This window comes from Symphodus melops (genome assembly GCF_947650265.1).
Source record: "Symphodus melops genome assembly, chromosome: 7".
NCBI lineage: Eukaryota > Metazoa > Chordata > Actinopteri > Labriformes > Labridae > Symphodus > Symphodus melops.
In genome coordinates, this window is record NC_136697.1 from 4918557 (window position 1) to 5062735 (window position 144179).

General features: G+C 42.3%; 4 protein-coding genes and 3 long non-coding RNA genes across 8 annotated transcripts in view; 4 read left to right on the forward strand and 3 right to left on the reverse strand.

The window, feature by feature from the left end:
• klhl20 (kelch-like family member 20) overlaps positions 1-4103 on the forward strand; it is a 13483-nt gene extending 9380 nt beyond the window's left edge. The window contains exons 10-12 of one of the 2 annotated variants that reach the window (XM_079347815.1): positions 1-56; positions 743-847; positions 882-4103. The exon at positions 1-56 is cut by the window's left edge and continues 51 nt beyond it. In XM_079347815.1, coding sequence (XP_079203941.1) covers positions 1-56; positions 743-827 — 141 coding nt within the window. In that variant the 3' untranslated portion in view covers positions 828-847; positions 882-4103. Of the gene's footprint in view, positions 57-742 lie in introns of both variants that reach the window. The other variant, XM_079347816.1, reaches the window with a different exon arrangement.
• A 5915-nt stretch (positions 4104-10018) lies between these two features.
• On the forward strand, positions 10019-16562 carry LOC306827180 (major histocompatibility complex class I-related gene protein-like; the record flags this gene model as incomplete). The annotated part of the gene is made up of 5 exons (XM_079348849.1): positions 10019-10283; positions 10714-10992; positions 14200-14493; positions 15562-15660; positions 16349-16562. The coding sequence occupies 5 exons, from the start codon at positions 10019-10021 to the stop codon at positions 16477-16479; spliced, it is 1068 nt and encodes a 355-aa protein (XP_079204975.1). The 3' UTR covers positions 16480-16562.
• Positions 16563-26510: 9948 nt separating this feature from the next.
• Positions 26511-33081, forward strand: LOC306827181 (major histocompatibility complex class I-related gene protein-like; the record flags this gene model as incomplete). Its single annotated transcript, XM_079348850.1, has 6 exons — positions 26511-26707; positions 30596-30862; positions 31620-31898; positions 32265-32558; positions 32722-32780; positions 33076-33081. Exons 1-6 carry the CDS (start codon positions 26650-26652, stop codon positions 33079-33081), a joined length of 963 nt encoding a protein of 320 aa, XP_079204976.1. The 5' UTR covers positions 26511-26649.
• A 29435-nt stretch (positions 33082-62516) lies between these two features.
• LOC306827182 (uncharacterized protein) lies at positions 62517-65386 on the reverse strand. The gene is made up of 6 exons (XM_079348851.1): positions 65320-65386; positions 64378-65102; positions 64121-64276; positions 63919-64011; positions 63515-63615; positions 62517-63346 (listed from the first exon to the last, which is right to left on the reverse strand). Exons 2-6 carry the CDS (start codon positions 64720-64722, stop codon positions 63085-63087), a joined length of 957 nt encoding a protein of 318 aa, XP_079204977.1. The 5' UTR covers positions 64723-65102; positions 65320-65386; the 3' UTR covers positions 62517-63084.
• Positions 65387-69174: 3788 nt separating this feature from the next.
• LOC306826476 lies at positions 69175-80497 on the reverse strand. The gene is made up of 3 exons (XR_013779416.1): positions 80192-80497; positions 70154-70210; positions 69175-69264 (listed from the first exon to the last, which is right to left on the reverse strand). It is a non-coding gene; the product is annotated as an uncharacterized lncRNA (long non-coding RNA).
• On the forward strand, positions 73031-78173 carry LOC306826492. The gene is made up of 3 exons (XR_013779437.1): positions 73031-73164; positions 73270-73374; positions 76572-78173. It is a non-coding gene; the product is annotated as an uncharacterized lncRNA (long non-coding RNA).
• Positions 79012-79614, reverse strand: LOC306827411. The gene is made up of 2 exons (XR_013779631.1): positions 79549-79614; positions 79012-79082 (listed from the first exon to the last, which is right to left on the reverse strand). It is a non-coding gene; the product is annotated as an uncharacterized lncRNA (long non-coding RNA).
• Positions 80498-144179: the final 63682 nt, after the last annotated feature.

The window sequence follows — 144179 nt, forward strand, 5'->3', positions numbered from 1 at the left end:
GGAACGACGTATCTCAAAACGATAGAAGTCTACGACCCGGACGCCAACACATGGAGGTAAGTGCACCTGTGATGTAACGCTGTGTGATGACATCATCACAGAGTTCAGTCTAATCCCACATCACTCTCGGGCCTTCGACCTCGACACGTTTGCAGCCGACCTCTTGAGCGGAGCGCACGGTGCAGGAGCCGCGTCGCGTCTGACGAGTTACAGAACACGGCACGAGAACAGTTGATGTGAACTGAAGGTCAAAACAAGCGTGTTGATTTGTTCAAACTGCGAGCAGACTTTATGAAGCTAACGTCGCCCAGGCTATGCTAACGTGCACGCAGACACTGGAGGTTACTCGCTTCCTTCGTCATGCCCGGGTCAGTGAAGAAGACCAGAGCTTCGTTATGTTGAAGTCACCTTTAACTTTCAGCTTCTGATCCTCTCTGAGAGGAGGGATCGTAACGACCGCAGCCCTCTGACTGCATCAAACTACTTCCTGTCTGAGCATCAGTGAACTCTTAGAGCTTTAGATAGATTTTAGATTGAGACAAAAAAACAACAGTCCGTACAGATAGAGGGTGTAACGTAAGTGGGTCACATAATCATGGTTAATAAGCACCCTTGAAATTTATGCTGAAGTATCGACACAAACGAGACTCATCCCTCGTCCTTCTCCTTTCATTAAATCATTCTTCTTCTTCTTCTTCTCTCCGTGACGTCACGCACTCTAACATGTCTCGCCTCTTTCCAGGTTGTACGGAGGAATGAACTATCGCCGGCTCGGTGGAGGAGTGGGCGTCATTAAAATGACTCACTGTGAATCCCACATCTGGTAACACTAGCTCCTCCCCCCCGTCTCACACACACACACACACACACACACACACACACACACACACACACACACACACACACAGATGGTCATACTTCTCTTCACACTGCGATGGATGCCTCCTAAAGAGACACTGGGATTCATTCGGGGGATGAGAAAGCCTGACGGGGGACGAGACATTGAACTCTATTTCATCCCGCCTCCACCCTGAGCTCATTCAGTTTTTTTTATTCCGGTCGTCGACATCGATTGACCACGGGCGCCGTGAAGTCCACAGAGAGCAGACAACCAGCGAGTACCGTCGGACCGGAGCGTCCTGTTTCTGGAACATTTGATTCGACGCGTGTGACGAGCTCATGTGTCTGAGGATCAAGAAGTTCAGAGGCATCGGGTAATCAGAAGAAGGTCATTCCGAGTCTTTATGAACACACTCCTTCGCTTACACTTCAAACGGTTTGTCACCCCCACCTTCAGTCAGGCTGCAGACACGTCGACTCCAAAAACTGGACATCACATACTGTGAGTGTGTCGGAGGTAACTCCAGGCTCCCTCCATCTTTTTCCACATTTCTTCAGGCTTCAAAACACGAACCTTGTGAGCGGTGGCAGTTTAGTCTTCGGGCCTCATGTCGTAGCATTAAACAGTAGAGCTGTGTGTGTGTCGTCACAATAGAGCAAAATATATCCAGTAATTTATTTCACGAGTAAAGATCTCCACGATCTGTAGAAGGATGATGTCACCACTCTGCTGCTCAGCACCCTGTCGGCTCGATTTCACCTCTGACGTCTGTGGAAGAGAAGTCGACGCTCGGTGTCATCAAACGTCCTCGCTGGTTTATTTCTGGCTGCGTCCTTAAAGCCTCCGTGTGTTCATTTTAAAACGTCTTCAGAACAATAACTTTCTCGGTGTTTAGTCGTGAGTCCCCAGATGGAAACACTTGAAGCACTGCGGTGATACGTCGTGTCTGTGTAATGTCGACACGATGCAGGAAGTGCACACTTGGCGTTTACCACGTTGAAGTTGTTGCTTGTGGAATAACAAATGACCGTAAAGTTTAAATTCCCGTCTTCATCAGACGCATGCTCAGACTTCAACTGTGTCTGTATTTGTTTTGTTTTTTGTTTTTTATTGTCAACAAATCTCTCAAATGTGTTTTTCACCTGCGCTGGTCTGAAGCCGGTTCATTCCTTCTCAAGTCTTAAAATATGAACTCGTTGGTCAAACGTTTAAATGTGTGCGTGAGGAACATGTCAGCGTGGCTCCTTCATGTTGTCTGAGTTCCTCGGCTCACTCGGATGACTTTGATCAACATGATGGTTGTTAGTGGAGACTTTTGTTGACAATAAGAAACATCTAGAATACCATCTGTCACTCTGTTCAAAGAAACTGTAAAGAACGACACTGTTTATAGTCGAGGTCAAACATGGAGCCAGTGATCGACTGAACAAAATGCTTTTGTTGAAGTAGAGCGAGCAGGCGGAGTCTTTAGACCTCGATGCAACTCATTCAGCGTCACGTAGAAATGTGATAACCTTTGTAAATATTTTATAGCAGAACTGAAGCGATGTTTCATAAGAAGAAGTGGTTTATCTCTGGATGATCCAATGTTCATATGAGGTTCTTTCGACCTACTGGTGTTTCCGTATCCAACACTGTGGAGCGCTCAAACACCCGAAGACTTTCTTTTTTTCTTTTTTTTTATAAACTCTAATAACATCTGTGTTAAAATAAACAGAACTGCATTCATGTTAAATGCTCCACACTTCTTGTTTCAAAGTCCTTCACAAAGTCAGTTACATGCTAGTTGAGTATTTAAAAACTACAAATAAACATCCCATTGTTTAAAAACTACAAATAAACATCACACAGTTTAGAAACTACAAATACGTGTCACACAGTTTAGAAACTACAAATACGTGTCACACAGTTTAGAAACTACAAATACGTGTCACACAGTTTAGAAACTACAAATAAATGTCCATCATTGGTCCAAATGAATCGAACTCATAAGTGTGTATGTTATTAAAGAAAGGCTTCGTACTAGTCAGTGACTGGTGTGTATCGCTTGTGTGTGCACACTTCAGACATTGGTCCACTTTTATTACTGATTTATCATCACATACAGTATGGTGTAATGGCTCCCCCTGCTGGAGGACAGGCAGAGTGCAGCACGGATGCGAACAATCATAAGACCCTCTGCAGATTTCAAACAGGAGAGGAAACAGACAGTGTGAGGATGAAATCGCTCAGAATTGATTGCACTGTGATTGGAAACGTATTTACGATTTTATCTTCTTTGTTTTTTTTTGTTTTCATTTATTATTTTCTTGTTTGGGGTTTTGAACTTTCCAGGTAAAAGAAAGCTTGTAAATCTTCAGAGGTCAACGTGGACGTTTTGACATTTCACTGAGAATGAAGAAATAGTTTAATGGACGCATCACAACAATGACTCGACCTGCTTTGTGTCACACACAGTTCATCACAGTTGTGCACTTTATATATTGCGTGTGACAGCAAGGTGGCGATGATACAAGGCTGCATTATTGAAACCACAGCTGAGCGGGCATGCAGACGATAGACACCGTCTGACTGTGCAGTTATGCAAAACGTGTTGAAAATGAAGAACATGTCTTGGGATGTTTCGTGTCATGCAGATTACTTCACTGAAATTTCCTCAAAAAAATGTTTGCTTAACACAAACTGATGCAGTGCAGCCGACTGTGTTTGCTACTTCTTGAAAACTCTGCCAAGGATATGTTGCTATGTTTCCACTGCCATCGAAACCCCACTCAGTTCAGGAGACGATCCCTGATGTCTGTGAGAGCTCAGAGTTTAAATCCCTAAAAGATTTAGTTTTTTCTGCTTCCATGAATCAGATGATCCAATGTGTGTGTTTGTTTTATCTTAAAAAGATGGACACTTCAAACTTGCAGCTAAAAGCTCAATTTCCCCCCAAAAAGAACAAACTTGTATGAATGAAAGTCAAATCGTCTCATTCTGGGTTTCGGGGTGTAACACACAAACAGCTCGGATCTTACTATGCTGAATGCCGACTGTGACACTAAATTTAGTTTTTCATTCAATCAGTAATCTTGTATTTGGTTTTCCCAAACTGAGTGGAGTTTCTTTTTTTAAAAGACGTAAGCTACTGCTGATGCATTGTGATGCAGTGTGTCAAACGCGGCTGTGATCTCTGGTGTTTGTTTTCATCTCTCAGCAGCCGTTACGGATCAAACTGTTCACCATGACAACCATTAAAGTTTTTTCTCTGGAAAAGAAACCCAAACCTGTCTGATTACTTTGTGAGATGACTGTAGGATGGAGATATGGAAGAAGTAAAAGATCACAGTTTTCATACTTTAGTCCACTTCAACCCTGAAGATGAAAACTATTTAACTATTGTTTCGTGCTCTCCCAAAATTGATTCTCTTCTTGTGTCGTGCAGAGCACCTTGACTATGTGTACAGATTAGAAGTTTGCTTTCAGCTCCAAACTGCTGAAAGGATTTTCGTCTGAATTTTAAAAGAGAAGAAGGAGGGCTGTTCAGGTTCTGCCAGCTAACAAACTAATTAAGTGATTTTTTCTACAAATGTCGCCCGAACTTTCAAAAACTGCTCTTTGGGAAAACTGCTCTTTGCTGTCAGTACTTTTTCAACCCTCTTCTACTTTTCCTGTCATGTGAGGACAGAGGAGAAACACGTTGCTCTGATGAGCTCTTCGAGCCAGCGTTATTTGCGTGCAGTTACACAACCACGAGGGGAAAGCTGGAGTGGATGTTGAGTGTGAAACGCTGTGCGTGCCAAACCAGTATGTTTGTCTTTACTCTCGACAAGTTAAGTTAAAGGTCACATCATATACTCAACAAGATCATGTATCGAGGCTACAGTCCTCATGTGGGCGGCCCGGGTTTGACCCCGGCCTGTGGCCTCCCTCCTGCATGTCATCCCCTCCCTCGCTCTCTCTCTCCCCACGATTTCCGACCCTATCCACTTTCTCTCCAATAAAGGCAAAAGCCCCCAAAAAATAAGTCTTTAAAACCATCATTCACAGAGTAGCTTTAAGTTTCATTTCAGGAACAAATAACCATCCATCCCTGGCCCAAGTATTCTTTTCTCTTTCCTTCTTTTTCTCTGTTTTGACCAATGACAAAAACTAAATGATTAGAGCTGGGAGATTGTGTCTCCCCCATGCACATTGATGATTTGAAGACGTGTTTCGACAACATGCTGATTTCTCTCTCGGGGTCGTCGCCTCAGTTTCACATCGGGTAACAAGATACTCTCAAGGTTTTTAGATTTGCATCTTACTGCTGGCAAACAGTAAATGAACAGTTTTAGACTTAAGATATATATGAAATGCATTCATGGAAAGATGTCAGAGTGAGGCGGCTGCACCCACTGGAGGCGCCCCCTGAGCTGGTGAGGGTTTGGTGCCTTGCTCAAGGGCACCTCGACAGCTACCAGAACAACTTCCATGTTTTGGTCCGCATTGGGAATTGAACCTACGACCCCCTGGTTCCCTACCCATGTCTCTACAGACTGAGCCACTGCCGCCCCATCATATGTAAAATGCCTCTCAAATGAAACCAACCCTGGTGCACTCTGATGAAAGATTTCTGCAAATTTGTCGATTTGAAAGCTCAGCCTGAGATTACTGTGGGGGAATTTGTAATGTTTCCATTGCTGAAGACATTTAGACAAAGCCCAGAGAACATTCACCAAAAAGCCTGTTGGATTAAATTCTTAACTATGAAGCATAAAAAGGCTGCTAAAGCTTGTTAAAAAAAAAGACACCCTGTGACCCTCTTATTACGGATACGGTGCAAGAGTTCTTATAGTCTATAAAATCACAGCACAGGCAAATCAAGAGCAAATCATAATTTTAAATAGATTTTCAAATGACAACAGTATTGACAGGTCTGGTTTCCTGCACAAGATTTACAACAACATTAAAAGCATGATCATCAATGGTATCAATTCAGATTTGTTTGGAGGAACTTTTCATCCATCTTTGAGGTTCTACAAATGATCTCGGCAGGTTCTCCTCCACCAGACCTTCCTGTCAGGTCAACCAATATTGGCGGGTCTCTCGCGTTCATGATTCATGGGACAGTTAGGCCCTGTGTCCATCTGGCGGTTTTTTCTCAGTGCCAGCGTCTTTTTTCAGTTGTTTACAATGGCTAGAGGGCATTTTCAGCAGAAAGCAGCCGCAAGGATGAAAAGCGCAGCGCCCAGCATCTTTTCAACAAGCGGCCTGCAGTTTTTGTGCAGCCATTCCAAACAGCTCAAGTTAAAAGTCTTTAAACGTTTCAAAAACTTAGATTTAATTTTAGTAAGCCTGAAATATGACTGAAACCGGGCTTCATCCAGTAACAACTCCTGAACAAGGTGGTGATATTCCCTGTATTGTTGTCTCCTACCTGGTACAGTACGAGTACGGTACGTTTGTGTTCACACTGGTCAAATGACCCTGACTTTAGAGTCAAGAGTACTCTGATCCAGACTCAGATCCAGGCCGGGGTCCCTGGTGTTAAACCACCTTAAGAAAGAGGGATGAGTTTAATATGGTTTGTTTGATGTTTTTAATTCATATTTTAGTAAACGAGACAAAGTCATTTTGTATCAGTTGAAGGTTTAAAGTTACTAGAAGAAGAGAAGAAATGATATCCTGGCTGTTTGACTTACATGAAATCTAAAACGAGCTGTCTTTGTTTTTGTATTTCAGCTAAATGTGACACGTCTTCTGAAAACAGCTCTGAGCTCGCTGAGAAACTGAATCCAGAACCTAATCAAACAGACCATATTTCGTGCCTGGTCTGTAGTTTTGAGTTTAACTGACTCAAGCTGTGTGCTGAATCTTCGTCGCTCCTTCTTTGTCCCAAAAACAATAACCTCTGTTTTGTCTTTGATCAACTGGAGAACATTTTTGCACACCCACTTATTGATTTGCTCTATGCATTTATTCAGTGCTTTGATAGGACTGTGATCTCCTAGCACATTGTAATATATGTGTGTGTCGTCTGCGTAGTTATGATAACTTATTTTATTGTTTTTTATAATCTGAGCTGGTGGGAGCATGTAGACGTTAAACAGAAGAGGCCCCAGGATTGAACCTTGGGGAACTCCACAAGTAATATTTGTTTGCTCAGGTTTGAAGTTACCGAGAGACACGAAATGAGTGTAAACGTGTAGCTTTGTAGAGCTGCTGTGGGTTGCACCATGAATGAAGTGGTGGGACTTACCAGAAGTAGATGTTGTGGACTGAGTGAAACACCCGGGGCACAGTCAGCTCCAAACAATCACCTGAGAAGATGATCAAGACTGGAAAGTTATTTTATTCTTTTGTGTGTCAGTCATTGTCCTGACAGTCGGCCTAATCTGTGTGTAGACCTCTACTGAAGACTTGTACACAACACATGCAGAAAGTGATAAAGAGAATGATGAGTACTTCAAAAAAGGTTTAAGATGTCCTCCTTCATCTGGTTTAATAACATTATTATAAATGTGCACGTGTATTTAAATGTGTGATAATCACAGACCACATTGAGTTACTGCTCACCACATTTACTCACTAAAACTTATATCAAACTATATTTATATCTGGATTAGGACATTTTATATTAAATCACAGAGCAGCCAAACAAAAGCACAATAAGACGTCATCTCTACAGACTATATTATCCCTGTATCTGACCTTTAAACTCTCACTAATGTCTATGTGTTCTGTTATGGAAAATTTTACTCCATGTGTACTACGAAGGTCTCATAGAATCTGTCATATGAAATGTATCTGAAATGTCTTAGAATACTACATGCACAGCATATTGGGTGTTTTGTTTCCCATCAGTTTGTTCCCTTTATTCTGTTTCTCACACTCTGTAGATGTGGGAAGAGTCACCCAGGCTCTTTCTCACTGGACTCCATCTCCTTCTCAGCCTTGGGAGATGGTAAATAGTCATGTAGTCTCTTTTCTCACACTAGGGGATAGATGGCGCCCTGCCAGGTGGGCAGTGGCTCTATGTGGCGTGATGGGGAAGTGATCTGTGTAATGTGATGGAAATGTATAAGTTTTCATGTTTGCCTTTTCTCGGGGCCTTTTTCTCTCCTCACCGTGTGAGAGAGGGGTCTTCGAACGCTTATCTTGCCTTCGAATAAATGTTCGTTGAGACCAGATCGATCTTGGGCTTCCTTTTTGAATAGATCTTCTCACTCTTTATTTTCACTCTTTGGTAATGGAAAAAATTCCACAACAGTTCTTAAAACTTTAACCAACAAAATATATCAACATCCTCTGATCAGCTTGAAGGTTTAACATTACTATGATGAATAAATAAAGTCATCACAATGTTCTGCCATGGACTGAAAAACAAGCTGATTTCACTTTCACTCACAACCTGTCTGAACAGTTTACTGGTGACGTTTATGCTCCGGCTGAATTCCTATTGGCTGAGACAGAGGTTGAAGTCATAGAGAAAACTGTCAAAAACATAAAGGATGTGAATTGGTTAAAGCTGAAGAGTTCACAGGTTACAATGAAGACTTTGATGTTTGTGGCTCTCGTGGGATTTTTCCTCCACAACACGACGGCAGGTGAGTTCAGATTCATTGAAGATGATTTAATGGAAAGAGAGAAATGTTGCATGTCGTTATAAGTTTTTAATCTTTAAAGTGGTTAACAGAGCATTTAAATTGAGTATTTAATTACATTTTAATGTTCTACTATATGTTGTTGTTATTGTTGATGTTTTTTAACAGTGCTGTCCAAAAATAACCATAAAACATCACTGCATGTGCGACTCCTAATCAAAAACAAGCATGGATTGATTTAATCAATTTTTAATTTAGACCAAAAGTGCCTTTTGAAATCACTCATCTAAATTTAAACAGGATAATTTATATTACATCTTATTGGTTTATTTTAATTTATATTTTGTAGGCCCATTGCTTTCTTTTATTTGTATTTTCCTCTATGTAGTCTACATTATTTTATTGTTTAATCTTTTTTTCCCTTTATTTACATTACATGTTTCCTTATATGTGCAATCATCTTCAAAAGTAGTATGTTGTAGTACGTTGGTTAGTTTACAGGATGTGTTGGCCGGTTAAACTGGTTTCCGGACCTGGAATGCAGAAGTAGATAACGGCTGAGTTCAAATATTTCATCTGGCACTTTGCATCGTGGGAAACAGTACACAAGGTTGACTGGTCCGACGCATGTTCTACATGTTTCCCAAATCAGTATGACATCCTGGTACTTTTGGCATTATGCAAATCTCTCTCTTGTTTGCTTACTGCAAACTGCATTTTGGCCAAATCATTACGTACTACAGGTATAGTTTTTTAATTTGTAAAAGTAACAAAACATCCACAACGAGCCTCAACAACTATCAACAACTGTCTATCAAGTGGAGACATTTATTTCTGCACAGATTTATCTAAAGAGTAGATTATAAACACAACAATAATCAACATAAATGCATTTGAACTTGTATATTTCTTTTCTAGTCTTCTGACTACTCAAAATACTTTTACACTGCAGGTCACATCTACACATTCACACACAAGTGGAGCAACATAAAAACCAGATTAAATTGATCCACACAAGCACCAACAATCACAAACAACACACACGCACATTCATACACACACTAACAGAGACAATAGGGCAGATTCAAGGCTTTCTCATCAATACTTTTTTTTCTGCACTAGCAGTGAAGAAAACAGTGACGCCGCCCTGGGTGGCCGCACGTTACAGCAGCTCTGTGCTGCTGCAACACTGTAAATTTCTCAGCTCGCGAGATGAATAAAGGATTATCTTATCTTACTCCAGTAATAACACCCACCTTCGTGAGGACGAGTCATGAATGGTCAAGACCTCAATAAAAAAATAAACATGTCTGTCAGTGAAAGTCAGGAGCATGACTGCATCACTCGAAGATTTGACTCGTTGAATCAATTATTTCAGTGTCCAAACATTTTTTAACACATAATTCAGAAATATCAGAAGACGAGCTCCAGGAGAACTTTTTCTCTTCCTCTCTTAATGAACGAGAGTCTTCAATGACTGCACAGAGATGATCAGGCTTGGTTGAATGTTCTTGAAGTGATTTTGATTATGTGTGCTGGATAATAACTTTTGTTCAATGGTTCAAAAAGTTTCATATTAAACTGATGAAAACATTTTGTCCTTACAGTGATGCACTCCATGACGATTTTCTCCACGGCGTCTTCTGAAGTCACAACATTTCCAGAGTTTGTGATTGTTGTTATGATTGATGAATATCAGGTACATTACTATGACAGTAACACCAAGAGATTTGTGTCCAATCATGACTGGGTGAACAGGATCACAGAACATGATCCTCACTACTGGCAGGATGTGACTGGGTCAGCTCTGTATTACCAGCAGAAGTTCAAATTCCACCTCGACAATTTAATGAAGCGCTTCAACCAAACTGGAGGTTTGTTTCTGATTCATACTACAACTCTGTGTTTGTGTCTTTCTAAAACTTTATGTTAGACTCAGTGTGTCTATGAAAGGATTTGAACTATAACCTCCCTCTCTCTCTCTCTCTCTCTCTCTCTCTCTCTCTCTCTCTCTCTCTGTCTCTGTCTCTGTCTCTCTCTCTGTCTCTCCCTCTCTCTCTCTCTCTCTCTCTCTCTCTGTCTCTGTCTCTCTCTCTGTCTCTCTCTCTCTGTCTCTCTCTCTCTCTCTCTCTCTCTCTCTCTCTCTCTGTCTCTGTCTCTCTCTCTGTCTCTTCTCTCTCTCTCTCTCTGTCTCTCTCTCTCTCTCTCTCTGTCTCTCTCTCTGTCTCTGTCTCTCTCTCTCTCTCTGTCTCTCTCTCTGTCTCTGTCTCTCTCTCTCTCTCTGTCTCTCTCTCTCTCACTCAGGTGTCCACATTTTCCAGAATATGAACAGCTGTGAGTGGGACGATGAGACTGGAGAGATTATTGGTTACAATCAGTGTGGTTATAATGGAGAAGACTTCTTAGCTCTGGACTTCAACACATTGACGTGGATCGCTCCACAACAATGGGCTGTCGTCACCAAACACCAGTGGGATCAAGACAAAGCTCAACTACAGTTTTTTAAGAACTACTTCACCACAGAGTGCGTTGACTTGCTGAAGAAGTTTTTGAGCTATGGTCGGAGCTCTCTGATGAGAACAGGTAGGATCAAATAACCTGATGGAGTTAAATTCTGACAATGTTCATCCTCTTATTTTCTTGTTGATATTGTCAATCAATCAATGTTTCATACATTTCTATCACATGTTCTGTCTTTATCTTGAAGCTTCCGCTTACCTTTCCCTTCATGTTCAATCTCTTTCTCTCTGCTGCTCATGATAGATAGATAGATAGATAGATAGATAGATAGATAGATAGATACTTTATTGATCCCGAGGGAAATTCAAGGCATTCAGTAGCAGTATACAGACAGGCAGGACACAAGACATTAGTTACAATACACACCCGCTGTCCCCCCTCCCCTCTGTATACAATAATCCCCCAAACAAGATTTAGCAGCCCCTATGTGACTAAGAGTAAACATAATTATATGTTAAACCTGTGCAGTTAGCATTAGCAACTAGACTTAAAACTTATATAGCATAATGTACATAACCTGTGAGGAGAGAAAAACATGTGTTGGTTAAGAGAGACCTGTAAACAGTAAAAGAGCCTTAGAAACAAAGTGCTGGCCTTCTAGAAACTAGTTACATGTGCATGTACAGAGGTGTTTGAGCTTATGCCAGAGGTGAGTACAGTCGTTAAACAGTCAATGCAGGAATGTAAATTGGCTCACCAACTTAAAGGAGCAGTGATTAGCATTAAGTGTCCAAGACAATATGGTGAAACCAGGAGTGATTTGGGTGATTATCATTAAGTACCCAACTATTGAGGAGCAGATTAGCATTAAGTGTTGAAGACAATAGAGTGAAACTTGACCTAATTAGGGTGATCATGTCAACCATTACAGATGTAGCTAAACACAACATTAGGATGAAACCAGACATGATTAGGGTGATTATCTTTAAAGTGACCAGTGCTCAGTAAGGTGACTATCAATATGCATTAAAGTGTCCAACTGGGGGCTGACTCTGAGGTCAGCAGTGCAGATGAGGAATGAGAAAAAGTGAAAAAAAGAGTCCAGGGTTCACCGTGTGCTTCTTCCCTGCCGTGACAGTGAAGTGTTTAGTCCAGTCTTATGGCCAGGGGGACAAAAGAGTTCTTGAGTCTGTCCGTGGAGCACGGCTGTGACAGCAGTCTGTCGCTGAACATGCTCCTCTGCCCGGTGAAGGTGCTGTGCAGAGGGTGGTGTGTGTTGTCCATGATGGAGAGCATTTTGTCCAGAGACCTCCTCTCTACCACTGTCACCAGTGAGTCCAGCTCTGTGCCCACCACAGAGCCGGCCCTCCTCACCAGTCTGTCCAGGCGTGCTGCGTCCCTCTTCTTGCAGCTTCCTCCCCAGCACACCACTGCGTAGAAGAGGATGCTGGACACCACAGACTGGTAGAACATCTGCAGCAGCTTTTTGCAGATGTTGAAGGACCCCAGCCTTCTCAGGAAGTACAGACGACTCTGTCCCTTCCTGCAGGTAGTGTCCATGTTAGGCGACCAGTCCAGCTTGTCATCCAGCTGCAGCCCCAGATACCCGTAGGTCCTGACCACCTCCACGTCGACCCCGCCGATGGAAACAGGTTCTAGATGTGGTTTGTTCCTTCGGAAGTCCACCACCATCTCCTTGGTCTTGGAGGTGTTTAGCTGCAGATGGTTGTCACTGCACCACGTCACAAAGTCCTCGATCAGGCTCCTGTACTCCTCCTCCTGTCCATCCCTGACACAAGCAACTATCGCAGTGTCGTCCGAGTATTTCTGCATGTGGCAGAGCTCAGAGTTATACTGGAAGTCAGAGGTGTACAGGGTGAACAGGACAGGGGAGAGCACGGTCCCCTGTGGTGCTCCGGTGCTGCTGACCACAGTGTCAGATGTGCAGTCTTTCAGTCTGACGTACTGTGGTCTCTCTGTGAGGTAGTCCGTGATCCACCTCACCAGGTGCGAGTCCACCCTCATCTCGGTCAGCTTGTCTCTCAGTAGGAGGGGATGGATGGTGTCGAAAGCGCTTGAGAAATCAAAGAACATGATTCTCATCACGCTGCTCCCTTTGTCCAGATGAGAGTAAGCCCTGTGTAGAAGATAGAGGATGGCATCGTCCACGCCCACCTTTGCCTGGTATGCAAACTGCAGGGGATCCTGTGCGTGTTGTACCTGGGGTCTGAGGTGTTGGAGCAGCAGCCGTTCGAAGGTCTTCATAACGTGGGATGTCAGAGCGATTGGTCTGAAGTCGCCTGGCTCACTGGGGTTTTTCTTCTTGGGGACAGGGGTGAGGCACGAGGTCTTCCAGAGCACAGGAACCTTCCCGAGCCGCAGGCTCATGTTGAAGATATGCTGAAGTGGCTCCCCCAGCTCAGCAGAGCAGGCCTTTAGCATCCTGGGACACACCTTGTCTGGGCCTGCTGCCTTCCTGGGGCGGAGTCTCTTCAGCTCCTTGCTCACCTGGTCTCTGGTGATGGTTCTCATAGTTTCTCTGTATTTCTCTCTGTCTTCTTCTTCATCACTCCATGTTAACCCCCCTCCCCTCTCTTGTTCTGTTTCTTTCCCTCTGACCCTCTCTTCTTTGAGTTAGACTTTAAGAAGGTTGATTTTCATTGTTGACACACTGGATTTTAAGGTCCTTTTTTCCAAGTACATTTAAAAAGTGACCTTAAACATGAGTGCTAACAGTATTTCAATCAGGAGAGACATGTGATCTTAAGAAAATTATTTATTACAATGATAATGTAAAAAATGTGACTTGACAAAGTTTTTGGCGCTTGGACTCTATGGGGTGGAGGATGAGTTTGGAGAATGAAATTCTCAGCGTCATTAGGATAAATCCCCCCATGGAGTCCGGACCCTGGTGGTGGTGAAGCTGAGGACTTGATGAGACCAAGTGGGATGAAGAATTGATGGATGATTCTGCTGCGGCGGTGATGGGGAGGTGGAGGGGTGCACAAACACCAGGACGAAGGAACTAAGGTAGAGAAAGAATCATATATAAAAGGAGAGCTGAACGCTGACAGGCTGAAAACGAGGGAGGAACGCTGCGCCATTGGTTAGATCAGGTCCGCTGACAGGACAGCTAATTAACCCACAGACAGCCCAAACTAACCGCTCAAGATTGACAGTGGAAATATGATAGTGTGACATAGGGTGAATGAGAATGAGACCTAAATCGTGGATCACTTAAAGTCTTCCTTACTGAACTTACGCTAGAGCTTCATTTAACAGTAAATCCTGATAAAGAAACTAGAATGTGTCTTCCTGTTTGTTCTCCAGACCTCCCCACAGTGTCTCTCCTCCAGAAGACTCCGTCCTCTCGGGTCACCTGCCACGCTACAGGTTTCTACCCCAACAGAGCCGTGATGTTCTGGAGGAAAGATGGAGAGGAGCTTTATGAGGAAGTGGAGCACGGAGAGATCCTCCCCAACCACGACGACTCCTACCAGATGAGCGCTGACCTTGAACTGCCCTCTGATGACTGGGGGAGGTATGAATGTGTGTTTCAGCTCTCTGGTGTGGAGGAGGTCATCGTCACCAAACTGGACAAACGAGAGATCAAGACCAACTACGGTAAGACCTGGATGAGAGGTGATGAAAGGAGGATTTGACTGTGACAGTCGTGTGATGGAGGGAACATTTCGTTGTGTCTTTTCCTTTTTTCCAAACTTTTCAAATTGTAAAAGTATTTTCATTAAAGGGATGATGATGTTCACCTCTCGACCTCTTAAAGGAAGGAAACTTTTTAAGTTTTAAAAACTTTTAAAAAGTTAAAAGTTTTAAATGGATTAATGATGATTGATGAGTTAGTCCTGTCTGTACTGTTTGCTCTTTAATGACCTTCTATTTACACAGAACAGGTCAATAACACTCATGACTGCTTTGTTCAAAGAGGCTTTATTTAACTTTAAAAAATATTGTTTGCAGCGATACCGCATGGCTGTCTGGCAAACGATTTATATATAGCTACATGTTACACATATATGTAACTTTGTGCATATACAAATCATTTGTTATCGCCCACTAATAAGCAAATGTTTAACTGAAGAAAACGTAGATCTTCACTGTCTGTTTTGTAAAAGGATTTGTTCATTCTCAACATCCTCCTCACTCCGCTCCACTTACAGAAATCAACAGTACAAAGTACAAACTCATCACACACTCCTGCTCTCAGGCAGTGCCTGCAGAGACTTCCGTTTGTATTTTAAAATGTTTAAAATGTCAAGCAAGCAGCTGTTTGTTTTGGTTTCATGCTGGTGGTTAAGGGCGAAATCTAGCGGATCAAAAAGTCGCACATTCTTCCTTTACTTGTAGAGATGATGAAGTTGATGAATTACTGGATGTATAAATATGTCAGGAGATCTTTCATGCTTTGTTTTCCTCGTTCAGTCAAAATGAGTTTGACAAAATCTGTCATCGAGCGAAACATCAATGTAAAGAAATCAGGATTCAGATAAACGACACGACTGGAAGATGAATCAAACATAGAGGATTTATTTACAGACGAGTGGAGATTCAGATGAACAGCAGTAGGACAAACCATGATGTTTACAGGATGATGACTGTCTGCTTGTCACATGTTCTCCTCCTCTAACCTGCTTCATCTGCACAGGTTGTAACTGTGTTTGTTGACTTCAACAGTGAATCCCTGGCACACCATCATCGCTGTCATCACTGTCATCGCTGCAGTCCTTCTCCTCCTCGCTGTCATCGGTTACAAGGTTTACAGAGGCAGAAAATGTAAGAGACAGTAATAATAATAACATCATTCTGTACCCAAGTACACAGTCCGATACGACAGGGGACAGTATGCTCACAGTGGGTTTGCAAATCTGGCAAAAAGCAGGAAGAATAAGAAGTAACCATGGCAACAACTCGCAGACTGAGTCAATCCTGCTAACTGTGGTTGTTTGTTATTTCTGAGACGCCATCAACGACCCTCTTCTTACTTCCATATCTGCTGTGCAGTTGAGAAGATGAAACGGGCCTGTGCTGGATAGGACGTGTTTTTGATGTGAAAGGAGCCGTTTAGAATTTGTTATATCGCGGCTCACTTCCTTGTTTGAGCACAGTGACATTTACATCTCCCACAGAGCGTACTCGTACACAAGCACTCGTGAATCCTGCCTGAGACTCTTTTAACAGACTTGGGTACAGTACGTTTGTGTTCACACTGGTCAAATGACTTCAGTGTCAAGAGTACTCTGATCCAGACTCAGATCCAGGCCTGGGTCCCTGGTGTTAAACCATCTTAAGAAGGAGGGATGAATTTAATATGGTTTGTTTGATGTTTTTAATTCATATTTTAGTAAACGAGACAAAGTCAGTTTGTATCAGTTGAAGTTACTAGAAGAAGAGAAGAAATGATATCCTGGCTGTTTGACTTACATGAGATCTAAAACGAGCTGTCTTTGTTTTTGTATTTCAGCTAAATGTGACACGTCTTCTGAAAACAGCTCTGAGCTCGCTGAGAAACTGAATCCAGAACCTAATCAAGAACAGACCACCCTGCACCCTGTGAGTTTCCTTCTACAGGACGTGGACGATTCTCACAGTTAAAAATGACTCTTTAAGCACCGTGCTGAAGAAGCTTTTTTGTTTAACGTGTGTGAGGGTGAAATGAGTGTAAATGTGTGGATTTGTAGAGAGATTCAAACGTAGACTAGTTTGAAACCCAACTTCTGTTAGTGAACACCGGTATGGGGTGGAGCAGTGCAAATGGGTCCTAAAAAATTGATGGGCCTGTTTTTTCTTCTCACTTCTCCTCTGTACTACTCTCTGAAGAGTCAGCCACTCGTTGGCACTATAATTCTGATCTGACAATCACTTTATTTCACATCTTTAATCTCTTTAATGTCTGTTTTCACACTTTTTACACTAACTTTATCTTAAACACTACTGTACATACAGAAACAAAACACACGTTCAGAAGTTCAACACTCTTTGTTTCTTACGTACAGCTCTAATTACTGAGGTTCCTTAAGTTTTTATAGGTTTCTTTTAGATTGCACTTGTATTTCTAATACTGCACAGGTTATATACATTATGTACATACTGTATGTAAGGGAGGGGGGACAGTGGTCGTTTATTGTAACAAGTGTTTTGAGTTTTGCATGTCTTGTACGGGTCAATGTCACTATGAAGTGCCTTTGGTGTCCTCATGAAAATGTAGAAGAATAATGAAAGTCTGAGGTCTTGTTACAAGTGGCCAAACATTTGCACACACATCAGCACAATGATAAGTCTCTGCTAACTGCAGTGTGTAATAAGTGGTTAAATGATACAAAATAAAAAAATAAAAAATACATGGTTTTATTGACCACAATAAGTTATTTGATAAAAAGTCTTTTTGATCATGTATGTTCTATTTTCATTACCACACTGAACATTTTGCATGTGTCCCTGACATTGCTGTCCACCCTGTCATTATGGGGTTACTGCCCCTTTAAGAAACCTACTGACGTTTTCAGTGACATCATTAAAAGTGTTGTCTTTCTTCAATTGAGGCTGAAGCAGTAGCTGGTTGCAGAGTAAGTATTTACAACTATGTTTCGTAATTTTTTATCATATTATTATTATTAGCTGTCAAGCTTAACATGTCCACTCTGTCACAGTGAAATATCAATTGATAAAAACATATCAGAATTTTGAAATGTATTTGTAAAACAGTACATGGTCAGTTTGCTAACTGTTGCATGTTGCTAAGTGAAGGTCCACCATGTGCTCATTACATGCTAACATTAGCCAAAAAAGTCCACCCTGTCAGCAAGCCTTCCATGATAGGGTGGACATGGTTCATGACAGAAAGGACATGTACATAGTTTCGGCCACATGCTGATAATGTGACACATATTACAACAGCTATTACACATATTTTATAGCAGAACATAATGTAGCAATCGTAGAGCCAATGGCAGGGACTGGATGCTGCAAAGCATTATGGGTGTTCGGGACTTTGGTGTAAACCATGAGTGTTTGGGGTATTGCTGTTCATGACCTCCTGCTGTTCGAAGTGTGTTGTTGTTGTTGTTGTTGTTTATGTTCTGTCTAAATAAAAGCACCTGCTTGGGGCAGTGAGTGTTGACTGAGACTAAAAGCCCATCTTGAGTCATTCTTCCATGCAGCTCACCACAATAATATAAAGGAAGAATGGATAAAATTATGGTATCATGACAAGGCAAGCCTAGTTTACCAGGACTGCCAATTAAAATGAGAATTGTCTTTTTCAAGGAATCAGTTTCAAAAGGAGCTGAGATTGCTAGGAGATATCGGGAACATTGTGATGCTAACCAAGAAAGAAGAAGAGGGTATTTTGAGAAAGAAAGGGAGAAATGGAAAAAAGACAGAGACTAGAAAGAAGAAGGGTATCAATGAGCTCAGTGAGAGAGAAAAGAGGGCAAAAAGAAAGAAATGGAGAGAGGCAAGAAGTAAAGCCAGAACCAGAAACAGGGCCAGTGCTTTGCTACACTCAGAGACACCACCCAACTCCCCTGCTGAAACGCCTGAAAATCAGGGTGAGCCAGGGCCCTCCAGGTTAGAAAGTTTAGATTCATTTGAAGGGCAATTGAAAACTGATTTTGTCATAGTTAGGTTCACTGTATTTAGATTTGAACCTTTGTGGGATTTTTTTGGGGGGATTTGTTACATTATATATTTTGGAAATGTTATGGTATAAGGAATCAGAAAATCAATGTTTGTATTTGCCAAGATTTCTATGTGGCCGCTATCTTTGATTTAAAAAAAAAAAAAAAAAAAAGGCTGCCGTTAAACTTTAATTTGTAATATCTAAACTTCTGATTAAACTGGAATGTTGATTTTAACTGCTAAACACACGTTTTCAGGGTCAGAGTTACAAAGCCACAAAACGTTACCATATTAACCAATAGATGCATAAGTGAGCCAAAAATAATACATTTAAAGTAAATAAGTAAATAAATAAATAAGAATGAAAAGTTGTTCATATTTAATATTTCATGCTCATCAAAAACATGTCTTTTTCATCATCCCATCAAAATACATAAAATTGCTCAACAAAAAAACTACACATCAAGCAGTGGGTCAGATAACTCAGAGTTCCTTTTACTAAACAGTTTTTTCTTTGAGTATAAAATTAGCTAATATAAAACATGGATGTTTTGGAACTATCAACATGCACATTTAGACCAAAGTATGATTTACTTTTTATTCTATTCATATTGCAAGAAAACAACCACACGTATGTATCTATGGGTCCAAAAATGTATAGTTCAACAAATCCCCCCCAAAATTATATAGTGAACCTGACTATCATATTAATAATTAAGTTGCTAAAATCTAAAAACAAAAAATATTTGTTGTACAAATATGTGTTTCAGGCAACAGCGTCAAGAGAAAAGCATTCGAAGCAGGTCGAAGACAAAACTGAGAAAGTAGAAATATAAGAAGAGGTACTATAGGGCCAAGAAAGAAAGTGTCTCCAAATCGCCACGTCAATGCTTTGTTGGCATGTCAAAAAGTTAATTCACCAAATGGGCTCTTCTTTTCCATACATCACTGATGAAGATATTAGAAGAAAATATGAACATGCAAAAACAAACAGAGAGAAGCAGCTGACAGCAAATGTGGTCAGTGGAAACATTCTGAAAAAGTATAAGCTCCAGAAGTATGCCCAGACTGCTTTTGGCTTCTCTAAGATGAGAGCAAAGTATCCTGTGGATCTGACCTACCGTGGGAGGAGGTGCTTTAGTTGAAATGAGATTAGCAAGAACGTCACATCACTTTTTCTTCAAGATGATGTTAGTCGTATGACAACTGGCCGCAAACAAACAGTCACACGGCTGAAGAAAAAAAAGCAAAAGAGGTTGCGTACTGATACAAAGAAGAACTTGCATAGGTTTCTTTCTGAGCACATAGGCCACACGTCATATACCTCTTTTGGCCGTCTCAGACCTTTTTGGGTGGTAACCCCCTCTTCCTCTGACCGTGACACATGTCTCTGCAAAAAACACGAGAACTTGGAATTCATTGCAAATGCCATGCAGAGCCAAGGGTTACTGTCCTCAAGAAATATTGAGGAAATGTCTGAAGCAACCATGTGTGACCCGAAAGCCAAGATCTGTTCTTATGGTGAGTGCAATGAATACCTCCCAACATGTCACCCGATGCTGAAAACTCCTGGGGAAGAGAACATTTGTAAGGTAAGTACAGCGAAGACATACAATCTGTGCATTTTGGAGGTTCACACAAGTAGACCAGTCTGCACGCTGGCGTGTTCTACACCACTGGTGAACATGCGCGACACACCTTCTGCTCTATATCACCCTCCAGAAGACATGACCCTGTGGCCATCTGGACCGACCTAGTTCTGAAGGTAGTGAGAGAACAACACCCTCAAGTCATCACGTTTCAGAGTATCAACAAAAGGGACATTTCTTCTACCTCTCAATGCAACACTACAAGTATGGCATCAAAGAAATAACTTGGGATTTCTTTGAGGCTAATCATGGGAAGGGGCACCAGACGTGCTCAAGCGGTCAACAGACCAGATTGTAGCCCATGGAGGAAACATTCCTGATGTGTTTGAAGGCTGGACACATCTGTGGAGCTGTTTTTCATCCCAGAGAGGGATACTGAATCAAAGCCTGAGGTACCTCCTATAGCTGCCATAAAGGCTTCATGAAAATCTGCCAAGCTATCAGTCTGACACCCAGCTGAATGAAATACAGAGACATTTCATGTATGTGTAAAAGAGAGGACGGTGTTTTGGACTGCCCCTGCTTTAACCTTCAAGAGGTCACGCTAGGTAATGTTCCTGTTTCATCTGACAAGTCCCAAACATGTGGAAAGACACCAGATAATCCGAGGAGACCAGAAATGATTGAGGTAAAGTACATTGGAGAGTGGTGCGTTGTTAATTATGACAATAAAGCATACCCAGGTATCATTACGGATGCAGAAGAGAACAGTGTGAAAGTTAAGTGTGTGCAACACCATGGCATAAACAAATCTTCGGGACGAGATCTGTTGGTACCATGACTGGCAGGTAATACCAGAACCACAGCATGGAAGTATGTGGAACAGCAACTGCAGAACTGAGCCATGTCTCTGCAGAAAGGGAGAGACTGTTTGGAGACGCATCCAAGTGATCTTTCTGTAATATTTTTAATAATAATAGTTTTTTAATATATATATATATATATATATATATATATATATATATATAAAATTATTATTATTTTTAATAATAGTTTTTCTTTTCAAATCAAATGGTCTCCACAAAAAGAAAAAGAAAAACCATGTTTGATTTTCACTGTGCAGAATGATGTTCAGAGTTTAACACTAGAAGGCCACTGGTCATTTTGGTCATTTTTATTAAGTGTCTGATCTAATGGTAATTTGCCCCTACATGGGAAAAGGCTCTTTTTTTTTTACATATCTTTCTTGCATTGTTCTTCACATTTATGAGGCCATTCACTGACATTTCACAATATGTCCACCTTGTCATGTCACTGTACACCCTGTTATCTTCATGCTTCAATTATTTTCACAAGTAGCAGCATCTTTTGTGTTTGTTCTAAACAAATGAAGGCCAAATAGTATTGTTTAAAAGTTTGACCAGATATTATTTAGAAAAGAAAGTGCAACTCTCGCAGATGCTATAGAGAAACAAATAGTTTGCCATACTTTCATTATTATCCAAATACTTTTCCCATTAACTAAAGATCATGTTGAGAAAGTGACTAAATACCTTTTGTACATTTTATAATCACTATGTAATTACAATGTATTTACTCTGCTTTGAAATTGTCCATGACAGGCTGGACTAATTTTGTGGTTTGTGCTAGCAATTAATTCATAAAAAGTGTGGGAGCTTGACCAATGTCCATTTCTAACAACACAACATATACTTAATGCAATGTATATGAAGTTAAATGGGAAATCTCAGCTCTTTGGGGGGGAAATGGGGAAGTATCAAAGGCACCTTATGGTGATATTGACTCGTATATTGTTTTTTCCTCAGGCTCAATCAAGTGTCTATTTATCTTCCTGAGTTCATTGCACCTCAATCAATCAAGTTGCAGATTGCATTCCAGCAGCAGCCATCCAGGAGCTCGTCCTCTTTATCCAAAGCCACCTGGTGGCCATACTCTTTAAAGTTCCTGTTACACCAAGACCTGCCAGAGCTTAGCAGATAGAGCACCCAGCAAACCCCCGACGACTCTTCAATCAGCTCACAAAGAGCCCGCTAGCCTCGCTCTCCACACTGCTCCTCCAGTTCCTGGTATTAGGCTAGCTTCCACATGTTGACATCCTCCATGTGATCTTCACAGTCAGCTCCAAACAAACACCTGAAAAGATGATCAAGACTGGTCAAAGTAAAATCTTATTGTGTTAGATTGTGAGGATCCACCGTTGATTGCCTATAAATCAAAGAGTCGTTCTGCACAATCGAGCCCTAGGTCTTATAAATAAGAGGGATTTTTATCATCACACAAACGTGAGTATCTAAAGAGGAGGAGACAACATCTGGAAGTACTCTCCTAACATGCTCATTATGTTAATTCCAGCTCTTATTCGTCAGCTCCCAAGTGTCTCTTCAGATTTTTACCAACAATAATGTAAAAATATGCACAATATGAATTACTGATGTAAAAAAAACGCAATGTTCTCCATCAGCTCGGTGGGTTTGCTGTCCCCCAGGCCGTTGAGTGACAGGAGGCGGTCGGCTTGCTCGGCATCGGACAGCTGGTACAGGCGCAGCAGTGAAGCCTTTAACGCACCGTACTTGCTGCAGCCGGAGGATCCCTCAGCACCCCCATGACGCGCCGCGTAGTCTGTGCGTCCAGAGCAGAGACCACATGGTAGTACCGTGTCTCGTCCACCGTGACCCCCCGAAGCCGAAACTGGGCTTCCACATGCTGGAACCAGGGTTCGGGGTCATGTTGCCAGAACTCCGGCAACTCCGTCGCAGCGTACACGGCAGGAACCGGCTGTGGCAATGGAGCCGGGGCAGCAGAAGCTGAGGCGGCGGCGTGATCGGCGGCGCTCAACATGCTCAAACAAGCGTCTAGGGTCACCAATGTGGAAGTCGAAAGAATGAGACGAGAGGATGAGATTCCGGAGCCGGTGAGTTTATTCTCAGACTTCCATCAAAACAATAACAACATTCACCCAGAAGTGCTACCCCTTATATCCGCTTTCCTCTGGCCTATCTGCCAATCCCATCTGGTGATGAGCACCCCTAGTGGACCGCCACAGTATATCAAATGTTTTTTAAATAAACACACTTTTATTTAAACAAATAAATATAGATACAAAAATTAGAAGGTTTAACTATTTACAAATTAACAACTTTGAATTATTTTTAACTTTCAGCTTTTTACTATTAAACAAATTTAAAGTGGAACAACATACAGAATCACACAAAATAGGATGTGGCTACAATGCACAGTGTCCGTTTGTGAGATGTGGGTAAACTGCAGCCTTGCTCTCCCACTAGCTCAGTGGGTCAACACTCCTCTGGTGAGGTAGGATCTCATTTCCAAAATCAAATCTACTGAGGTATTCCTTCTTACAGTCTCTCCACTTGCTCGTTCTTCAAAGAACCTCCAAACAGCAGATTCTTGTGACCCCTCTTGTCCGTGCTTGGCTTCCTCTTCTCCCTCTGTGCACTATGGCAGTGGAGTTTGCTGGCTGGATCTTGCTGCTGCTGCTGCCGTGATTCTTTGAAGAGCTTCATGAACCGCTCAGTTATCATTAAAGGCCAGTTTCTTGAATCTTGGGTCAAGAATGGTGCTTTCTGACAGAATAGTGTTATATTCAATTCTGTTGAACTTTCCGTCCATGGATGCACAGAGAGCAGCCATGAACTCTGTCACTTTCACTGTGGTTACTCTGGTCTGGTGCTCAGGCTCAGCACTTTGGAGGCTGTAACATAGCTGAAAAAGTGAAGCAGACAGGACACCATTTTATAATTTTCAATAAAATGACGTGTAACTGACAAGTAGGATGTGGTGGTTTGGGATGTCCACCTGTCAGTTGTTAGACAAATTGCAGTGGCTTTTTAAACCCTCTCTTGCAGTGAAGCACGTTCTCTGTCATATCGGCCTGGGATGAGTTTTTGGGAGATATTTTTCCTACTTAGAATTGCATATGTTGGATTGAGAGCATGGATAAACCTTCTGAAGCCTTTGTCATCCACAACTAAAAATGGTTGGAAATCACTTGCTATCATTTTAGCTAGTTCTCGATTGCATTCTGTCTTGCTGGGGTCATAGACTTTTGCAAATATTGGCTCATTGAGCGCTGGGTTGTACTTTTAGATGACTGTGGGGATGTACTGTATGATGCTGTAGCAACAGTTGTAGTAGACACACTGGCCCCTTCATTAACATCATGCTCACTTTCTTGTCTTTTTTCTTCCAGTTGCACTGATGGATGGACAGTTCTCAGGTGCCTGTGCAGGTTGTTTGTTGAGCCAGCACGATACGATATTTTAGTTTTGCATAATCTGTATTCTGCCTTAGTTTGATCAATTCTCTCTCCTGTTGGTTTGCTGTATGTACAACCCCTTCCCTCCCTCTGCTCAGTGTGGACACAGACGCCACCGCACATCTTGACCAATGATATGCGGCTTTAACAGAAAAAAAGACGAGAAAAACACTAATCGGCTCGGCTCCCATTTGGCTCCCAATGAGGAACCAGCTCCTGTTGTCCACTTCAAAGATCCGACTCTTAGAGCTGTTTTGTTTGTGACTGACACATCACAGCTTTGAGTCTGATCAGATACTGAGGTGCTTACAGGAAGTGACCAGAGGGTGCTGACAGGAAGTGACCAGAGGCAAAGCACATCAGCAGTGAAAATGACAAGCTTCTGTCATAAATGGTTAAAATCTTTATTACGACAAACATATAAAGCGCAGCCTTTGACACCATCTCTCACAACACACTCCTTGACAGACTTGCCTCCATTGGAATCACTGACACACCCTTGCACTGGTTTTCATCTTATCTCTCTGGGCGCACTCAGGCCATTCAACTTAAAACCTTCAAATCCCAGCCATTTCCAGTCACTACCGGTGAACCTCAGGGTTCTGTCCTGGGTTGCCTTCTGTTCATCATCTACCTCCTTCCTCTTGACATATCTTCCGTAAGTATAAAATCCAGTTCCATTGCTATGCAGATGAAACCCAGCTCCTCCCTCCCGCGTACTTCCCTGACTGATCGCCTGCAAGAAATCAAATCCTGGTTCTCCTCCAATTTTTCTTAAATTAAACAACCAAGCTTCTTCTCATCGGCACAAAATCCACGACTTCAAAACTTGACAGCTTTTCACTTCCCATTGATCACTCCTCAGTCTCTCCCTCCCCTCAGGTTAAGAGTCTGGGTGTCATCCTTGACAGCAGATTAAAATTCTAAGCTCACATCAATAATGTCACCCGGTCTGCACATTTTCTTCTACGCAACATTAATCACCTCCGCCCATCCCTCACTCCCAGCTGCACCGCCATCCTTCTCAATCCCGCATCCCGCATTGACTACTGCAACTCCCTTCTCATTGGTCTCCCTCTCAAGTCCATCCATAAACTTCAACTGGTCCAGAACTCTGCAGCTCTCATCCTCTCCAGAACTCCCTCTGTTAATCACATCACTCCGGTCCTTCAACAGCTTCATTGGCTCCCGGTTAAATTTCGCATCAACTTCAAAATTCTTTTCCTGACCTTTAAGACCATCCATCACCTCGCCCCGCCGTACCTCTCTGAACTCCTGCACATCAACACATCCACTCGCACCCTCAGGTCTTCTTCTTCCCTTCAACTCACTGTACCACCTTCACGCCTGTCCACCATGGGGTCCAGGGCCTTCAGTCGATCTGCCCCCCACCTCTGGAACTCCGACCCACCACACATCAGTAACATCGACACTGCATTTTTAAATCCCATCTCAAAACACATCTTTTTAAACTGGCATAATATGTCTAATCATTCCCTTCTTCTCTCCCCAGTTTTATAAATCCACTACATCCTGTAATTTCTCTTTTTAATGTTAATTTTATTGATGCAATTGTAACTTTGCTTTTATATCTTTTGTTTTTATCTCTTTGCTTTATACGGTGACCTGGAGAGTTTCTAAAGGCCCCTTTAAATAAAATTCATTATTGTTACTTTCTCCTTCATTTGATTGAATAACATTATTATAAATGTGCACACGTGTATTTAAATATGTGATAATCACAGACCACATTGAGTTACTGCAGGACAGGAGAGCAACTCACAAAATTTTCTCACTAAGAATTATATCAAATTATATTTATATCTGGATTAGGCCTTTTTCTATTAAATCACAGAACAGCCAAACAGGACAAAAGCACAGTAAGACTTCATCTCTACAGACCATATTATCCCTGTATCTGACCTTTAAACTATCACTAATGCCTATTTGTTCTTAAAACTTTAACCAACAACATATATCAACACAATCTGATCAGCTGGAGGTTTAACATTACTATGATGAATAAATAAAGTCCTCACAATGTTCTGCCATGGACAAAAACACAAGCTGATTTCACTTTCACTAACAACCTGTCTGAACAGGTTACTGGTGACGTTTATGCTCCGGCTGAATTCCTATTACAGAGATTGAAGTCATTTCACCCTTAGAGTCTGAGCTGGAAACACACAAAGGAGAGATAACTTTCTCAAAAACATAAAGGATGTGAATTGGTTAAAGCTGAAGAGTTCACAGGTTACAATGAAGACTTTGATGTTTGTGGCTCTTGTGGGATTTTTCCTCCACGACACGACGGCAGGTGAGTTCAGATTCATTGAAGATGATTTCATGGAAAGAGAGAAATGTTGCATGTCGTTATAAGTTTTTAATCTTTAAAGTGGTTAACAGAGCATTTAAATTGAGTATTTAATTACATTTTAATGTTCTAATATATGTTGTTATTGTTGATGTTTTTTAACAGTGCTGTCCAAAAATAACCATAAAACATCACTCCATGTGCGCCTCCAAATCAAAACAAACCACCATAGATGAATTAAATCAATTTTTAATTTAGAATAACAGTGCCTTTTGAAATCAATCATTTAAATTACAAAAGATTGCAAATGTCCTTTTACCCTCTATTTAAATAGATTATTATTAATTATTAATTACATCTTTATTGGTTTATTTGAATTGATATTCTGTAGGCCCATTACTTTCTTTCATTTGTACTTTCCTCTATGTAATGTATGTTATTTTATTGTTTTATCTGTTTTTTCCTTTATTAATATTACCTGACTGTAACCTCGATGTACGATAATCTTCTTGGATATTGACCCTGAACAACAAAACAACTTCCAATGAATCAAACTAAGTAGGATCAAGCATCTACCTGCTGTGCACCTCTACTACATACTACTATCAAAATCAATATGCAGTATACTGCGTTCAAAAGTAGTTGTATGACTGCCAGACGTTGGTTAGTTTACAGTTTGTGTTGACCGGTTAAACTGGTTTCCGGACCTGGAATTCAGAAGTAGATAACGGCTGAGTTTGAACATTTTTGCTTCAGCTCTTCGATCTCTGATCTGGCACTTTGCATTGTGGGAAACAGTAGATAAGGTAGACTGTTCTGATGCATACTGTACATTTTTCCCAAATTAGTATGACATCCTGGTGTTTTTGGCATTCTGCAAATCTCTCAGTTGTTTGCTTACTACATATTGCAAACTGCATTTTGACCAAATCATTTACGTACTACAAGATAGATGTAAGCACAAGTGATAGAACTTGCTGGGCATTTCAGCCTGACGCACCTCCGACGGTGCCATGATGCCAGCTGCAGGGTCATCAGCCGGGAGCCACCCTTCACAGATGTTTCGCTCCTTTAGTCCCGGAACATCTCTGGGTGGTGGAGTAGTGACAGAGACGTCTCCCTGCCACCCGCTGCAGCCAGCTGAAAGATCCTTGTTCACCCCGCACTCTGTCCCCTGTGTTATTGCTTTTGTGGTTATGGAATGAGTCCCAAGGGACTATGCATGGCAGGGACGTCCATCTCCCTGAGTCAGATGTGGGCTGACCACATACCAGAGCATCTCAGGGTGATGGCATATAGCAGCAGGAAAGGTTTCATACTGCCCCCTGTCTAAGCTCCTTGTTTTCCCCACATCTTATCATTTCTCCTGAGCCACAACCAGTAGCTCCCTTGTTCTACCTCCTCTGCCAGGACTTTGAGGGCAGTCTTCAGCTTGGAGCCTTTGATCCCAAGGGACTTTAGTAGCCGCTGGGTGGATGCTCCAGTGTAGCCTCTACACCCGACTTCCACTGGGTATGTGAAGGCTCTCCATCCTGCTTGTGAGCACTCACTTGCCAGCTCTGAATATTTGTCCCACTTTCTCTCAAAGACAGCCTCCATTCCCTCCTCCCAAGGAACAGTCAGCTCTACCATGATGACTGTCTTGGTGGAGGTGGACCACAACACAATGTCTGGATGTAGAGACGTGCAGGAACTTCAACTGCCAGTCCAGATCAGCCCTCATGCTCCACTCGCTTCCGGCCGACAGGAGGGACTGTGGGCTCTTGATGATGCTCTGCAGCTTTCCCCCTTGCTTGACAAACTGGATGGACTGCTCTGCTGTTCTTGAACTGGCGCCATTTGCTTCCGTTGTCTTCAGTTGTGGCGCCATCCATATCGGCCCTGCGTCAAAGCCACATTACAGCCAGAAAGAATGTGCTGCAAGCTTGCGTTCTGGGAGACACAGAGGTTGCAGGTCACCTCTGTCCTGTACCACACATGCAGATTCCAGGGACTGGAAAGGGTGTCGTATGTGGCCCTGATGAGGAAATTCAGCCTCGCTTGGGGCATTCTCCACATATCTGCCCATGTAATGGCCCTGTTGACTACGGCCTTCCAATTGGTCCATCTCCCTTGTTGCTGTTGGCCCACAGCCTTGGTCACATAGCTCTCCTCTTCCATCTTCACCACTTCTGAAACCAAAAGGTCTTTCCTTTCCTTCTTTGAGGCTTTGGACCACACTGTGGGTTCTGTACCCCATCCAAAACCAGCCCTGCCAGACTGCACTTGTCCTACCATCTCCTGGTGTTTTAGTCAGATGATGGCCTAGTCTACTGTCTGACAAGCATTCCATTTACGTCCTGTATGAACTTGGGCCTTGGTGTTACTGACAGATGGATCAGGTGAGTCTCTCAGCTAAAACACAAGCCTCACCTTCTCCTGTTTGTTGGTGTTGGAAAGACATCTGGGAAGGCCCAGTCACTTACGGATGTAATTGTTGGCTTTTGAATCCATCTTGAGGACAGTTGTGGAGGTGATACCACACAATTTCAGGGGCCACATCAAACGATGGAATAGGGTGAGAACTGGTAACACCAGACCTTGAATTTCCCTGAGAGACTACGTGACTTGGTAGGCTTTATTTTCATCCGGGCCCATGTTAGAAGCTCCCCGAGTCTTTTCAAGAGTCTGGAGGTTCACGCTGCTGTCTGGAGGAGGGTGGTGACGTCATCCATGTAGTTCCGTAGGGCCGGGAGTTGCTGACCTGTTTGGGATCGGATTCCTCGGACCATCTGTCTTCCACCTATCAGGATGATCTCAAAGGCTATTGTGAAAAGGATTGGAGAAATCGAGCAACCCATTGCTATCCCCTTCTCTAGCTGGTGCTAACCAGTTGAGACCTCTTGAGTTGTGTAGCAGACTTGAAAGTTATTGAAATAGTTCACTACAAGGCTCTGGATGCAGGTTGGAATATGCAAAAAGTTGAGTGCGAAGCTGATAACTTGGTGGGGAACCGACCCATGGGCATTTGCCAGATCCAACCAAACTACGTGTAGATCTGCTTTGTTGCGCTTGGCTGTCTGGATTTGCTTCCAGATCATAGCCGAGTGCTCCACACAGCCAGGGAAACCTGGGACACCTGCCTTCTGACAACTGGTGTCAATGTAATTGTTTGCCAGAAGGTAGTTGGACATGCGCTTTGCCACCACATTATAGTATGTGGTTTCTGCAAAAAACAAAAAGAGTCTGAATAAAAAAAGAAATAGTTTTAATTTGTAAAAGTAACAAAAACATCCACAACAAGCCTCAACAACTATCAAATGGAGACATTTATTTCTTCATAGATTTATCGAAAATCTCTTTGTTCTGAGCAGCTATTTATTTATCTAAAGAGCAGATTAAAAACAGAGCAATGATCAACATAAATGATAAATGCACTTGAGCTTGTATATTTATTTTCTAGTCTTCTGACTACTCAACATTTACTCAACTGGTTTACTATGTTGACATACAGTATTTAGTCTAATAGTGGAGAAGAAATAACAATAAAAGCTAACTACACAAACTAACCAAATCAAACAGGAAATAAACAGCAGCCCTAACCCTGTGTTTCTAAAGTTAGTGTGTGTTTACTAAACTAAAGCCTGATCCAGTCCAACATGAACTCAGAAAACACCAGACCACTAGTTCTTTAAAGAACATGTGACAAACAGACAAAGACGACGAGAGGCTCGGAGCAGCGCCCAGAGTATGAAGGTGGTGTTAGCAGGGGCTGTCCTCTGATTGGTTCATTGTAGCTGTGTATACTAATCAAGGTTAACCAGCAGCAGCACAGGTGGACAGATAATAACTTTTGTTCAATTGATGCAAAAAGTTTCAAATGAAATGGATGAAATCATTTTGTCTTCACAGTGATACACTCTTTGAGGTTTTTCTACACAGCGTCTTCTGAAGTCGCAAATTTCCCAGAGTTTGTGATTGTTGGGATGGTTGATGATATTCAGATAGCATACTACGACAGTAACACCAAGAGAGCAGAACCCAATCTGGACTGGATGAACAGATTCAAAGAAGATTATCCTCAGTTCTGGAAGGGGCTGACGAGGAGAGCTGAGGGTCAACAACATCGCTTCAAATTCCACCTTGACAGTTTAAAGCAGTGCTTCAACCAAACTGGAGGTTTATGTATGATTCAATTTATACTGAAAAATAATTGTTTATTATTTGATTCTGTGTTTTACTGAACAGATGTTACCACACACGTATACTTATTTAATGAATTTAGTTTATATTCATTTAGATTATTTAAAATCATATTAGATCAACTCAGACAAGATGAATTAAGATGAACGTGATGATGGTGTGTCTGTGTCATAATAAACTCTGTTACTGAAGGACTCTCTGCTGAGTATTGCTCAGACTAAAGAAGTCATTTAAAGATTGAAGTTGTGATTGATTTGTTTGACTTTTTATTGACATCTAACGGATTCCAACTTTTAGTGATTGATTAAAAAAGCTGTTACATCAACAATAATAATCATAATGGGTAAACGCTCTAAATATGTGGTATAAAACATAGGACATCAGGACACACAGACTGTCTCCTTACTGGTCCTGCTGGTCTCTGTATTAACACACTGCTGAACTCTGTGAGGGCCGAGCAGGAGGAGTCTACAGACCTGATCCTGGACTGAGACTCTCCTTCAGAGATAATTTGGAGAACAACTCGGGACAGTCGAATGTGTGTTTTCTCACAGGAAGAGCGAAATGTTTAACTGATCCACAGAGAGTCCACGTTCAGTCCAGGATCGCTTTAATCTGAGTCTGCTAGTCAGGACTACAACTCTGTGTGTGTGTTTCTAAAACTTTATGTTAGACTTTATGTTAGGAAAATGATTTAAACTATAACCTTACTATCTCTCTCTCTCTCTTTCAGGTGTCCACATTTTTCAGAATATGGACAGCTGTGAGTGGGATGATGAGACTGGAGAGATTAATGGTCATGATCAATTTGGTTATGATGGAGAAGACTTCTTAGTTCTGGACTTGAAGACAATGACGTATATTGCTCCACAACAACAGGCTGTCGTCACCAAACAGAGGTGGGATCAAGACAAAGCTCGACTACATCGTCTTCAGAACTACTTCAACAAGGAGTGCATTGACTGGCTGCAGAAGTTTGTGGACATTGGGCGGAGCACTTTCATGAGAACAAGTAGGATCAAATGACCTGATGGAGCTGAATTCTGACAATGCTTTTCTTCTATTCTTGTTGATATTGTCAAGTTTGATCTCTTTCTCTCTGCTGCTCATCGCTTGTTCTCAAAGTTTCTCCGTCTTCCTCTTCGTCTTCATCACTCCATGTAAACCCCCTCCCCTCTCTTGTTCTGTTTCTTTCCCTCTGACCCTCTTTTCTTTGAGTTAGACTTTAAGAAGGTTGATTTTCATTGTTGACACACCGGATTTTAAGGTCCTTTTCCCCCAGTACATTTAAAAAGTGACCTCAAATATGAGCGCTAACAGCATTTAACAGTAAATCCTGATAAAGAAACTAGAATGTGCCTTCCTGTTTGTTCTCCAGACCTCCCCACAGTGTCTCTCCTCCAGAAGACTCCGTCCTCTCGGGTCACCTGCCACGCTACAGGTTTCTACCCCAGCAGAGCCGTGATGTTCTGGAGGAAAGATGGAGAGGAGCTTTATGAGGAAGTGGAGCACGGAGAGATCCTCCCCAATCACGACGGCTCCTACCAGATGAGCGTTGACCTTGAACTGCCCTCTGATGACTGGGGGAGGTATGAATGTGTGTTTCAGCTCTCTGGTGTGGAGGAGGTCATCGTCACCAAACTGGACAAACGAGAGATCAAGACCAACTACGGTAAGACCTGGATGAGAGGTGATGGAGGGAGGATTTCCAAAGATAGAGTGATGAAGATGGGACAAGCTGACTGACAGACTGAGAAACATGGTCTTTAATGAGTGTGTCTTAAAGCTGTTTCATCGCACAGGTTGTGTGACTATGTTTGGTTTGTGTTCAACAGTGAATCCCCTCATCATGACCATCGCCATCATCGCTGGTGTGCTTTTTCTTGTCACTATCGTTTGTGCGGCTGGATTCTGTCTGCATAAGAAGAGAAATGGTGAGAGACCAAAGAGGAAATATTCAAACATTTATAGATTTGGTGAATAGGTCTGTTGAGGTGACCTTCAATAAAATAAATCAATAATAATCTATTCATTCTGTTTCAGCCAAACAAGCTCCATCCCGTAAGTAAAATTTGACGTTATTCTGTTAAGTCTGGCCTTAAAAGCATTCTGTAAATGAAAAAGGGTCCTGTTGTAAATGTTGGTTTCAGCGTTGGCTGTGTGCTAACATTGTGTTTCTGATCTCACAGCGGTAAATGGCCCGGTTGTGGAACAACAAATAATGCTTCCACGTCAACATTTCTTAAAGACAAAGAGACAACCCTGAACTCAGTGAGTTACATGAAATAAGCCTTTAATTCAGGACATAGCCTTTATTCTTGTTGTGTGTGGTAAGTCAGGTAGACTCTGCATGTATACATTCACCTGGGCAGAGTTGGTCATCACAGGTTTGCAGGAGCTCAAACTTTGCTTAAACAACAACAAAAACTTAATCTCCTGAAGAAAAGAGAATTTTCTTGAGAAGAATCCCTGTAAGGATCAGAAGTTCAGATTCCTGTATATAAACAATGCAACAAAGCTTGTTTATTAAGGGCCTCACACGGGGCACCATAATGTTGGGGTTCACAGGAGCTCATACAAGGCAACCAAATACAGAAGCTAATTCAAAATCAACAACTATGTTGGGTATTATAGAGTAAAATTTGGTCATCAAATGAACATTAATAATTAACTTGAATTAATTATGAATATATCCACAATAATATTAAACTGAGTTTAATAAATCTAGGGACACCATTTTAACATCAGAGAACAACCAAATATTACAATATCAGTGTCAAAAATACTACTTAAATATTAACATTATTAATAATTAGCAATCTGTAATCATTATTAACAAAGTGAAACTCTGTCTTGACCTGATCTATGTCTCGGCAGCATCTGAACGGTAACAGATCTGTATGTGTGTGTGCGTCTGCGCTGAAAAGTGCAGGTTTAGAAAAGGGAAAGGAGAATAGAAGCAGCGCATGTCTTAAGAGGCTGGTTCCTAGTCTGAAACCTGCGCACATCTCGGGAATAGTTCACTTTACTACCAGACCCCAGTAGCCAAACTTATGTTAGATAGTGTTTACACTGGCTTAGCTGATCATGAAGCTATTACCTGGCTTTAACACTGGAGTTTGGACGCTGCGGCCCAAATTAAGAAAACAAAAATGGAATTATAACATTTATTTTTTGCTTTCGTGGAGAGAAGACAGTCATTAGATGAATCTATGATGGCGTCACGCCACTCTTTGTTTATATTTGAAAAGGTGCCATGGCACTTCTTGAGTACTACAGAGGTGGCCTTGAGGAGGGCATTGAACCCCCAACTGCTCTGGTGCGCTCTCTGTGTAGCAGCCCTATGCTGAAATCTCTCTACTGATGCATGTCCACAGTTCATGTGTGTGAGGAACATGTCTTAATAACAGAGTGTAAAAACAGTATTTCCTATCTGGCATTAATAACGTATCTAAAAGTACCAGTAACATACACAATGATGTGTTGAATCAGTGATGCTAGACCCAGTTGCCAGATGCCACATATGCACGATACAAACATTATACACTTTGTTATCCAGTTGTGTGAACAGTACCGCTTATTTCTACGTAAGTAATAAAGTGTGTTGATTTTAACAAGGCTCAGCAATTATAATGTTTCATTAGTTATCAGGACTATGTTGTATTTTCTTATCTGATATCTATTTTTAAATAAAGTTGAAATGCTTCAGAGTCAGAATCGTTTTTTGAATGACAAGTACATTTACATATACAAGGAATTTGTCTTGGTGCAAAAACAACTGATAACACATTGATCTGATGAAATGGAAAGTGGTTAGTATTATTGGAGTTAAGATCTTGAATGATTTGGGATTTCGAAGGTTTTTCTGTAAATATTTATCTACTAATGGGAGTAGTTGAAGGATTTATTTTAAGTTGTGAACCATTCAAAATGCATCAACGCTCATCAGTTCTGGTGATGTAAAAATTTCACATACAGAGTCTAAATAAACGAGGAGCAGGTTTCAGGCACAAAGAACCAAACAGATATGCAGACGTGTTTTTCAATGTATGATAATAAAATATATTTTCTCATGAAAAAGTGGTATTGCAGTTTTTGTCCTTAATATTATTAAATTGAAGCTAAAATTGAAATTGTACAATGTAGTATTTTTTCCCCTTCAAATGGTATCCTATCTTCTTAACTAACAGATTACATGGAGTGATAGGAACCAGGAAGGAACAGGGGCGACAGCTTGTGAAGAGGTGGAGCTAGTCAACGTCGTACCCTAACAACAGAATAGGTGTCAAAAGTGGATAATTATTTGCCATAATCTCTCATATTGTATTCAGATTGCAAGTCATAACAATATTAAATTTCAACAGCAAGGGTAAAAATGCTTACATTGCATGCAATCCCAACAGCACTGTCCAGAAGATATGTTAAGGTAAATCTTTTTCTGATGAAGCCGCTAGTGGTGTGAGGACTGCAGCGTGGCCTCAATGACCATGGAGTATCGGGATCGGTAGTGTCCTCCTCACTGCTTCAAGTCTGTGGTCACAACCACCCCACAAAAAAAGCCGTACCATGTATTGCAGGGTACTGCTGTGGAAGTTACCAAATGAAGGTAAGATCCAAAGAGTTGGACTACACTATAAAGTCACTGATGTTCCTGTCTGGTGAGGCAGAATCGTGACGCTTTGTGCTTGGGTTTTTTTTCTATACAAACCAAATAGTAGTGTAATTAAACTAAAACAATCTTTTCATACTTGGTGTTTCAGAGTGGTCTATTACACTCACAAGGAGACAAAACATCCACCCCAAGACCCAACAACCATCGCTGCCAGTCAGATGTCATAACTTGGGTCGTGAGTCATGGCCAAAGAAGCAAGGAGTCAGAACTTTGCCCCTCCCAAAAAGGTTATAATAAAAAAGCTAAGTTAATAAACAAATGAGCAGACAGTGTGGGTGTGTGATAGCAATATGTGGTTTGATATGTTGAATTGTACTAACAAAAAATAACTAAATAATGTGCAAGCATCGGTCCAGCTGAGAGATCACAAAGACGGGAAGCAGAGGATCTTTGTAGGCCTGAATGCACCAGGCCAAGGTGCAGCTGACCACATGGTCCTCATCAGCAGGTTCACGATATTCACTAGATTTTTGGGGGGATTTGCTTAACTATACATTTTTGGAAAGGTTGTGGTACAAGGAGTCAGAAAATCAATGTTTACATTTGCTCAGCTGTCTATCTGGCGGCCATATTGGATTTTAAAAAACAGCTGCAGTGAAACTTTCATTTGTAAAATCTCAGCTTCTGAATAAGCTGGAATGTTGATTTTTACTGCTATACCCACATTTTCAGGGTCAAGGAATCCAATGGTGCCAGTTAAACTTTAGTTTATTAACCGTTTGATGCATGATTAGGTAAAAAATGACCCAGTGTGGTTGTTTTATCCTCACCTTTGATTAATTAGTCAGTTGTTGGTACTTCTTGACCTCAGCTCCGCATTTGACACTGTGGACCACGGTATTCTTCTAAATAGGCTAGAGCATATGGTGGGTATCTCAGGATTGGCCATGGAATGCCTCTCATCCTACCTCTCTCACAGGAGATTGTCTGTTTTGGGCCAGTTCTCTGACACAGCCCCTTTGTATGCTGATGACATACAATTATATTACTCATTCAAACCTAAAGAGAGCTACAAATGATCTGATTTTAATGACTGTTTGCAGGCCATTAGTTGTAGTGTTGAATGGTCATGAATCCAACCCTCATTTTGCCCTGAGACGAGAAAAATGTGTTTTGTTTTGTTTGAAAGTTTTCTTTATGTGATGCAAAAAGCGTCATATTGCATCACATGAAGAAAACTTCCAGGCAAAGAAAAACGTATTTTTCTCATCTCAGGGTAAAATGAGGGATGGATTCATGACCATTCAACACTACTACCATGTTTCTAATGATACAAAGCTTCATGCAAATGGGTGAAGTATCCCTTTAAGCAGCACATTGGGGCTTTAAGTGATCATGTTAAACCTTTGCTTCGTAGTCTTGGTGTGTCTTTTGACCTGTCACTATCACTAGACAACCATGTTAGCCAGCTAACGCACTCATGTTTCTTCCACTTGCGCAATATAGCTAAAATATATTGTATCCAAGGTGGAACTAGGAATGATTTTACATGCTTTTATCTCATCTCATTTAGATTATTGTAATGCTCTTTTTATTTGTCTAAGTCAGTCTTCTTAAAATCGCTTTCAGACTATCGAAAAATGCAGCTGCTCGCCTTTTAACAGAAACAAATCGTAGATCCCATATCACCCTTGTCCTATTGTCTCTTCACTGGATCCCGATCTCTTAATGTATTCATTTTAAAATATTGGTGCTTAACAATCTTAAGGGTCTAGTGGTTTCGTTGGATGCAGAGAAAGCGTTCGACCGCATAGAATGGGATTTTTTGTTTTTCACCCTTAAAGAATTTGGTCTAGGCACATATTTTATTGACTGGATACAACTGCTTTACCACGAACCATTAGGGGCTGTTATTACAAACAATAAATGTTCTCCATATTTCTCTCTGGGAAGAGGCACGAGGCAAGGCTGCCCCATCTCGCCTTTGTTGTTCGCGATTGCAATAGAGCCATTAGCCGAGGCTATCAGGACCCACCAGGATATTCATGGCATATGTGTTAACCACAAACAACATAGGATTTCATTATATGCGGACGATGTTTTGTTATTTATCACCCAGCCGGAAGTATCTATCACTTCAACTTTGAGTATCATCAAACAATTTAGTGAATTTTCTGGATATAAGATAAATTTCAGTAAGTCTGAGGCAATGTCGTTGGGTCAAGTGCATTATACTCTCTCCTCTACAGCATCCCCGTTCCGATGGGCAACGCAAGGTTTTGTTTATCTTGGTATATTTATCACGCCAACACTTCAAAATCTGTATAAAGCCAATTTTCAACCTCTCCTGAAACGCATTCATGATGACCTAGAGAGATGGGTTTCTCTTCCACTGTCAATGCTGGGTAGGGTAGCTCTGATCAAGATGAATATATTGCCCAGGCTGCTCTACCAATTCAAAATGATTCCGGTCCTGCTGAACAATAACACTATTAAAACAATAAATAGCTGGTTTAGGACTTTTATCTGGAACCGTAAGAAACCGCGACTTAAGTTTACAAGACTCCAATTACCGGTTGATCGGGGTGGGATGGCAGTCCCGAACATCAGGCTATATCAACTTGCTTCTCAGTTTCGTTATCTGGTTGACTGGATAAGAAACGATTCAGAATCTGTTTGGTTAGAAATTGAAGCTTATAATATGGGCAAACCATTAACACTAGCCAGTCTCCCATTTGTCTTGAATAAAAAAGCATTAGAGGTTGTAGGCGACAATGTTATTGTTAAATGCACATTGAAAGTCTGGGACTTAATTAGAAAGTGGGAAAAAAGAACAGGCGTTCTGTCAGCAATCACTCCAATACGGAAGAATATAGATTTTCCACCAGGAATGTCAGATGATGGGTTTTCTTTGTGGGAAAATGCGGGTATAAAACTCCTAAAGGATTTATTTGATGGGAGCAATATCATGTCCTTTGGCCAACTAAGACTGAAATATAGACTTCCTCAGACACATTTTTTTAGGTTCCTACAAGTAAGAAGCTTTTTGCACAATCATACTGGGTCTAAGTTTAGCCTAGAAATGTCGCCAATTGAGGAATTGTTGTCTAAAGTAAGCAGCAATAGGTTTGTAACAGGACGTTGCTACAAGGCCCTTTATAAGTCAACTAAAGTAAGTGATTCGGTTTTACAAACATGGGCTCAGGATCTTGGGGTGGAAATTGATGAGGACACTGGATTAGGTATATGGCATCATGCTAATAACATATCAATATGTAACAGAGCAAAAGAACTACAATTTAGGCTGCTACATCGTCTTCAGATATCGCCTCAGCTTAGAAATAGAATGGACCCTCAGAAGTCAGCTATGTGTACTAAGTGTAGTAAGGAGATCGGTAGCTTTATACATACTGTGTGGTCTTGTGTGCATATACAGGATTATTGGGGGAAAATTGTTTCAAAGTTGAATGTGATTTTTAACAAGGATTTGAGACTGGACCCAGTATGCCTTCTGTTAGGGATGCCACATCCACAAATCAAGGGCACCCATAACCAGAAACTGATGACTGTGCTAACTTATGCTGCACGGAAAAGCTTATTACTTAAATGGATTTCACAAAAACCACCAACCCTCTCAGAATGGCACAAGGTAATATTTGACCTGCTTCCCATGGAGTATTTGACATATTGGTCTAGAGGGAAAATTACAATATTTCATCATATATGGACACCGTTTTTTGATTATGTGGGGCCAAGAATATGTAATGTATTCTGGAGAGTGCTTCCTAAACCAAGGAGTGATGGTTGAAAGATAAGGAGAGGCTTTGTTGTTGTTGTCTGTATAGATCTACTCACTGTGTATCTATGTTTATTCTGTGTCTGATCCACCATGTTGATAACCAATTTGGGGCTGTGCTGTGCCTTGTGTAGAAGTTTGCAGGGGTGTGTTGATGGGGTGGGAAGTTGCTGGGGGGCAGATGTGTTTGTCTTGTGTGTGGGAGAAAAAGTAAAATGTATGTAACATGATTACGATGGCAATATGATGCTTTATTGTTAATAAAGATATTCATAAAAAAAAAAAAAAAAATATTGGTGCTTATTTTTAAAGCGTTGCATGATCAAACTCCTAGGTATATTGCCAACCTTATCCACCCGTATGCCCCTAATAGAGCTCTTAGGTCCGGCCAACTTCAACTTCTTGCTGAATCACAATCAAAATACAAAACCCGTGGTGACCATGCTTTTCAAGTTCTTGCGAAGCTGTGGAATGTGCTTCCGCTAAATTTTAGATCGGTCGACTCCCTTTTTAAGAGACAGTTGAAAACACTTTTATTCAGGCAGGCTTTCAGTTGACCAGTAGCTGCTCTATTCTATTTTTATTTATTTTATTTAGTGTGCTTGATTATGTTGTTCTTGTTCTTTACTGTTACTCGCCTGATTTATCTGTATTACCACTTATACGTTATTCTTACTGACATTATTTTTAGTGCTTTTATTGTTGTAAAGCACTTTGTGATCTTTATCTGTGAAAGGTGCTTTATAAATAAACGCTACTTACCTACTTACTTACTTTTCTTGCTATATCTTTGTGATGAAAAGTTAAATATTCCAGCTGTTCTTCAAAAAAATGTATATCATTCATTAAAACCTTTAAGACATACACATTGCCAACCTACTAGATAGGTACTGAGAGTGATCCACACACTCGTATTACAGTCATTTTTTGAGCCAATGGCTCTACCTCAGACTTGCTACATCAGAAATGTCATTCCTTAAATAAATTTTTTTACAGAGCATCTAACTCATGTAAAGTATGCATTATCTTCATTTTACCTCGGAAAACATGATATAACAACATATTGATACATTTACCTCTGGGTAAGTCCGATCTCAACCTGGTCCTACTCCGGCCACAGTACAAGACTAAGATCCAGAGACAACCGGTAACTACTCGCACCTTCAGAAAGTGGTCTCCTGAGGCAGAGGAGGCGCTCAGAGACTGTTTTGAGACCACTGACTGGAGTGCCCTGCAAGAGACCCATGGAGATGACATTGAGGGGGTCACACACTGCACAACTGACTACATGAACTTCTGTATGGATGTTGTGGTTCCCACTAAAACTGTGCGCTGCTTCCCGAACAACAAGCCCTGGATCACCAGCGATGTCAAGGAGATCCTTAACAGGAAGAAAAGGGCATTCAAGGAGGGAGACCAGGCGGAGCTGAAGCGTGTGCAGGGGGAACTCAAGGTCAGACTCCGAGAGGCAAAGGAGGAGTACAGAAGGAAGGTAGAGCAGAAGCTGCAGCTGAACAACATGAGGGAGGTCTGGGAGGGCATGAAAACCATCACAGGCTGCAAGAAGGAAAATAACAACGCAGAAGACGGGGACCCTGAGAGAGCAAACCAGCTCAACTTGTTTTTTAACAGGTTTGACAACCCCGTTGCTGCAGCCAGTGCCTGTCCCCCCAGCACCCCTCTACACACCCCCTCCCCCCCTCTCACTCCCCCCAACACCTCCACCAGGACAGACACAACCTCCAGTGACAATCCATCCCCCCTCCCCCCCACCATCACCAGAGACCAGGTTAGAAGGGAGCTGAAGAGACTCCGCCCCAGGAAGGCAGCCGGCCCGGACAAGGTGTGTCCCAGGATGCTAAAGGCCTGCTCTGCTGAGCTGGGTGAGCCACTTCAGCACATCTTCAACATGAGCCAGCGGCTCGGGAAGGTTCCTGTACTCTGGAAGACCTTGTGCCTCACCCCAGTCCCCAAGAAGAAAAACCCCAGTGAGCCAGGCGACTTCAGACCAATCGCTCTGATATCCCACGTTATGAAGACCTTCAAACGGCTGCTGCTCTAACACCTCAGACCCCAGGTCCAACACGCACAGGATCCCCTGCAGTTTGCATACCAGGCAAAGGTGGGCGTGGACGATGCCATCCTCTATCTTCTACACAGGGCTTACTCTCATCTGGACAAAGGGAGCAGCGTGATGAGAATCATGTTCTTTGATTTCTCAAGCGCCTTCGACACCATCCGTCCCCTCCTACTGAGAGACAAGCTGACCGAGATGAGGGTGGACTCGTACCTGGTGAGGTGGATCACGGACTACCTCACAGAGAGACCACAGTACGTCAGACTGAAGGACTGCACATCAGACACTGTGGTCAGCAGCACCGGTGCACCACAGGGGACTGTGCTCTCCCCCGTCCTGTTCACCCTGTACACCTCTGACTTCCAGTATAACTCTGAGCTCTGCCACATGCAGAAATACTCGGACGACACTGCGATAGTTGGTTGTGTCAGGGATGGACAGGAGGAGGAGTACAGGAGCCTGATCGAGGACTTTGTGACGTGGTGCAGTGACAACCATCTGCAGCTAAACACCTCCAAGACCAAGGAGATGGTGGTGGACTTCCGAAGGAACAAACCACATCTAGAACCTGTTTCCATCGGGGGGGTCGACGTGGAGGTGGTCAGGACCTACGGGTATCTGGGGCTGCAGCTGGATGACAAGCTGGACTGGTCGCCTAACATGGACACTACCTGCAGGAAGGGACAGAGTCATCTGTACTTCCTGAGAAGGCTGGGTCCTTCAACATCTGCAAAAAGCTGCTGCAGATGTTCTACCAGTCTGTGGTGTCCAGCGTCCTCTTCTACGCAGTGGTGTGCTGGGGAGGAAGCTGCAAGAAGAGGGCCGCAGCACGCCTGGACAGACTGGTGAGGAGGGCCGGCTCTGTGGTGGGTACAGAGCTGGACTCACTGGTGACAGTGGTAGAGAGGAGGTCTCTGGACAAAATGCTCTCCATCATGGACAACATACAACACCCTCTGCACAGCACCTTCACCGGCCAGAGGAGCATGTTCAGTGACAGACTGCTGTCACAGTCGTGCTCCACGGACAGACTCAAGAACTCTTTTGTCCCCCTGGCGATAAGACTGTACAACACTTCACTGTCACGGCAGGGAAGAAGAACCCTGGACTCTTTTTTCACTTTTTTCTCACTCCTCATCTGCACCGCTGACCTCAGAGTCAGCCTCCGGTTGGACACTTTAATGCATATTGATAGTCACCTTACTGAGCACAGGTCACTTTAATGGTAATCACTCTAATCATCTGGTTCCATCCTACTGTATTGTTATGCTACATCTGTAATGGTTGACATGATCACCCTAACTAGGTCAAGTTTCACTCTATTGTCTTCAATACTTAATGCTAATCTGCTCCTCAATAGTTGGGTACTTAAATGGCAATCACCCTAATCACCCCTGGTTTCACCTCTTTGTTAAGGACACTCAATGCAAATCACTGCTCACTACTCCTGCATTGACTGTTTAACGACTGTTCAACGACTGTACTCACACCTTGGGCATAAGCTCAAAGACCTCTGTACATACACATGTAACCAGTTTCTTTCTTCTTGTTTGGGAGATTATTGTATAGAGAGGGGAGGGGGACAGCGGGTGTGTATTGTAACCGATGTCTTGTATTGTAACCAATGTCTTGTGTCCTGCCTGTCTGTATACTGCTACTGGATGCCTTGAATTTCCCTCGGGATCAATAAAGTAATTATCTATCTATCTATCTATCTATCTATCTATCTATCTATCTATCTATCTATCTATCTATCTATCTATCTATCTATCTATCTATCTATCTATCTATCTATCTATCTATCTATCTATCTATCTATCTATCTATCTATCTATCTATCTATCTATCATTTATGACTACAGCTAACAAAGCTAGCTAATATTACCATAAAGGGTATTTCATACAAGACTTTTGCTCCTCAGACTTCTGATATACTGGGATAGCTGTGGAACACAACATTCTAACATACATATCAGCTTTGTCGTCCCTCAAGAACATTGTTTTGCAGAGCATCTGGTACATGTATAGTAAGTAGCCTATAATTTTATTTTTACCTGAAAATGTTATATTTCAACAACTTAAGCATAGTTTATACTTCTATGTCGTGTCAATGGCGTGCCTACGACGTAGACCCAACGCCATCGTTGTGCATTTATAGTTCTGCGTCAAGGGAACGCGTTGATCTGTCATTCATTGCCAAGCCACTAGGGGGCAGTGGCAACTGAAGGATAAAAGTTTGCTATTTAATCATTTTTCTAAATGTTGTTAATAGAAATCTGACTCCTCTAGACTACACTAGACAGAGAACATCTAACCAAATAATGCATTCGAGAATGTGTGGTTTCCTTCTTCCAATTGGGGCAGCTTTCCAAATGCGTCTCCTGATGCGTAGTTCTCTCATTGGTGCATCATACTCCCGAATCCTTTCACCTTTTGTAGGGGAAGACACTTCCTTTGTTATCACAACCTAACATCTAGTCTAGTAACCAAATATTTTTAAGGAGAAGACAATTTAGGTGATTAAGAATCAAGGCTCACTCAACCTATATAAAAGTGGGTGAGTGATTAACTGTTTCGGGCTTTAAACTAAACCTATGTTTGATTTGGTGAGTGTTTGGCAGTGAAGGGCTACATCAAACACATGTTGGAATGTGAAATCACTCCTGCAAGCCCTCTTTACACAAACACCTTTATGTACTGAAAAGTCAGACAATTTTATTAACACACACACACCTAGAATAAAACATGATAAAGTAACTGGTGAGATATTAACGTAAGTAAAAATCATTCATACTGTGGATATCAAACCATTCCTTTGGACCGGGTGATGGGACCTTATCAGATTTATTCAACAACACTTCATTGCAGTGAACCTTGAACCTTGAACCTTGAACTTGAACCTTGAACACATTAAAAGCAGAAAGAAGCCTATTGTTCTATCACAATGAAGGAGACATTTGCGGAGGTGGTCTGCCCGAAAACTACATCAAACGAGGCTGAAAACAGTGGGATAACACACTCGTTATCCCACTGAGGAACCTGGATGAAGAAATGCATTTTTGCTACTTTCGAATGTCAATCGGCTGATTTTCTTCGCTGTATACAGCCTTTTAACCCTTGCAATGTCCTCTGGGTCATTTTGACCCAGGTGGATATCTTGCAGTGTTTATTTATTTATTTCATTAGTTGTCACCCTCCCCCGCCCCACGGGTCATCCCATGTCAATCATTCAATCAATGTAATAATAATAATAATAATAATGATAACAATAATAATAATAATATTAACACAACTCAATACCCTAAGCAGAGCAGTTTTGTCCGCCCGTGCTGAAGCAGTCCGTCGCACATTTTTAAATGATCAACTCAGAATCATCCATTTTCTCAGAACATTTCCATAGAGAGCCACTTTGCATCAGCAGCACCATGCTCCAGTGCTCTGGGAGAGTTTATACTCCTGACACTTGAACACTGGATGACTGACAGCTGTCCTTCATCACAACAGAAATCCTCCTCCTCCTCCTCATCAAAAACATGACTTTTATCTGCGTCCTCATCTGGACTCTCCTCCTCTGCTGCTGCTTCACAGGTAAAGTCCAGAGAATCAAACTCCTCTCCTCTGTGAACATCCGTCCCTCTGAACTGAAGCCCATTAAACCCTGATGCTGCTCTGTCAAAAAACCTCTGTCAGCTGAAGAGGAACTGATCTGACTGAACAGCTGCAGAGTAACAGACACACTTTACAACTTTGTCTGCTAACTAGGTCCATCAAACAGAGAACAGTTTATAGTATAACTGTGTTTATTGATCAGTTTGATTGAAAAGAGCATTAAGAATATGAATCTGAACAAACTACATTGACTGTAGATAAAGTGCAAAGTGAACACATTTATAAAGAAACTCAAATGTTAACAACACTTCAGATAGATTCACACTTTTTTACAGATCATTTTTGGAGGTATTCAAACATCATGTTCCTGTTCTTCACATTCAGAGCATCATGTGTCGTCTTTAACTAAACTAAACACATGACATGATTGTGAGTGGCCTATGTTCATCATAGAAACATCAGTAGTTTCATATGTTGAGCTCATAATGCTGGTACTGAAACATTCAGGTTCTGATCATTTCTTCATATCTCTGATAAGCTGCATCGTTCCAGTATTATTCCAGTATAGTTCATATATCTGAGGATATTTTGACTACACAGATAAACATCTAATTAAAATGAGAAAATAAAGAAGGAGTTTCTGAAGTCGAAACTTTAGAGACACATTAATATTTACATCCATCTTTACTGGCTCACACCTAACCTCCACCACACGTGAACATGGACTGAGAGATTGTAGAAAATTATTATAATAATATTTTGGATATACAACACACACTGGGCCTGTTTACCATCAGAGTTGATCCATACTAACCCCTGCATATCCCTAAAAATTATATAATCCAAAACTTCTAAAGTTACATTATTGAATGAAGTGCCAAGCATGACATGGAACCATATAAAAGATAAAAAGCAATGTTCAATCCTCATGTATTTAGACTGAAAGCTGTTCTTCACTTATAGCTAAGAAACTCTTCAAAGCTTCAACTGAACTCAAATGATGTTCCTATGCCAAAAGACACAGAGAGTGCCTTTAAACCTGCAGACAAACCTTCAGCACAGCCTTCAAAGAAATGGAAAACAAACTGGCAGGATGTCTAAACAGCAGGTGGAAGAATCTCAATAAAACCTCACAATGACCTTGTATGCTGATGATGCTCTGCTGTTGGTTTCTAATGATCTAAAAACTTCTCATATTCAAATTAGTTTTCAGCACATTTTGAAACGAAGAACTCAGAATCATCCATTTTCTCAGAACATTTCCATAGAGAGCCACTTTGCATCACCAGCACCATGCTCCAGTGCTCTGGGAGAGTTTATAGTCCTGACACTTGAACACTGGATGACTGACAGCGGTCCTTCATCACAACAGAAATCCTCCTTCTCCTCATCAAAAACATGACTTTGATCTGCGTCCTCATCTGGACTCTCCTCCTCTGCTGCTGCTTCACAGGTATCGTCCAGAGAATCAAACTCCTCTCCTCTATGAACATCCGTCCCTCTGAAATGAAGCCCACTAAACCCTGACGCTGCTTTCTGTTTTTGTCTCTGTATCCTCAGAGTCCAGAGGACAGGTCACAGTGACTCAGCCTGCAGCAGTGAGCTCTGCTCTGGGAGCCTCCGTCTCCATCTCATGTAGGATCAGTCAGAATGTTTTTGTCGATAGCCACGGCCACCGTTTAGCCTGGTACCAACAAAAAGATGGAGGAACTCCTAAAGTCCTCATTTACTTCGCTAGCACTCGAGCATCAGGGATTCCAGGTCGTTTTTCAGGCAGTGGATCAAACTCTGCCTTCACTCTGACCATCAGTGGAGTCCAGACTGAAGATGCAGCAGATTACTACTGTCAGAGTTTACATAGCATCAACAGTCAGTGGGTGTTCACACAGCGAAAAAGCGTCGTACAAAAACCTCCCTCAGTCAGACTGAACAGAAACTGAACTGACTGCTGCAGCTGGAAGTTTCTGCAGAGACTGACACACTTCACTGAGTACACACACACACACACACACACACACACACACACACACACACACACACACACACACACACACACACACACACACACACACACACACGTTCCCATAAATGTAAATTTGAAGCAACCCCTTAAATGTCAAAGTCCAAACCTCACAGTTACAGTCACCTTTACTTTCCAGTGACCATAAATGTCATGATCATTGAAAAGAGTATAATTTTCATGAAACAGGTCAGGAGTCATTCGACAACCTTCTGGATCCTTTGTTAGTGAAAAAAAGTCCAAATGGAGTCACAATATTCTAAATTAAATCTGTAAATAAAGGAAATCATTAAATCATGTTCTTTATAAATGATATGTCAGAAATATGTCAAAACTCTAAAAGATGTGAAGACAGAAGAAAATACAGAAGCATCTTCTCAGAGACACACGACCACCAAATCATCGTGTACGCTGATGACATACAGTTATACTTTACAGATCTCCAATTCTTTGAGTCCATCATTTCACCACTTATTAAACCATTCCTTTCATTTTAAAAATACTCACTTACACAATGTGGATTTGACATTTCAACAAACTCATATTAAGTCTTAAAATAAAGAAGATGGCCGTTACTTGAAGGAATAAGAGATACCCTAAATATCTGCAGTGTGTTTAAATGTTTCAATCACAATAAATGTCCTGCTTCAAAAGATTTATTTCCAAATACAAAGTTTACACATTTATTTCCATTTGTAAATGAAAACAAATCCACACACAGGATTGTGTTGTTAAACTTATTTTTTTCCATTCTTCTACATCCTGTGAAGAATTTAAATGTTGAACTGGTCTTAAATCTGTCAGGGAGAAACGCTGTGATCAGTTGAGTACAGCTACAGCTCATTGACTCCGTGTGTTTGCATATAAGTGTTCAGCCTCTCTGCTCTCAGACGTTAAGAGACCAGTGTTGATCAGTGTCTGTCCACACCTTTCAGGGACTCTGACACACCTGCATCACAACCATGATGTCACTGATTCTACTGATGGTCACCCTGGGGCTCCTTGTTCAGGGTGAGACTCTTATCTGAAAACTTCTCCTCATGGTGTAACCAGGTTCATTAAAGTCATGTTCTGCTGCACAGTTTACAGAATGAGACTCTTCTGTTTGGATGTTGATCATCTCTCTCTGAGCTGGATTTCTCTCAATAATCCTTCTCCTGTTCTTCATATATTTCAGGTTCTTTAGGAGACATCATCCTGACTCAGACTCCTGGATCTCTGTCTGCTGTTCTCGGACAGACTGTCTCTATCAGATGTAGTGCAAGTTCACAAGTGAGCGATGACGTAAACTGGTATCTTCAGAAACCTGGGGAAGCTCCTAAACTCCTGATTTATGATGCTACAACCCGTTGGTCTGGAGTTTCATCTCGTTTCAGTGGGAGTCAGTCTGGAACTGACTTCACTCTGACTGTTAGTGGAGTCCAGACTGAAGATTCAGGAGATTATTATTGTCAGCAGGATTACAGCCGTCCGTTCACAGAGTGATACAACGTCGTACAAAAACCTCCGTCAGCTGAAGAGGAACTGATCTGACTGAACAGCTGCAGAGTAACAGACACACTTTACAACTTTGTCTGCTAACTAGGTCCATCAAACAGAGAACAGTTTATAGTATAACTGTGTTTATTGATAAGTTTGATTGAAAAGAGCATTAAGAATATGAATCTGAACAAACTACATTCACTGTAGATAAAGTGCAAAGTGAACAGGTTCATAAAGAGACTCAAATGTTAACAACACTTCAGATAGATTCAAACTTTTTTACAGACTATTTTTGGAGGTATTCAAACATCATGTTCCTGTTCTTCACATTCAGAGCATAATGTGTCATCTTTAGCTAAACTAAACACATGACATGATTGTGAGTGGCCTTTGTTCATCAAAGAGACATCAGTAGTTTCATATGTTGAGCTCATAATGCTGGTACTGAAACATTCAGGTTCTGATCATTTCTTCATCTCTCTGATAAGCTGCATCGTTCCAGTATTATTCCAGTATAGTTCATATATCTGAGCACATTTTGACTACAAAGAAAAACATCTAATTGAAATGAGAAAATAAAGAAGGAGTTTCTGAAGTCATTAAACCTTTAGAGACATTAATATTTACATCCATCTTTACTGGCTCACACTTAATCTCCACCACACGTGAACATGGACTGAGAGATTGTAGAAGATTAGTATAATAATATTTTGGACATATAACACACACTGGGCCTGTTTATCATCAGAGTTGATCCATATTAACCCCTGCATGTCCCTAAAATATATATTATCTTAAACTTCTGAAGTTACATTATTGAATGAAGTGCCAAGCATGACATGGAACCATATAAAAGATAAAAAGCAATGTTCAATCCTCATGTATTTAGACTAAAAGCTGTTCTTCACTTATAGCTAAGAAACTCTTCAAAGCTTCAACTGAACTCAAATGATGTTACTATGCTGAAACACACAGAGAGCGCCTTTAAACCTGCAGACAAACCTTCAGCACAGCCTTCAAAGAAATGGAAAACAAACTGGCAGGATGTCTAAACAGCAGGTGGAAGAATCTCAATAAAACCTCACAATGACCTTGTATGCTGATGATGCTCTCCAGTTGGTTTCTAATGATCTAAAAACTTCTCATATTCAAATTAGTTTTCAGCACATTTTGAAATGATCAACTCAGAATCATCCATTTTCTCAGAACATTTCCATAGAGAGCCACTTTGCATCAGCAGCACCATGCTCCAGTGCTCTGGGAGAGTTTATAGTCCTGACACTTGAACACTGGATGACTGACAGCGGTCCTTCATCACAACAGAAATCCTCCTTCTCCTCATCAAAAACATGACTTTGATCTGCGTCCTCATCTGGACTCTCCTCCTCTGCTGCTGCTTCACAGGTATCGTCCAGAGAATCAAACTCCTCTCCTCTATGAACATCCGTCCCTCTGAAATGAAGCCCACTAAACCCTGACGCTGCTTTCTGTTTTTGTCTCTGTATCCTCAGAGTCCAGAGGACAGGTCACAGTGACTCAGCCTGCAGCAGTGAGCTCTGTCCATCTCATGTAGGATCAGTCAGGATGTTTATGGTAATAACTACTTAGCCTGGTACCAACAGAAAGATGGAGGAACTCCTAAACTGCTTATATACACTGCCAGCTCTCGAGCATCAGGGATTCCAGGTCGTTTTTCAGGCAGTGGATCACACTCTGCCTTCACTCTGACCATCAGTGGAGTCCAGACTGAAGATGCAGCAGTTTACTACTGTCAGAGTGAACATTACATCAACAGTCAGTGGGTGTTCACACAGTGAAAAAGCGTCGTACAAAAACCTCCCTCAGTCAGACTGAACAGAAGCTGAACTGACTGCTGCAGCTGGAAGTTTCTGCAGAGACTGACACACTTCACTGAAGCAGCTCAGACATGATGAAGACCTGAAAAATCAATCAGCCCCTTACATTTAGTCTGGATTATAAACCTCATTGTAAAAAGCACTCACACACTACACACTCTTGAAAACAGAGGATTCTGATCTTTTAAAATCTAATTTACAACTTTTGCAGACATAAAGAACAACAGGAGGAAAAATTAATAATCAATCAAACAAAAAAACGGAAACAAATAAATCAAAAGGGCAAAACATTAGAAAAGAGACAACACAACAATCATACAGGTGATCGATTTAATGAGATATGGTGACTTCTGAGCTTTTTTATGTAGAGGGAGCTTAATCTCATGTGGGTAAAGGCTGGTATAGAAATTAAGTATTTTTGTAGGCCAACCTGAAAAAATGGCACGGGTAGTTCCTACGAAAATTTGCCTATGGGATTTTTGGTTTGGATTTTGGATCATTGTAGAAAATTAGCTCTGTGTCAAACACACGTTTCTGATGTGTAGCTGTTTTGTTCAGCGGGATAATCTTTACAGATGAACATGAATTATATGAAGTTTGAAGAGTTAATGTATAGCCGAGAGAAGTATAAAGCTAATTTTATGCTCTAAGCGAACTACACTGTGGTCGGTTTATAATGACGTCACAACCTTTATGCTTCATCGATCTAATCAGCAGATTTGATAAGATAGCCAAACGTTTTCTTAATAAGTTGTTTATTAACCTAATATTTGCAAGAGCACTGAAAAACAGGACTAGAGGCTGTAAGGAGGATTCGGGAGAGAGTTCCCAGCATGATGACGTGTAATGTCTGCAACAACCACTGTAGTTTCAGTTAGCTACTCGTTAGCAACCGTCGTTCACAGTTTGCATAAAAACTTTAAAATTCAATAGTGGGGTCTTAGCTAACGTAGTTTATCTCGTCTAACAAAACATCAACATCTCTTCATCTTGTGTTAACCATAGACCTCATTTCAGGTGTCGAACCACAAACCCATTCAAAATCCCCATTGACTTTTAGAGTTAGGAACCCATGGCGCTTAAATGCTAACTCACTTCCTGGTTTTAGGACTCAAAACTATACCAGTCTATGTCCTGGTCACAGCTCGTCATGCTGTCATGGGTTTTGAGGATGGGTTTTGAGGATTCACCAACTCCACCCGCTCGAGAGGATTCACAGCACTTATATCATTTTATGGCTTTTCTTAGCATTATATTTTACGCCATGATCAAGGCCATACTGGGAGCACACCTTCAGCATCTGCTGCAGCCCAGCACTATATGGACAGAGCAAGACCAGGTCATCGGCATACATTAGATGATTAACAGTAGTGTTGCCTACAAGACAGCCTGTATATAGCATATTTAACTCATTTGATAAGTCATCTATGTAAACATTAAATAGAATAGGTGACAAAATTCCTCCTTGTCGCACTCCATCACTGACACAGAATGGAGCAGATACAGCATTGTCCCATTTAACCTGGAATGTCTGATGAGCGTACCAAAACACTAAAATTCTAACCAGAAAATTGGGTGCACCTCTTTCTAACTGAAGCCAATGAAGAATTCTTTAAGTCTCAGTGTACGGAATTTTTTTTTTTAAGTCTATGTAGGTGGTAAGTTCATTACATTGGGCCGTGGGTACAAATGATAAGCCCTTTGAAAGGGCAGACAAACATGTATCATTTGGTGTATAGACATTTAAAATAGTACATTTCTTTCCTTTAAAATTACACTCTAGCCCTATGGCCCAGTTCACATTTAGGCGCACCACCTTCACCAATGAGTCATATTTGATGTTCCACAGTATGGCTACACCACCAGCTATCCTACCTTGAACCAGCCTTGTACTGAGGTCGGTAGTGGACTCCCCAGCCCCATGGAAATTCATGTGTCGAGTGTTCAGCTTATCCAGATCCTGTTTCGCCAGCCAGGTTTCTTGCAGGCACAGGATGTCCCATTTGTCCAACATTGTGTCAACAACCAGACGTCTCGATCTATCAGTAGCAGTATGCCCTACTCATAACCCGTGGGAGTTGTAAGAAGCAACAAGCATTAATTAATTTGTGACACTCCCTGCAGAGCCACTGGCCTTCATCCCGTCCTCGCTCACAGATGTGACCGGCATCCCAGCATTGTTACCATGAAGCAGCCCCACATCTTGGGAGCCAGGTGCAACCTCTGGAGCTGCAGACGGGCCTCTGTCTGCTTCTCAAGGGCGACGAGGCTCATAGTAGCGTCGGACAAAAGCCCCAGCGGGCCAGAGCCGCGGATCATACAGCTAGGCCACATCGTTACATTCAGCAGTGATACAGAAAACTGAATCTACTCTGTGTTATCTCGATTTTTCTACGTCACCTCCTGACCCAGCTTCGTTTTTGAATATTCACTGAGAGCATTGGTGTCCACACTGAGGTCAACCTTTGTAGCAAATACCTTTACAATCTTTGTTTTGACAGCCAGTATATTCTGCCCTACAAAGCAAAAAGGCAGTAACTACGCAGAGTGCAGAACTGAGAAAAACGACTCTAAAGTTATCACCTCGTCCAGCCTAAGTAGTTGTAGGTATATTATTGGACATGTAGTTTTTTTGTTACTTTATATGAGCTTATTCTTTGTACACATCAATCCCCATATTTGATTTTATATTTTACACCTATTTTACAGTTACTGTGTTCTTGCTTTGTATTACTTACCAAAAATATGCAACAATACCAAGGGAAAAGGCAGTAACTACATATTCGTAAAAAACATTTGTTGTTACAGTTTAGGCTTAGACTGTGTTAGATATGCTGTATTTAGACTAATTGGAACCACTTGTTTTCTTGAATATGGGTATACTAAACCCAAAGTCATTTGACCATTGTAGGTCAGTATTTTGACCGGAATCTGTTTTGGTGCTGACATAGCAGCTTAAAGTGTGTTAAAGTATTTCACATTTCAAGTTCCATCAAGGCCCAAGGGGACAGTTCATTTGGAATTACCACATAATTTTGTGACTCAATTAAAGTTGTGTGACATTAAAGAACTATTAAACAATAATCCCTTTGAAGCTTAAAAGTTAGGCTAACTCCTATTCAACAGAGCAATACAAAATACCCATGCCAAAGTTTTTTTAAGGCTTTTCAAACCCCTGTGATGACTACAAGGTGATGCTTTATATAAAGCAGTATTTGTTTCAGTGGGCTAATACGCAAAGTGCTGGATGAAATGAATAAATGGGACACGTATCTCTTTTGTAAACTCATTTAGTAATAATTCATATAGATCATTGGTTATGAAGACAATCAGGAATAATAATAATTTCAATCATATATACAGTACAGTTAATAGAACAACACATAGTTATTACTCCTCATCCTCTAGAGCATCCATTGAGGGCAAGGCATACCAGAACACCCTCCCATTTGGTGGCATAAGAGGACAAAGAGTTTTGATTATGTCCTTTTTCTTGGCCTCCTCAACTCCTTTATCCTGCGGTCGCAAAAGTGTTGGTACCTTTAGCTGGAATTTTTTCATTAGGAAGTCCATTTCCTCAAATTCGGCCTCCATGTGGGAGCGCTTAATAAACAAACTCTTAGACCCACGCCGCACCTGGATCTCTGCAATCTCCTTCAGCTTTGGTGCTTTTTTTGATTTGGCAAGAGAATTGCCATCTGTCCAATTAAGGACATTGCCATTTTCCAGCAGGACAATATCCACTCTCTTGGAGTTTGAGCTTGCCACAACACTGACAAAGTCCTCAAAGTCATAGACCACACCTCCTGGACGTTTCCGCATTTGCTGCTCGACACCATGGTGAAAACTGTCGGCACTCATGAAGGTGTGGCCCGGCTCAAAGTATTTCAGGGTGATGTCCTCCTGAGATGTAATGTCACTGTTCACGAGCGTGACGAGAGAGGAGAGGAGGCACCAGTTCTTGTTTTGTGCGCTGCAGTTGTCCACCCAGAATATGGTGTGGCGTACATCCCTCTCCTTCTTCAATGCAGCCATGTACGCTGATGTTATCTCTGCTGCACTTCGCCCTGCCGTTCCCTCATGCCACAGAACAGAGATGGTGTTGTTCTTCTTTTTCTTTCCCACTGAGGCAAAGGTTTCATGGTATGCCACGATGCGGCGAGTAAACACAGCCGACTTAACACCCGGCATGCGTGGCAGCATTATTACTTTCTGGAGGTCCACACTCCTTACTGAGGTGGTGTTTGGCCAATCCCTCCCTGCATCTGCCTGGTAGCAGAGACGGCTCTCCAGGGCAGACTGTTTGTGTTTATGCCACTGTTGGCACTCCAGGCAATCTGTTTCTGGGATCCCTTCTGTGTGGCCTTTCTCGTGTTCAGTGTGTTGTAAACACTCTTCACACTCCTCCTCCCCAAGCTTCGCAAAGCTGATCTTCTTTTCTTTGACCACCTTCCTATACGCTTCGTATGAGCAGGAGTTTCCCTTCTCGATGAAGTCTGAATGCATCATCTTTACAGTGATGTCACTTGGGAGGTAACGGCGATGTGGGGCATGTTCCCGTCTATAGTGGCTCACATTAGGGTTAAAGGACTCAATGTGTTCATCAATGGTCTTCACATCCAGCTTGTTGACCGCAGGCTGCTTTCCTCTCTGGTCCGTGGGTGGAGCCATTTGCTTGGAATTGGATTTCCCCATCATGGACATCACTAGACTGTCATTTTTGGGATGGTATCCCAATGTAGAAATAAAAAACACCTTGCAGACCTGTCTTGCCTCTCCTTTCTGGTCTTGTAGCCGGTAGATGAAGGTGCGGCCACGGCGACTCTCTGGGACAGTTGCTCTTTTGGTCAACAGTGGGGTTACTGAGTGAAACATCCAGGTTCTTCTTTCGGTGTAGGCCATCTCCCAGTATTGTTCCCATATCTCCATCCGTCTTTCCTCTGAAATATGGTCTGTACACCTTCTTTGACACTTCGCACCACATGGCTCCCTCATTGGTGGATGTGATCCTCCTTTCCTTCCTTCCACCTCAGGCTGTGGCACTGGCTCTCCTATTTCTTCCACTGGGTATTCAAGTTCCAGTTCAGTCTGTGTCAAAGTCACCGTCTCAGTTAGGGTTGGTGGGACATAGTCTGGGTCTGTAAAGTCATCATCAAACAAAGTTGGGCTGTTCAAGCTGGTATCCAGTAAAGTGTCCATGATGGTCCAGTCCATTTCCTCGGCAGGGGAAGGGGGCAGGTCTGGCTTCCTCTTTGATGGAACATCTTCACATACAGCTAAAATTAAAAATATAGAAAATCAGTGGCATACATGTGGCTCAGAAAACAATTTGACACTGCATACAATAATATAGGCTACATCTGTGTCTGGCTGTGTCTATCTTCAGTATCTGAAACAAGATATATGATATTACAATTCTTATTACAGCCTAATTTACAACAAGTGTCCCTACTGGACAACATTTTAAGTCTGTTAAATATTTGCACGTCATTAGGCCTAGTCTATATTTTATATTTAATTGTAGGCTAGGGAAAAACCTTAGCCTATAATAGTTAAGCCAGACTAATGTGTGAATTAGGCTGACTAAAAATAAATACATAAGAAATAAATAGGTCTAGAATTGCAACCATAACCAGTTATTTTTTAATTATTTGCATGTAGACCTAATAAATTGAATTAGGGAAACTAACAATAACAAAGAAGCTTGCGCGTATGCAGGAATGACGCAATAACACAAAAGCATAGATAGGCTATGTTTTTTTAGTTTATTTTTTAAAGGTTTTATTTTTGGCCTTTATGCCTTTATTGATAGGACAGTGGATAGAGTCGGAAACAGGGAGAGAGCGGGGAGAGGCATGCGGGAAAGTGGCCACAGGCCGGACGCGAACCCGGGCCGCCCGCGAGAGGAGCAAAACCTCACAAAATGTTGCGCGCGCGCTGCCGCTGCGCAATCGGCGCCACCAGATAGGCTCTGTTTTTGTGCAGAAAAAATGGGACACGGAACCACTTGTTTGAGCCGGAGAGGTGGGGGGACGTAATTCACTGTCGGCACACCTACTCAAAAGTTTGTTTACCGGTATGTTGAAAGCATGGGCGTGTAGAGAGAAAGAAGTCAGTTTTACTCCAAACTCTAACTTCAAGCATTCTTTAAACAGCGGAGTGCAAGGAGTGTTTAAAGTGGAAACAGAGAGCCTGTGTCACGTAGCCTACACTGACAGCTCTAGCTGACAACCTTGATGGTATACTCTTGCCTGCTGGGACAACAATGTCAAGCATTGTGAAGAAAACTAAACGAGGATGCCATTCATTAGACCGGAGATCGATGCCCATGGCTGCTGAATGGGGTAGGCCAAACATGATTTTACTCATCTGATTGTCTGGCTCGAAAAAGAAGGACAAGCCTACAGATGTGCGGGTGTTTTGAAACTTGAAAAGTAGGCGAGGCTACACTGCACGGTTTTGAATGAAGTGTTCGGATAATGTGGGTATTAGGATTAGGACCTGTATTAGGACAGATTGTATGTTGGTGGTAAACAAACGCGATTTTGTAAGCCTACATCAGTTTCAAGAATTAGCATACCGGGTGGCCTAATTAATATACAGATGAGATACGCCTACCTTTCTTGGGGCGTGGAGCTTTGCGTTAGGACCTACTGTTTATTAAATATTATATGGATTCTAACTTTGTGATATGAACAACAAAACAATGACGTGACATTTCGGATGAGGTGAGCTAGCTAGAGAATATATAGTTATCGCTAGGATCATGGCCAGAGAGTTACCAAACGCTGACTGACCGTGACGTTTGACTGCTAAATGAATGGCTTTTGTATTTAAATACTTACCAGACTTCGGGTATTTCCTTTTCAAGGCCATTTCGACCATCATCTTTCCTCTTGATTGTGCCATCTCAATCAGATTTGTCTGTTCAATCAAAGTTCTCTGTGGAATGTCAAAGTGGTATCGGTAGAATCTGTCTGTTGTGGCGCGGTCACCATGGAAACGGTAAATTTACTGTGCAGTAACACGGCTGTGATGTAGACTAGTAATACAAAGCATGAGTACAGTAACTGACACGAAACAAAGCAAGAAAACCGTAATGGTTTTTACTGTGTTGTTGCTTTGTTTCACTAGGGTTTTTTGCAGTTACTGTTCAAACAACAATTATTTTTCTCCAAAACGATACACATTTAAGACAAGATATTTTGTTACATAATAAAGGATGCAATGAATGTCACGAAAATGATAACTCATTTTTGACCAAAATTGCAGTTACTGCCTTTTTGCTTTGTAGGGCAGTATTGCTAACCACACTAGTCCAGACTATGCCAGTTTTCTTTCTCACATACCCCGTTGAAGTTTTTCCCGTGCTAGTTGTAGGGCGTCGGATGGGCAGAGTTCTCAGATGCTTGCTTCAGTCGTAGCTGAGTCTTGCGCCCAGCCTTTACCACCTTGCTCCAAGGAGGGCTCTGCGTATGTCCCCGGGTTGAATCAGCAGGCTGGGCTGGTTGGCCGCAGTCGGTCCCACCAGGCGTTACTGTTAACCATCCATTAATTCCAAGGGGAGTGCAGGGGGCAGGGTCAGGGTCCGATGGCTTCTCCACCACAGCCGAGGACAGGCCTGTCACAATGGGCGAATGGGCCCGGTTGTAGGCCTATCTTAGCAGAGAGACAGGCACCCGGGAAAGTAGCGTCAGCCTAAACTGATTTTGCTGGATTTAATTTGCGAAAAATCTTGTGAAGACTCTCCCATAGCACGCCGTGCTGCTGCACCACCCACCGAAATGACACTTTATTGATGCTGACAGACAGAATGAACAACAGAAATACAAAAAGCTTTAGTTTCAGCATACTTAGAGTCCTTAAAGACTTAAAATGATGAAAAAGATGCTGAAATCAAACATCAGACAAGTGAAAAACAAAGACATAAAAAAATGTGCAGGAATTTATTTCTCTAACGATTGTGACCCTACATTGACTTCACTCTATTACCACTTTTTTAATAAATCAATCAACTCAAAATCATCAGTTTTCTCAGACCATTTCCATAGAGTACACACACACCAAACAATACAAAATATACAAACTAAAAAAGCCTCAGGAGAATAAAGAAATCAAAAAACTCCTCTTCTCATCTGCCTGACTTCTGCATTTGGCCACATGTTCTGATCCACACCACCAAACCGTACTGGCGCCTGTGACTGGCATTGCCACGGTTCGCTCTCTGTTTTGTAGATTATTGATGATTATTGTTTCACTATATGTGATCTTTGCAGCCCAGTTGACAAATGGAAGTGTCCTGGCTTTACTAACCTATGATCGGGACTCTTTATTTCATATCAAAGAGTCATTTGAGGACATGTTTCATACCTGGGACCGTTACAAACAGGCATTTCCGCCTCCGTTTGAAATCGATCCCGTCTCACCTGACTACTTGGTGCTGTATCGGGTGCCGGGTAAGACCCGCAGGAGATCCAGAAGATCCAGAAAAAGAGGCTCTCGGTCCGGTATCCAAGTGAAGCGAGGGCGTGCTGCGGCTGCCGGGGGCTCCGTCGTCTTCGGCTGCCGGGACCACGCTCGGTTCCTGCGCCAGATTCCTCTCCTCGATGTGTGCGCCAGCGTGTCCTCGCTGCCGCCTGCCCGCACTTCAACAACTGTCCTGGACCCTTCGCAGTGCTGGAGCCATGATTAGGGGTTTTCATCGCCATCGCCTACTTCCGTGTTTATGCCGGCTTTTCCAGCATGGACCAGCTGGAGCTCACGTGACCGCTGGATGTGCCTTCGTCCAGTCCCGCTCCGCAACACGGACACTACCTCCGAGACGTCAATCCACGTCGGCCTATTGGATGCTCGTTCAATGTGACTCCGACACTTTCAAGAGTCAACTGGGGACGTTTTTATTTGTCCAGGCTTTTGGTTGGTCTCTTTTAGGGCTGCTATGATCTCTGTACTGTCTGTTTGTTGCTTGTGATGTTTTAAACCCTGTTTGTGAAGCACTTTGTGGCCCCTGCCTGTGAAAAGTGCTATATAAATAGATTTTACTTACTTACTTACTTACCTGATATCTTCTCCGGGCAAGGAATCTTGGAAAGAATCTTCTGGCATGCCTTATCCCCCCTGGCAGTGTTCAGTGCTCTGATGTCTTAACATTCAGCATCTATTGCATCCAGGAGGGACATTTGGTCCTGTGGACAATGGGTCAAAAACTTTCTACCACCAGGCTGAGAAAAACTCCTCAATGGGGTTGAGTAAAGGAAAGTGGGGGAAGTAAAAGGGACACTGTCCTGGGATGGGTGTCAAACAAGACTGTGACTACACAGGAATGATGGAATACTACATTGTCCCATGTGATCACATATATTGGCAAGTGGTCTCCCTACTGTCCCCTTTCTGCCTCTGGCACCAGTCTTTTGTTCAGGTCTTCTAAGAAAAGGAGACGGTGGTCAGGGGCCAATCTCACATTTATGCAGCAGTGCACAGTTGTTGGTGATTGTGGTGAACATGGTGATGTTGGCTCCTCTCTAGTTACTGTGGCCATTTTGCTGATTATGTTTCTTCTGCACCGACGTCTTTTCACCAAGTTGAAGCCAGCGTCATCAAAGTAGATCATTCCATGTGGGACTTGATCGACCTCCTACACCATGACTCTCTGAAAGTAATCAGATACCGTGTGTGTAAATGCTTTGCTGTATGTCCTGCTGTACTCCAGGTTTATAGAGTAGTTTACAGTAAAACACACTGTATAGTACAGCAATGACTGTATTCATAACCATACCTGGAAGTTTTGTTGACAGAGTTCTTTGATGCGTTCACTGCTCCTTTCAAAAGGAACTTTGTATAGTTGTTTTATTCAGACTCTGTGATTAGCTGGAGTCAGAGAAATGGACGTTCTGCTGATTGATATAATGTTCCCAAAGACAAGGTTGTCCTCTACAACTCTGGACTGAATGTCCTCCACTTTTATTTCACTGTCAGCAATCTCTATGTTGACAATAACAAGTTCCTGCTCTTTATTTAGGAGCTGTCCTCTGCCCCCTGGGGGAGGTAGATGTTGACTCGTTAGAGAGACAAAATACAGTTACATATTAGAGAGCGGAGTCATACAGTTATTTGTCTGTACTTGTTCACCAGCCTCTCTGTGGTTTATGACATGGACTATGATAGTAGCTCTTATTTCATCAGTGACCCTCGCTCTGGCTCTTCTTTTAGCACCACCACACATTTGCATTCATCTCCATCTACATCCTCTTGTCCCACTTCTCTAACTTGTCCTCGTCCAGGCATTCATCTCCCTTGTCCTGGTATTCGTCTCCCTCGTGCATTTTTCTTACTTTCTGTGTGTTGCTCTATATTGTTCCTTTTCCACACAAGATCAGGACAACGGGTTATTTGCATATCTTCAATCAGCTGTTTCTTAATAACCAGGCGTTAACCAATGAATCACTTTAACACATGATGGTATCTGTTCTGATGTACAATGTGAAATCATTTGTAAATTTCACAGTAAATATCCATTGTCTTGGTCTTAGTTGCGCTTGTAGCAATCATTAAAAAGCTGTATTATAATTTGTAAAATAATGAAAATACGATTCACAAAACCTCACAATGACCTTGTATGCTGATGATGCTCTGCAGTTGGTTTCTAATGATCTAAAAACTTCTCATATTCAAATTAGTTTTCAGCACATTTTGAAACGATCAACTCAGAATCATCCATTTTCTCAGAACATTTCCATAGAGAGCCACTTTGCATCAGCAGCACCATGCTCCAGTGCTCTGGGAGAGTTTATAGTCCTGACACTTGAACACTGGATGACTGACAGCTGTCCTTCATCACAACAGAAATCCTCCTCCTCCTCCTCAAAAACATGACTTTGATCTGCGTCCTCATCTGGACTCTCCTCCTCTGCTGCTGTTTCACAGGTAAAGTCCAGAGAATCAAACTCCTCTCCTCTATGAACATCCGTCCCTCTGAAATGAAGCCCACTAAACCCTGAAGCTGCTTTCTGTTTTTGTCTCTGTATCCTCAGAGTCCAGAGGACAGGTCACAGTGACTCAGCCTGCAGCAGTGAGCTCTGCTCCGGGAGCCTCTGTCTCCATCTCATGTACGACCAGTCAGAATGTTTATAGTAATAACTATTTGCACTGGTACCAACAGAAAGATGGAGGAACTCCTAAACCTCTTATGTACACTGCCAGCACTCGAGCATCAGGAATTCCAGGTCGTTTTTCAGGCAGTGGATCAAACTCTGCCTTCACTCTGACCATCAGTGGAGTCCAGACTGAAGATGCAGCAGTTTACTACACTCTAAAAAAAAATACAAAGGCTCCACTTAATTAAATTAAGGTAACAATTTGCATCAATCTTTTTAATAAATTCTGACTAAAAATTTTCTGTAAATCCAACAAGACTTTTAATGTTAGAAAGTCAGTTATTTAAGGACAACCAACATGATTTACTTCACCATGCGAACAGTTAATTAAGCTGAACCAACGTAATTTTAATAAAATGGCTAATATTAAATTAAGGTAAACCAACTTAATGGCTAATATTAAATTAAGGTAAACCAACTTAATGGCTAATATTAAATTAAGGTAAACCAACTTAATGGCTAATATTAAATTAAGGTAAACCAACTTAATGGCTAATGTTAAATTAAGGTAAACCAACTTAATTTTAATAAAATGGCTAATATTAAATTAAGGTAAACCAACTTAATGGCTAATGTTAAATTAAGGTAAACCAACTTAATTTTAATAAAATGGCTAATGTTAAATTAAGGTAAACCAACTTAATTTTAATAAAATGGCTAATATTAAATTAAGGTAAACAAACTTAATTTATTTATGTTATTTTACTTAATTTAAGCTATTCCAGCATTTGTTTTGCATTTCTCATCACAAATATCAATTCAAATTGTTTCCTCAATTTCTTATCAATAATGGTTTTTTTTTTTAAACATTAATACAGTTCAGTCAGTATAATGGTCAAACTTGTTTATTGTATACAAATGCCAAGTTGTCCAACTGTTAACCCTCAAATAAACATGGAGGAGCTCCAAATGAAGACATGAAGTCAATATTTGCAGGAGTTTGCTGTTAAACACACACAAAAAACTCAAATCCAAATTAATATTTGAATTTTGGAAGACTGATCCCCTGAACTAAATTTAAATAAATTAAAGAACAAAACAGGAAAAGTAACAGTCACGCAAAAAGGAATGCAGAAAACAATGTTGCTGGTGTTTGGAAAAAAATAAAAATACATCATATGGCTATAGGTGTTCTCCATGAAGAAAATTGAAACACATTTTCTATACAGAGCGAACACATTAATACTTCCAAAAATGTATAAATCAACATATACAAAAATGCAAATATACCTAGCTAAAATTTATGCAGTTTTTTTTATTTTTTAGATGGCTTCAGAGAAGTGTTGATTCAGCTTTATCATTTTGATGCTGCCTAGATTGTGGTTTGTGCTTGTTGTAAAACTATAATGCATTATAGCTATATGCTGTTTAGTCTCTTCTATGTATTTCAGTGGAGGTCTAAATATTAATAACACCTCAAAAGTACCAAAAATTACATTAAATGAAATGACTGTTGTATGTAACTGCATTTGTTTTAGCTGGGTGTATCTAATTAATAACCAACTGGCAACAATACTGGTGCTGTATGTTGCACCAAATACCAACACAAATATAACAGTGCAACATTTGTGGAATTAGAATGCAGCCTAATTTTTAGTACAGCAGTTTACTTTTTAGAGACATTACCTTGGGACTAGCTCGCAGAGCATCCAGCTCAAGGAATATCTTTTGAAATGCCTCAAAGGTGCTCTTTAGTTCTTTTGGGTAGCTCAGGTTGAGTGCGTACATTAGTCCCATGAGCAAGGCACATGCTCTCGGGACAGTCAGGCCATCCAGGACCTCTGCTCCCTCAATCACCACTGTTGCGTTGGCTGGTTCAGATGCCCCTCTGCTCACAACGAACTTCATCACCATCCTGGCATAAGTAGATCAGAATCAATGTCAGTGTTTTTTTGTCAAATGTAAAAACAAGAATAATGTATAGTGTATCTGAACTTAAGGGATAACTTCAGGATTTAACCTGGGCTTTGGGGATGGCCATTTTGTAGCAAAACAAACGATATTAATGGCATACTTTTAACACAAACAAACAAACACTGCCCACAAAGCTCTGTTCAAACTTACTGAATATATCACAGATCGTCCTGATCGTCTGCCATCCCTAAATACAGCCCAGGTTAAATCCTGAAGTTATCAGTTGAAGTTAGAAAAAAGTCTATATAGGAGCGCTTACAGGACTCAGAAGTTGTAAGTTTGAGGTGCTCTTTGGATGGGATATAAATGATGCAAAACAGGAAGGACTCCAAGGCACTCTCATGGAAAAGTTAAAAAGCCTTTAATAAAGTGGCTTGGTTACATTTAGCGTTAGTGTTTTTATAAGTTTAAATGTAACCAAGCCACTTTATTAAAGGCTTTTTAACTTTTCCATGAGAGTGCCTTGGAGTCCTTCCTGTTTTTTTTATCAGTTGAAGTGTTGGATTTACCTACCAACTGTTCTTTGAAGAGATCCTCCTCCTGTTCTCTCAGGTACGCCATTAGGCTACGAATTGCAGCTTCTCTCCTCCTTTCTACAGACTGTTCCTGTAAATGATACAAGAGAATGACATTTAAAAAATAAATCTTTAATTTATGATTAATTAATTTAGCTAACTTTTTGGTATTTTATATGAACTGTTACATTTATTTATACCTCCAGCAGCATGTTATTTATGTGCTGAATCTTCCTTTTTGCAGCTCCTCCTCTTGAGGACACCAAGGCCATTATTTTCGGGGTATACTGGTCCAGTTTTGCCATGAATGTTGTCTCAAGACCAACAGTGGTGATCCTTCTGAATTCTTCATTGATCTGTATAAAACACAAATACAAATAAAAAGGCGTGATTTGTTAATGTAGAAAATTGACTGACATTGCACATACTGCAAACCATTTTATGAAACAATATTAACCTGCATTGCATCGAAAAGAGCAGGCCATCGGTCTCTTAAGTCACTGATTGGTGGTGCTTCATTGACAACTTCCTGCCTGCGAATGGAGAATGTCTTTGCCATTTTCTCACTGATGACCTGGCAGTTGTTCCTCTTCTTTACTTCATCAAGGAGCTCCAATCTTACATGTTCCAAAGTTACTTCCGTTTCTCCTTGTGGGTGAGGAGGTAAATAGTTCACCTCTGCCCTTCTTGGCTTTTTAATATTCTTTGCAGGTGCTTTCTCATGTGTTCGCTTCTTTTTAAGAGAGTTCACATCAAGCTCAGGGCATCCAAGCCCTCTCAACTTAGATCTATAGCCGGCCATTTTATATTTTAATCTTTGTTGCCATCCATAGCATCCGTTATATGACCCTGGTTCTTTAAGGCAAGGATGCTTCTGAATCAGTGCCTCAGCAACATCGTTCAACTGCGCACTTGTGGGGTAGGCAACATACAGAAAGATGCTTTCAGCCAGCTTCTCAAGGATGTCTGAAAGGATCGTGGCAAAGCTGAGCTGAATTCCATCCTTTCTGAAATCTTCATTTCCTGAGGCCAGCACAAGCTCTGTGTTATAGGCAAAAGTGGGTACTGGAAATTTAGTGGGCCAACGCTGTGTACGCCGAGTAACACGTTCAGGTGATGAAAGAATCAGTGTGTCCTGCGATCCAGAAGAGCAGCCGCTGCTAGCAGGATGGACAGACCTCTCTGAATTAGGGAGTGAGGTAATTAGTGCACTTTCAAAGGAACTGTCCATATCAGTAAAGGTCAGAGTAAGTGCAGGAGGTTCAACAATGTGAACCACCTTAATGGTATCTTTGTCCTTGATGTCACTTGTTGATGTCAGAGAAAAATATTCCTCTCCAAAGTCAGCATCCTTATAATGCAAGGTAAAGTTCCCATCAAGACCAAATTTCTCTCTCACAATAGACTCGAGTTCATCCACAGTATCAGGGATTCCATGAGGTAAATCCAGTTTGCGAATTTCATGGTCCTGAAGAATGATCCGAAGTTTGGCTTGAGAAGACATCAGACTATCTATAAAAGAAAACATTACATCAGTTTAGGTTATAGAATGCACGCAGACACATCACTTCACATAATCATTCAGTATGGGAGAAGAATATGACCACTGAAAAAGTACTCTGGACAAATAAAAGCTTTGGACATAGCATACTAGTTTATATGATAAATGTGATGAAAAGTCTGAGAGGTACTGGTTGATTAAGTCTTCAAGAAATGTTACATTACACTGTGACATTTCCTCATCATCAAACTTCACAGCAAGTCTTACGTTTGTGTCCATAAGTATACTTCTACAGACCCTACTGCAAAAAAATCCTACATGTCTGCTTATACTATGACTTAATGTTGAAGACATTTATGTTTATGGCAAATGACAAGAATAGGAAGAAAGTTTTGTTCACTTTAACATTTCCCTCTGAAGAATAATGTAATAAATGTAAAACTACAAAGATTACCATCTTGATTTCGATATCAGTATTATGGACCTCATATTTACAACTACAACTCAAATAACTTTTTACATCTCCATATTAGCAGAGTCATGAAGAGCCTAACATCCTCTCCTCCTCAGTGAGAATCACTGTGGTCTGGGTTTAAAAGTCATAACATGCTTCTGGCAAATTGAGACACTAGTATTGCCTAATGTTTGATTATAGATTGAACATTATCACACTTTGAAAAATATTATTGGAATACACACATTGGAGGAGTTGTATATTCTCACTACACCTGCAATTGAAGATTATCATTTGTGCTCAAGTGTGGGGCAAGTACATTCATTAAAAAAATCTTTGTTTGCGTAATGAGACAGTAACCCCATATATAGAGAGGATGATGCAATTTTTGAGGTCTCATCAATAAACTCAAATAACTGACAAGGTATGCTGACCCCTTATGCTGGCCATCTATGGTACATAAATGTAGCACTTCTGGGTCACCATGCGCTTCCCTGCAACACTGTATGCTGCCATGGGGAAGATGTCAAACAACTCACTAGGCTCAATGAGTTTAACACTTCTTGTGTTTTCAAGCTCATAGCTTCTAAGATGCTCAATATACCATGAATTTAAACATTTCACAATGAAGCTAACCTTCCCATTTACGACAACAAGCTGTGTCAATTCTACAAAATCTGGCAGACCACCTGTTGAACCATGTGCCAAGATCATGCCAGTGGTGTAACTGGTGCCATTGTAACACACTGTGTTTGCCATGTGGACAAATGATTCCCCAGGGAATTTTGATTCCACTGCTTTCTTAATGTCTTCCCTCAGCACAGTCAAATCCACTGTTGACAGTTTTGCTACCTGTAGAGGTTGAACAATTTTACTGCCATGTAGTTGGTATGCGATCATTAACTGATGCTTCACTGCAAGAGACAACAGAATGTTTCGGAAGCTATGCGTATGCCTGACCACACGCTTAAAAAAGCTGTGCTTGGCTTCAAAGCGCATAGTCCACAAAGACACAAGTGGACCAAAAGCCTTTATCAGGTGTGGGTAGTGTTCGAGAAAATGATGCTTCGGAATAAGTCTTTCCTGAGGGAAAACCTCCAGGAATCTGTGCCGATGCTCAGAAATCTTGCTGTCAAGGAAACAAATAGTGAGGTCTGTATGAACAGGAGAATGGACAAGTTCAACTACACTCAACAAAAATATAAACGCAACACTTTTGTTTTTGCTCCCATTTGTCATGAGATGGACTCAAAGATCTAAAATTCATTCCAGATACACAATATTACCATTTCTCTCAAACATTGTTCATAAATCTGTCTAAATGTGTGATAGTGAGCACTTTTGCTTTGCTGAGACAATCCATCCCACCTCACAGGTGTGCCACATCAAGATGCTCATCAGACACCATGATTAGTGCATAGGTGTACCTTAGACTGTCCACAATAAAAGGCCACCCTGAAATGTGCAGTTTTTGCTTTATTGAGGGTCTGGGGACTCAGAACCAGTCAGTATCTGGTGTGACCACCATTTGCCTCATGCAGTGCAACACATCTTCTTCGCATAGAGTTTATCAGATTGTCAATTGTGGCCTGTGGAATGTTGGTCCACTCCTCTTCAATGGCTGTGCGAAGTTGCTGGATATTAGTGGGAACTGGTACGCGCTGTCGTATACGCCGGTCAAGCACATCCCAAACATGCTCAATGGGTGACATGTCCGGTGAGTATGCTGGCCATGCAAGAACTGGGACATTTTCAGCTTCCAAGAATTGTGTACAGATCCTTGCAACATGGGGCCGTGCATTATCTTGCTGAAACATGAGGTGATGTTCATGGATGTATGGCACAACAATGGGCCTCAGGATCTCATCACGGTATCTCTGTGCATTCAAAATGCCATCAATAAAATGCACCTGTGTTCTTCGTCCATAACAGATGCCTGCCCATACCATAACCCCACCACCACCATGGGCCACTCGATCCACAACATTGACATCAGCAAAGCGCTCACCCACACGACGCCACACACGCTGTCTGCCATCTGCCCTGAACAATGTAAACCGAGATTCATCCGTGAAGAGAACACCTCTCCAACGTGCCAGACGCCATCGAATGTGAGCATTTGCCCACTCAAGTCTGTTACGGCGACGATCTGGAGTCAGGTTAAGACCCCGATGAGGACGACGAGCATGCAGTTGAGCTTCCCTGAGACGGTTTCTGACAGTTTGTGCAGAAATTCTTTGGTTATGCAAACCAATTGTTTCAGCAGCTGTCTGAGTAGCTGGTCTCAGACGATCTTGGAGGTGAACCTGCTGGATGTGGAGGTCCTGGGCTGGTGTGGTTACACGTGGTCTGCGGTTGTGAGGCCGGTTGGATGTACTGCCATATTCTCTGAAACGCCTTTGGAGACGGCTTATGGTGGAGAAATGAACATTCAATGCCCGAGCAACAGATCTGGTTGACATTCCTGCTGTCAGCATGCCAATTGCACGCTCCCTCAATGCTTGCGCCATCTGTGGCATTTTGCTGTGAGACAAAACTGCACATTTCAGAGTGGCCTTTTATTGTGGGCAGTATAAGGTACACCTGTGCACTAATCATGGTGTCTGATGAGCATCTTGATGTGGCACACCTGTGAGGTGGGATGGATTATCTCAGCAAAGCAAAAGTGCTCACTATCACACATTTAGACAGATTTGTGAACAATGTTTGAGAGAAATGGTAATATTGTGTATCTGGAATGAATTTTAGATCTTTGAGTCCATCTCATGACAAATGGGAGCAAAAACAAAAGTGTTGCGTTTATATTTTTGTTGAGTGTATGTCCTTAAGGTTCAGAAGGATCAGCCATGCTGGTTCATTCTCAGGGATTCTTTCTCCAACTATCAAGGGAAGGAGGCGAAGCAAAGCCCAGTTTTCATGGGCATTCCCACCAACAGTTTTTCTTGCAGCAAAAGTCAGTGGAACTGGTTGTGGTGCATCTGTTCTATCTGCCCATCTGTATGGGAACTCTTTGATTAATTTATTTAATTCATCGAGTGTGAAATATTTCCCTTTGATTAAGGCATTTAGGCATAGTGCTAACTCTAAAGGCACAATACCTTCAAAAAGATTGTGTAGCAAATCAGGTGGGTAGCCAGATAAAACATTGAAATATTTTAGTTTGTCAGTCAGTGGGCACTGTCTCTTTACTCCATAACAATGAGATGCACTTGTATCTCTCTGTGCTGTCTGAACATGCACCTTGTGCTCTTGTGTTGTCCGAGGACAAAATGCTCCTGTTTTAACTTCACTCACCTGGAATTGGGATCTTTCACCAAGACAGAACCTGCAGACGTGTGAACTTGAGAAGCTCTCCACAAACCCTCCGATAGAGTGGGCACCAAGGTTATCTGCAACGACACAATACACAGTACCTTTGACTCGAAGACCTAGTGAAGGAATGTAAAGTCCCTCTTCTTCTAGGCTGGCAAGGTCCTTTAGCAGTGGTTCTAACACAGCACTATAGCCAAATTTTTTAACATCATCAGCCTTGCAGAGAATGGCAAGGTAGATTGATGTCAGCGAGGATCTGAGCAATGGTGGCACATTAGCTAAAACCCAATACACAGCAGTAATTTTGTGTTTTTTTCTTGATGTGCCAAGTGGATTACACACTTCAAAATCATCCACATACAGAATGAGAGAAATTGCTGGATTGTTTTCTGATAGAAATGTATTGTTTTTAAAATGTATGCCATCATGAAATGATTTGTAGTAGTGAGTATCAGACCTGCCATCTTCTTCAGAGCTATGTCTGAGCAAATCCTGGATCTCTTCTTTCTTCAAAACCTCATGTAAGGACTTCAAAATAGGTACATATTGGAAACTTTTTTTCTCCCTAGCACTGAGAATGTACTCTATAGGTTCCACCATGGAAAAATGCTCCTTGAAATACTCTCTTCTTTTGTAGGAGGTGGACAGAGGAGCATTATGTCCTAGAGCTAATGTAATTGGTTTAGACTTGCATAGGTCTGTTGCCATCTCTGAGATGATCAAATCATCAACCTCACAATTATGCTTCTTTAAACATGAAGAATAAAGTGAAGTTCTTCCACTAACTCATCAATACACCTTTGTGGTACATCGAATATGCTTTCCATTTTCAGTAGCAGGTGGGCAACATTTTTTTCAATTAAGTTAGGCAATTCTCTCATTTCTTCATCTTCAGGATGTTCACTCACTGTACCCTCCATGTCCTCCTCAATAGGATCGTCCCCTGTATTTGAAGGATTAACATACCTCTGGAAGAGCTCCGGCTTGAAGTCATCCAGGGAATGAGGAGTGTGTTTCCGGCTCCTATGAGAGGCATATGTTCCATAAATGTTTGTTTTAAAAGAGCAATTTTCAAAAACACAAGACACGGTTTCCTGCTTTTTTAAATGACGGCCAATGTGTTCAAAGTATTCTCTTTCTGTGGAGATGGTGTTTAAAGAACAAAAATGAACATTTAAAAGACAGAACTTCTGTGCGTGTCCCTGTCTCACGGGTTGAATGGCTTCTTGACAGATGGGTTCTCAGGCTTCCCCATGTTTTAAACGAGCAATAACACTCCCAATAGAGGCAAGGGAGAAATTCTCCACCATGACCATGTCTAAGTCTATAATGCTTTAAAAGATCAGTTCTTCTTGACACTTCAAATTTGCAAATTTTACAAGTCCAATTCATTTTTAAAACTTAGCAAAGCTGTCTAAAATGCTTGTTTTTTTGTGAACTATTTAGTATTTTAAAGTTATAGTGATTAAACCCTGTGCAGCATCACTTTAAAAAAACGTGTTGCCTATGATGTGTTTCTAAATTGAAGATGGAAAAACAAAAAAATTGCTAGCAACCAACTGCACAAAAATAATCATTTGTCTTGGGGGATAACATTTTTAAATGTGTTTAGGCCTTATCATTGTTGTCTTAATATGTTGAAAGATTTTTTTAAAGTGAATTTATCGAGAAAAAATGAATGAAAATAAAACAACAGAAGTTGTGTTGACTACACAGACATTTTGACAATTCCGAACTTCAGAAAATGCCACTTGTCTCAATAGCAAAACAGAAAAATACCCAGGCCTACTGCAGCCTTACCAAAAGAAAACGTGTTCTATGGCGTTACTACAAGTAATGTCGGTGTGTTAACGCATTGCACATAAACACAGACCAACACGTCGAGACATAAAACTGAAATTTCTCTCATACGAGTAATTTATTACAGGTTTAGTTGTGACCGTCAAGCGATCCACTATCACCCATAGACTGTAAAAATAATGGACGGGACAAGGTCCCCTGTGAAGTGAAGCTTTTTTTTTTAGATCGCCCCCTACTGACTGGCTGCAGTATAGGTCATAAACCCCGCCTCCTCAATGATAACAGACGGGACTTGGGTCAAACTGTTAAGTTAAAATACTCGTCACATAATTTTTTTCCAGACCTAAACTCTGCTGTGATCATTAGATATTATCACCCTACATGGTGTTCAAGTGCTCATTTTTCTGTGAAGTTTGTTTTAAATAAGTTATTTGAGGTTAAAAAACGGGATTTGACGTCATACATGACAATGATTGACAGCCGCAGATCTTGCGTAACTCTCCTTGTGAATATCAGTTGCGTCGTTAATGAAAGCCGAGGAGCCATTTAACTTTTCAGTTCAGGTTTTTCGTCTTTTTTAAGGTCAAAATGAGTTCTGCAGTAAATTGTTCTAACCGACATGCGGATTCTAAGGGATCTTTGCAGTTTTTTCGGTAAGTAAAAAAAGTTTGATTTACGAGTCAAGTGTTATCTAGCAAGCTAACACATAAGCGGTCTAAGCTAGGTTACTTATCCGGCATGACTTATGTTTTTTTTTATTATTAACATGAGCAAATAATAAAATAATAACTGACTTGCTATGTTTCTTGATATTGTTATATCGTTATTGTGATTGGAATTGTATTTAAAACCAAGAGATCGTAATAAAAGATCAGCTCATAGATGCGGTTTATTGACTGTATATTTTTACAGTCTATGACAGAGACTAACAGAAAGGTGAACGCAAACATTAACAACCTGCTGCGGTGTAATGAAATATTAATGAACGATTCACGATTGGTGTTCAGGAGGAGACGTATAGGCTCAATGAAAGGAGGCATAAAGATCACGTTTTTCCCAAAATACATTAACATGTTTTTTTAAATGTCATGATTTTTTTTTTTTTTTTTTTGCTTCAATTATCGTTAACGAAGATCAGTTATCTTTTTATAGCTAAACAAAACTGAACATCACATTCAAAATGATTTCAACATTGACATGTATGTCTTTCTATTTCGCTCTTTTCACTAACATTATATTTTGAAATGGGCATTTTCTTTGTCGTCCCCTCCGGTGCGCTCGTCTCCTCCTTCTAAAGCCAAGTCATCGTAACACCGGTTCATTGCCCAAACATACCTTTTTTGGCTATAGAATATTTCGGTACCTATTCCAAACTGATGCAAATGTTTCAGCAATTGAGGGAGAAACAGATTATTTCGGACGGACGAGCGAGATTAATGTGTCATTAGTCATTACGCACAGAGGAGAAAGATGAAACAGACAGAAATTTAAACTCGTTCACCTGTTCTGTTGTATCTTAATTTACCAGAATAAAGTGTGATCTACGCTGCCTATACTGTGGTCTTTAACAGAATGACATTGTCCAAACAGCTTCAACGTGCGATGAGTGCGCATTGATGTATGCGCTTCTGCTCGACATCCTCACCGGCAGCTCTAATTATAATAGAATCAAACCGTCACAAGACTCGTCTGTGTGATATTTTTTTCCAATGGCTTTAGACTTGACGAGGCTTACATTTTTACAATTTGTAAAGCTGCAGTATCATGTTATTATGGTAAACTTACCAATTTAATACAAGTTAATCACAAGGAAAGCATATTAAATAATTTTAATCACTCATAATCATTGTACCACGTATGAAAACTCGATGCTTGATCAATTAATAAAATTGATCTTTAATGTAAACTGTTGATGCATTGCACCAGAGTTAGCCTTAGGCTAAGAATTAAGGAAATATGCCTGAAAATGATTCATACATTGCACACAGTACATCATTGGATAAGTAATATGAATTTTTATTATGATATTTTGAAACAGTTCTCCTTTAGGTGCTGGTGACACAGAGAGACTTGAGCAGTGGCTGGTGAACATGAGACGGAAGGACTGGAGACCTACACCATCATCTCGCCTTTGCAGTGCTCATTTTGAAGAGCACGCCTTCACCATCAACTCAAAGGTTAGAGAATTCATTACATAAACAACTTGTATTTTCATTGCTGTCAGCATCATGTTTGTGGATACATGAATGTGATTTTGGGAAATATATATTTCTTGTCTGCAGGGAAGTCGTTACCTAAAGACCACAGCTGTCCCTACTCTGTTTCCAAGTCATCATTTGAGGACCTCTGGTGCAAAACGCAGGATTTTGGATAGTTGTGACGCCAAGGTAAATCCCCCATCATTTCCAAAGAGCAGGTTTTGTGGTGATAATCGAGAGGATTCAATAGTAAAAAATGTAGAACATCATAGGTATCAAACAACATCAAAACAAGCAACACATGACATTCAAGAGGATCACTGCTACAACCTGAAGTCTCCTAGATCTCTGAAACAGAGACATCAGGTTACTGAAGAGTTCCTAAAAAAATACAGGAATAAGCTGAGAAGAAAATGCCAGAAGTCCAGGCGTTTAAAGAAAAAAATATGCTCGTTAAAAGGAGTCATCAATCAATTGAGAAAGAAGCAATTGATATCAAGTCAATGTGCATCTTTACTCGAGTCAGTTGATGAAGTACCATAACACATTTTGCGGAAGATACAACAGGGGAAAAAGTCAGCTAAGTACTGTGAGGAGCTGAAGCAGTTTGCCACCACACTGCACTTTTACTCTCCAAAGGCATATGACTATGTGCGTGACAACTTTAATAAAGCTTTACCACACAGTCACACCATCCGCACTCGGTACAGCAGCATCTCAGCTGATCCAGGATTTACTGTAGCATCTTTTACAGCGCTAAAAGGTCATGTAGAGGCAAACAGAGGGAAGGGAAAAGAAACAATCTGTGCTCTCATGATGGATGAAATGTACATCCACAAGATGACAGAATTTTCAGGGGATCAGTTGCATGGCTATGTCGACATTGGCACTGGTGAAATTGACAACACATTAGCCACCCAGGCCTTGGTCCTCATGGTTGTGGCTGTAAATGAGTCGTGGAAAATTCCCATCGCATACTTCCTTATCACAGGTATGGATGGATCAGAGAAGGCAAACATTGTAAGGGAGAGCCTAAGCAGGCTTCATGAAGTTGGTATTCAGGTTGTTTCACTCACATGTGATGCCCCATCAAGCAACTTGGCCATGATAAGGGAGCTTGGAGCTGACCTAAATATCAACAACATGAAGCCCTACTTTTGTCATCCAGAGAATCCCTCACAAAAAGTAAATGTACTCCTGGATGCATGCCACATGCTGAAGCTTCTTCGCAATGCTTTTGCGTCATCACTGGAATTTGAGAGTGAAGACGGAGGAAAGATTCAGTGGAAATATTTTGAAGCTCTTAACAATCTTCAAGAGAAAGAAGGTCTTCGACTTGGTAACAAGCTCAGAATGGCTCACATACAGTGGAGAAAACAAAAAATGAAAGTCCATCTGGCAGCACAGCTCTTCAGTAGCAGTGTGGCAGACGCCATGGAGTTCTGTGAGCAAGGGTTAAAGTTGGAGGAGTTCAAGGGTTGTGCTGCTACCGCACACTTTGTGCGCACTGTAGATGCAGCCTTTGATGTGTTAAATAGCCGAAATCCCCTTGGGAAAGGTTTTAAAGCGCCAATGAAGCCATCTACCAAAGATCGGGCTGAAAACATCTTAAAGCATGCAGAAACCTTGCTCCGGGGTTTGAAGGTCCAGCAGTCCAACAAGATGGTGCCTCTTCACACAACAAAAAAGAAGACTGCTATATATGGCTTCATTGCTAATGGCAGAAGTGCACTCAATATCTATCATGACCTTGTTGAGAGAGCTGAAGCTCCATGCAGGTATCTTCTGACCTACAAACTCAGTCAGGACCACTTGGAACTCTTCTTTTCTGCTGTAAGAGCTCGGGGTGGTCACAACAACAACCCCAATGCCAGGCAGTTCAGAGGGGCCTACAAACGTCTACTTGTGAGACACCAAGTGAAAACAGGCACAGGCAACTGTTTACTTCGAGACAACACCCACATTCTCGACTCAACACCTGCAGCTGGAAATGTTGCACGCAGAATGGAAGTGCAGTTGGTGGAAGTGCTAGAAGTAGATACCATCCCTGACCTCCCAGATGTACCCTGTCTGTCTGAATACAAAGAGGCAGTCATCAACTACATCACGGGATTTGTAGTAAAGAAGATGAAAGAGAAAATCACCTGCTTACCTTGCTCACAGGCTTTGACAACTGATGGTGCTGCACACAGTTTTATTCTTCAGAAGGACAGAGGTGGTCTCCAGAAACCATCACCAGGCATGGTGTCTGTGTGTTTGATGACTGAGAAATGCATTCAGAGGAGGATCAAAATGAATGGAGGTCAGCTTCCCTGTGGACGTGGAATCACATCGACCATTGTCACTCAGGTTCTTGCTGAATGTGGTGTGAAAGACCTTTTCCCACGTCTGCATGGCCATATGTTTGACACATGTGTTGAAGTGAATCATATTCATGTATTGGTGAAAATGGCCTCCTCCTGGTATTGCAAGGTTAGATTCAGTCACTTTGCAAGGAGAGAAACTGAAATGGCAAAAAGTGGCAAAATGGTTCGCAGACAACTGACCAAATTGATCCACTTTTATGGCGAATAATAAGATAATATATCGCTTGAAACAATAACAAATGATCATTATGATTTACAGTCCGCATAAACAGGACTGAATCATAGAGTAGAAGCCTCTCCACAGTGATCCTCTAAATTCTGATGTAGCTGGTTATGATTTACAGTCCGCATAAACAGGACTGAATCATTAAGAAGCCTCTCCACACTGATCCTCTAAATTCTGATGTAGCTGGTTATGATTTACAGTCCGCATAAACAGGACTGAATCATTAAGAAGCCTCTCCGCACTGATCCCTTACAATAGAAATGTTAATAAACTTTTTACTGCGGTTCTATGTAAATAAGTTTACAAATTGTTCCCCTGAAAGTCTGTTGGCATGTTTGCACTTTCATCTTAGCTAAAGAAAATACAATAAAAACTGCTTTGTTCTTCACAAAAAATAGGTTGTGTAGGTTTGCACTTTACAGTTTGAAGTTTGTTAGTATTTGAATTCAATGTACCATAAAACAAAAATAATAAAAACTAAGTTCCATAAGGTTTTAAATTATTTTGTAATCAATGTAAATATTGTACATTTATAGTTCTATGCAGGACAAAGTTCTGCATTTGTTGTGTCCACATGTTTTTCATTGTATTTGCATGTGTCCTGTCTGAGTTAGTTTTGTTTGCCAAGTATGTCTTGTCCTGTGTCCCCACTCATGGCCTACACCTTGTCGTGGTGAGTGGGCTCTAAACTAAGATGGGCTGCCTGTGTGTCAATGTATGTTACATGTTGTGAAGGAAAGCATACATAATTTATTTAAATCATTTACATGTTTTTATTTTTTTGTCTTCATTAGCGATACAGGGACAGACAGAGCGAGCAACAACCCAGAGGAACCATGTGATATTGCAACCCAGGCCGCTTGCCCTGAGGACCATGGCTTCTGCAAAAACATTTTTCTATTCTGAAACTCTTTCTATTTCTCCTCTGAAACAGCCTATGTTGAAGGTGGTGTCTTTTTGACTTCCTGTGGTCCTGTAGTCAGCCTCAGGCAGACATTCAACAAACTGCAGGATTGTGCACTTACACATTGGCTTCATTCATTATCACTTGTCAGTAATACTAGAAATAAGGGTCTTGACATGTTCATTTTTTAGATATAAAGGAAAGTAAAGTTCAAAATTTGGGGTAGTTTGGTCAAAGTAACCCAAACAGAAAAAAACTGAAACATAGAAGCATGTACCTGCTTTGCAGGTCATTGGGTACAACACACCCCCTACTGGTTTCATAGTGCAACATGCCAATTAAGTACTGAATTTGGATCTGCCTTACCTGGAGTAACACTGGTGATACAAACCAGAACCCCTTGAGCTGCATGATAGATAAAGAATAGGTTTTGAGGTATAAGTATAGCAGTAACTATAATAATAAACTGTGTGATAACTTATTTAATCTTATTTTTCCATCTCATTACAGGTGCTTCCAGAAGTTTCAGACCTTATCACAAACCACACCATGCAGGACTCATCTCATGTAGTTCCTGTTCCCTCTAAATAGATATTTGGTTTTTAAATTTGATATCTCTTAATTCATTAGTAACAACACAACCAAGTGAAAGAAAGTAACTTAAAATGCCACGATGTATTTTTAAGCCAAATATGTATTTGTTTAAGTAAGTTACAAGACTAGTGTGACATTTCATGTGATTTAATAAAATATAAATGTAATTGCCTTCTCAGTCGTGTCTGTATAATACCACTATACTCACTTTATTTGCATGCTGTCTTTAACACTGACTAGCATTAAATGTTAAGCACTCAAGTAGTTTTAAAGCTATTTGTTGCTCAGCTGTGACTTATATTATTTGCCCTAGAAGTGCGTGAGAAATAATATTTTCTTACAGCTTAAAACAGGAGAGAGAAGTTTCAAATCAAACACATTTTATTTAGAACACATAAACAATGTAGCGGACTATGACATAGTTTTGTTCGCCGTGGGGGAAAAAAAGGTAAGGGAGACCATCAGGTGGAATGGCAGGGGTAAAGCAGAGTTGAAGGTGAGAGGAGAGAAAAGAGGAGAGAAAAGAGAAAGTGAGAGGAAGAGCTGTGACAGATCTGAACAGTGTGATGACTACCCTTGTTTGCTAAAAAGACCACAAACTGGTGAAGTCACATTTAAACAATAGAATGATTGAACATCAGACTCTTCTAAAGTAAAGGTAAATCTTGGCCTTTTTTTCCCCTTGAAAAGATGATGTTTGAAAGACCACATCCAGCACCATCCTACTGGATTTGGTCTTTCAAACAAAGGGTGATGTTATTTAAAAAAATGTCATTTCCCAAAGTGGTGAAATGAACTCCGTCTCTCAAAAAAAGGCCAAGATCCCTAAACTTTATCTGAGGATGATGCACAATGCATCCACCTACAGAACAAACAATGGAAGCCATCACACTGTTCACAAAGAAGATGATCCTCATCTGGGGGAACTGCCGATGGAGGTCTTGCAGGTCCTGCCTCATCCCTGCAACGAGCCTGACACCTTTCACACGGCCAAGGTCATTCCCGCCTGATGAGGATGAGGAGGAGGACATCTGGCACAGCTCTTCCTTGGAGACATTGATGAAAAAAAGGGAGAAAGTTCCTCCACACCATGCCACCCCAGCCAAACCACTGGACCCGGGCATCCAGACCAAGGTTGGTCCCGATGGTCTCCCTTGCCCTCGTTTCCCCACGGCGAATCAGGCTGTCCCCTATGATGAATATCCTGGGTTCTGTAAATTGTGAAATGAAAAGAAAAACCTTTAGATTAAACTTTTTTCTAGTGTGTCATTCAGTCTGTTTATTTTACTTTAAAAGGCTGTATTGTTTAAAAAACATTTATGAAACATTGAACTTTTTTTTATAACCCTCCAATTAACCTCATACATCAAAATGTGATGTTTTAGACAACCCTGATTTCTATACTTACTTCTTGTATCAGCCATCTTTCTTTCTCTTTCTTCTTTCCTCTCTGGTCTTTTCTTTCTTCTTCCCTCACTGGTCTTTTCTTTCTTTCTTCTTTCCTGTCTTGTCTTTCTTCTTTCCTCTCTGGTCTTCTCTTTCTTCTTCCCTCACTGGTCTTTTCTTTCTTTCTTCTTTCCTGTCTTGTCTTTCTTCTTCCCTCACTGGTCTTTTCTTTCTTTCTTTCTTCTTCCCTCACTGGTCTTTTCTTTCTTTCTTTCTTCTTCCCTCACTGGTCTTTTCTTTCTTTCTTCTTCCCTCACTGGTCTTTTCTTTCTTTCTTCTTTCCTGTCTTCTCTTTCTTCTTTGCTCTCTGGTCTTTTCTTTCTTTCTTCTTTCCTGTCTTCTCTTTCTCCTCCTTCCCTCTCTGGATAATAAAAAACAATCATTAATCAAATTGGTAGACCGAAGAAAATAACCACATTAAATGCCCATACAAACAGAAACCTTAATAAAATTGATTAATTTAAAAATTACACAGCAATGCAGAGAAACATACACATATACTCTCACACATAGTGTAAATGTTGATGTAAATGTGCATAGACTTCAAGTTGTTACAGCTGATATTAATTTTGTATGTGCATTTTTTACCACTACTTTCTACCTTTCTATCATACAACATGTTTTTTGCATCTGAAGATCTGTACACAGCTTATGTTGCTAACTTAGCTTAAAATAGTTTGTTTAGTTCGGGTTTTTTTGCCAAAGAAAAAAGGTTTAATAACCCACAGAGTTAAATAAATATTTCAATTCAATAATTAATATAAAAAGCGTGATTTTCTCCATGTTTAAATTGATTAAGTTTAGATATATGGTGGTTTTGTACAAACCTTAGTGATCTGTTTGAATTTTGAATTTCCAGCGGCAAAAATTCTGGTTTTTGGCGGAGCTGAGTGGCGGAGCTGAGTGTGTAAGCATAATGCGTAAGTCGGCAAGGGCTCCTCCCGCCGGACCCTACTGCGCAGACTCTGGTTGCAAAATTCCAAGATGACAGCGCCCATGAGGGCCGTAAAAAAGCTTCACGAACGTAGAACGGAAACAGCTACAGTCCACACCCACTGGTATCACCATGCACCTCTAGCTAACCTACGGATTAGCTTCTTCAATGTCGTGCAAACTTCAAATTTGGACCAAACAAAACGCCAATCTCTCGTACCTTTGCAGAAATACAACTAACGTTTAAAGCTTATTAAATTCGTTCGGTTGCTACAGTAGACAAAACACGAACCTTGCAGTAGAAGACGTCCGTGTCTGACGGTCACTTCGGCAGAAAAAACGGTCGCGGGGCGGCGTCGGGATCGAGCGTGCGGGCAAAAGGAAAATGTGGTGGAAGTCGATGCTGAGGCAGCTATGGGTCTACCAATCACTAAATTAGCTTGATTTCAATTTTGTCTGTTAAAACGAATTCTTGCACTATTTGCTAATACAGTTAGCAGCGGTTATGAACAAAATAAAGCAAAAACAGGTACTTACCTAGTGATACTCCATAGAAACTCTTGTTTTCTTCTGATTTTTTTTTAAATTTTCCAACAGGCGTTATTTAAGGTCGCAGTGTGGCTCCTCTCTGTACGTGATTGTACGATAAAATCAGCTCTTGCTGTCACTATGATAGAACATCCTCTCTGTTTTTTTCAAATTAAAAGCTCATATTACAACGAACATGACATGTGCTTTTGTTTTGAGACAAATGATGTTTAATGTGGTCGGTCGTACTTTGTCTCACTTGCTGCAAACTCGAACGTCTTCAAAAGAAACCTCACAGACAATAACCTCACCTCTAAGACTTATGAAAGAGAATAATTAAACATCTCTAGGTAAAGCATCATTTAATAATCTTACATAAATTCAGCCCTAAGACATTTCGGAAAACGTTTTGTCTTACTTATTTTACATTTATTTATTTAAATTTATATTTTTCAGTTATTTATCATCTGCCAGCTGTGATTCAGCTGAGACAATTAAGGAGGTGGAACTGATTTTGGGTTTGCCCTTTGGTCAGGCAATCTTTTTGTTGAAAATGTCTACATATTTAAGTTTACAGTTTTCTATATTTTCAGCTGGACCAACTTATTAAAATAAGTTTATCAACTTGTTATAATAAGTCCATGTAACAAATGTATTTTTTTTATGTTGAAAAATCTCTTGATTTTAAGCTCAACTAACTAACCCCATATTTTCAGCTGGACCAACTTATTAAAATAAATCATCAACTTGTTATTATAAGTCCATGTAACAAATGTATTTTTTTATGTTGAAAAATCTCTTGATTTTAAGCTCAACTAACTAACCCCATGAATCATTTCTTAGAGTGTAATGTCATAGTTATCACTGTGGAGGTGTGTTCACACAGTGAAACAGCGTCCTACAAAAACCTCCCTCAGTCAGACTGAACAGAAACTGAGCTGACTGCTGCAGCTGGAAGTTTCTGCAGAGACTGACACACTTCACTGAAGCAGCTCAGACATGATGAAGACCTTAAAAATCAATCAGCCCTTACATTTAGTCTGGATTATAAACCTCATTGTAAAAGCACTCACACACTACACACTCTTGAAAACAGAGGATTCTGGGTATTATGACTTTTAAAATCCAATTTACATGTTTTCGTGGTGATAGTGGGTAAAAAAAAAATCAACTTTTGCACATATAAAGAACAACAGGGGGGGAAAACTAATAATCAATCAAACAAGTAAACAGAAACAAATAAATCAAAAGAGCAAAACATTAGAAAAGAGACAACAGAACAATCATACAGGTGATAGATTTAATGAGATATGGTGACTTCTGAACTTTTTATGTAGAGGGAGCTTAATCTCATGTGGGTATAGACTGGCATAGTAATGACGTATTTTTGTAGTCCAATCCGAAAAAATGGCGCGGGTAGTTCCTACGAAAATTTGCCTATGGGATTTTTGCTTTGGATTTTGCATCATTGTAGAAAAAAAGCTCTGTGTCAAACACACGTTTCTGATGTGTAGCTGTTTTGTTCAGCGGGATAATCTTTAGAGATGAACATCATGTATAAGAAGTTTGAAGAGTTAATGTAGCTGAGAGAAGCAAAAAGCTAATGATATTCTCTAGCGAACTACACCGGTCGGTTTTTAATGACGTCAGAGCACTGAAAAACATGACTAGAGGCTGTAAAGAGGATTAGGGAGAGAGTTCCCAGCGTGTTGACGTGTAATGTCTGCAACAACCACTGTGGTTTCAGTTAGCTACTCGTTAGCAACCGCCATTTCAAGTTTGCATAAAATCTTTAAAATTCAATAGTGTGGTCTTAGCTAACGTAGTTTATCTCACCTAACAAAACATCAACATCTCTACAGCTTGTGATAACCACAGACCTTATTTCAGGCGTCTAACCACAAACCCATTCAAAATCCCCATCGACTTTTAGAGTTAGGAACCCATGGCTCTAAAATGCTAACTCACTTCCTGGTTTTAGGACTCAAAACTATACCAGTCTATGTCCTGGTCACGGCTCATCATGCTGTCATGGGTTTTGTACATTATTACAAACTAATCCAAAGAGACTGAAGCAGAAAACAGTTGATTAACATTTTGGAATTCATATAAATTCTAACAAATTGTATTCAAGCTCTGTGATCACTGATGGTACTCAACAAACATATTGATCAGCTCAGTGTGAGTTTAAAAACAGAATTTATGGGCCAGATTTACTAAAAGTTTGCGTGTATTAAAACGTGTGCAAACTTGATACCACCAGAAAAAAATGTGTTATCATTTACTAACAGCGTGCAGTGAGGATTGCGTCTTTCATATGAGCAAAACAACACGTACTGTTCATTTAGTACGTTTGCCTTAATGAATATGCAAAACGAGGCGTTTCTGCCCAAGTGCGCAAAATACTGGAAGGAGAACATGCAAAGAAGTTAAGTTCGTACACGCAATGTGATTTACCAAGCCTGGCAAAAATTGCGGTGATTGTGACAGTGTCTGAATTTAACACCTTTGAAAAGAACGTGCTAATCCAGGAGCCCCAGTGTTTTATGCACTGCAGGCTGCAGTTAGGAGGAGACATAGGCACAATAAAAGACGTGTTTACATGTTTAAATGACAGAAAAATAAATGGTATGCATTTATTTTGTATCTTGCTTCAATAATAGTTTAAAAGAAACGCCATGATTAAACTATAACTGAACATTCACAGCGTCTGCATTCTAAAGAATTTCAACATTGACACTAATGTCGTCCTATTTCCCTCTTCTCACCAACATTACATTTTAAACTGGGCATTTCATTTTCTCGGGTTGCGTGTCTCTGGTGCGCTCCTGAGCGCTTGTCTCTTCACTCTACAGCCCCCTCTCCTGCTGCTGCGCTGTGGGACGCTTGAACGGGGGGCTCACCATGCTTGTACCCCCAACTTCAGTACCTGTTGCCAGACACAGCGCTGACCAGCTTCTGGTGCGCAACGATGGCACGAGTGGCACACACACACTGTGCACCAGTGCCAGAGAGGACCGTGTTTAATTTAAAAAGGTTTTCTTATAAGCCACTTTTTCCTTTTGTTATATTCACATTTATATGCTATTAGTTGAAAATACTTGACGTTCATTTGCCTCTAACTAATACCTATTTTGGGCTTGCTGTTGTCCAGCTTTCCGTCCAAACTCTCTGTGACGTAAACCAGTAAAACGCGCAAAAGCCTGACAGAAATACTACTGCCTCCACAAGGTTTGCACCTGATGTCATTCACGCTAATGTTCTTAGTAAATCACCTGCAAAACGATTGCTAGATTCTTTCCTCTCTTTTCTTTTGATAAACATAAACCACTAGACATGTTAAAGTCCTGATCATTAACATGTTCTGTAAAGAAAGCTGATTTGATGATTTTCATTCAGTTGTTTGGGTCATTAAGGCGTCCATATCGATTGTTAGAAAAACCTCATGAATAGAAGATTATTTAACAGCTGTCTTTTTAGGTTTTATCTCTCTAAAATTAATTCAATGTTTATGATTTCTGCATTATTTAATTAGACATTTTATTATGAGGAAATTACATGATACAACATTGGTTTTATTTCATGTTACATTCTGAAGAATTGATCTCACTGTGATGGTTGATGAAGTCATTTTGACACTTTTGAAATAATTGAAAAAGACAAAAAGTGTATTTCTCATTGATTTAATGAACAGATTATCAGGAAACAACACATATGAAGCAACAAGCTAATATTTATTCTCTTGAAACATGAAATAAAGAGAGAGAGAGCTGCAGAGTGCAGAGTTAGAGCAGTATCACAGTAAAACCAGCAGCAGAGTCCCAGTGAGTCATTACTGGGAACACTGGTCTCTACTCAGAATCTTTGTGACTGGAGTCTGGGAGCCCTGGGTGGCCTCACAGGTAACAGAGCCCACCTTCCTCCACTGGTCTGCAGTGAGCCTCAGGGTGCTGCTCCAACTGTAGAGAGCGTTCTTCTCCAGCACCGCAGGGCTCCTGCTCTCCTCCCAGCTGCTGCTGCTGCTGCTGTTCACCTTCCAGGCCAGACTCCAGCCTGAGGGGAAGCCCTTGTTGGCCAGGCACATGAGCGTGGCCGTCCCGTGCTGCAGCTCCTCATTGGAGGGGGGCAGCACCGTCAAGATGGGAGGCACATCAGCTACAGGAGACACCAATCAGATTAGAGGACAGGGAGCACACAGCTGTCAATCAAACACCACACCCTATAGAACACATTTAATGTCTGAGAGATTATTTTGTTTTTTTAGGAGTTTCTGTCAGATGTTTCTTTCTGCTCCACTGGTCTCTTACTCACACATTGTTTCACATCCCTTTAAGAAGCCTGTCATGCACATCAGCACACAGAGAACATCACACAGAAAAACCTGAAATATATTCAAATTACATCTGAATCAAATCTAAAACATTCCAAAAATTCTCTGTCAAAATCATCCAAAAGCTTTTGACAACTTATTTTTGTCAATTGACAGTTTATAGGAAAAGCAAACTAAAACAGAGAATTAATTGAACACAATCAAATGTTTTTCATGTGAATTCAAATGAGAAAAATTTTAAAATTAGTTGCATAAAGACATTACAGGACTAATAAAAACAGTTCAGAGATTAACGATGACAAATATTATAAATAAACAGAAAAACAGCTTCACACAAAAGGATATATATAACACATATACATTTACAAACGCTCCATAAATCTATTCTATAGTTTTTTCAGTGTTTGAACTGCAGTAGCACTGATTTGATATCTCTCTATGCTGATGATATCACGCTTTATTTAACAGATTTACAATATTTCTTTGAGCTAAAACACATTCATTTAGCTTCTTTCCTCTCTTTTCTTTTGATAAACATAAACCACTAGACATGTTAAAGTCCTGGTCATTAACATTTTCTGTAAAGAAAGCTGATTGGATGATTTTCATTCAGTTGTTTGAGTCATATTGATTGTTAGAAAGACCTCATGAATAGAAGATTATTTAACAGCTGTCTTTGAGGTTTTCAAAGTGTGATTTATTTGGATCAAATATAAAAATCTGTATTTTAACATGAGGTTTAATAATCATACAGAAACTTACTTCCAACATCCAGTCTAGTTCCTCCACCAAAAGTTCACCACAGTGGTACAAAGTCATTGAGCGGCCGTACAAAAACCTCTCACTGTAGAGACACACGGCTCTCTGACTTTAACACACTGAACTCAAACTAGCACAACTCCACATGTCACCTTACCATGACACTGAAAATCATCTATTTCACAACTAATCTAAACTCTGGCTTCAAACATTTCACCTTCATTTAAATTCACTTTGTGTTTCTGTTTCAAACTGAAATCCTTTTAATTCAAACTTTGTCTTTATTCTTTCTCAAACAAGCTATTTCAAAAGTAAAGCTCAGTATTTTCTTTTCCTCCAGGCTTGAATATGAAGTCAAAAGACAGCAGAATAACTTACTGATTGAATAAAAAGCTGAAGATGTGACTTACTTCCAATATCCAGTCTGGTTCCTCCACCGAACGTGAACCACAGTGATACAAACTGATGGAGTCGTCGTACAAAAACCTCTGACTGTAGAGACACGGCTCTCTGACTCTGACACAAACACAGACACTTCCGTGAGTCTCTGCCTGCAACACCTCTGACACCAAATGAAAACAGGATTTAACAAGATTACAACAAATTTAAAAAATGTCTTTCTTAGAGATATTCACATCTTTGAATTGTTTTTTAATCATTTACTCAAGAACATCATTAATTAAGTCTTGTGATTTACATCAGAATAAATGTTCCTAGAAACATGAACATGAAATTATGTCACATTAGTTTCAGAAAGTTTTCTTATTAATTGTATCATGACTTGATTGATTGATAATCAGAGTAATGAGAGTGATCCCTGTTGGAGTGAGTCAGAACATTTCCATAGAGAGCCACTTTGCATCAGCAGCACCATGCTCCAGTGCTCTGGGAGAGTTTATAGTCCTGACACTTGTACACTGGATGACTGACAGCTGTCCTTCATCACAACAGAAATCCTCTTCCTCCTCATCAAAAACATGACTTTGATCTGTGTCCTCATCTGGACTCTCCTCCTCTGCTGCTGCTTCACAGGTAAAGTCCAGAGAATCCTCTATGAACATCCGTCCCTCTGAAATGAAGCCCACTAAACCCTGACGCTGCTTTCTGTTTTTGTCTCTGTATCCTCAGAGTCCAGAGGACAGGTCACAGTGACTCAGCCTGCAGCAGTGAGCTCTGCTCTGGGAGCCTCCGTCTCCATCTCATGTACGACCAGTCAGAATGTTTATAATAATAACTATTTACACTGGTACCAACAGAAAGATGGAGGAACTCCTAAACCTCTTATATACGTTGCTAGCACTCGAGCATCAGGGATTCCAGGTCGTTTTTCAGGCAGTGGATCAAACTCTGCCTTCACTCTGACCATCAGTGGAGTCCAGACTGAAGATGCAGCAGTTTACTACTGTCTGAGTGAACATAGCATCAACAGTCAGTGGGTGTTCACACAGTGAAACAGCATTGTACAAAAACCTCCCTCAGTCAGACTGAACAGAAACTGAACTGACTGCTGCAGCTGGAAGTTTCTGCAGAGACTGACACACTTCACTGAAGCAGCTCAGACATGATGAAGACCTTAAAAATCAATCAGCCATCATATTTGGTTTGGATTATAAACCTCATTGTAAAAGCACTTAAACACTACACACTCTTTATAACCAGAGGATTATCGGTAATCAGACTTTTTAAATAAAGCTAACAAACATTTTTATTGGTACAAAAACCAACAAATATTTGCACATATAAACAACAGCAGGAGCAAAAACCAAACTAACAAGAACACAGAGACAAAGATATCAAAAGAGCAAAACATTAGAAAAGGGACAACACAACAATCATACAGGTGATTGATTTAATGAGATATGGTGACTTCTGAACTTTTTTATGTCAAGGGGAGGTCAACATCATGTGGGTTTGTCCTGGTCACGGCTCGTCATGCTGTCCTGGATTTTGTACATTGTTACAAACTAATCCAAAGAGACTGAAGCAGGAAACAGTTTATTAACATTTTGGAATTCATATGAATTCCAACAAATTGTATTCAAGCTCTGTGATCACTGAATTCATTCATCACACATGTTGAGGAGCTCAGTCTGAGTTTAAAAACAGTCTGTTGAACATGTCAGAAGAGAAAATGCAATTTGGTGAATTTCTTTTGCAATTTCTGTACGTGGATAATCATTTAATCCATTTCAACCTATCATATAGTAATTGCTTTTGTTTGCTCATATGTAACACATATTCTTACAAGCACTGTATTTTTCTTTTGTTTTATTTGATAATGTAACCATGACAATGGATAAGTTTTGGTATACCATATGCAGAGACAATCCACATGCACACTTATGATTGCTTGTGGCTTTGCAATGTAGGTGTCATGGTTTGGTTCTGTTAGTGCCCTCCCACTTGTGTGTATTGTCTGTCTCCTTCTGTCTGTCTGCTCCTCCTGTGTCTCCTCCCCTGTGTGTCTTCTGTGTGATCAGCAGCAGGCATGGCAGCCATGTGTTCCTCATCATCTAATCAACCTCCACTGCATATATACCCTTACTCTTTCGTCACTCGTTGCCAGTCTTCGGGTTACCACCCTCACACTAATGGACAAAAGGGGAGAGCTAATCAGGATCTGGAGGCAACCCTCCAATGTGTATGTACTCAGAAACCTCCTCCTGCTGTAGCCAACATCTGGCATGGGTCGAGTACTCCCACAACTCACTGAGCTCCTCGGCTACAGGTATGGCACCGTTCCAGTGTTGTTTGGGAAACAGCCCACCGAAACAGCCCCTCGCTGTTCCTTCTGTACAGGCACACCTTTGGCGGATTCGTGGTGTCTGGAGGGAAGCTCAGGCAGTTCGGATCAGAACTAGAGAGCGCAACCAGAGAATGGCGGACTGCCACAGAATTCCTGTTCCGATGTACGTTCCAGTGCAGAAGGTTTGGATAAGCTCAAAGGACATTCATCTCAGTGTGACTTCTAAAAAACTGGCTCCTAGGTTTATTGGGCCCTATGAAAACGTGGAGGTCATTAATCCTTCTGCTGTCTGCCTCAGACTTCCTCCTGCCCTCAGAATCCATCCTACGTTCCATGTTTCTCAGCTCAAACCGGGAGCTTCCAGTGATCTAAGCCCTCCGGCCGTCGCCCGGGACCAACACATCAGCAAGTACACACATTAGACCTAGTGTTAGGCTATGGTATGTCTGTGTCAATCAATGAAATCACTACTCAACCAATTTCTGATTACTCTCTTATTTTATTTTATATTTTAATCCCGAATCTCCACAGCCTGGGGGCAGCAACAAAGACCCTGAGGTCTTTTTGCTATATCAGCCCCAAAGCTTTGAATGATTTTAACTTAAGAGTGCCAGATACATTCGAGCCAGTATAGTCAGTCATCTTCAGTGAACTGCCTCACTGAAAACTTTAACAGTTTGAGTCAGTGGCCCCAGTTAAGATTCAGAGGTGCCCTCGAAAAAGTCCTTTAGCCTGGCTAAATGAGGATTTATTGTCATTGAGAAAGGACTCCAGGGAAATGGAGCATCAGTGGCGTCATTTTAGGCTTGAAACACACCAGATGTGGCAGGATTGTCTGAGTACTTATCTGTCTAGAATGTCGGCTGCAAAGGCAGCTTACTACTCTAACCTTATTATGAGTAATAACATAAGCATTAACCCTAGACTGCTGTTTGACACTGTATTTAAGCTCAAACTGTCATCAGTCAGTCAAGTAGCTCTGATCTGTCAGCCCATGATTTCTTGGTGTATTTTATTTATAGGGTTGAGGGCATCAGAAACAACATACCTCAGTCCTCCACTGGTGTTGGGGAGGGTGTTTCTGCCATGTCTGATTATATAGGACAAGGCCTGACTGAATTTAAGCCCAATTCTTATGATAATCTGACCAAGGTTGTTATGGCAGGAAAATGTACAACCTGTTCGTTGGATCCTGTTCCATCATGTGTTGTTAAAGATCTCTGGTCTATAGTACTATGTGGTCACTATCTTGAATTTATCACTTTCTTCTAGAGTTTTTCCATCCCGTTTTAAAACTGCTGTGGTTAAACCCTTATTGAAGAAACCTGGACTTGATGCAGAGTCTCTCACCAATTACAGGCCTGTCTCAAATCTGTCCTTTCTGTCCAAGGTTTTTGAGAAGGTGGTGTCAAAACAGCTCTTAGACTATCTATCGTCCTGTGATCTCTTTGAGCCATTACAGTCTGCATTTCGAGTGAATCACTCCACAGAAATAGCACTGACTAAGGTGGCGAACGATTTATTGTTGTCTGCAGATGCGAACTCAACATCCGTTTTACTGTGGTTAGATCTTAGCGCAGCCTTTGATACTGTGGACCATTGTATATTATTAGATCGACGAGAGAAACACCTTGGCATCTCGGGTCAGGTGCTTCAGTGGTTGAGATCTTACCTATCAGAAAGATCTCAGTAGGTTTTATTTAATAATGAGGTCTCTGAGTCTTGTGCATGGTGTTCCTCAGGGGTCTGTCCTCGGTCCGCTGCTGTTTTCTTTGTATCTGGCAACACTGGTCACATTTTGCGTTTGTGCGGTATTGTTTTTCATTGTTATGCAGATCTGTTGCGTTGACGCTTGAGTTCTGTCTGGCTGCTGTTAGAGGATGGTTGTCTTCAAACTTCCTGCTTCTTAACTCGGCCAAGACCGAGATGATGGTTGTCGGCCCAGCAAGACTGAGTCATTTGTATGACGGCTTCACTCTGTCACTTGATGACTGTTATAACCAGCTCGTTTAGGTCCTAAAAAGTAGTGGAGATCCTCACAGCCATTTTGCCTTTAAGGAATATTTATTATACAATCACCCAAAACAAATGCAGCAGGTTGTTGGGTCTTTATTGTCCACCGATGAGTGAGAGAGAGAAAGCCTTGGCAGCCTGGCTTATATGAACTCCCACCCAGCTGAAGCTCATCTGCAATCAACAGGTAAGTGCTGGTCTCCAAACAACCAGCAGGCATGCCACCTCCAACCACCAGATGACGCCAACCCTGAAACACAAACCAAAGACAGTACCAAGCAAACACCATAGCTAGGGCCGTCACAATGACTGTGCCATTTATTGTAGGGACAGAGTGAAAAATCTTGGTGTTGTGTTTGAACAAACTCTTTCTTTTGACCTTCACATGAAAGAGGTGACAAGAGTGTCATTTTTTCACCTGTTGAGACTCTTATCCATGCATTTGTTTCATCACGGTTGGATTATTGTAATGTTCTTTTGTCAGGTCAGCGGATGGCGCAGAATGCTGCAGCTCACCTTCTGACTGGATCAAACAGGTATGAGCACATAACTCCGATGCTTTCCTCTCTTCACTGGTTGCTTGTTCACGCCAGAGTGGATTTTAAACTGTTGCTGTTGACTTTTAAATTGTAAATGGCTCTGCACCAGCATAACTCACTGATCTCATGGACCTGTATGTGCCTGCTCGGTCACTTCGCTCACAGGGGACTGGCCTCTTAGCTGTCCCTAAGGTTCGCAAAAACACTGTTGGTGAGCTGGCCTTTTCATTCGGCGCTCCCACCCACAGTCTCCCTGCAGATATCAGACTTTCTTGTTCCCTTGATTTATTCAAAGCGAAGCTGAAGACCCACCTTTTCACTGTTGTTTATGGCTGATGTTTTTAATGATGTGTTGTGTCTGTTTGTTGTGTTTTTAAGCTGTGTATAGCACTTTGACTAAAAGCGATCTATAAATAAAATTTGTATTATTATTATTATAATTATTATAAGAGTCCACTATCTCAATGTCCTTTCCCTGGAAGTTCAATGGTGAGGGGGGAGTAGGTCTGTGTCTGAAAAAGTCCATCACCAGCTCTTTGGTTTTGCCTGCGTTGATCTGGAGGCAGTTCTGCTGGCACCAGTCCACAAAGTCCAGGATGAGTTCTCTGTACTCGTCCTCATTGGGAATGAAGCCGACGAGGGCAGAGTCATCAGAGAACTTCTGCAGGTGACAGTTGGTCGTGTTGTGGGAGAAGTCTGCAGTGTACAGGGTGAAGAGGAAGGGAGCCAGGAAGGTCCCCTGTGGGGCCCCAGTGGTGCCCCCTTCTCACTGCAGATAACCAGGTCAGAAACACAGTCCTGTGTCCTCACAAACTGTGGCTGGTTAGTCAGGTAATCCAGGAGCAGGAGCTGCAGGTCGACTTCTGTGTGTGGCAGCTTGTCCCTCAGAAACATGGGCTGTATGGTGTTAAAAGCACTGGAGAAATCATAGAACATGATCCTCACAGTGCTCCCAGTCCTCTACAGGTGAGACAGAGATCGCTGCATGAGGTAGATGACAGCATCATCCACCCCGATGCCTGGCTGATAGGCAAACTGCAGCTGGTCCATTGATGAGCTCCCCAGGGGGCGCAGATGTTGAAGGAACAATCTCTCCAGGGTCTTAATCAGGTGTGACGTCAGAGCCACCGGCCTGTGGTGGTTGGAGACCTTAGGGAGGGAGGTCGTTGGCACCAGTACCTGACAGGATGTCTTCCAGAGCTGTGGTACTCACCCCGGTTCAAGGCTCAAGTTGAACATGTGCCCCATAACCCCACAGAGCTGATCTGCACATGTTTTGAAGAGACTGGAGCTGATGCGGTCCGGACCAGCTGCCTTCCTGACATTAAGCCTCCTCACTTCTCTGTTCACCTGGGCTGTAGTGAAGGACAGGCTGGAGCAGGGGGGCTGTGTGCTGGTAGTGGGAGGAGCAGAGAGTGGTGTGCACCTGCACTCTCAGGTCTTCTTCTTCTTCCCTTCAACTCACTGTACCACCCTCACACCTGTCCCACACGGGGTCCAGGACCTTCAGCTACTCTGTCCCCTGCCTCTGGAACTCCCACCCACCACACATCCATGATATTGACTCTCTTTACAATTTCAAATCTCATCTCAAAAAACATCTTTTTCACCCTGCATATTCAGTCTGATCATTCTCCATACAGTCTCATAAATCCTCTACACATGGATTTCATACATCCTGTAAATTTGGGTTTTTGATGTTACTTTTTTCGATGTATTGGTATCTTGTTGATGTTGATGTTGATTTTATCTGTGCTTTGTAAGGTGACATTGAGAGCTTTAAAATGTACCTATAAATAACATTATTACTATCATTATTATTATCATCGAAGGATGTGCTTCACACGACCTGAAACAATAGAAAGACAAAAAGGATCATTAAACTGTTCTTCCAACTATAAAGCCTTCAGTAACTGTTGTGAGGCTTTCAGTGAACTTACATGATGTTACTCTGATGAAAAACACAGAAAGCTTCCACCTCCAACAACACAACTCTCTTTAGAAGTGACATAAGCAAACTTATAGTACATCCTTTCAAGAAAATGATCCTTACTAAAAACAATGACATTTTATTCTTTTAAAACCACAATGACCTTGTATGTTGATGATGCTCTGCAGTTGGTTTCTAATGGCCTAAAAACTTCTCATATTCAAATTAGTTTTCATCACATTTTGAAACGATCAACTCAGAATCATCCATTTTCTCAGAACATTTCCATAGAGAGCCACTTTGCATCAGCAGCACCATGCTCCAGTGGTCTAGGAGAGTTTATAGTCCTGACACTTGAACACTGGATGACTGACAGCTGTCCTTCATCACAACAGAAATCCTCCTCCTCCTCATCAAAAACATGACTTTGATCTGCGTCCTCATCTGGACTCTCCTCCTCTGCTGCTGCTTCACAGGTAAAGTCCAGAGAATCAAACTCCTCTCCTCTATGAACATCCGTCCCTCTGAAATGAAGCCCACTAAACCTTGACGCTGCTTTCTGTTTTTGTCTCTGTATCCTCAGAGTCCAGAGGACAGGTCACACTGACTCAGCCTGCAGCAGTGAGCTCTGCTCCGGGAGCCTCCATCTCCATCTCATGTACGACCAGTCAGAATGTTTATAATAATAACTGTTTAGCCTGGTACCAACAGAAAGATGGAGGAACTCCTAAACTCCTCATTTCCTATGCTAGCACTCGAGCATCAGGGATTCCAGGTCGTTTTTCAGGCAGTGGATCAAACTCTGCCTTCACTCTGACCATCAGTGGAGTCCAGACGGAAGATGCAGCAGTTTACTACTGTCAGAGTTATCATTACATCAACAGTCAAGCTGTGTTCACACAGTGAAAAAGTGTCGTACAAAAACCTCCCTCAGTCAGACTGAACAGAAACTGGACTGACTGCTGCAGCTGGAAGTTTCTGCAGAGACTGACACACTTCACTGGACACACACACACACACACACACACACACACACACACACACACACACACACACACACACACTCACTCTGTTCAATTTAGCATCCTGCAGCCTCTCTGTCACACACATTTTGATTGTAACATGAAAGATGGTCCCAATGTACCTCTACATACCCCTTAAAAAATCTCAACATGAACTAAAACTCTTGAAACATAGCGTCCAATAGAATGACTGGCACACCCATGCACTGGTTTCCATCCTAACTCTGGCGTCACTCAGTTTATTCTATTCAAAACCTTCAAATCCATTTCCAGTCACTAACGGTGTTCCTCACAGTTCTTTGCTCGGCCCCCTTTTGTTCATCATCTTCCTCTTTCCTGTTGACCATTTCTTCAGTAAATATAACATCCAGTTCCATTGCTATGTGGATCACACCTAGCTCTACCTGTCCACCACACCCACCTCCTCCCTACTGTTTCCTTCCCTGTCTCATTCCCTACAAGAAATCAAATCCTGGTTCTCCTGCATCTTCCTCAAATTAAACAGTGACAATACCGAGGTAACCTTTGTAACCTGGAACCAAATCCACAATTTCAAAACTTGAAAGGTTATTTCAATCAAAGTAACATTAATCGCCTCCCTCCGTCCCACACTCCCAACAGTACTGCACATCATCATCATTATCATCATCATCATCATCATCATCATCCAGATTACATCCCACATTGACAACTAAACCTCCCTTCTCTTTGGTCTCCCTCTCAAGTCTTTCCATAAACTTCAACTGGTCCAGAACTCTGCAGCTCTCATCATCTCCAGAACTCCCTCTGTTAATCACATCACTCTGGTCCTTCAGCAGCTTCATCGGCTCCCGGTTAAATATCACATCAACCTCACTCCTCTGTACTTCTCTGATCTCCTGCATATCAGATAAGATAATCCTTTATTCATCTTGCAAATTAACAGTGTTACAGCACCAAAGCAGGATGGCAGAAGAAAGTCACACAGTGCAAAAATGCAATGCAAATCAAGGACATGACCAGGACCTCCAAAGGGTCCAGGGGGCAGCCCAGGACCTCCACAGGGTCCAGGGGGCAGCCCAGGACATCCACAGGATCCAGGGGGCAGCCCAGGACAGAGCTGGCCTTCTTCTGCAGTTTGTTCAGTCTGTTCCTGTCTGCAGAAGATAGTTGATGCAACCACTGAGTCATAAAAAGTCTTCAGGAGTGCTCCCTGCACTCTGAAGGAACTGAGTCTCCTCAGGGGGGGGTGAAGTCTGCTCTGGTCCTTCTTAGAGAGCGTGTGTTATCAGTCCAGTCCAGCTTAATTTTCAGGTAAACACCCAGATATTTATCAGAGTCCACTATCTCAATGTCGTTTCCCTGGAAGTTCACCGGAATGGGGGGACAAAAAGTCCACAACCAGCTCTTTGGTTTTCCCTGTGTTGATCTGGAGACAGTTCTGCTGGCACCAGTCCACAAAGTCCCTGTTGAGTTCTCTGTACTCGTCCCCATTGGGAATGAGGCCAACAATGGCAGAGTCATCAGAGAACTTCTGCAGGTGACAGTTGGTCGTGTTGTGGGAGAAATCTGCAGTGCACAGGGTGAAGAGGAAGGGAGCCAAGATGCTCCCTTGTAGGGCCCCTGAACTGCAGATGACGAGGTCAGAAACACAGTCCTGTGTCCTCACAAACTGTGGCTGGTTGGTCAGGTAAACTAGGAGCCACAATGTGATGTGCAGGTCGACTCCTGTGAGCTGCAGCTTGTCCCTCAGAAGCATGGGCTGTATGGTGTTGAAAGCACTGGAGAAATCATAGAACATGATCCTCACAGTACTCCCAGCCCTCTGCAGGTGAGACAGAGATCGCTGCATGAGGTAGATGACAGCATCATCCACCCCGATGCCTGGCTGATAGGCAAACTGCAACTGGTCCATTGATGAGCTCACCAGGGGGCGCAGATGTTGAAGGACCAACCTCTCCAGGGTCTTCATCAGGTGTGACATCAGAGCCACCGGCCTGTAGCGGTCGAAGTCCTAGGAGAGGGAGGTGTGACGACCCTGTGGCTATGGCTACTGGTCTCTGTCAGTCTGCTGTCTGTCTATTACAGGAGGTGTGTCCTGGCTGTCCTCATCAGCAGGATCAGAGACACCTAGGTCTGGTGCACTCTGGCCTACAAAGAGCTGCTGCAGCCTTCATTCACGCTCTCTCTGATCTCTCAGCTGGACCGATGCTTGCTGATGATTTAGTTCTCTTTGTTAGTACACTTCAACATCTCCCACCACATAAAGCTTTCACACACCCACACTCTCACTGCTGATTATACAGATTGACATGTCATGATCCCTATCATGGCAGGTCCCTCCTTCCCCGTTGTGTGTTGTTTGTATTCCCTCTCTGTGATCCTCATGTTTCTTTCCTCTGTTAGTCTGTGTGTGTGGCTGTAGGCGTGGCTACCTGGGTGCAGGCTGCATCAGGTGTATCTCATCTCCTCATCAACCCTGGCTGTACTTAAACCTGGATTTCCTCTGCCTCGGCGCCAGATCGTTGCGTTTTACCAGTGTGGTAGTGGTGTTTTGTGGATCACAGCCTTTGTATCTAGCTTGGTTAAGCTGGGTTACTAACTCCTCTGTGCTTCCCCACTTCAGATCTTTGTTGTTCTAGGACTCTTGTGTGTTACTTCACTACCTGCTCATTGCCTGCTGCTACAACTCAGTAGGAGCTTCACCACGGGATTGTTGGAAACTCACGCCACACTCGGACCAAGTGTACACCTCACCTTTGGGATCCCTGGATGCATCACCCCCTCCCCCTCACTGTCACTTACTTGTTCATTAAATTGGCACTTGCTTGAACCTGGTTTGCGAGTTGTGCTTTTGCGTCCGATCCAGTTCAACATCGTAACATAACACACCTCATAACATTGGTCGTTTGGTTAATTAGCACGTTTTTGGGAATAAATTATTCATTTTCTGTGGCAAAACTGATTGTCATCCTCTGTTTGTCACTCTCCATGAGCCGGTTTGTGACAGAGGTCTTTGGCACCAGTACCTCACAGGATGTCTTCCAGAGCTGTGGTACTCGCCCCAGTTCAAGGCTCAAGTTGAACATGTGTCCCATAACCCCACAGAGCTGGTCTGCTCATGTTTTGAGGAGCCTGGAGCTGATGCCGTCCGGACCATCCGCCTTCCTGACATTAAGCCTCCTCACTTCTCTGTTCACCTGGGCTGTAGTGAAGGACAGGCTGGAGCAGGGGGGCTGTGTGCTGGTAGTGGGAGGGGCCGAGAGCAGTGTGCACCTGCACTCTCAGGTCTTCTTCTTCTTCCCTTCAACTCACTGCACCACCCTCACAACTGTCCCACACGGGGTCCAGGACCTTCAGCTAGTCTGTCCCCTGCCTCTGGAACTCCCTCCGACCAGACATCCATGATATTGACTCTCTTTACACTTTCAAATCTCATTTAAACAACGTCTTTTTCACCTGGCATATTCAGTCTGATCATTCTCCATACAGTCTCATAAATCCTCTACACATATATACATCCTGTAAATGTGTTTTTTATGTTTTTATCGATGTATTGGTACTTTCTTGATTTTATCTGTGCTTTGTTTGGTGACAATGAGAGCTTCAAAATGTACCTTTAAATAACATTTATTATAATTGTTATTTTCCTCCACGACCTGAAACAATAGAAAGACTAACTGAATCATTAAACTATGTTCTTCTAACTATATAGCCTTCAGTAATTGTTGTGAGGCTTTCAGTAAACTTACATGATGTTACTCTGATGAAAAACACAGAAAGCGTCCACCTCCAACAACACAACTCTCTTCAGAAGTGACATGAGCAAACTTATAGCACATCCTTACAAGAAAATGATCCTTACTAAAAAAAATGACATGACTTTTAGTCTTTTTAAACCACAATGACCTTGTATGCTGATGATGCTCTGCAGTTGGTTTCTAATGACCTAAAAACTTCTCATAGTCAAATAAATTTTCAGCACATTTTGAAATGATCAACTCAGAATCATCCATTTTCTCAGAACATTTCCATAGAGAGCCACTTTGCATCAGCAGCACCATGCTCCAGTGCTCTGGGAGAGTTTATAGTCCTGACACTTGAAGACTGGATGACTGATGACTGTCCTTCATCACAACAGAAATCCTCGTCCTCCTCCTCATCAAAAACATGACTTTGATCTGCGTCCTCATCTGGACTCTCCTCCTCTGCTGCTGTTTCACAGGTAAAGTCCAGAGAATCAAACTCCTCTCCTCTATGAACATCCGTCCCTCTGAAATGAAGCCCACTAAACCCTGACGCTGCTTTCTGTTTTTGTCTCTGTATCCTCAGAGTCCAGAGGACAGGTCACAGTGACTCAGCCTGCAGCAGTGAGCTCTGCTCTGGGAGCCTCCGTCTCCATCTCATGTACGACCAGTCAGAATGTTTATAGTAATAGCTACTTACACTGGTACCAACAGAAAGATGGAGGAACTCCTAAACTGCTGATATACATTGCTAGCACTCGAGCATCAGGGATTCCAGGTCGTTTTTCAGGCAGTGGATCAAACTCTGCTTTCACTCTGACCATCAGTGGAGTCCAGACTGAAGATGCAGCAGTTTACTACTGTCAGAGTTATCATAGCATCAACCGTCAGTATGTGTTCACACAGTGAAAAAGCGTCGTACAAAAACCTCCCTCAGTCAGACTGAACAGAAACTGAACTGACTGCTGCAGCTGGAAGTTTCTGCAGAGGCTGACACACTTCACTGAAGCAGCTCAGACATGATAAAGACCTTAAAAATCCATCAGCCCTCATATTTGGTTTGATTTATGAACCTCGTTGTAAAAGCACTCAAACACTACACACTCTTTACAAGCAGAGGATTATGGGCAATAAGATTAAAAAACATACATATTTTCTTCATATGATAATCTCTAAACCTTCATTTTTGCAGATTAAGAGAAGAATAAATAAAGATTTAATTGCCCACAATTATCCAACAACATGAGTAAGACATGTTTTGGTATATAGATGAGTTTATCATCTGCATAGTGATGAACTTTTTGTAATTTCTACCATTGGCAGTAACACACTGAGATCCATAGGATAGGTTTATGAAGCAGTTCTGATTATTTTGACGACTTGATTGAGGAGGTTGTAGAGTGATGTTGATTTTATTCATTTAGGATTTAACAATTGATTGTAATAAAGAGATTATTGTTGTTGATACTGAAGGAAGTGGTCACTCCTAACCCCATACTTCTGGATGAATGTATTGAATGAAATAAACAGATTGTTTTGAAATAGGTGAAGGAGGTGAGTGATTCCCTTTTGTTGCCATGATGGAAAGTAGATGGAGTTGCTGAAAGTCTAGATTGTGCCATTTTGGGGTGTATCTACAAGGTGGGAGAAATGACCAGGTGATATTAGGGGTTTTCCAACAGGCTGTCAGAGTTAAGGAGATGGTGATGATCTCGTGGTGCTAGTGTAATACAATTAAACTCAAACTAAATGCTGTTTGACTGCTCTTCACATACCTGCGACAACGTTAGCCGATTCTGATAGTCACTGGATATGTTGACATTGGCCGATATTATCAGCTGGCTGGTTTCTTTTGTTGCCCGGTTTACAACAGCCTGTAGCTGTTTATACAAAGTGCTTGAAATATGTCCAATTGATGCTGCTGCTAAGTAAAGTGTTGTAAAGTGTCATCTGCATACACCAGACACCAGAACCTATTAAAAACTTAAAAAGCAAATTTCCTTCCTAAGGCAACAAAACTACCCAACAAATGCATTTAGACTGAAAGCTGTTTTTCACCTGAAAGCTAAAACAACTCAAGTCAATGACAACCACAATACATGATAAAACCTTCAATAATCACACAATTAAGTGTATGGTGACGATAATCTGCTTTCTGTTTCTAATGACCTCATACATTTCCCATATTCATATTTATTTTTACATATTTGAAACAAACTCAAAATCATCCACTTGCTCAGAACATTTCCATAGAGAGCCACTTTGGATCAGCAGCACCATAGTCCAGTGCTCTGGGAGAGTTTATAGTCCTGACACTTGAACACTGGATGACTGACAGCTGTCCTTCATCACAACAGAAATCCTCCTCCTCCTCATCAAAAACATGACTTTGATCTGCGTCCTCATCTGGACTCTCCTCCTCTGCTGCTGCTTCACAGGTAAAGTCCAGAGAATCAAACTCCTCTCCTCTATGAACATCCGTCCCTCTGAAATGAAGCCCACTAAACCCTGACGCTGCTTTTTGTTTTTGTCTCTGTATCCTCAGAGTCCAGAGGACAGGTCACAGTGACTCAGCCTGCAGCAGTGAGCTCTGCTCTGGGAGCCTCCATCTCCATCTCATGTACGACCAGTCAGAATGTTTATAATAATAACTTTTTGCACTGGTACCAACAGAAAGATGGAGGAACTCCCAAAGTCCTCATTTCCTATGCTAGCACTTGAGCATCAGGGATTCCAGGTCGTTTTTCAGGCAGTGGATCAAACTCTGCCTTCACTCTGACCATCAGTGGAGTCCAGACTGAAGATGCAGCAGTTTACTACTGTCAGAGTTTACATATCATCAATAGTCAGTGGGTGTTCACACAGTGAAAAAGCGTTGTACAAAAACCTCCCTCAGTAAGACTGAACAGAAACTGAACTGACTGCTGCAGCTGGAAGTTTCTGCAGAGACTAACACACTTCACTGAGTACAAACACACACACACACACACACACACTCTCTTTCACTCTGTTCAATTTAGCGTCCTGCAGCCTCTCTGTCACACACAGTTTGATAGTTGGTCCCAATGTACCTCTATATTCCCCTTAAAAAATATCCACATGAAGTAAAACTCTTGAAACACAATGTCCAATGACTGGCACACCCATGCACTGGTTTACATCCTAACTCTCTGGCCTCACTCAGTTTATTCTATTCAAAACCTTGAAATCCATTTCCAGTCACTACCGGTGTTCCTCACAGTTCTTTCCTCGGTCCCCTTCTGTTTATCATCTTCCTCTTTCCTCTTGACCATATCTTCAGTAAATATAACATCCAGTTCCATTGCTATGTGGATCACACCCAGCTCTACCTGTCCACCACACCAACCTCCTCCCTCCTGTCTCCTTCCCTGTCTCATTCCCTACAAGAAATCAAATCCTGGTTCTCCTGCATCTTCCTCAAATTAAACAGTGACAATACCTAGGTAACCTAGGTAACCCGGCACCAAATCCAGAATTTCAAAACTTGACAGGTTATTTCAATCAAAGTAACATTAATCGCCTCCCTCCGTCCCACACTCCCAACAGTACGGCACATCATCATCATCATCATCATCATCCAGATTGCATCCCACATTGACAACTAAACCTCCCTTCTCTTTGGTCTCCCTCTCAAGTCCATCCATAAACTTCAACTGGCCCAGAACTCTGCAGCTCTCATCATCTCCAGAATTCCCTCTGTTAATCACATCACCCCAGTCTTTCAGCAGCTTCATCGGCTCCTGGTTAAATATCACATAATTTTCAAAATTCTGCTTCTCACCTTTAAGGCCGTCCATAACCTCACTCCTCTGTACCTGTCTGATCTCCTGCATATCAGATAAGATAATCCTTTATTCATCTTGCAAATTAACAGTGTTGCAGCACCAAAGCAGGATGGCAGAAGAAAGTCACACAGCGCAAAAATGCAATGCAAATCAAGGACATGACCAGGACCACCACAGGGTCCAGGGGGCAGCCCAGGACAGAGCTGGCCGTCTTCTGCAGTTTGTTCAGTCTGTTCCTGTCTGCAGCCGTGGTGCTGCTGTTTCAGCAGATCACTCCATAAAAGATGGCGGATGCCACCACTGAGTCTTAAAAAGTCTTCAGGAGTGCTCCCTGCTCTCTGAAGGAACTGAGTCTCCTCAGGGGGGTGAAGTCTGCACTGGCCTTTCTTGTAGAGAGCGTGTATTATCAGTCCAGTCCAGCTTATTTTTCAGGTGAACACCCAGGGATTTATCAGAGTCCACAATCTCAATGTCCTTTCCCTGGAAGTTCACCGGAGTGGGGGGAGTAGGTCTGTGTCTGAAAAAGTCCACCACCAGCTCTTTGGTTTTCCCTGTGTTGATCTGGAGGCAGTTCCGCTGGCACCAGTCCACAAAGTCCAGGATGAGTTCTCTGTACTCATCCTTATTGGGAATGAGGCCGACGATAGCAGAGTCATCAGAGAACTTCTGCAGGTGACAGTTGGTCGTGTTGTGGGAGAAATCTTCAGTGTAAAGGGTGAAGAGGAATTCAGCCAGGAAGGTCCCCTGTGGGGCCCCTGAACTGCAGATGACGAGGTCAGAAACACAGTCCTGTGTCCTCACAAACTGTGGCTGGTTGGTCAGGTAATCCAGGAGACACGAAGTGATGTGCAGGTCGACTCCTGTGAGCTGCAGCTTGTCCCTCAGAAGCATGGGCTGTATGGTGTTGAAAGCACTGGAGAAATCATAGAACATGATCCTCACAGTGCTCCCAGCCCTCTGCAGGTGAGACAGAGATCGCTGCATGAGGTAGATGACAGCATCATCCACCCCGATGCCTGGCTGATAGGCAAACTGCAACTGGTCCATTGATGAGCTCACCAGGGGGCGCAGATGTTGAAGGACCAACCTCTCCAGGGTCTTCATCAGGTGTGACATCAGAGCCACCGGCCTGTAGCGGTCGAAGTCCTAGGAGAGGGAGGTGTGACGACCCTGTGGCTATGGCTACTGGTCTCTGTCAGTCTGCTGTCTGTCTATTACAGGAGGTGTGTCCTGGCTGTCCTCATCAGCAGGATCAGAGACACCTAGGTCTGGTGCACTCTGGCCTACAAAGAGCTGCTGCAGCCTTCATTCACGCTCTCTCTGATCTCTCAGCTGGACCGATGCTTGCTTATGATTTAGTTCTCTTTGTTAGTACACTTCAACATCTCCCACCACATAAAGCTTTCACTCACCCACACTCTCACTACTGATTATACAGATTAACATGTCATGATCCCTATCGTGGCAGGCCCTTCCTTTCCCGTTGTGTGTTGTTTGTATTCCCTGTCTGTGATCCTGGTGTTTTTTCCCCTGTTAGTCTGTGTGTGTGGCTGTAGGCGTGGCTACCTGGGTGCAGGCTGCACAAGGTGTATCTCATCTCCTCATCAACCCTGGCTGTACTTAAACCTGGATTTCCTCTGCCTCTGCGCCAGATCGTTGCGTCTTACCAGTGTGGTAGTAGTGTTTTGTGAATCACGGCCTTTGTATTTTTATCGAGCTTGGTTGAGCTGGGTTACTAACTCCTCTGTGCTTCCCCACTTCGGATCTTCGTTGTTCTTGGACTCTTGTGTGTTACTTCACTACCTGCTCACTGCCTGCTGATACTACTCAGGAGGAACTTCACCACGGGATTGTTGGAAACTCACGCCACACTCGGACCGAGTGTACACCTCACTTTTGGGATCCCTGGATGCATCACCCCCTCCCCCTTACTGTCACTTACTTGTCCATTAAATTGACACTTGCTTGAACCTGGTTTGCGAGTTGTGCTTTTCGGTCCGATCCAGTTCAAGATCGTAACATAACACACCTCATAACTTTGGTCATTTGGTTAATTAGCACATTTTTGGTAAGAAATTACTCGTTTTCTGTGGCAAAACTGATTGTCCTCCGTTGTTTGTCACTTTCTATGAGCCGGGTTGTGACAGAGGTCTTTGGCACCAGTACCTCACAGGATGTCTTCCGCTCTGGAAGTACTCACCCCAGTTCAACGCTCAAGTTGAACAGGTGCCCATAACCCCACAGAGTTGATCTGCACATGTTTTGAGGAGCCTGGAGATGATGCCGTCCGGACCAGCTGCCTTCCTGACATTAAGCCTCCTCACTTCTCTGTTCACCTGGGCTGTTGTGAAGGACAGGCTGGAGCAGGGGGGCTGTGTGCTGGTAGTGGGAGGAGCGGAGAGTGGTGTGCACCTGCACTCTCAGGTCTTCTTCTTCTTCCCTTCAACTCACTGCACCACCCTCACACCTGTCCCACACGGGGTCCAGGACCTTCAGCTAATCTGTCCCCTGCCTCAGGAACTCCCTCCCACCAGACATCCATGATATTGACTCTCTTTACACTTTCAAATCTCATTTAAAAAACATCTTTTTCGCCTGGCATATTCAGTCTGATCATTCTCCATAAAGTCTCATAAATCCTCTTCACATATATGCATCCTGTAAATGTGTGTTTTCAATGTTAATTTTATCAATGTATTGGTACTTTGTTAATTTTATCTGTGCTTTGTAAGGTGACATTGAGAGCTTTAAAATGTACCTTTAAATAACATTTATTATCATAATTATCATCGAAGGATGTGCCTCACACGACCTGAAACAATAGACAAAATGAATCATTAAACTGTTGTAACTATAGAGCCTTCAGTAACTGTTGTGGGGCTTTCAGTGAACTTACATGATGTTACTCTGATGAAAAACACAGAAAGCTTCCACCTCCAACAACACAACTCTCTGCAGAAGTGACATTAGCAAACCTATAGCACATCCATACAAGAAAATGATTCTTACTAAAAACATTGACGTGACTTTTATTCTGATTAAACCACATTGAAATTGTATGCTGATGATGCTCTGCAGTTGGTTTCTAATGACCTAAAAACTTTTCATATTCAAATTAGTTTTCAGCACATTTTGAAATGATCAACTCAGAATCATCCATTTTCTCAGAACATTTCCATAGAGAGCTACTTTGCATCAGCAGCACCATGCTCCAGTGCTCTGGGAGAGTTTATAGTCCTGACACTTGAAGACTGGATGACTGACAGCTGTCCTTCATCACAACAGAAATCCTCGTCCTCCTCCTCCTCATCAAAAACATGACTTTGATCTGCGTCCTCATCTGGACTCTCCTCCTCTGCTGCTGCTTCACAGGTAAAGTCCAGAGAATCAAAGTCCTCTCCTCTATGAACATCCGTCCCTCTGAAATGAAGCCCACTAAACCCTGACGCTGCTTTCTGTTTTTGTCTCTGTATCCTCAGAGTCCAGAGGACAGGTCACAGTGACTCAGCCTGCAGCAGTGAGCTCTGCTCCGGGAGCCTCCGTCTCCATCTCATGTACGACCAGTCAGAACGTTGCTGTCGATGGCAACGGCTACTGGTTATCCTGGTACCAACAGAAAGATAGAGGAGCTCCTAAACTCGTCATTTACTTCGCTAGCACTCGAGCATCAGGGATTCCAGGTCGTTTTTCAGGCAGTGGATCAAACTCTGCCTTCACTCTGACCATCAGTGGAGTCCAGACTGAAGATGCAGCAGTTTACTACTGTCAGAGTTATCATAGCATCAACAGTCAGTGGGTGTTCACACAGTGAAAAAGCGTTGTACAAAAACCTCCCTCAGTCAGACTGAATAGAAACTGAACTGACTGCTGCAGCTGGAAGTTTCTGCAGAGACTGACACACTTCACTGAAGCAGCTCAGACATGATGAAGACCTTAAAAATCAATCAGCCCCTTACATTTAGTCTGGATTATGAACCTCATTGTAAAAGCACTCCCACACTACACACTCTTGAAAACAGAGGATTCTGGGTATTATGACTTTTAAAATTTAATTTACATGTTTTCATGGTGATTGTGGATAAAAAAAAAAAAAACTTTTGCACATATAAAGAACAACAGGAGGAAAAACTATTAATCAATCAAACAAGAAAACGGAAACAAATAAATCAAAAGAGCAAAACATTAGAAAAGAGACAACACAACAATTTTACAGGTGATAGATTTAATGAGATATGGCGACTTCTGAACTTTTTATGTAGAGGGAGCTTAATCTCATGTGGGTATAGACTGGTATAGTAATGACGTATTTTTGTCGGCCAACCCGAAAAAATGGCACCGGTGGTTCCCACGAAAATTTGCCTATGGGATGTTTGCTTTGGATTTTGGATCATTGCAGAAAATGACCTCTGTGTCAAACACACGTTTCTGATGTTTAGCTGTTTTGTTCAGCGGGATAATCTTTACAGATGAACATGATTGATATGAAGTTTGAAGAGTTAATGTAGCCAAGAGAAGTAAAAAGCTAACGTTATGCGCTAGCGAACTACACCGCGGTCGGTTTATAATGACATCACGACCGTTATGCTTCATCGATCTAAACAGCAGATTTGACAAGAAGAATAAGTTATTTATTAACCTAAAATTTGCAAGAACACTGAAAAACATGACTACAGGCTGTAAGGAGGATTCAGGAGAGAGTTCCCAGCGTGATGATGTGTAATGTCTGCAACAACCACTGTGGTTTCAGTTAGCTACTCGTTAGCAACCGCTGTTTAAAGTTTGCATAAGAACTTTAAATTTCAATAGTGGGGTCTTAGCTAACATAGTTTATCTCACCTAACAAAACATCAACATCTCTACAGCTTATGTTAACCACAGACCTTTTTTCAGGCGTCTAACCACAAACCCATTCAAAATCCCCATTGACTTTTAGAGTTAGGAACCCATGGCGCTAAAATGCTAACTCACTTCCTGGTTTTAGAACTCAAAACTATACCAGTCTTTCTCCACAGAGTCTCCACTCTACTGGACATGAGAGGGTTTCTGAGGAGAACACCCATCAGCACTGCAATGGAGACAGCAGAGAAATCCTCCAGATTGTCTTGGATTTAAAGGGTGGATTCATGGCCAAAAACTGTTGGGATATAAGTGAAGGTTTGATCAAATCCAGCTGGATCCCATAGGCGAGGGTGTATGATGTTACGAGAGCCAAAACCCTGCATGAATCCAGAAAACATCACTGATGATGAGTCCCAGCCCATCTGTAGGATGTACCTTCAATCTTTCTTCAGACACAAATGAACATTTTAACTTTTGAAATCTACTTTGTAGTTTTGTCAGTGTTTGAACTTCAGTAGCACTGATTTGATATCTCTCTACGCTGATGATATCACGCTTTATTTAAAAGATTTACAATGTTTCATTGAGCACATTCATTTAGCTTCTTTCCTCTCTTTTCTTTTGATAAACATAAACCACTAGACGTGTTAAAGTCCTGGTCATTAACATTTTCAGTAAAGAAAGCTGATTTGATGATTTTCATTCAGTTGTTTGAGTCATTAAGGCGTCCATATCGATTGTTAGAAAAAACTCATGAATAGAAGATTAATTTAACAGCTGTCTTTGAGGTTTTCAAAGTGTGATTTATTCGGACCAAATACAAAAATCTGTATTAAAATGAGGTTTAATAATCATACAGAAACTTACTTCCAACATCCAGTCTGCAGTGACTCTCCAGTGGTTCCTCCACCAAAAGTCCACCACAGTGGTACAAAGTCATTGAGCGGCCGTACAAAAACCTCTCACTGTAGAGACTCACGGCTCTCTGACTTTAACACACTGAACTCAAACTAGCACAACTCCACATGTCACCTTTCCATGACACTGAAAATCATCTATTTCACAACTAATCTAAACTCTGGCTTCAAACATTTCACCTTCATTTAAATTCACTTTTTGTTTCTGTTTGAAACTGAAATCCATTCAAGTCAAACTTTGTCTTTATTCTTTCTCAAACAAGCCATTTCAAAAGTAAAACTCAGTATTTTCTTTTCCTCCAGGCTTGAATATGAAGACAAAAGACAGCAGAATAACTTACTGATTGAATAAAAAGCTGAAGATGTGACTTACTTCCAATATCCAGTCTGGTTCCTCCACCGAACGTGTACCACAGTGATACAAACTGATGGAGTCGTCGTACAAAAACCTCTGACTGTAGAGACACGGCTCTCTGACTCTGACACAAACACAGACACCTCAGTGAGTCTCTGCCTGCAACACCTCTGACACCAAATGAAAACAGGATTTAAAAAGATTACAACAAATTAAAAACATGTCTTTCTTAGAGATATTTACATCTTTGAATTATTTTTAAATTATTTTCTCAAGAACATCATTAATTATGACTCGTGATTTAAATGAGAATAAATGTTTCAAGAAACATGAACATGGAATCATCTCACATTAGTTTCAGAAAGTTTTCTGATTAATTGTATCATGAATTGATTGATTGATAATCAGAGTAATGAGAGTGATCCCTGTTGGAGTGAGTCAGAACATTTCCATAGAGAGCCACTTTGCATCAGCAGCACCATGCTCCAGTGCTCTGGGAGAGTTTATAGTCCTGACACTTGTACACTGGATGACCGACAGCTGTCCTTCATCACAACAGAAATCCTCGTCCTCCTTATCATCAAAAACATGACTTTGATCTGTGTCCTCATCTGGACTCTCCTCCTCTGCTGCTGCTTCACAGGTAAAGTCCAGAGAATCAAACTCCTCTCCTCTATGAACATCCGTCCCTCTGAAATGAAGCCCACTAAACCCTGACGCTGCTTTCTGTTTTTGTCTCTGTATCCTCAGAGTCCAGAGGACAGGTCACAGTGACTCAGCCTGCAGCAGTGAGCTCTGCTCCGGGAGCCTCCGTCTCCATCTCATAAACGAACAGTCAGAATGTTTATAATAATAACTTTTTGCACTGGTACCAACAGAAAGATGGAGGAACTCCTAAAGTCCTCATTTCTTATGCTAGCATTTGAGCATCAGGGATTCCAGGTCGTTTTTCAGGCAGTGGATCAAACTCTGCCTTTACTCTGACCATCAGTGGAGTCCAGACTGAAGATGCAGCAGTTTACTACTGTCAGAGTGCACATCACATCAACAGTCAGTGGGTGTTCACACAGTGAAAAAGCGTCGTACAAAAACCTCCTTCAGTCAGACTGGACAGAAACTGAACTGACTGCTGCAGCTGGAAGTTTCTGCAGAGACCGACACACTTCACTGAGGACACACACACACACACACACACACACACACACACACACACACACACACACACACACACACACACACACACACACACACACACACACACACACACACAGGATCCCACAAATGTCCATTTGAAGTGACCCCTTGAATGTTAAAGTCCAAACCTCACAGTAACAGTCATGTTTACTTTCCAGTGACCATAAATGTCATGATCATTGAAAAGAGTGATGAGTATAATTTTCATGAAACAGGTCAGGAGTCATTCAACAACCTTCTGGATCCTTTGTGAAGAAAAGTCCAAATGGAGTTACAATTTTCTAAATTAAATATGTAAATAAAGGAAATCATTAAATCATGTTTTTATGAACGATGTGAAAGAAATATGTCAAAACTCTAAAAGATGTGAAGACAGAAGAAACTACTGAAGCATCTTCTCAGAGACACACGACCATAAAATCATCGTGTACGCTGATGACATACAGTTATACTTTACAGATCTCCAATTCTTTGAGTCCAACATTTCACCACTTATTAAACCATTCCTTTCATTTTAAAAATACTCACTTACACAATGTGGATTTGACATTTAAATAAACTCATATTAAGTCTTAAAATAAAGAAGATGGCCGTTACTTGAAGGAATAAGAGACAACCTGTTAAAACACAATCCATTGTTCTCGTCCTTCAAATGATAAATATCTGCAGTGTGTTTAAATGTTTCAATCACATTAAATGTCCTGCTTCAAAAGATTTATTTCCAAATACAACGTTTACACGTTTATTTCTACTTGTAAATGAAAACAAATCCACATTCTTCTACATCCTGTGAAGAATTTCAATGTTGAACTGGTCTTAAATCTGTCAGGGAGAAACGCTGTGATCAGTTGAGTACAGCTACAGTTCAGTGACTCCGTGTGTTTGCATATAAGTGTTCAGCCTCTCTGCTCTCAGACGTTAAGAGACCAGTGTTGATTAGTGTCTGTCCACACCTTTCAGGGACTCTGACACACCTGCATCACAACCATGATGTCACTGATTCTACTGATGGTCACCCTGGGGCTCCTTGTTCAGGGTGAGACTCTTATCTGAAAACTTCTCCTCATGGTGTAACCAGGTTCATTAAAGTCAACTTCTGCTGCACAGTTTACAGAATGAGACTCTTCTGTTTGGATGTTGATCATCTCTCTCTGAGCTGGATTTCTCTCAATAATCCTTCTCCTGTTCTTCATATATTTCAGCTTCTTCAGGAGACATCATCCTGACTCAGACTCCTGGATCTCTGTCTGCTGTTCTCGGACAGACTGTCTCTATCAGATGTAGTGCAAGTTCACAAGTGAGCGATGACGTACACTGGTATCTTCAGAAACATGGAGAAGCTCCTATGCTCCTGATTAATGATGCTACAACCCGTCAGTCTGGAGTTTCATCTCGTTTCAGTGGGAGTCAGTCTGGAACTGACTTCACTCTGACTGTTAGTGGAGTCCAGACTGAAGATTCAGGAGATTATTATTGTCAGCAGGATTACAGCTCGTTCACACAGTGATACAACGTCGTACAAAAACCTCCGTCAGCTGAAGAGGAACTGATCTGACTGAACAGCTGCAGAGTATTAGACACACTTTACAACTTTGTCTGCTAACTAGGTCCATCAAACAGAGAACAGTTTATAGTATAACTGTGTTTATTGATCAGTTTGATTGAAAAGAGCATTAAGAATATGAATCTGAACAAACTACATTGACTGTAGATAAAGTGCAAAGTGAACACATTTATAAAGAAACTCAAATGTTAACAACACTTCAGATAGATTCACACTTTTTGACAGATCACTTTTGGAGGTATTCAAACATCATGTTCCTGTTCTTCACATTCAGAGCATCATGTGTCGTCTTTAACTAAACTAAACACATGACATGATTGTGAGTGGCCTATGTTCATCATAGAAACATCAGTAGTTTCATATGTTGAGCTCATAATGCTGGTACTGAAACATTCAGGTTCTGATCATTTCTTCATCTCTCTGATAAGCTGCATCGTTCCAGTATTATTCCAGTATAGTTCATATATCTGAGGACATTTTGAGTACAAAGAAAAACATCTAATTAAAATGAGAAAATAAAGAAGGAGTTTCTGAAGTCGAAACTTTAGAGACACATTAACATTTACATCCATCTTTACTGGCTCACACTTAACCTCCACCACACGTGAACATGGACTGAGAGATTGTAGAAAATTATTATGATAATATTTTGGACATACAACACACACTGGGCCTGTTTACCATCAGAGTTGATCCATACTAACCCCTGCATATCCCTAAAAATTATATAATCCAAAACTTCTAAAGTTACATTATTGAATGAAGTGCCAAGCATGACATGGAACCATATAAAAGATAAAAAGCAATGTTCAATTCTCATGTATTTAGACTGAAAGCTGTTCTTCACTTATAGCTAAGAAACTCTTCAAAGCTTCAACTGAACTCAAATGATGTTACTATGCCGAAAGACACAGAGAGCGCCTTTAAACCTGCAGACAAACCTTCAGCACAGCCTTCAAAGAAATGGAAAACAAACTGGCAGGATGTCTAAACAGCAGGTGGAAGAATCTCAATAAAACCTCACAATGACCTTGTATGCTGATGATGCTCTGCAGTTGGTTTTTAATGACCTAAAACATTTTCATATGCAAATCAGTTTTCAGCACATTTTGAAATGATCAACTCAGAATCATCCATTTTCTCAGAACATTTCCATAGAGAGCCACTTTGCATTAGCAGCACCATGCTCCAGTGCTCTGGGAGAGTTTATAGTCCTGACACTTGAACACTGAATGACTGACAGCTGTCCTTCATCACAACAGAAATCCTCATCATCATCATCAAAAACATGACTTTGATCTGCGTCCTCATCTGGACTCTCCTCCTCTGCTGCTGCTTCACAGGTAAAGTCCAGAGAATCAAACTCCTCTCCTCTATCAACATCCGTCCCTCTGAAATGAAGCCCACTAAACCCTGACGCTGTTTTCTGTTTTTGTCTCTGTATCCTCAGAGTCCAGAGGACAGGTCACAGTGACTCAGCCTGCAGCAGTGAGCTCTGCTCTGGGAGCCTCCGTCTCCATCTCATGTACGACCAGTCAGAATGTTTATAGTAATAGCTACTTACACTGGTACCAACAGAAAGATGGAGGAACTCATAAACTCCTCATTTACTATGCTAGCACTCGAGCATCAGGGATTCCAGGTCGTTTTTCAGGCAGTGGATCAAACTCTGCCTTCACTCTGACCATCAGTGGAGTCCAGACTGAAGATGCAGCAGTTTACTACTGTCTGAGTTTTCATGTCATCAACAGTCAGTATGTGTTCACACAGTGAAAAAGCGTCGTATAAAAACCCCCCTCAGTCAGACTGAACAGAAACTGAACTGACTGCTGCAGCTGGAAGTTTCTGCAGAGACTGACACACTTCGCTGAAGCAGCTCAGACATGATGAAGACCTGAAAAAATCAATCAGCCCCTTACATTTTGTCTCAATCATAAACCTGTTGCTTCCCCAAGTCAACTTTCAACTCCCAGTCTTCTGCTGTTGCTAGCTTTCTTTTAGCAGGATATAAAATTTTTTTATATTTTCACAGTATGAAAAATGTAGAACTACAACAGGATGTACGATATAAATATAAATATTGCACCGAATGAGATGTAAACCGTAATAGAGATATAAATGTAGCACAGTACGAAGTAAACCATTGGAAAAGAAATACAATAAGTTTTGCACATTGTGGGGTAAATAATCAAATAGATAAACATTCCAGTCTGAAATGTAGAGTATTGCACATGCCAGCAGTGTGTGAGGGTGTGTGGTAGAGGTAGGGTGGTCAGCGCATGTCCAGGTTCAGTGTGGTTATGGCTCTGGGGAAGAAGCTGTCCTTCAGTCTGTTTGTCTGAGCTCGGACACACCTGTAGCGTCTGCCAGAGGGCAGCATGTCGAACAGATGAAAGCCGGGATGAGAACTGTCCTTAACAATGTTCTTCGCTCTGTTCAGGCAGCGGGAGTTGTAAATGTCCTTTAGGGAGGTGAGAGTGCAGCTGCTGATCCACTTTGTTGTGTTGATTACTCTCTGAAGTCCCTTCCTGTCTGCTTCAGTGCAGCTGGCGTACCACGCTGTGATGCAGTACAGCAGCAGGCTCTCTATGGAGGAGAGGTAGAAGTTCACCAGCAGCTTCTCATCCAGGTTGTTCTTCCTGAGCACTCTTAGGAAGTGCAGGCATTGTTGGGCCTTCTTGGTGATATCCACGATGTTCAGGGTCCAGGAGAGGTCAGCCGAGATGAGGGTTCCCTGGAACTTGAAGGTCTGGACCCTCTCTACACAGACACCGTTGATGTAGAGGGGAGCTGGGTCTGCGTGGTGCTTCCTGAAGTCGAGGATGATTTCCTTCATCTTTGTGGCATTCACTGCCAGGTTGTTCGCTGAACACCACGTTGTCCACTTCAGGATCTCATCCCTGTAAGCAGACTCATCTCCCTTTGAGATTAGTCCAACCACAGTGGCGTCATCTGCGAACTTGACAATGGTGTTTCCAGGTTGGGTTGGGCTACAGTCATAGGTGTAGAGGAAGTACAGTAGTGGGCTCAGCACACACCCCTGTGGAGAGCCGGTACTGAGTGTGCGGGTGGAGGAGACGTGGTTGCCAAGTTTAACAGCTTGTGGACGGTTTGTGAGGAAATCTTTTATCCATGAGCAGGTGTGTGGGTGGAGGCCTAAGTCTGAGAGTTTTCTGAGCAGAATGTCCGGGATGATTGTGTTGAAGGCTGAGCTGTAATCAATGAAGAGTAGCCTCACATAGCTCCCCTGGTGTTCCAGGTGGCTCAGCACAGTATGGAGAGCTATGGCTATGGCGTCCTCTGTGGATCTGTTTGCTCTATCAGCAAACTAGTGTGGATCAAAGATCATGACTCTTGAAAAGCTCTCCATCACACAAGTCATTAAAAAGATGGTTTCTTGTTCGGAAAACTTCCTGCAACATCTCCTTTATATTGGGATGATTGTAAATGAACTGCAAAGTTTTCAAAATTGGAATATATACAAACTTATCGGTAACAACAACCTGCTCATAGGTTTCAGAATTCCGATTGCACAGGGTATCAAATCTTCTACCAAGGACATATTCGACAGAATCCACCCTTCTCCATCTCTCTGTGAAATATTGTCTTCTTTTAACTTCAGAATTTAAAACACCAAAAGGATGTTCCGTTTTTTCAAAACACTTAATTTTAATTTCAATGTCGTTTTTGATAGGCTCCTCTAGAGGGAGACACTTCTTGACAGACTCTCTTGCTTGGTCATGGATATCGTTTACAATCTCTTCCATGGAAGTGACCAAAGAGTTAATGGTGGTTTCACCTACACCTGCCACTTTAAGTTCAGCTACTGTTGTGGCACAGCTGACAACAATACTCTTATTTACAGAGACTGGATGTGAAGGGGACCTTCTTTCAAGAATCCCATCTGAATGATGTGCTGCTGAATCCTCAGCTCTAGAGGGGCCTTCGCCAGCATCAGAAAAGGGTTCATGTGCTTTATTGACATGCTTTCTAAACCCAGAAAATCTTCCATAAACTTGTGAACAACCAGCCTGACCACATTTAAGACATAGTGACTTTCCAGAACAAAGTCCATGGATCAACTTTAAGTGCTTTTATTGCATTTACATTTACATGTTACATGTAACATTTTTTTTCTTAAGGTAATTTTGTTGTTACATTTTGGGTCGTGGTTACTTTTCAAGAATATGAATTCAGTTAATGTAGGGCCACCCAATGAATTGCAACCTGATTTTGATTGCAATATGAGCCTTTGCAATAAACCCAGTTGCAAAGGTCTAAATTCATGGCAATTAATTAAAAGTGCACAGTCTCAGGTAAAACAAGTTGAAAAACACAACATTGTATAAAACATTAAGCTCAGCAAATTGTCATTGAAACTGAACAACAAATATAAGAGTTTGTCCTCTTTAGCAATTTGCCCAGCCTTTTACAGAAACCTGATCGTATCGACATTCAACTGTACTCTTACCTTGAGCAACTTCAATGGCTTGGCTAGCTGAGAACTTTCCTGGTCTCTTGCGGCCACATTTTAATATCTCATCTTAAAAAAACATATTTTTTAACCCGGCATATTCTGATCATTCTCCATACAGTCTCATAAATCCTCGACACATGGATTTCATACATCCTGTAAGTTTGTGTTTTTGATGTGTTTTTCGGTGTTTTTTTCTTTGTTGATTTTATCTCTGCTTTTTAAGGTATCGTTGAGAGCTTTAAAATTTACCTTTAAATAACATGTATTATTATAATTATGATTATCATCGAAGGAAGGTCCTCACACGACCTGAAACAATAGAATCCTAGAAATAAAATTATCCTGACTAAGAAAATAATGACATGACTTTTCTTCTTTTTAAACCACAATGACCTTGTATGCTGATGATGCTCTGCAGTTGGTTTCAAATGACCTAAAAACTTCTCATATTCAAATTAGTTTTCAGCACATTTTGAAACGAACAACTCAGAATCATCCATTTTCTCAGAACATTTCCATAGAGAGCCACTTTGCATCAGCAGCACCATGCTCCAGTGCTCTGGGAGAGTTTATAGTCCTGACACTTGAACACAGGATGATTGACAGCTGTCCTTCATCACAACAGCAATACTCCTCCTCCTCATCAAAAACATGACTTTGATCTGCGTCCTCACCTGGACTCTCCTCCTCTGCTGCTGCTTCACAGGTATCGTCCAGAGAATCAAACTCCTCTCCTCTATCAACATCTCTCCCTCTGAAATGAAGCCCACTAAACCCTGACGCTGCTTTCTGTTTTTGTCTCTGTATCCTCAGAGTCCAGAGGACAGGTCACAGTGACTCAGCCTGCAGCAGTGAGCTCTGCTCCGGGAGCCTCTGTCTCCATCTCATGTAGGATCAGTCTGAACGTTTATGTTGATCGCCACGGCCACTATTTAGCCTGGTACCAACAGAAAGATGGAGGAACTCATAAACTCCTCTTTTACTTGGCTAGCACTCAAGCATCAGGGATTCCAGGTCGTTTTTCAGGCAGTGGATCAAACTCTGCCTTCACTCTGACCATCAGTGGAGTCCAGACTGAAGATGCAGCAGTTTACTACTGTCTGAGTTTACAGAGCATCAACAGTCAGTATGTGTTCACACAGTGAAAAAGCGTCGTACAAAAACCACCCTCAGTCAAACTGAACAAAAACTGAACTGACTGCTGCAGCTGGAAGTTTCTTTAGAGACTGACACACTTCACTGGACACACACACATAGGCACACACACACACACACACACACACACACACGCAAACACATACTCTCTCTCTCTGTTCAGTTTAGCGTCCTGCAGCCTCCCTAACACACAGTTTGATTGTAACATTAAATTTTGTTCCAATTGTTGGGGATTTCAGGAGCGAATACCTGACCAACGGTTATGTTGGGGTTTGATGGTGTAACATTTAGTTGTCGAATTAAATTTAATAATTAAGTTTACTTAATTATTAAAATAAATCAATAATTATTATTAAACAGAGTTTAATAAACCTTGGGGCACCACCCCAAGGGAACAACCAAAATATTACAAAATATCAGTCTCAAAATTAGTTAATTAAATACTAATATCATTAATAATTAATAATCTGTATTTAATTGAAGGTATGATATCCGAACACAAAGCCCTTTCACCCAGCCTAAGTCACAATGCAAATACACAGTAATCACAAACAACTGCTCTTTAAATTATAACAGAATATATTTAACAAAGAAACATCAAGTTAATCAATGAAACTCAATCAAACAAACAACTATTATAAACCAAACTACAGGTAACAAACAAAACGAACAAGCGTGGCACGTGTGTGTGTGTGTGTGTGTGTGTGTGTGTTTCTGTGAGAGAGAGAGAGAGAGAGAGAGAAATAGAGAGAGGGAGAGAGAGGGACCCACACGTGGTCACGTGATGGCGGACACAGAACGTGATCTACGTTTCAGCAGCGTCTGGAAAGCCACAGATCTCTATGTGTGTGCGTCTGCCGAAAGGTGCGTGTGTGTGTAAAGCGAGAGAGCGAGAGAGAAACGAGCGCACCTCAGAAGCTCAATCTCGGCCTGGACTCTCACGCACAACTCAGAGCATAGTTAACTTCACTTACCAGAAGCCAGTGGCCGGATTTGTAATCAGACGGCGTTCACACTAGTCTTTCTGATAGTGAGTCTATTACCCGGTTATGACGCGGGAGTTCACAGGGAAACACACGGGACGTAGCGGCACAAATAAAGAAAACAAAAGAGATTTTACTCTCATAAACCAAAGACACAGAGGTCAAACACCAAGTAAATATTATCACCGTTTCACAATAATAACTCAGTTATTAAACACACTCTCTATATCTAACTGCCCAGACCTAGCTAAGCCTCACTTGTAACCGTTTTGTCCACGGTTGATGAAAGGAAGAAAAGAGGTCCTGGAACGGCCTTTCTGCAGTTGTTTGGAGATGGCGGTGCGTCCAAGGTGTTGAGCAAAGGGCCGTAGTGTCCTCCGTCGAGCAAGGTGATCTCCGTGGGTGTCCTTTCTTTACAGGACGGAACGAGACGTAATCCTTACAGTCTCTCTCAATACCGTTTTACTACGGGAGAAATAAGACGCTCTTCTTTGAGATGCGTTCAAGTGGATGATCTAGGCTCGGAAATTAGGACGTCGGGATGCTTCAAGGCCTTTGGATTACCTGCGCGCCAAAACTTTTAAACAAAGAGAAGCGTGTTGTGAAACAGGAAGCAGATGGGGTATCCTCGGACGTCACCAGACGATGTTTGAAAGAGAAAGAACAATGGGGCATGGCCGGCTTTATACCTCCCAGACTTCACACCTATGTGTTAGGTGTGGCAAAGCATTCTGGGAGTACCTGCAAGGCATGCTGGGATAGAGAGTCTTTTGTCGTAGTTCTCCAAACGTACCCAGCCTGAACTTTGCCATCCTGGCTGGCCCCCAACACAATGTACCGCTACATACCCCTTAAAAAATATCAACATGAACTAAAACTCTTGAAATGTAGCATCCAATAGAATGACTGACACACACATGCACTGGTTTACATCCTAACTCTCTGGCCTCACTCAGTTTATTCTATTCAAAACCTTCAAATCCATTTCCTGTCTCTACCGGTGTTCCTCACAGTTCTTTCTTCGGCCCCCTTCTGTTCATCATCTTCCTCTTTCCTCTTGACCATATCTTCAGTAAATATAACATCCAGTTCCATTGCTATGTGGATCACACCCAGCTCTACCTGTCCACCACACCCACCTCCTCCCTCCCGTCTCCTTCCCTGTCTCATTGCCGACAAGAAATCAAATCCTTGTTCTCCTGCAACTTCCAAAGTAAACAGTGACAAAACCTAGGTAACCTTGGTAACCCAGCACCAAATCCACAATTTCAAAAAATAGTGACTATTTCTCCCACTATTGATCACTTCTCAGATTCTCCCTCCCCTCAGGTCAAGAGTCTGGGTGTCATCCCTCACACCACACTATCATTCCAAGCTTACATTAACAATGTCACTTGGTCTGGTTATTTCAACCTAAGTAACATTAATCACCTCCCTCCGTCCCACACTCCCAACAGTACCACACATCATCATCATCATCATCATGACTACATCCCACATTGACAACTAGAACTTCATTCTCTTTGGTCTCCCTCTCAAGTCTCATGTGGGTACAGATTGGGATAGTAATGACGTATTTTTGTAAAAAAAATGGCGCCGGTGGTTCCTACGAAAATTTGCCTATGGGATTTTTGCTTTGGATTATGGATCATTGTAGAAAATTAGCTCGGTGTCAAACTCACGTTTCTGATGTGTAGCTGTTTTGTTCAGCGGGATTATCTTTAGAGATGAACATGATTGATATGAAGTTTGAAGAGTAGAAGAGTAGAATGTAGCCGAGTGAAGTATAAAGCTAACGTTATGCTCTAGCGAACTACACCGCGGTCGGTTTATAATGACATCACAACCTTTATGCTTCATCGATCTAATCAGCAGATTTGATAAGATAGCTAAACGTTATTTTAATGAGTTTTTTATTAACCTAATATTTGCAAGAACACTGAAAAACAGGACTAGAGGCTGTAAGGAGGATTAGAGAGAGAGTTCCCAGCGTGAGGATGTGTCATGTCTGCAACAATCACTGTGGTTAGCTACTCGTTTGCAACCGCCGTTTAAAGTTTGCATAAAAACTTTAAAAGTCAATAGTGGGCTTTTAGCTAACGTAGTTTATCTCATCTATCAAAACTTCAACATCTCTACAGCTTGTGTTAACCATAGACCTTATTTCAGGCATCTAACCACAAATCCATTCAAAATCCCCATTGACTTTTAGAGTTAGGAACCCATGGCGCTAAAATGCTAACTCACTTCCTGGTTTTAGGACTCAAAACAATGCCAGTCTATGTCCTGGTCATGGCTCGTCATGCTGTCATGGGTTTTGTCCATTATTACAAACTAATCTAGAGAAACGGAAGCAGGAAACAGTTGATTAACATTTTGGAATTCATATAAATTCTAACAAATTGTATTCAAGCTCTGTGATCACTGAAGGCACTCATCAGACATGTTGAGGAGCTCAGTCTGAGTTTAAAAACAGTTAATGTCTCTTAATGATGTGGTTTTACTTGTTCTTTGTAGAGTTATCAAGGATATACTCAAAGTAAGCTGCAGACACTTTGCAGGCCGCTCTCTTCGCAGAGTTTCCACCCTGCTGGGCATGAGAGGGTTTCTGAGGAGAACAGCCATCAGGACTGCGATGGAGGAAGCAGAGAAAACCTCAAGATTGTCTTGGATTTAAAGGGTGGATTCATGGCCTAATGCTGCTGGGATACAAGTCAAAGTTTGATCAAATCCAGCTGGATCCCATGGGCGAGGGTGTATGATGTTACGGGAGCCAAAACCCTGCATGAATCCAGAAAACATCACTGATGATGAGTCCCAGCCCATCTGTACGATTTATCTTCAATCTATCTTCAGACACAAGGATGGTGGGTTGGTGTCACCACCTGATGCAGAACAGGAAGTAGTGGCTGGTCTTGTAACCTCGGTCCGACCGGCTCCCAACCGGCTCCCAAAATCTGCCTCCGTTAAGCATTTTTGGCCAATTTCTACCGGCACACTTATGGTTTTGCAACTTTTGTAAATCTGGCCCTTCGTCTGTGCCAAGACTTGTGACAATCGTGTTGACCGATTGCAAGTTTCCTTCTTGGAACTGCCGTGAGTCAGACGCTACTAGCCGGCTACCCTCTCATCCTGAGCACCACAGAACCTACTGGGACCCATCTACCAACCTACAGCCCTTCATCTGATCTCCGCACCGCACCGTCTCGCTACTCTGCTCTACCATGGTTCCACTCACCTCTCTGCCTCACTGCATCAGCTGCTCCTTCCTCGCAGAAAAAAAATCGCTGAGCTGGAGCAACGTATATCCAAGCTCCACCAGATCCTCAAAGCCGAACATCTATTGGACACTATCATTATCCGGTCAACTAAACCGGTGTCACGATGTAGCAGGCAGGAAACAGGAGAGGTGGACCCAAGTGCAGAATAACTTAATTTATTTTACCAAAAAGGGCATAAACTTACTTAAATAACAGAAATCCCAAAAATCACGATGAGAAACACAGGAGCAGGGAGATGAAACACATTCCAGGACAACGACAAACCACGAGACAATGACAATACAATGAACCAACAAGAAACAGAGGCAAACACAGAGACTAAATAGACAAGGGGTAATCAGACGCAGGTGAGACTAACAAGACAGGTGAGGAACATCAGGGTAATCACTAAGGCGGGAAACACAAGGAACAAAGAACACAAGACCAGAACACTGAGGACAATTACAAAGTAAAACCCAACACTGACACCACCACCAAAACCAGATCTACAAAATAAAACAGGAAACACTAAAGACTAGACTTAAAACACAAGACAGGAAATAAACTAACAGGCAACATAGAAGAACACAAGGATACAGGGAAACACATTAAGGACTAAAGTAAAACACACTAGGAACATACATACACAGAACACGAGGGAAATAATGAGAACTAAAACAGGATTAAAAACAGAACAAAACCAAACCATGACAACCGGAGCTCGAATCCTCCACCATCCCCGTTGGTGACGTCACCACAGCTGCGACAGCCTCCCTCCCAGTGCCCGGCGTCTGTTCACCTGATCAGGCAGCAGCCGCCCCTCCACAGGTCACCGAGCCAGATGCCTCCTGGTCCCGGCAGGGAGCCAAACCCAAGACCCGCGCCACCTCCACTCCACGCAAGCCTGCGTCCTGGAATCTGGTCGGCTCTCATCATCAGAGAGTAATAGAGCCCCCTCAAGCTCCTCAGCATAGCATCCGGCTGGAAAATAAATACGACATCCTCGACCTACACGACTTTCCTCTCATTGAAAATGGATCCCAAGCTCCCCCATCACTTTCCAAAAAGTCTAAACAGTTCCCTGGTGCTCGTCGACTCTCCCTGCCACAGTTCACACCGGCCCCTCGGCCTGCTCCTGCAGCTCGTCTGAAATCACCCTCAAAACCATCAAATTCATTAGCCGCCCTCAGGAACTCGCCTCCAGCTTCTGCTCGCCCGCTCTTCCCCCCGACCAGTCTAATAATTGGAGACTCGATCACTAGAAACACCCGCTTCTTTAATGGTACTACAAGATGTTTCCCTGGTGCAACCGCGTCAGTCATTCTTGCCAAACTCCCTGAAATCCTCCAAACACTTCCTTTATCAGTCCAGAGAATTATCGTCCATGTTGGATACGTGGATGCAGCCCGCCGACAATCAGAAGTATCCAAATCAGTGTTCACCAAACTGTCCCAGTATCTGCGCACCTGCGGCAAAGCGGCTTTCATCAGTGGACCAATGCCTCCTTACAACTGCGGCTGCAGTTCAGATCAATAGTTTGGACAAGATCAATAGTTTGAGATCAAACTTCTCCCTGGCCGACTTACCCTCCTCTCCACTAAACCACCCCAACCTAATGTCGGAACTAACTCCAGAGTCCCTTCAAAGCCTTTCCACTACTGTAGCACACATGCGAGTTTCGAGCAGCCCTCATGATACAGTCATGTATCTAAATTCCTGAAATCCATATTCCCAGTCCTGGGCCCGAGTATATTCTCCATTGTCAACCACTCTCTCACTTCCGGCTCTGTCCCTGATCCTTTGAAAGTTGCCAGTGTCCAACCCTTTCTCAAAAAACCCACCTTAGATCCAGACAAACCAGAAAATGACAGACCAATCTCTAAATTGCCATTCATTTCCAAAATCCAAGAAAAAATTGTCACAGATCAACTTCTCAACTCAGTCAAAGATAATACAATATTTGACAAATTTCAATCCGCACTGAGTCCGCACTACTGAAAATAACCAATGACATCCTGATGCAAGCAGACAAAGGTAAACATTCCATTCTCGTTTTGTTAGACCAAGCAGCAGCATTTGACACCATTGATCATTCCATCCTCCTAGACAGACTACAAAACTGGGTCGGTATCACAGGTACAGCGCTAAGCTGGTTCCAATCATATTTATCAAACAGACACTTCAACATCCGCATAAACAATCATGTATCCTCCCCTGCTCCCCTCCTGTGTGGAGTGCCTCAAGGTTCAGTACTCGGCCCTGTCCTCTTTTCCCTGTACATGCTTCCCCTTGGTCATCGGCTCAGCCAACTCCAAACTATCAACATAACTATCAACAAATCTACTTCTCTGCAAATCTCAACAACCTTGAACAATTAACCCCCCTCCATAACTGTTTAGCTGCTATAAAAGACTGGATGTCCTACAATTTCCTTCACTCAAACCCAAGCAAAACAGAAACTCTCTTAATCGGACCAGACACCTTCTCCACCTCAGTTCACCAGTTTATTGGCCCCCTCCACTCCAGTATCACTCCCTCCTTCAAAAACCTTGGAATCATCTTCGACCAGCATCTTTCCTTCAGTCAACATGTCACAAAGCTTATCCAGTCCTGTTTTCTACAAGTTAGAAATATTGCCAAAATCAGACACATCCTCTTCCCCTCTGACCTTCAGTTCCTCATTCACACCTTCATCTTCTCCCGTCTAGATTACTGCAACTCACTTTTCACCTGCATCTGTCAGTCCTCCCTTAAAGGGATACTTCACCCATTTGCATGAAGCTTTGTATCATTAGAAACATGGTAGTAGTTTTGAATGGTTGTGAATCCAGCCCTCATTTTGCCCTGAGATGAGAAAAATATGTTTTTCTTTGCCTGGAAGTTTTCTTCATGTGATGCAATATGACGCTTTTTGCATTCAACATTACTACCATGTTTCTAATGATGCACAGCTTCATGTAAATGGGTGAAGTATCCCTTTAATCGCCTCCAACTAGTCCAGAACTCTGACACCAATTACTAACACAAACCAGTCGTCGGTCCCACATCACACCAGTACTCGCTTCCCTTCATTGGCTAGCAGTAAAATCTTGCATCCACATCAAAAGACTTCTAACTACTTTCAAAGCCCTGCACAACCTTGCCCCTAGTTAGATTTCCGACCTGCTAGCTCCCTACTCAACCTCACGACCACTCTGTTCATCAAAACTCAACCTTCTATCTAACCCCCGCTCCAATTTATCCACAAAAGGCGACCTTGGGTTTACCTTTCTGGCCCCAACCCTCTGGAATAGTCTTCCCCAGTCCATCAGATCATCTGAATCCATAGACAGCTTCAAAACACTCCTAACAACTCACCCTTATAAACAGGCCTTTTGCTTAAATCAGGACATTGCACTGTGTGTGTGAATGTGTGTGGGCGTGCATGTGTACAGATGCTTTTGTCTTACTATGAAAGTTTGTTACTGTGAAAGCTACTGTATCTACATGTTGAAACAGTTTTTCTATTCTTGTTTCTCCTTGTTATGTGAAGCACTTTGTAACATGCTGTTTTAGTTTAGTCAGTTTTGTCAGTATTTGAACGGCAGTAGCACTGATTTGATATCTCTCAATGCTGATGATATCAGGCTTTATTTAACAGATTTACAATATTTCTTTGAGCTAAAACACATTCATTTAGCTTCTTTCCTCTCTTTTCTTTTGATAAACATTAACCACTAGACATGTTACAGTCCTGGTCATTAACATTGTCTGTAAAGAAAGCTTGATTTGATAATTTCCATTCAGTTGTTTGAGTCATTAAGGCGTCCATATCGATTGTTGGAAAACCCTCATGAATAGAAGATTATTTAGCAGCTGTCTTTGAGGTTTTATCTCTCTGAAATTAATTCAGCGTTTATGATTCCTGCATTATTTAATTAGACATTTTATTATGAGGAAATTACATGATACAACATTTGATTTATTTCATGTTACATTCTGAAGATTTGATCTCACTGTGATCGTTGATGAAGTCATTTTGACACGTGAAATAATTGAAAAAGACAAAAAGTGTATTTCTCATTGATTTAATGAACAGGTTATCAGGAAACAATACACACACATATGAAGCAACAAGCTAATATTTATTCTCTTGAAACATGAAATAAAGAGAGAGAGCTGCAGAGTTAGAGCAGTATCACAGTAAAACCAGCAGCAGAGTCCCAGTGAGTCATTACTGGGAACACTGGTCTCTACTCAGAATCTTTGTGACTGGAGTCTGGGAGCCCTGGGTGGCCTCACAGGTCACAAAGCCAACCTTCCTCCACTGCTCTGCAGTGAGCCTCAGGGCGCTGCTCCAGCTGTAGAGAGCGTCCTTCTCCAGTACCGCAGGGCTCCTGCTCTCCTCCCAGCTGCTGCTGCTGCTGCTGTTCACCTTCCAGGCCAGACTCCAGCTTGAGGGGAAGCCCTTGTTGGCCAGGCACATGAGCGTGGCCGTCCCGTGCTGCAGCTCCTCATTGGAGGGGGGCAGCACCGTCAGGGTGGGAGGCACATCAGCTACAGGAGACACCAATCAGATTAGAGGACGGGGAGCACACAGCTGTCAATCACACACCACACCCTATAGTACACATTTAATGTCTGAGAGATGATTTTCTTTTTTTAGGAGTTTCTGTCAGATGTTTCTCTCTGCTCCACTGGTCTCTTACTCACACATTGTTTCACTTCCCTTTAAGAAGCCTCTCATGCACATCAGCACACAGAGAACATCACACAGAAAGACCTGAAATATATTCAAACTACATCTGAATCAAATCTAAAATATTACAAAAATTCTCCATCAAAATAATCCAAAAGCTTTTGACAATTTATTTTTGTCAGTTGGCAGTTTGTAGGAAAAACAAACTAAAACACAAAATTAATTGAACACAATCAAATGTTCTTCATGTGAATTCAAATCAGAAAAATGTCAAAATGTCCTTTACAAAAGACTGAATCTGTTAAAAACCAAGTTATCAGATAAGTAATGTAAGGAGAACCTTTTTAAAACACATCTCTATGTTATACTGTTAAACTGTTTATGTTTCAGTATGACAGAAATCAAACTGTCCTGAATGAACGTTCACGATAAAACAGGACTGATTAAAACACGATAAGAGTTCATCAGAGATTAACGATGACAAATATTATAAATTAACAGAAATACAGCTTAACACATAAGGATATATATAACACATATACATTTACAAACCGTCCATAAATCTACTTTGTAGTTTTTTCAGTGTTTGAATTACAGCAGCACTGATTTGATATCTCTTTACGCTGATGATATCGCATTATTTAACAGATTTAAAATATTTCTTTGACCTAAAACACATTCATTTAGCTTCTTTCCTCTCTTTTCTTTTGATTAAAAAAATAAACCACTAGACATGTTACAGTCCTGGTCATTAACATGTTCTATAAAGAAAGCTGATTTGATGATTTTCATTCAGTTGTTTCACCATATCGATTTTTAGAAAAACCTCATGAATAGAAGATTATTTATCAGCTGTCTATGAGGTTTTTAAAGTGTGACTTATTTGGATCAAATATAAAATCTGTATTTTAAAAAGAGGTTTAATAATCATACAGAAACTTACTTCCAACATCCAGTCTGCAGTGACTCTCCAGTGGTTCCTCCACCAAAAGTCCACCACAGTGGTACAAAGTCATTGAGCGGCCGTACAAAAACCTCTCACTGTAGAGACGCACGGCTCTCTGACTTTAACACACTGAACTCAAACTAGCACAACTCCACATGTCACCTTTCCATGACACTGAAAATCATGTGTTTCGCAACTAATCTAAACTCTGGCTTCAAACATTTCACCTTCATTTAAATTCACTTTGTGTTTCTGTTTGAAACTGAAATCCTTTCAAGTCAAACTTTGTCTTTATTCTTTCTCAAACAAGCCATTTCAAAAGTAAAGCTCAGTATTTTCTTTTCCTCCAGGCTTGAATATGAAGACAAAAAACAACAGAACAACTTACTGATTGAATAAAAAGCTGTGACTTACTTCCAATATCCAGTCTGGTTCCTCCACCAAACGTGTACCACAGTGATACAAACTGATGGAGTCGTCATACAAAAACCTCTGACTGTAGAGACACGGCTCTCTGACTCTGACACAAACACAGACACCTCAATGAGTCTCTGCCTGCAACACCTCTGACACCAAATGAAAACAGGATTCAACAAGATTACAACAAATTAAAAAATGTCTTTCTTAGAGATATTCACATCTTTGAATTATTTTTAAGTCATTTTCTCAAGAACATCATTAATTATGACTCGTGATTTATATCAGAATAAATGTTTCTAGAAACATGAACATGGAATGATATCACTTTAGTTTCAAAAAGTTTTCTAATTAATTGTATAATGAATTGATTGATTGATAATCAGAGTAATGAGAGTGATCCCTGTTGGAGTGAGTCAGAACATTTCCATAGAGAGCCACTTTGCATCAGCAGCACCATGCTCCAGTGCTCTGGGAGAGTTTATAGTCCTGACACTTGAAGACTGGATGACTGACAGCTGTCCTTCATCACAACAGAAATCCTCCTCGTCCTCATCAAAAACATGACTTTGATCTGTGTCCTCATCTGGACTCTCCTCCTCTGCTGCTGCTTCACAGGTAAAGTCCAGAGAAACAAACTCCTCTCCTCTATGAACATCCGTCCCTCTGAAATGAAGCCCACTAAACCCTGACGCTGCTTTCTGTTTTTGTATCTGTATCCTCAGAGTCCAGAGGACAGGTCACAGTGACTCAGCCTGCAGCAGTGAGCTCTGCTCTGGGAGCCTCTGTCTCCATCTCATGTAGGATCAGTCAGGATGTTTATAGTAGTAACTATTTAGCCTGGTACCAACGGAAAGATGGAGGAACTCCTAAACTCCTCATTTATTTGGCTAGCACTCGACCATCAGGGATTTCAGGTCGTTTTTCAGGCAGTGGATCAAACTCTGACTTCACTCTGACCATCAGTGGAGTCCAGACTGAAGATGCAGCAGTTTACTACTGTCAGAGTGCACATAACATCAACAGTGATTGGGTGTTCACACAGTGAAAAAGCGTCATACAAAAACCTCCCTCAGTCAAACTGAACAGAAACTGAACTGACTGCTGCAGCTGGAAGTTTCTGCAGAGACTGACACACTTCACTGGACACACACACACACACACACACACACACACACACACACACACACACTCTCTCGCTCTCTCTCTCTGTCTCTCTCTCTCACTCTGTTCAGTTTAGCGTCCTGCAGCCTCTCTGTTACACACAGTTTGATAGTAACATGAAAGTTGGTCCCAATGTACCTCTACATACCCCTTAAAAAATATCAACATGAACTCAAACTCTTGAAACATAGTGTCCAATGACTGACACACCCATGCACTGGTTTACATCCTAACTCTCTGGCCTCACTCAGTTTATTCTATTCAAAACCTTCAAATCCATTTCCAGTCACTCCCGGTGTTCCATCACAGTTCTTTCCTCGGTCCCCTTCTGTTCATCATCTTCCTCTTTCCTCTTGACCATATCTTCAGTAAATATAACATCCAGTTCCATTGCTATGTGGATCACACCCAGCTCTACCTGTCTACCACACCCACCTCCTCCTCCATGTCTCCCTCCCTGTCTCATTGCCTACAAGAAATCAAATCCTGGTTCTCCTGCAACTTCCTCAAATTAAACAGTGACAATACCTAGGTAACCTTGGTAACCCGGCACCAAATCCACAATTTCAAAACTTGACAGGTTATTTCAATCAAAGTAACATTAATCGCTTCCCTCCGTCCCACACTCCCAACAGTACCGCACATCATCATCATTATCTTCATCATCATCATCATCATCATCCTGATTACATCCCACATTGACAACTGAACCTCCCTTCTCTTTGGTCTCCCTCTCAAGTCCATCCATAAACTTCAACTGGTCCAGAACACTGCAGCTCTCATCATCTCCAGAACTCCTTCTGTTAATCGCATCACTCTGGTCCTTCAGCAGCTTCATGGGCTCCTGCTTAAATATCACATCAACTTCAAAATTCTGCTCCTCACCTTTAAGGCCGTCCATAACCTCACTCCTCTGTACCTCTCTGATCTCCTGCATATCAGATAAGATAATCTTTTATTCATCTTGCAAATTTACAGTGTTACAGCACCAAAGCAGGATGGCAGAAGAAAGTCACACAGTGCAAAAATGCAATGCAAATCAAGGACATGACCAGGATCTCCACAGGGTCCAGGGGGCAGCCCAGGACCTCCACAGGGTCCAGGGGGCAGCCCAGGGCAGAGCTGGCCGTCTTCTGCAGTTTGTTCAGTCTGTTTCTGTCTGCAGCTGTGGTGCTGCTGTTTCAGCAGATCACTCCATAAAAGATGGCGGATGCCACCACTGAGTCATAAAAAGTCGTCAGGAGTGCTCCCTGCTCTCTGAAGGAACTGAGTCTCCTCAGGGGGGTGAAGTCTGCACTGGCCTTTCTTGTAGAGAGCGTTTGTTATCAGTCCTGTCCAGCTTATTTTTCAGGTGAACACCCAGGGATTTATCAGAGTCCTCTATCTCAATGTCCTTTCCCTGGAAGTTCACCGGAGTGGGGATAGTAGGTCTGTGTCTGAAAAAGTCCACCACCAGCTCTTTGGTTTTCCCTGTGTTGATATGGAGGCAGTTTCGCTGGCACCAGTCCACAAAGTCCAGGATGAGTGCTCTGTACTCGTCCCCATTCGGAAGGAGGCCGACGATGGCAGAGTCATCAGAGAACTTCTGCAGGTGACAGTTGGTCGTGTTGTGGGAGAAATCTGCAGTGTAAAGGGTGAAAAGGAAGGGAGCCAGGACGGTCCCCTGTGGGGCCCCTGTACTGCAGATAACCAGGTCAGAAACACAGTCCTGTGTCCTCAAAAACTGTGGCTGGTTGGTCAGGTAATCCAGGAGCCACGATGTGATGTGCAGGTCGACTCCTGTGAGCTGCAGCTTGTCCCTCAGAAACATGGGCTGTATGGTGTTGAAAGCACTGGAGAAATCATAGAACATGATCCTCACAGTGCTCCCAGCCCTCTGCAGGTGAGACAGAGATCGCTGCATGAGGTAGATGACAGCATTATCCACCCCGATGCCTGGCTGATAGGCAAACTGCAGCTGGTCCATTGATGAGCTCACCAGGGGGTGCAGATGTTGAAGGACCAACCTCTCCAGGGGCTTCATCAGGTGTGACGTCAGAGCCACCGGCCTGTAGCGGTCGAAGTCCTAGGAAAGGGAGGTGTCACGACCCTGTGGCTATGGCCACTAGTCTCTGTCAGGCTGCTGTCTGTTGCAGGAGGTGTGTCCTGGCGTTCCTCATCAGCAGGATCAGAGACACCTGGGTCTGGTGCACTCTGGCCTACAAAGAGCTGCTGCAGCCTTCATTCACGCTCTCTCTGATCTCTCAGCTGGACCGATGCTTGCTGATGATTTAGTTCTCTTTGTTAGTACACTTCAACATCTCCCACCACATAAAGCTTTCACACACCCACACTCTCACTGCTGATTATACAGATTATCATGTCATGATCCCTATCATGGCAGGTCCCTCCTTCCCCGTTGTGTGTTGTTTGTATTCCCTGTCTGTGATCCTCATGTTTCTTTCCCCTGTTAGTCTGTGTGTGTGGCTGTAGGCGTGGCTACCTGGGTGCAGGCTGCACCAGGTGTATCTCATCTCCTCATCAACCCTGGCTGTACTTAAACCTGGATTTCCTCTGCCTCGGCGCCAGATCGTTGCGTTTTACCAGTGTGGTAGTGGTGTTTTGTGGATCACAGCCTTTGTATTTTTATCTAACTTGGTTAAGCTGGGTTACTAACTCCTCTGTGCTTCCCCACTTCAGATCTTCGTTGTTCTTGGACTCTTGTGTGTTACTTCACTACCTGCTCACTGCCTGCTGCTACAACTCAGGAGGAACTTCACCACGGGATTGTTGGAAACTCACGCCACACTCGGACCGAGTGTACACCTCACCTTTGGGATCCCTGGATGCATCACCCCCTCCCCCTCACTGTCACTTACTTGTTCATTAAATTGGCACTTGCTTGAACCTGGTTTGCGAGTTGTGCTTTTGCGTCCGATCCAGTTCAAGATCGTAACATAGCACACCTCATAACTTTGGTCGTTTGGTTAATTAGCACGTTTTTGGGAATAAATTATTCATTTTCTGTGGCAAAACTGATTGTCATCCTCTGTTTGTCACTTTCCATGAGCCGGTTTGTGACAGAGGTCTTTGGCACCAGTACCTGACAAGATGTCTTCCAGAGCTGTGGTACTCACCACAGTTCAAGGCTCAAGTTGAACATGTGTCCCATAACCCTACAGAGCTGGTCTGCTCATGTTTTTAGGAGCCTGGAGCTGATGCCGTCCGGACCATCCGCCTTCCTGACATTAAGCCTCCTCACTTCTCTGTTCACCTGGGCTGTAGTGAAGGACAGGCTGGAGCAGGGGGGCTGTGTGCTGGTAGTGGGAGGAGCCGAGAGCGGTGTGCACCTGCACTCTCAGGTCTTCTTCTTCTTCCCTTCAACTCACTGCACCACCCTCACACCTGTCCCACACGGGGTCCAGGACCTTCAGCTAGTCTGTCCCCTGCCTCTGGAACTCCCTCCGACCAGACATCCATGATATTGACTCTCTTTACACTTTCAAATCTCATTTAAACAACGTCTTTTTCACCTGGCATATTCAGTCTGATCATTCTCCATACAATCTCATAAATCCTCTACACATATTTACATCCTGTAAATGTGTTTTTTATGTTTTTATCGATGTATTGGTACTTTGTTGATTTTATCTGTGCTTTGTTTGGCGACAATGAGAGCTTCAAAATGTACCTTTAAATAACATGTATTATAATTATTATTTTCCTCCACGACCTGAAACAATAGAAAGACTAACTGAATCATTAAACTATGTTCTTCTGACTATAGAGCCTTCAGTAACTGTTGTGGGGCTTTCAGTGAACTTACATGATGTTACTCTGATGAAAAACACAGAAAGCTTTGACCTCCAACAACACAACTCTCTTCAGAAGTGACATTAGCAAACTTATAGCACATCCTTACAAGAAAATGATCCTTACTAAAAACAATGACATGACTTTTATTCTTTTTAAACCACAATGACCTTGTATGCTGATGATGCTCTGCAGTTGGTTTCTAATGACCTAAAAACTTCTCATATTCAAATTAGTTTTCAGCACATTTTGAAATGATCAACTCAGAATCATCCATTTTCTCAGAACATTTCCATAGAGAGCCACTTTGCATCAGCAGCACCATGCTCCAGTGCTCTGGGAGAGTTTATAGTCCTGACACTTGAACACTGGATGACTGACAGCTGTCCTTCATCACAACAGAAATCCTCTTCCTCCTCATCAAAAACATGACTTTGATCTGCGTCCTCATCTGGACTCTCCTCCTCTGCTGCTGCTTCACAGGTAAAGTCCAGAGAATCAAACTCTTCTCCTCTATGAACATCCGTCCCTCTGAAATGAAGCCCACTTGGTTTGGATTATAAACCTCATTGTAAAAACACTCAAACACTACACACTCTTTATAAGCAGAGGTTTATGGGTATTATTATCTCATTTACACGTTTTTAGTGGTGATATAGTGGGTAAAAAGGAATTACCATTTACACATAAAAAGAACAGTAGAAGGAAAAACTAATAATCACTGAAGACGGATACACACACAAACAAACACACACACACACACACACACACATATGTTCACAGAAATATACAAATGCGGCGTCTCCCATATTTAAAAGTCCAAACCTTACAGTCGCTGTCACTTTCAAGTGACCATAATTGTCATGATCATTGATAACAGTAATGTGTACTTAAAACGTACATCAACCTGATCCAACCTGGACACATCATCAGTGATGTTAGCTCGGGTCACGGAGTGTTTCGGGTCTTTCAAACATCATACACTCTCGCCCAGGTGACCCAGCTGGGGTTGATCAGGCCCCAGCTTGTGTCCAGGTAGTGGTATGGTTCTCTTCTCTTAATCCAAAGCCACCTTGAGCCAACTTCTGCTGCTTCTGTGACCTCCTTGATGACCCTTCACTTACTGGCCCCTGTGATGCCCAAGATGTTTGAGAGAGACTGGCCAGCTAACCCTCTGCATCCCACCTCAATGGGCTGACACCACGCATGACAACTTTTGTCCCAGCACTCTTCCACGAGCTCAGTGTATTTTGCCCTCGTTCTCTTATTGACCTCCTCGATACGGTCCTCCCAGGGTAAGGTGAGTTCCAGGAGAAAGATCTGCTTGTAGGTCTCTGAGATGAGTCAAGCTGCAGTTTTGTAGTGGCAACAGCTTCTGGAAGGTTCAGTTGCTTCCCCAGGTTGACGTTCAACTCCCAGTCTTGTGCTGTTGCTGGCAGGCCAGATTACGTGGCCCTGACAGCTGGTGGTGGCTTCTCCCCAGCTCGGACGAAAGCAATGGTATTCTTCACGGGGCGTAGGGCCTTGCATTGGCCAATTCCACAGCTGATGGTGTTTGCTATGGCCATCAGGACTTGGTCATGGTGCCAGCGGTAGCGTCCCTCACCCAGACCTTTCTAACAGCAGTTAAGGATGTGCTCTAGGGTCCCCCTCTTCAGACAGAGGTTGCAGGCTGGTTACTCCACCAATCCCCATCTGTACAGGTTTGATGGGCTCAGTAGCACGTCGTAGACAGCCTGGATCAGGAATCGTGTTTGATGGGGCTCTGCTTTCCACAGCTCTGCTCATAAGACTTTGCGGTCTACTGCATGCACCCATCATGTCCAGGCTCCCTGCTCCCTGCTGAAAAACCGAGCAGAGGGATATCTTCGGACGTCGCCAGACGACGTATGAAAGCGAGTGAAAAAAGGGGACACGACCGGTTTTATCCCTCTCAAACTTCACACCTATGTGTTAGGTGTGGCAAAGCCTTCTGGGAGTACCTTCAAAGCCTGCTGGGATAAAGAGTCTTTTGTCATGGTTTTCCAAAGGGACACAGCCTGAACTTTGTCATCCTGGCTGGACCCAACATACTCGTCTCCCTCATGCATTTTTCTTACTTTCTGTGTGTTGCTCTATGTTGTTCCTTTTCCACACTAGATCAGGCCAAAGAGGTATTTGCATAACTTCAATCAGCTGTTTCTTAGTAACAATGACTTAAACCAATGAATTTCTTATAGGACATGATGGTGTCTCTTCTGACAAACAATGTAACATCATATGTAAATTTCACAGACAAGACAATGTCCATTGTCTTGGTCTTGTTGAGGTTGTAGCAATCATTAAAAACTGTACAATAATTTCTAGCATAATGAAAAGACTATTAATAAAACCTGATGATGCTCTGCAGTTGGTTTCTAATGGCCTAAAAACTTCTCATATTCAAATTAGTTTTCAGCACATTTCGAAATGATCAACTCAGATTCATCCATTTTCTCAGAACATTTCCATAGAGAGCCACTTTGCATCAGCAGCACCATGCTCCAGTGCTCTGGGAGAGTTTATAGTCCTGACACTTGAACACTGGATGACTGACAGCTGTCCTTCATCACAACAGTAATCCTCCTCCTCCTCAAAAACATGACTTTGATCTGCGTCCTCATCTGGACTCTCCTCCTCTGCTGCTGCTTCACAGGTAAAGTCCAGAGAATCAAACTCCTCTCCTCTATGAACATCCGTCCCTCTGAAATGAAGCCCACTAAACCCTGACGCTGCTTTCTGTTTTTGTATCTGTATCCTCAGAGTCCAGAGGACAGGTCACAGTGACTCAGCCTACAGCAGTGAGCTCTGCTCTGGGAGCCTCCGTCTCCATGTCATGTAGGATCAGTCAGGATGTTCATGTTGAACAGCTACCATATTTTTTCCTGGTACCAACAGAAAGATGGAGGAACTCCTAAACTCCTCATTTACTATGCCAGCACCCGAGCATCAGGGATTCCAGGTCGTTTTTCAGGCAGTGGATCAAACTCTGCCTTCACTCTAACCATCAGTGGAGTCCAGACTGAAGATGCAGCAGTTTAGTACTGTCAGAGTTTTCATGTCATCAACAGTCAGTATGTGTTCACACAGTGAAAAAGCGTTGTACAAAAACCTCCCTCAGTCAGACTGAACAAAAACTGAACTGATTGCTGCAGCTGGAAGTTTCTTTAGAGACTGACACACTTCACGGGACCCACACACACACACACACGCAAACACACACTCTCACACTCTGTTCAGTTCCTGCTGCAGCCTCCCAAACACACAGTTTGATAGTAACATTACATTTTGTCCCAATGTACCTCTACATACCCCTTAAAAAATATCAACATGAACTAAATCTCTTGAAACATTACGTCCAATAGAATGACTGCTGCAGCTGGAAGTTTCTGCAGAGACTGACACACTTCACTGAAGCAGCTCAGACATGATAAAGACCTTAAAATCAATCAGCCCCTTACATTTTGTCTCAATTATAAACCTGTTGCTTCCCCAAGTCAACTTTCAACTCCCAGTCTTCTGCTGTTGCTAGCCGGCCAGATTACGTGGCCCTGACAGCTGGTGGTGGCTTCTCCCCAGCCCGGACGAAAGCAATGGTATTCTTCACGGGGCAGAGGGGCTTGCATTGGCCAATTCCACAGCTGATGGTGTTTGCTATGGCCATCAGGACTTGGTCATGGTGCCAGCGGTAGCGCCCCTCACCCAGGCCTTTCCAACAGAAGAAAGCAGACGGCGTTGTGTGGGAACAGCAACTGTAAGCAGACGGCGCTCAACAGGACCAGGAAGCAGGAGAAAAATTAGGCAATGTAAAATAGATTGCTCCTTGCTGTTTCAAAATTGTCATAGAAAAACTGTAACTGAATAGCGTGTTTCTCCTTTGAAAATAGAATGGAATGCCTTTATTGTCATTATACAAACATATTTATACAAATGGATAAACAGACATCAGATTTCTTATTGCACAGTACGAGATAGCAGGTCTATAGTAGGGTGTAAAATATAAATCGTGCATTGTATGAGACGTGAACCATAGCAGGCTATGAACAAAAATATAACTATTTTCACTGTATGAGATAAAGGTCTGGAATGAAGCCCACTAAACCCTGACGCTGCTTTCTGTTTTTGTCTCTGTATCCTCAGAGTCCAGAGGACAGGTCACAGTGACTCAGCCTGCAGCAGTGAGCTCTGCTCCGGGAGCCTCTGTCTCCATCTCATGTAGGATCAGTCAGAACGTTTGTAATAATAACTATTTAGCCTGGTACCAACAGAAAGATAGAGGAACTCATAAACTCCTCTTTTACTTGGCTAGCACTCGAGCATCAGGGATTTCAGGTCGTTTTTCAGGCAGTGGATCAAACTCTGCCTTCACTCTGACCATCAGTGGAGTCCAGACCGAAGATGCAGCAGAGTTTACAGAGCATCAACAGTCAGTATGTGTTCACACAGTGAAAAAGCGTTGTACAAAAACCACAGTCAAACTGAAAAAAAAACTGAACTGACTGCTGCAGCTGGAAGTTTCTTTAGAGACTGACACACTTCACTGGACACACACACATAGGCACACACACACACACACACACACACACACACACACACACTCTCTCTCTCTCTCTCTGTTCAGTTTAGCGTCCTGCAGCCTCCCTAACACACAGTTTGATTGTAACATTAAATTTTGTTCCAATGTACCGCTACATACCCCTTAAAAAATATCAACATGAACAAAAAATTAGGAAACATTGCGTCCAATAGAATGACTGACACACCCATGCACTGGTTTACATCCTAACTCTCTGGCCTCACTCAGTTTATTCTATTCAAAACCTTCAAATCCAATTCCTGTCTCTACTGGTGTTCCTCACAGTTCTTTCTTCGGCCCCCTTCTGTTCATCATCTTCCTCTTTCCTCTTGACCATATCTTCAGTAAATATAACATCCAGTTCCATTGCTATGTGGATCACACCCAGCTCTACCTGTCCACCACACCCACCTCCTCCCTCCCGTCTCCTTCCCTGTCTCATTGCCGACAAGAAATCAAATCCTTGTTCTCCTGCAACTTCCAAAGTAAACAGTGACAAAACCTAGGTAACCTTGGTAACCCAGCACCAAATCCACAATTTCAAAAAATAGTGACTATTTCTATCACTATTGATCACTTCTCATATTCTCCCTCCCCTCAGGTCAAGAGTCTGGGTGTCATCCCTCACACCACACTATCTAGACTCACCTGTGCGCCGACGTGAGTGGCCACACATTCAGTAGCTCCGTCCCTGTCGCACTCGTCTGATATGTTATTCGTTTGTTGTGGCTCTGTGCCAACTTCTACGTTTATAGTTTTTATAGTACTATATAGTTTTTATAGTACACCTTCAGTGTATAACTTTATGTATCCTATGGATACGTTTTCGTGTTTTCGTGGAAATAGCAGTGGAAAACTTTCCTATTCAAGGGAAACGCTGCTCTCGCTCCGGTCAGCGGGACAAGCCGGCATCGTTCACCCGATACCAGAGGAGCTGAGGCGGCGGTACAGAGGCTGTCGGGCCGGGCTCTGGTGAGGGCTAAGCTCGCGGCTAAGCGATGGAGGTACAAGCCCTCGGTTCCGGTGATAGTTATGGGGAACGTAAACTGTCTAACCAACAAGACAGACGAGCTGGCTGCTCTCGTGAGGAACAACCGGACATTTAGAGAGTGCAGTTTAATGTGCCTCACAGAAACCTGGCTGACTCAAAACACCCCAGACGCTAACGTGGATCTACCGGGCTTTACTACAGTGAGAGCGGACAGAGACATGAAACGCAGCGGCAAACGGAAAGGAGGTGGACTCGCGCTGTTTATTAACAACAGATGGTGCCACCATGGACATGTTACTGTGAAGGAGGCAACGTGCAGCAAAGACATCGAGCTGCTGGCGGTGGGTCTCCGTCCTTACTACATGCCGAGGGAATTCTCTCACGTGATCGTGCTCTGTGTTTACATTCCTCCCCGGGCACACGCCGAAACTGCGTGTGATGTCATCCACGCGACCACCTCAAGATTAAAAACGCTGCACCCGGATGCTTTCATCGCCATCTCAGGGGACTTTAACCATGTTACTTTGAACTCCACACTACCGGACTTTCACCAGTTTGTAAGCTGTCCCACCAGGAAGAACAGGACAATAGACCTCCTGTATGCAAACGTGAAGGACGCCTACACTGCCACCCCGTTACCACCTCTGGGTAAGTCCGACCACAACCTGGTCCTACTCAAGCCACAGTACAAAACTATGATCCAGAGACAACCGATAACCACACGCACCTTCAGAAAGTGGTCTCCCGAGGCAGAGGAGGCCCTCAGAGACTGTTTTGAGACCACTGACTGGAGTGCCCTACAAGAGACCCATGGTGATGACATTGAGGGGGTCACACACTGCACAACTGACTACATGAACTTCTGTATGGACGTTGTGGTTCCCACTAAAACTGTGCGCTGCTTCCCGAACAAGCCCTGGATCACCAGCGATGTCAAGGAGATCCTTAACAGGAAGAAAAGGGCATTCAAGGAGGGAGACCAGGCAGAGCTGAAGCGGGTGCAGGGGGAACTCAAGGTCAGACTCCGAGAGGCAAAGGAGGAGTACAGAAGGAAGGTAGAACAGAAGCTGCAGCAGAACAGCATGAGAGAGGTCTGGGAGGGCATGAAGACCATCACAGGCTGCAAAAAGAAAAACAACAACACAGAAGACGGGGACCCTGAGAGAGCAAACCAGCTCAACTTGTTTTTTAACAGGTTCGACAGCCCCGTCGCTGCAGCCAGTGCCTGTCCCCCCAGCACCCCTCTACACACCCCCTCCCCCCCTCTACACACCCCCTCCCCCCCTCTCACTCCTCCCCCCCCCAGCACCCCTCTACACACCCCCTCCCCCCCTCTCACTCCCCCCAACACCTCCACCAGAACAGATACAACCTCCAGTGGCAATCCATCCCCCCTCCCCCCCCCCACCATCACCAGAGACCAGGTGAGCAAGGAGCTGAAGAGACTCCGCCCCAGGAAGGCAGCAGGCCCAGACAAGGTGTGTCCCAGGATGCTAAAGGCCTGCTCTGCTGAGCTGGGGGAGCCACTTCAGCACATCTTCAACATGAGCCTGCGGCTCGGGAAGGTTCCTGTGCTCTGGAAGACCTCGTGCCTCACCCCTGTCCCCAAGAAGAAGAACCCCAGTGAGCCAGGCGACTTCAGACCAATCGCTCTGACATCCCACGTTATGAAGACCTTCGAACGGCTGCTGCTCCAACACCTCAGACCCCAGGTACAACACGCACAGGATCCCCTGCAGTTTGCATACCAGGCAAAGGTGGGCGTGGACGATGCCATCCTCTATCTTCTACACAGGGCTTACTCTCATCTGGACAAAGGGAGCAGCGTGATGAGAATCATGTTCTTTGATTTCTCAAGCGCTTTCGACACCATCCATCCCCTCCTACTGAGAGACAAGCTGACCGAGATGAGGGTGGACTCGCACCTGGTGAGGTGGATCACGGACTACCTCACAGAGAGACCACAGTACATCAGACTGAAGGACTGCACATCTGACACTGTGGTCAGCAGCACCGGAGCACCACAGGGGACCGTGCTCTCCCCCGTCCTGTTCACCCTGTACACCTCGGACTTCCAGTATAACTCTGAGCTCTGCCACATGCAGAAATACTCGGACGACACTGCGATAGTTGCTTGTGTCAGGGATGGACAAGAGGAGGAGTACAGGAGCCTGATCGAGGACTTTGTGACGTGGTGCAGTGACAACCATCTGCAGCTAAACACCTCCAAGACCAAGGAGATGGTGGTGGACTTCCGAAGGAAGAAACCACATCTAGAACCTGTTTCCATCGGCGGGGTCGACGTGGAGGTGGTCAGGACCTACGGGTACCTGGGGCTGCAGCTGGATGACAAGCTGGACTGGTCGCCTAACATGGACACTACCTGCAGGAAGGGACAGAGCCGTCTGTACTTCCTGAGAAGGCTGGGGTCCTTCAACATCTGCAAAAAGCTGCTGCAGATGTTCTACCAGTCTGTGGTGTCCAGCGTCCTCTTCTACGCAGTGGTGTGCTGGGGAGGAAGCTGCAAGAAGAGGGACGCAGCACGCCTGGACAGACTGGTGAGGAGGGCCGGCTCTGTGGTGGGTACAGAGCTGGACTCACTGGTGACAGTGGTAGAGAGGAGGTCTCTGGACAAAATGCTCTCCATCATGGACAATACACACCACCCTCTGCACAGCACCTTCACCGGGCAGAGGAGCATGTTCAGCGAAAGACTGCTGTCACAGTCGTGCTCCACGGACAGACTCAAGAACTCTTTCGTCCCCCTGGCAATAAGACTGTATAACACTTCACTGTCACGGCAGGGAAGAAGCGCACGGTGATCCCTGGACTCTTTTTTTCACTTTTTTCTCACTCCTCACCTGCACTGCTGACCTCAGAGTCAGCCCCCAGTTGGACACTGTAATGCATATTGATAGTCACTTTACTGAGCACTGGTCACTTTAAAGATTATCACCCTAATCATGTCTGGTTTCATCCTACTGTTGTGTTATGCTACATCTGTAAGGGTTGACATGATCACCCTAATTAGGTCAAGTTTCACTCTATTGTCTTCAACACTTAATACTAATCTGCCCCTCAATAGTTGGGTACTTAACGATAATCACCCTAACCACTCCTGGTTTCACCATATTGTCTAGGACACTTAATGCAAATCACTGCTCCTTTAAGTTGGTGAGCCAATTTACATTCCTGCATTGACTGTTTAACGACTGTACTCACACCTCTGGCATAAGCTCAAACACCTCTGTACATGCACATGTAACTAGTTTCTAAAGGTCAGCACTTTGTTTCTAAGGCTCTTTTACTGTTTACAGGTCTCTTCTAACCAACACATGTTTTTCTCTCCTCACAGGTTATGTACATTATGCTATATTAGTTTTAAGTCTAACTGCTAATGCTAACTGCACAGGTTTAACATATAATTATGTTTATTCTTAGTCACATAGGGGCTGCTATATCTTGTTTGGGGGATTTTGTATACAGAGGGGAGGGGGGACAGCGGGTGTGTATTGTAACTAATGTCTTGTGTCCTGCCTGTCTGTATACTGCTACTGGATGCCTTGAATTTCCCTCGGGATCAATAAAGTATCTATCTATCTATCTATCTATCTATCTATCTATCTATCTATCTATCTATCTATCTATCTATCTATCTATCTATCTATCTATCTATCTATCTATCTATCTATCTATCTATCTATCTATCTATCTATCTATCTATCTATCTATCTATCTATCTATCTATCATTCCAAGTTTACATTAACAATGTCACTTGGTCTGGTTATTTCAACCTAAGTAACATTAATCACCTCCCTCCGTCCCACACTCCCAACAGTACCACACATCATCATCATCATCATGATTACATCCCACATTGACAACTAGAACTTCATTCTCTTTGGTCTCCCTCTCAAGTCTCATGTGGGTATAGATTGGGAAAAAATGGCACCGGTGGTTCCTACGAAAATTTGCCTATGGGATTTTTGCTTTGGATTATGGATCATTGTAGAAAATTAGCTCGGTGTCAAACTCACGTTTCTGATGTGTAGCTGTTTTGTTCAGCGGGATAATCTTTAGAGATGAACATGATTGATATGAAGTTTGAAGAGTTAATGTAGCCGAGTGAAGTATAAAGCTAACGTTATGCTCTAGCGAACTACACCGTGGTCGGTTTATAATGACATCACAACCTTTATGCTTCATCGATCTAATCAGCAGATTTGATAAGATAGCTAAACGTTATTTTAATAAGTTGTTTATTAACCTAATATTGCAAGAACACTGAAAAACAGGACTAGAGGCTGTAAGGAGGATTAGAGAGAGAGTTCCCAGCGTGAGGATGTGTCATGTCGGCAACAACCACTGTTAGCTACTCGTTTGCAACCGCCGTTTAAAGTTTGCATAAAAAGTTTAAAATTCAATAGTGGGCTTTTAGCTAACGTAGTTTATCTCGTCTATCAAACCTTCAACATCTCTACAGCTTGTGTTAACCACAGACCTTATTTCAGGCATCTAACCACAAATCCATTCAAAATCCCCATTGACTTTTAGAGTTAGGAACCCATGGAGCTAAAATGCTAACTCACTTCCTGGTTTTAGGACTCAAAACAATGCCAGTCTATGTCCTGGTCATGGCTCGTCATGCTGTCATGGGTTTTGTACATTATTACAAACTAATCTAGAGAAACTGAAGCAGGAAACAGTTGATTAACATTTTGGAATTCATATAAATTCTAACAAATTGTATTCAAGCTCTGTGATCACTGAAGGCACTCATCAGACATGTTGAGGAGCTCAGTCTGAGTTTAAAAACAGTTTATGTCTCTTAATGATGTGTTTTTACTTGTTCTTTGTAGAGTTATCAAAGATATACTCAAAGTAAGCTGCAGACACTTTGCAGGCCGCTCTCTTCGCAGAGTTTCCACCCTGCTGGGCATGAGAGGGTTTCTGAGGAGAACAGCCATCAGGACTGCGATGGAGGAAGCAGAGAAATCCTCAAGATTGTCTTGGATTTAAAGGGTGGATTCATGGCCTAATGCTGCTGGGATACAAGTCAAAGTTTGATCAAATCCAGCTGGATCCCATAGGCGAGGGTGTATAATGTTATGAGAGCCAAAACCCTGCATGAATCCAGAAAACATCACTGATGATGAGTCCCAGCCCATCTGTACAATTTATCTTCAATCTATCTTCAGACACAAGGATGGTGGGTTGGTGTCACCACCTGATGCGGAACAGGAAGTAGTGGCTGGTCCTGTAACCTCGGTCCGACCGGCTCCCAACCGGCTCCCAAAATCTGCCTCTGTTAAGCATTTTTGGCCAATTTCTACCGGCACACTTATGGTTTTACAACTTTTGTAAATCTGGCCCTTCGTCTGTGCCAAGACTTGTGACAATCGTGTTCACCGATTGCAAGTTTTCTTCTTCGAACTGCCGTGAGCCAGACGCTACTAGCCGGCTACCCTCTCATCCTGAGCACCACAGAACCTACTGGGACCCATCTACCGTCGCTACACGTTACAAGCCCTTCATCTGATCTCTGCACCGGGCCCAAATTGCTGGGCCCGTCTCGCTACTCTGCTCTACCATGGCTCCACTCACCTCTCTGCCTCACTGGATCAGCTGCTCCTGCCTTGCAGGAAAAAAATCGCTGAGCTGGAGCAACGTATATCCACGCTCCACCAGATCCTCGAAGCCGAACATCTATTGGACACTATCATTATCCGGTCAACTAAACCGGTGTCACAATGTAGCATGCAGGAAACAGGAGAGGTGGACCCAAGTGCAGAATAACTTAATTTATGTTAACAAAAAGGCCATAAACTTACTTAAATAACAGAAATCCAAAAAATCACGATGAGAAACACAGGAGCAGGGAGATGACACACATTCCAGGACAACGACAAACCACGAGACAATGACAATACAATGAACCAACAAGAAACAGAGGCAAACACAGAGACTAAATAGACAAGGGGTAATCAGACGCAGGTGAGACTAACGAGACAGGTGAGGAACATCAGGGTAATCACTAAGGCGGGAAACACAAGGAACAAAGAACACAAGACCAGAACACTGAGGACAAGTACAAAGTAAAACCCAACACTGACACCACCACCAAAACCAGATCTACAAAATAAAACAGGAAACACTAAAGACTAGACTTAAAACACAAGACAGGAAATAAACTAACAGGCAACATAGAAGAACACAAGGATACAGGGAAACACACTAAGGACTAAAGTAAAACACACTAGGAACATACATACACAGAACACGAGGGAAATAATGAAAACTAAAACAGGATTAAAAACAGAACAAAACCAAACCATGACAACCGGAGCTCGAATCCTCCACCATCCCCGTTGGTGACGTCACCACAGCTGCGACAGCCTCCCTCCCAGTGCCCGGCGTCTGTTCACCTGATCAGGCAGCAGCCGCCCCTCCACAGGTCACCGAGCCAGATGCCTCCTGGTCCCGGCAGGGAGCCAAACCCAAGACCCGCGCCACCTCCACTCTACGCAGGCCTGCGTCCTGGAATCTGGTCGGCTCTCATCATCAGAGAGTAATAGAGCCCCCTCAAGCTCCTCAGCATAGCATCCGGCTGGATAATAAATACGACATCCTCGACCTACACGACTTTCCTCTCATTGAAAATGGATCCCAAGCTCCACCATCACTTTCCAAAAAGTCTAAACAGTTCCCTGGTGCTCGTCGACTCTCCCTGCCACAGTTCACACCGGCCCCTCGGCCTGCTCCTGCAGCTCGTCTGAAATCACCCTCAAAACCATCAAATTCATTAGCCACCCTCAGGAACTCGTCTCCAGCTTCTGCTCGCCCGCTCTTCCCCCCGACCAGTCTAATAATTGGAGACTCGATCACTAGAAACACCCGCTTCTTTAATGGTACTACAAGATGTTTCCCTGGTGCAACCGCGTCAGTCATTCTTGCCAAACTCCCTGAAATCCTCCAAACACTTCCTTTATCAGTCCAGAGAATTATCGTCCATGTTGGATACGTGGATGAAGCCCGCCGACAATCAGAAGTATCCAAATCAGTGTTCACCAAACTGTCCCAGTATCTGCGCACCTGCGGCAAAGCGGCTTTCATCAGTGGACCAATCCCTCCTTACAACTGCGGCTGCAGTTCAGACCAATAGTTTGAACAAGATCAATAGTTTGAGATCAAACTTCTCCCTGGCCGACTTACCCTCCTCTCCACTAAACCACCCCAAGCTAATGTCGGAACTAACTCCAGAGTCCCTTCAAAGCCTTTCCACTACTGTAGCACACATGCGAGTTTCGAGCAGCCCTCATGATACAGTCATGTATCTAAATTCCTGAAATCCATATTCCCAGTCCTGGGCCCGAGTATATTCTCCATTGTCAACCACTCTCTCACTTCCGGCTCTGTCCCTGATCCTTTGAAAGTTGCCAGTGTCCAACCCTTTCTCAAAAAAACCACCTTAGATCCAGACAAACCAGAAAATTACAGACCAATCTCTAAATTGCCATTCATTTCCAAAATCCGAGAAAAAATTGTCACAGATCAACTTCTCAACTCAGTCAAAGATAATACAATATTTGACAAATTTCAATCCGCACTGAGTCCGCACTACTGAAAATAACCAATGACATCCTGATGCAAGCAGACAAAGGTAAACATTCCATTCTCGTTTTGTTAGACCAAGCAGCAGCATTTGACACCATTGATCATTCCATCCTCCTAGACAGACTACAAAACTGGGTCGGTATCACAGGTACAGCGCTAAGCTGGTTCCCATCATATTTATCAAAC

What these genes read in the sequence shown, in the direction of transcription:
- LOC306827182 (XM_079348851.1), bottom strand. Translation starts at nt 64,722, where the DNA reads ATGGCCGGCTATAGATCTAAGTTGAGAGGGCTTGGATGCCCTGAGCTT. An exon ending in CTCTTTTCGATGCAATGCAG is followed by an intron (nt 64,277 to 64,377) that starts GTTAATATTGTT and finishes TGTTTTATACAG; the next exon opens with ATCAATGAAGAATTCAGAAG. An exon ending in TAAATAACATGCTGCTGGAG is followed by an intron (nt 64,012 to 64,120) that starts GTATAAATAAAT and finishes TATCATTTACAG; the next exon opens with GAACAGTCTGTAGAAAGGAG.